Source organism: Triturus cristatus, chromosome 6, assembly GCF_964204655.1.
Source record: "Triturus cristatus chromosome 6, aTriCri1.1, whole genome shotgun sequence".
Lineage (NCBI taxonomy): Eukaryota > Metazoa > Chordata > Amphibia > Caudata > Salamandridae > Triturus > Triturus cristatus.
Window position 1 is genome coordinate 121,406,644 of NC_140589.1, and position 144,179 is coordinate 121,550,822.

General features: G+C 45.7%; 1 protein-coding gene across 1 annotated transcript; it reads left to right on the forward strand.

The window, feature by feature from the left end:
- The first annotated feature begins 11,232 nt into the window (after positions 1-11,232).
- On the forward strand, positions 11,233-93,958 carry LOC146816494 (uncharacterized). Its single transcript, XM_085610348.1, has 3 exons — positions 11,233-11,370; positions 47,467-47,575; positions 90,200-93,958. The coding sequence occupies exons 1-3, from the start codon at positions 11,347-11,349 to the stop codon at positions 91,648-91,650; spliced, it is 1,584 nt and encodes a 527-aa protein (XP_085466474.1). The 5' UTR covers positions 11,233-11,346; the 3' UTR covers positions 91,651-93,958.
- Positions 93,959-144,179: the final 50,221 nt, after the last annotated feature.

Below are 144,179 nucleotides of genomic sequence, written 5' to 3' on the forward strand. Positions count from 1 at the left end.
GATAGTTAAGCGTCCGGCACTCTGTCTCGACGTTTTGGATGGGATGAGTGTTCTCTGGCCTCCCGGACTCGTATATGCCTTCCCCCGTTCCCTTTGATCAGTAGGGTGCTTATGAAAATCCTGAGGGAGTCGAGGTGCTGATGGTGGTTTCCTTTTGGAAGCGACTGCCTTGTTTATCCATCTGGCAGTTCATCCGCCTTGGATCTTCCCTCTGGTTCCTCTCCGACTCAGTATCCCAGTCTTCTTGAGTCGCCTCTGCATTGTTTATTCCGAAGGGTATGGACATTGAAAGGCAGAGGCTGCTGTCCCTAGAGTTCTCTCTTAAAATTGCAGAATCAGTTCAGAATTCCAGGAAGGTAATACCCTTAAGGTGCACAAGAGACATTGGGGGTATTTCTCGTAATGGTGTTAAACAAAGGGTCCCCATCCAGTTTTTTGTGAAGAGGTTCTATTCAAGAAGACTTTTTATTAGGTCTTCTAGTAACCACTCTCAGTACCCAGTGGGCAGCTATTAAAGCATATAACGGTCCTTTCCTGATCCGGTTGGAACCCTTGGTCTCTCGTCTTTTACCTAGTTTCCTCCTTAAAAGTTCAGATCTCCACTCTTTAGTGCCTACCTGGACCTACTCCTGGTGTTATCTTGCCTTCAAGGTAGGCCTTTTGAACCTCTTCCCTCTTTGAATTTTTTCCACAGTTTTTTTCTGGTGGCAATTGCTTTGGGATGGAGATTAAGAGAAATTGGGCTCTGCTTTGTCACAAGCCCTATTTAACATTTTGTCGAGAAAAGGTAGTGCTGCATCCAGACCCAACTTTCATTCCAAAGGTGTATTCATCTTTTCCTGTGTCTCAGGATTTAATCCTACACGCTTTCTGTCCCTTTCCTTCTTTAGAGCAGGAGATTTCTTGCCATACTCTTGATTTGGCCGGGCTCTGACTATTTACTTAGAGAGAACGGCGCCTTTTTGGAAGACAGAATTTTTTGATGTCACCATTGGTTTGGGTAATGGGGGACAGCGCCCTTGTGTCTCCTCGTTGAGTCACTGGGTAAGACGGTTATTTCCTTGGCCTTGCAAGCAGATGCTAATGTACTTCAAGCAGGTATTCGGGATCGTTCAACACGTGGAATGTCGTCTTCTTGGGCTGCGTTTAAAGGAGCTTCAGTCAGAAATAAGTGTGCACAAGCGACATGGTCTGACCCTAATATCTTCATTTCTCTTCAAAAGTTGAGAATGGGAGACATTTTCTCTACATCGTTTGGGTCTGCTGTCCTTTCTGCAGTACAATAATATGTTGACTAGTGTTAATTTTGATCACATTGAATTGCAAATAAATTCACTGAGTTTTGTATCAAAGTATTTCCTAATTTTCATGCCTTTCTCTGGCTTGGGTATATGCTCATTGAGTAATGACTGTGACGAGGAGGACAGATGAGATAGGTAATTACTTGGATACTTACTGGTTATCAGTCTTCCTCACACATTCCCTTCCTTTCCCTCCCTTCCTGCTTGGAGGCAAGAGGAAAATTAAGTTTGTGGAGGGTTTTTCTCTTTTACTTGGATACTTTCCGTGCTCAGACCAGTTCTTCTTTTAGAAATGTGCCCTATTTTGATATAAATTCAATTAAAATTGAAGGTAACATTAGTAACTGACAAATGTTTGCAGTCACATGAACACTCCGGTTACGTGCCATGTAACCCCCCATACTTCTAGGTAGAAATACCGCCTGCCCCTGTACTCCAGTACCTTTGGGACCGCAGAGAAAGGGTGGATACTGGCAGTATTCACAAGCGGCTATTGTGAGTATCTCCCTGGACTTTAAGACGGGGCCACTGTTTTGATAATGCAAGCTTTACCAAAATGCTCAACTTTTGGTTTTTTCATTAAGAAATCTTTATTGAGTGCCTTAGCAAACCTGTGTGTCCTAAGGGGCCTAATTCCAAAGGGAATTAACCATAGGGCTAATGTTAAAGAATACGTAGGGCAAAGCGTGTCCGAGAAATACAAATATTTGCAGTTATGTCTCTGTCCCTGAAGGCGTTAGCACATTCAGGGTACTCTTGTATATCATAATTATATTTATGACTGTTCAATTTGAATTAATTTTTCTCAGTTTACGAAGCGTGGCTGCATTCTGGTAAGGTGATTTCCAAGGCCCTGGAACAGGAATACCAAATTAAAAACTATATAATAATTATTATACTCCTGGGCTAAAGCAAGGCTGGTTATTGCGTAGACCAAAGAAAATGGTGTGATACCTATGATGGACAAGACATGTTAAGGTATATACAACTAAACTTTATAAGAAGTATTTGTAATTATTTTTTGCTAAATCCACTTACCTATATGTATCCATTACAAACTCTTCCAATTCAGTCGCGGTTTTACTTCATAATTTGAGATCGTTTGCTCAGCCTAGCTGCAATGTCTTAACTTCAAACCATTCTTGGTTTGTTGCCTTATTTCTCACCCTTTGTAAGTTGGTCCTCCTTTACTGTTCCTGGGAAGAAGGAAATCAGATCGGTGTTACGGAAAGTGAAATCGGGATCTCAAAACATGTGTGCACAGTTCCTTTCCTACAGGACTGCCTTTTAGTCAGGATTCCAATAATAAGCTAAATTATTAATTTGTCTTTATCCTCCTTGCCTCTTTCACATGTTAGGAAGAAATGAGTGGTTATGTATGTAGATCGTATTTCTATAGCAGAAACATGGCGAAAAGGCAGCAGAGTGTTGGTTAAACCATTATTTTTTTAAAAAAGGCGTACTTCCGATAGCTCATAGGTGGATAGTGATGGACCCATTACCCTGTTCCTTGTCAATAAAAATGTATAAAAGTAAAATAATTGAGCGGGGGGTTAAACTACTATTTGTCCTTTTGGGTGGAAGAAACCAGCTGATTGTATCCTTGGCAACTAGACTTTTGTCCAGGGGAGTGATAGAGACCCCTTTAGCTTAGTTATTGAACTTTGAATGATTGTTGATGCTGCTGTGCTTTTTGTAATTTTTTTTTAGCTTATCTGCGGAATTTAATACTGTGGATCATGGTATTCTGATCAAACATCTTCGCGAACTTGGGCTGGGAGACACTGTTCGCACTTGATTAACTTCTTAAGTGAGCACTCTTGATCAGTAGCAATTCCTGCCTATCATTCGGCAGCCAAAATGATGAGCTCTGCCACAGGGCTCCGTGTTATCTCCCAAACTATTTAATATTTATATTTGGCATCTTATATTGCTCATTAGATCTTTGGGCTTTTGGGTGTCCCCTATGCTGCTGATACACAGTTGATTGTCTGTGTCAAATCAGACTGCTTGTCGATTCAGTTCAGGGATTGATGCCTCTCAAAATTCTCCAGTTGAATGCCAGCAAAATGAAGATTGTAGGAAAACATACTATAAAATTTTATCTGACCAAAGTTCAATTGGCTTAGACCCTTTACCTTCCTTTAATGTCAAAACTTTGGGACCCTGTTTTGACACCCAATTATCAATACTACAAACGATTAAGGCTCTCGTCAACTTAACACATGTTTTATTAGCGTTTTGATAAGCACGTCAACGAGGAATACACTTTACAAATGCCTTTTACATTAGACGTGGTAATATAACAGTAAGTTTGGTGATGTCATCTGGCTATATTGTCATGTCCTTTAGGCTAGTCCTGTCACGTATACCCCTTTTTACATACATAGTCCCATCAACACAACAATAACTTCTGAAACAGGTGACCTTTTACCTAGTAGCTTGCTCCTGTCTCCTCGACACCAAGCTCTTAGTATTCTATCATAATCCTTGTACCTGATGTACATAAACATGCCCTCAGACAAAGCATAATTAGTCTGTATAAGGGTCACCACTTTTTTCATCCTTGGCCAACAGCTAGCTGTGCATGATCGCATTTGTTTGGAAAAACATTTTGACTGTTTTGAAAACCTATCGATTCTAGAAAAAACCTTGGAGTGACCACTCTAGTATATAAGACCCTTATTTCCCCCCCGCCCACCCCCCCTGCAAATTAGAGAATAATTCCTTCCAAGCTGACACCGGGTCCTGCTTGCTGAATCTTCAACAGGCATCAGTCTGACATTCCTTGCGGGGTGTCCTGCTCTAAGCGGAGACAGGGTCCCTCATTCTCAACCATCCGGTGAGGGGGAGTGGTTCTTCCCTAGGGGATTATTGGCTAAATACATACATATATATCTACACACCTATACATGCTACACCTACCTATCTAGGATAGGTACATTTAGGCAAATTACTTAAAGCCCGCATTATAGGAGTAGGCAAATGCTACTGTTTTATCTGAACTGTATATGTTCATCTTTTTAGCATTATGATAGAAATGTATATACTCTTTACCATATTAGTACTTGCGATTTCTTTCGTATGCTTGTGTCTCCTGATTGTTGCAGCAAATGTTTTACATAAGGCTGACACTGGACCGATAAATACTTATTGAAACATCCCAATCGCCATCCTGTGTATTTTCTGAGAATAAGCAAGCACGAGTGACTGAGCGAAACGTACTGTACTGTTTTCCACGATCCCTGAGGAATCAGGGTTGTAATGTTCAGTGGTGCCAGAAACTACCTACACCACTGTAAGATACAGGGGGTAGTAGTGGCACTGTAGAGCTAGCTGGTCTAACGGCTGATATATCCTGTGGGGGTGTCCGGAAGCGGTGTGGATACCAAGACCTCAGTTTAGGTCATCCAAAATGCGCAGGTCCTGGGGATTCCTATGAACTACACGACTATATACAATTTCTGCTTTCCCTACTAGATCTCGTGGTGTAATCCTAGACATTCTCTCAGTGGGGATATGGGTGTGACTACATTGCCAGGAGGCCATTATTCAATAAGTGATAGTAATAAACCATGGAAAATAACATACAAACTGTAATTGTGTTCATATCTGCCATATCATCCCAGTGGAGTGTTTGTTCAGTGTCAGCGATGGAAAGTAGGGGGTCTTGGCTTTGGAGGGGGGGGGCCTCAAGGTAGCCCACCGGAGCCACACCTTATCCCCCAGGGTGGCTCTCTGTTCTTCAGTCTGCCCCTACAGTCCCACCAAGTTTGGGTTCCTGGTTCTCAGCTAGGTCACATCTCCACAGCTGACCCTCCACCCTCATCTGTCAGTTCATCTGCAGTTCTAGAAGACTCTCACTCGTCCACCACCTCTGTCCACAGGTGTGTTATGGGCCTGCAAAGGATTCCCTGTGCCGCCTCATGTGTGAAGGCTCTCTCCTCAGCCTAGAACCAAAGTGTAACATTATTCGCCCAGGGACCACGTGGCTACTGCCAGGCCAAGGCAATGCATTGTTTGGTCAATGTCAGTGCTAAATCTAGGAATCTGTTCCTGACCTTAGTGGTTGGTCTGGGGAAGAGACCCAGAAGGCAAACTTCAGGAGTGGTGGCAGGCCTTCTTTTCAGCCTCAGGACGACCTCATCCTAATGTCTATATAGCCCAGGGCATGCCCAAGTCATGTGTTCAAAGCTCAATGTCCCACAGCGGGGGCACCCCATGGGTTTTCAGCCATAGATAGGGCTAATCATGTGGAGGGTGTGAGGTAGGTCCTGTGCGTATAGTTGTATTGGATATATTTGAAACGTGAATTGCAGGAGATTTTTGGGGGGGGTGTGGTATGCCAATACCCTTCCCCATTGAGCATCCATCAGGTCAGTAGACCAGCGGGTCAGGGAGGTGTCTAGTGGCTTCCCGGCTTGGAGGTTGCTCATCAAGTTATTTATTTTAATTAATAGTTTGTAAAAAGGTCAGGTCTTTCTTACACAAACAATTGCACACGCAAGTGGATGCGGCCTGCATCTTGTCTAGAATCAACTACTTCAATATACTCTACTTTGAGCTTCCTGAGGCCTCTGAAAATGTGCAAAGTATCCAAAATGTTGGTGTTGAAGTAGTAAATGGCTTGAAGAAAACTCAACCTGTGCCCAAGATCAAAAAGCTTTAAATCGATTCCCAGTAAATAAGGTCATTATTTTTAAAGCTCTTTGTTACATAGACTCTTTGAAGGCATTGAGAAATCTCTGCTGACAATATGCTTTCAGCTCTATAATCTAGTTTGGTGACCTTTTTGACTCTCATTGGCTTTCTACTGTTGCCCGTATAAGTAAAACCAGGGTTGGGGATTGCACTTCTTTTTAAGCCCCAACTCGGGAACAATCTCCCTCATATTATAAAACTATTAATTCATATATTTCCTTTCGGAAGGTCTTAGTAGTCTTTTATTTTGCTGACATTTTACTGTCTTCACTAACTGCTGCCACCATTAGTCTGCTTTTTTCTTTATAGCGTCTGAATGTCCTCTGTGGTAAACTTTAAGCTTAATGAACATTTTTTATTTCATTTACCAGCAAATTAAAGTATTATTCTTAATTGACATCATTGCACCCATTGAACTGTGAAGTTGGTGTTGTTTAATGTGTTACACAGTTTATGTTCCTTTATGTTATGTATATTTGCAAAGTGTGCTATCACCTATGAGAGAATCCTGATGCTGTGCAGGTGTGTTGCTCCTAGTCCTGCCTACGGTAGGTTGGTTAATTGAAAAGCCAGGTCTTCAGCTTCTTGTTCTGATGTGGAGTGAGAGGCCGTTCAACGCTTTTGAAGCGATGTAAGAGAACATTGGTCCTCCTGATCTGGTTCTGTGTATGCGTGGGATCAGTACGAGTCCTGCGAAGCAGAGATGTCTGGGTGGTTGATGGAAGGAGATGCGACTGTTCAGATAGGTGGGGCCTAAGATGTGTAGTGCCTTGAATGGGTGTGTTAGAGGAGTGTGAAATGAGTGTGTTTATGTATCGGGAGCCAGTGGAGCTGTCTGAGGTGTGGTGTGGGGCTAGTTCAGTGTGGGAGATGGTGGAGGAGTCTGGTGGCTGATTTCTGGAAGGATAGTATTCTTCTAGCAAGTTGCTTGGTGATGCCGGCATTGAGGGATTTCCTAGAGTCCAACTTGCTGGTGACTAGGGCGCGAGTGACAGTTTTTCTAGTGTTGCTTGGGAGCCATTTGAAGCTATTCCTCAGCATGTTCAGGGTGTGGAAGCAGGATGCAGTGACCGAGTTGACCTGTGCGGTCATGTCCAGTTTTCAGTTGAGGATTATTCAGCGGTTCCTGGCATGGGTTTGAGTATGATCAGTCACCATGGTGAGGTGTTCTTGCCGAAGAGCATTACTTGTCTTGAGCTTGAGACAGTTGGCTTTCATCTAGTTAGCAACTTCGGTCATGCAGGTGGTGAACTTGTTTCTTGCGTTGGGGGTCCTATTCGAGAGGGAGAGTATGATTTGCATGTTCTCGGCATAGGAGAGGATGTTGATGCTGTGTGGACGGATGACATCGGCCATAGGGATCATGTATGAATTGAAGAAGGTGGGGCTGAGTGCTGAACCTTGATGCACTCGCAGAAGAGCTTGCGGGTGAGTTTCTAACGGATACCTGCTCCTGCAGGAAGCCTTGGCTGCTGTCCCTCGCTGTCTAGTAACAGTTAACTGCCTGAAGAGAGTAATGGCATTACCACTAACATTACGTTCCTGGGATACCTTACAGTAACCGCTGACATAGACCTATTTTTGCATTCACATATTGCTCCATGTTTGCATGTTAGGTAGCACAAGATTGCCCGACAGGTGTAAATAGTTTTACTGATGCTTAATTGAAAATTGTTTGGGTGCAATTCCATAATAGTTAACACCATGCAAAGGAAGGGGAGTTGAGGGGATCAAGCCTTTTGCTGCAAGTTAGTTGGCGTTTGGTTGGAGGTCTCACACAGGACTCTTAAGTTTCCAAGGTCCATGCTCGAGTAGCCATCCAGTCCAGGTTTTTCTTTTGCATTTTGGGGGTCGCTACCTTTTATTTTACAATGTGATCAATGGGACTTCTAAGGTTTAAAAAAATTTAGCAGGATGAGCAAAGTAAGTATTGAGCTAGAAAGTTGAGAGTTCTGCTTATGTGATAATAGCCTCACTGCCACTGCACAATACAAAGAGAATCAACTTAATGACCAGCAGTCACAGGTGTGAAGCTGTACAAAAGTAATTGAAGACCTATGAATCACATTGACTGGTGACCGATCCGCTTGTGTAGCTCAGGATTTTTGTCGAGGCTAGCCTCACATCTAAGATTTCCTCATCAGCGTAAAGCTCCTGAGGTGAGTGCCTATTAGTTCTGTTAAGTAAACGAAGAACCTAACCATTTCTTTGCTGAGGCAATGACCAGTTCATTGCAGCATAAGCCGAAAGCAGTGCTGCATAACTTTTTCATTATGATATGATATAGGCTTTAAAGCGCAAATACACCACTCCTTTCTCCTGGAGACATAGCTGCACAGCACAGATACACCGCTGCTTCCTCCTGCAAAAGCGCCCTTTTTTAGGTCTCGCTGTGTCAGCGTGCATGCGCTGCTCGGAGAGACATTTAGTAGGTGAGTTTTCAAAGTGCTGCTGGCTGGCCTAGCGCTTGCGTTCACGCGCGAACCGCCAGCCTTCAGCGCCATCTGTCTTTCCTCTCGCTTGCTCCCTGCCTCCGCCCCTCCCCCACCTTTGTGCTTACAAGCGTTCGGGATTCTCCCAGTGGGTGCATCTCAGTCAGGCAATATCACGCCCACCTTAAATTTCTCTTCCGTCGACCCCTCTCGGGGTCAGGCCAGTGATCTCCAAGTTCTTCAATAAACTGAAGACGTTCCAGGCGAAGGCAGCCAGATGCAATGTAATAAGTACTGGACCCTGCGCCATCATGCATAAAGGAAAATCGCCTCTTCTATGTTTTGCTGTTACAGGTTGCGAGAGGCATGGAAATAGAGAAAAAACAGTCTGAAGGCAAAGTCCAAGTTTTACTTCCTGTGAGCGTGGTGGCCCTCTTAGCATGGTGCTCGTTCCTCTCAATTTAAAGACAATGAATACTTTTTAAATTAATTAGCCTACTTAAAACACATAAAATAACGTCAGTGTTAGAAACAATCGCTCACGCTGGGTTCACCATTCTGGAGTGAATTGCAGGACGTCGGGGTTTCAATCTGGGTTTATTTTTTCAACTAAATGCTTTATTGCGTGCTTTTGGGATGATGCATTGCCGCTTTTTTTTGGGGGGGTATAAAAATTGGTCTCCCTTTGAGTCCCTTCCCCATAGCTGGTAAGTTTCCAGATTGTTTGTGTGAAATTTCTATGGTTTCAGTGAGATTCAACTTTCAAATGTGTGACTTCGTTACGGCTCCACAGGCAGAGAATGAATGGGGCTGGCGCCTCTGGTCCACGCTGCACGACCCCAGCCGCATTGGCAGTGCCCTACTTTGTCTGCTGCTAGAATGGGCGTCAGCACGCGTGCCACCACTGGAATGTTTTTTTTATTTCAAAATTCTGTCGGCCCCCAGAGTGAGACAGTTCTGAGCGAGGAGACGAGAGCTACCTGTGAGTCTTTTCTAGGACACAGCCTTGAACTGCTGCCTGCCACTGCAGCAGATTGCCCTGCCAGGTCAACAACAGTCTCTAAGGACTCCTCGCAGCTCAAGGCAAAGGAAACTGGCTAAAGCCTACGAAGCACTTCTTGTTCTTGGTAAATCAGAGTAAGCACTTAGCTTCTTTCTGCCTGCAGAGTGTATGATCGACAGCCAATCCTGTTAGCTCTCAGTTCAACATCCTGTGATTGTGGGCTAACCACTTAATCATCCTGTGCCTTTAAAAAAGGAATGTGTTCTTGTGTAATGTAACCTGGCGCTCACTAAAGTGCTTCAATACTTTCAGATCGAGTTGGCGCTATATAAACTTTTTTTTAAAAATGCACCATGTCCGTCCCCTATGGACACTGTCATCTCGCTCCCACTCTGCTCGCCCTCTTTGCCAGGCTCCCTCTCTCTGCCCCTCCACCATCCCGTGTCCTCAGTGCTTTTCACGCTCGGCTGAGCCCTCTGACTCCCACAGCGAGTGTTAGTTTTAGACACAGCTGTACATATTGAGTGCATCAGTGGCTGCATTTAAACACTGCAAATCCCCAGGTTTCACCACCACTTTCCTTTTCACCATTTATTTTATTTTTATTTTAAAAGTTTTATATAGCGCAAGCATGTTAATGTTAAGTGTAAGCAAACTTACTGCATCGACTCATCTGAGTACCCCACGCCGACAAGAATTGCAGACACGTGGGAGCAATGTACTCTATCTGACCCACTCCATTTTTATCTGCAAAAACCTCCTACCGTGCCGCCTGGTTCCCCCGCCTTACCCTTGTAATTAAACCCTTTGCTGCCCCTCCCTAAGCCACCGAAACGAGGGCCTCCATGCCCCACCACTCCCACGCTTTGTCTCCCTCTAACCCGCCGCCAACACTAACAATAGGTCTCGCTTTTGGGACCTTATAGGTATTTAGTTATGCAGCCCAATATCCTTGGTGCAACAACATCAACTGTTGCATGGCTAAACACTTATACGTTCCCAAAGGCGAGACCTATTGGCTATGCCAATGCTTGTCTGCTTCAGCATTGAATTCCACTGCACAGGTAGGAAACAAAAAGGAAATGTGCTGTCCGGCGTAAAGTGTTTTTATGCCGCCACAGAGGTAATACTCGCTATCTAGATGCACTTATTGTTATACTTATTGTTGCAGGAGATAGATGCACTGATAATTACAGGACATCGACAATAGATGCACAGTTCCGGTCTCTTGATGTAGACCGGAGAGGGCCTGGCCTACAACTTTGTGGCGTAACGTTCAGAGCGGACCACTTTGGAACAAGGGAAGGTTCCAGTCTAGGTGTTTGCTCAAAATCCCGGGTTCTTGGAAAATCACTTCATTTCCTCAAGCCTACTAAAAAAAATGAATGTATCCTTGTGTAACGTGGCTGGTGCTCATGTAGAGCGCTCCTATGCCTTCGGGTCGAGTTCAAATCAAAGAACATTTAATAAAATCACTCTGGCGAGGTGTCCCGGCGCTATATTAAACTGCAAAACAATATTTAAAAAATCCATGGACAATTCCCCGGGCTAGGGGGCATACAAGCACGGTTCCCTTCGTGCCTCAGTATCCGTGAGTACACAACTGCTTCTCGCGAAATAGGCTACACACCAAATGACTGCTCCAAGACCCAGCCGAACAGACAACTTCTCCTAGCCCACCAATATGCCGGTTGTGCATTTCCGCCCAGTGGACCCGACACCGGAAGCAGCTCTTTGCCCTCCACCCCAGAGGTCTGTGGTTTCCGGCCGGCCCTTTGTCTCCCCCTTTGTCTTCCGCCTGTCGTCACCGGGTGCGGGCCTTTGGTCTGTGGCGGGGGTACCTCTTATTCACCCAGATCAGGATCCCTTCACCCCGGCTCCTTCCTCGGCAAGGAAGCGAGGCCAAGAAATGTCTGAAGAGGATTTTACCCAGGTAGGAGGAGACTGTCAGAGCCGCAGCGGATTGCACAGAGGGTGGAGTTGGACAGGGAGCCAAGAGCAGGGGGTGGGGCAGGCCAGAGGAGGAAGTTAGTAGACCCAGCCCCTAGTTGGTGTTTTCGTTGGGCTCCGGAGGCACACATTTCAGACTCTCTCCCTCTCTCCAGACTTCACAGAGATCGTATGCATTATTTTTTTTACTGCCCCCGAAGGAGCTGGTAGTTTTAATTATTATATTATTATGGAGTGAAATGTTCCACGTATTTTATTTATTTTATTTTATTTTAACAGTTTTATATAGCGCTAGCTTGACCCGTAGGTATCAGAGCGCTTTACATACATACTGTAAAGGAAAACAGACGGAAATTGCATTACATAGTAGGCAGGCAGTAAGAAAGCAAAACCAGAGATAAAAAAAAAAATACAGCATGGAATATAAGGTGGTTCACACAGTCCGGTCACCAACTATCCTTGAATGTCAAGAGAGAGGAGTAAACTTGGATATTGAACTCTAGGTTAGTTGACGTTGGTCAAGAAAGTATTTGTTAAGGGGATGGATTTTCAGGTCCCTTTTGAAACAGGAGGTTGCATCTGAGGACTAAAGGGAGAGCGTTCCACATCCTGGGAGCGTTGCCAGAGAATGATCAGTATTGTGTGGTTTTCTTATTCAGTTTCGGAGAAATAAGGAGTGAGTTGGAGCTTCTTGGTGTTCTGGATTGACCTGCTCTTACCAGTTTGTTGTTCAGGTAGTTAGGGGCCGGAGAGTGAAGGGTTTTGTGTGTGATGCAGGCCAGTTTATAAATACACCTCCCTTCCATGGGAAGCCAGTTGAGGGAGTTGAGAGCTGGAGTGATGTGATCAAATCCTTTTACTCCAGATACGAGTCGAGCGGCCATGTTCAACACAGCCCTTAGAGGGGCTAGGTGAGCTTTTGGAGTCCCTGTTAGGATGGCGTTCCCGTAGTCGATTTTAGAGAGAACTAGGGATTGGACTACTGTCTTGAGGTCATCATGGGGAAGAAAAGGTTTCAATTTCTTGAGGTGTTTTAGAGAGAAAAGAGCACTTTTTGCAGAGTTTTTGATGTGGGCCTCCAAAGATAAGTTCTTGTCAAGGGTGGTGCCTAGAGACTTAACTGAGTCGGATAGGACGATGGGGCAGTTTAGGGCGACCAGATTATTGAGCCACTTTTGGATTGGACGATGGTTGTTTTTTGGAGAGAATAGGATTTAGTTCTGTATTATCTGGATTGAGTTTTTAGTGGTTAGCGTTGCAGGGGTGTGGAATTTATTAAAATATCTACTTGTCCATAGGGCAGGTTGCTTCATAAATCTACTTGTCCTGTAACAAAATCCACTTGTCCCTTTGGTGCTATGTTGTGCGGTGACAAATTATGGCAGCAATCTCATTATATAAGAGCTCTTATATAGCCTCTCTGATTATGCCAGGGCTCATAACATAGTAGTGTTTGAATACTAGAAATCCCTTTATGTTGCTACGTTTCAGCAGATCTACATACTGGGACTGAAGGTAGTGGTAAACAATAGTTCCAGGGTTGGAATGCCCTTATGAGTCTGTGCAAAACTACTAACTTGCATGTTTTAAGGGTTTTCAACAACTCTTCTCTAATCTGTTCCAATACTGAGAAATGTTGTAAATTTACTCCCGACAATGGCAGAAGTAAACCTTCTTCCAGAGTTGGGAAAAAAGTGGTTGGAGGGAAAATAAACTTGCAAACACTCAGGTTTTCGCATGAGCAAATTTATACATGCATATTTGCTCATGCTAAAATGCAGTTCACAAATATTTTGTAGGAGTTTTATCTCTTGCTTTACTGCTGTAAATTCTTGTGAATTCAAGAAAGCCATATTGCTGCCCTTAATGCAAGGACATATTCCAAGGGTGCACTTTTGAGACTTTCTTTAATAATTGGTCCCCTAATTTGGTCCGGCGTTAACCATGACCATTTGTTTTTATTAAAATTTTCTCTCTCTCTCTCTGTATCGGCTGGCTTCACGGTGAGTGACAGCATTCTGCTCTTTCACAGGAGCATTTCAGCACACAAATTAGTTTTGTTCAGTGACAGTAACTAATGTGGCAGTGTGTGCTTTTTTGAGACCAAAAACAATTTTTGCTTTTGCTAATGTTTGTTATAATGGTGAGGGTCCGGCAGCTCTCACATCAATAAGGTTTTACAAAAACCATGCCAAAACAAGTCACGCATTGCCAAAACTAAAAAGCTGACCACCATGTCAGACCTATTGGCTTTGCCAATGCTTCTTTATTTTTATGTTTCCCAAAATCTTATTGAAACTGGTTACAATGATTTTCTAATATGAATATTTTGGGGAAATACTAGCATGCTTCAACACATTTTACTAAATGATGTTGCAAAAAAAATGGTACCTCAAATTTTACAGTAATTTAGCAAAAAAAAAGTTTCCTACTTTCATTTTTTAGTAACATTTTATATTGAAAGCAAAGAATCATTAATCTCACTTTCAAGCTTCTGCAAATATTTGCATCTAATCAGAGCGCATTCTCGGAGCATTATGCATAGCCTCATATTGCTAAACTTTGAAACCGCTTGTACACATTTTTACACTGGAACCACAGTCAGTAGTGCAGTCAGAACTTACATTTACTGAGAGCACTCACCATAATAATAAAGGCTTTCAATTAATGAACCATAAATACAAGTTTGAACAGCATTAACATATGCACACAAATATTAACTTAACTGCAGGCAGTGCCCTTCCCTGAGCCTTAATGAGGTACTCCAAACTGGCAGCCAAAGGGTTTGTGCTGCAGGGGGTTGGGCCTGCTTGTCCCAAGGACAAAATGTACATTAAAACTTGTTGCCCTTGACCCCAAACAATATGTCCTGGGCGTCGGGCTATAGGAATTCCACATCCCTGCGTTGAACCAAGTTTGGATCTCGGTTAGAGTGGCATTGAGGTGTTGGATGTCGCGGGGAGACTTGATTTTGAAATAGATTTGGGGGTCATCAGCGTAAAGGTGGTAATTTACTCCAGCTTTTTTCAAGATGATTGTGAGGGGCTCCATGAAAAGATTGAAGAGGGCCGGGGAGAGGATCAAGCCTTGCGGGACCCCAAGTGTGACTTTTGTTGGTTTCGAAAGACAGGAGTTGATTTTAATTTGTTGCGAGCAGTGTTGAAGGAAGGAGGTGAACCATTTTAGTACTGTGCCATTGATGCCGGAGCGCTTCGACAAGGTCTCCGGAAGCGCTGGATGATTTACTGTGCTGAATGCCGCAGATAGGTCAATAAGGATGAGTAGGCAGGCATCACCTTCATCTAAAGCCTTGTGAATATCGTCAGACGTTGAGCATAGCTGTTTCCGTGCTACAGCCTTTCCTGAATCCTGATTGAAAGGTGTCGGGGAGGTTGAACTCATCAATGTGTTTGTTGAGTTGGTGGAGAACGCATTTCTCCAATGTTTTTGTAAGGACTGGGAGGTTGGAGATAGGTCTGGGGTTTTTGAGATCATTAGGGTCGGCCCCTGGTTTTTTGAGAATGGGTGTGATTTGTCCAAGTTGAAGGGAGTCTGGGACACAGCCTGAGGTGAGAGAGGCATTGATGATTTTTGTCCAGAAAGTCAAAATGGTGTGGTTAAGTTCTTTTATGATTGCGGATGGGATGGGGTCCATAGTGTGGGAGGAAGGTTTAAGGTTAGAAATTATAATGTAAACCTCATTTTCCGACATAAGCTAAAAGTCGGACCAATGCGCATTGTTTTTTAGCTGGAGGCAGACCTGATTGTCCTTGGTAAGAACTCTTTCTGAATGATCAGGGGTGGTTAGAGTGGGGAAGGTTAAGAGGGAAGGAGGGTTAGAGGTTTGGATGAAGGATTGATCAATTTTCGAGACTTTATTAGTGAAGAAGGTGGCAATTTCTTCACAACGCTCATTGGTGGCTTTGATTTCTTGAGAGGGAGTGCAGTTAGTTTGGCTTTTGACAATGTTAAAGAGTTCTCTCGGTCTATTTTTCGCCAGACCTAGTTGGCTGCGGAAGAAAGACGCCTTTTAATTGGAAATGTGTTTTTTGTATGCTTGCCGAGCAGATCCAAGTTGCGCTAGGTGTAAGGTTGAGGGGTTTAGTCTCCAAAACCTTTCCGTTTGTCTGAGTTGACGCCTTTCCTCATTCAGATCCACGTTAAATCAGGGTTTAGATTTGGTTCGCCTCAATTATTTGAGTTTGAGAGGAGCTACTTGGTCTAGAACCTCTGTAATTTTTGAGTTCAAGTGTGTAGTGAGGTCATCGGCTGTCGATCATGAGGGTTGGAGTTTAAGATGGACATGAATCCTGGATTCAAGTTCGGATAAAGGGACTTGTCCAGTGTTTAGGTTTGTCATCACAAATAGGTTGGTGGGAGACAAGTGCATCAATCTTGAACCGAATGAGGTGGTGGTCGGACCAGTCAATGGGAGAAATCGCTCTCAGAGAGGCCAGAGCATTGTTGGTACTGATCGCATCCAGTGTTGCACCTTTGATGTGAGTAGGTTTATTGCAGAGTTGTTTGAGGTTATATATTTCAAGTAGGTTGGATAGGTTCTGGGCAGTGGAGTCTTCTGGGTCGTTCCAGTGGATATTGAGGTCACCCAGCAACACTTCTTTAGTGTCTGTCATGGAGAACCGTGATATTAGGTCTGTTAGTTCTTCGGGGAAAAGGGTACACTCTCCAGGAGGATGGTAGATGGTGTGGAATTTGATGGGTGAGGTGCCCTTGGCAGTGAGTTTGACACCCAGGTATTCAAACGATAGGTATTCTGCAGGTTTAAGTTTGGTAATCTGTATTCCTGCCTTGTGGATGATGGCTAGTCCCTCCCCCCCGTTTGGATCGGTCTGTCTTGTCTGATGATGGTGTACCCTGGAGGGGTGAGAATGTCAGGAATGGGGGTGGAGTGGACATTGAGCCAGGATTCAGTGAGGAAAGCGATGTCAATTTCTTCAGCGAGTAGAGCTTCAGCAATGTCTGTGGCATGTTGTACTGCTGATCTGCAGTTGAGGAGCATGCAAGAGAGAGGACGGGGAGCCTTGGTGATGGGGGGAGTAAGGTGGATAGAGGAGTATTGAACAGGAGGTCTAGGCGAGTGGACATTTTTAGAGATTCTGTTAGTGCCGATAATAACAAGGACGGGGAAAGGGGCTGAGTTCTGGCTCAAAGCAAGGTAAGAGTAGTTGATCTCAACAGGTTTCGGTTTCCAAAAGGGTTGGCGATCCCGGTTGGGTCGAAGTGCCTGACTCGCTGACGGACTGGAGGGATGAGGGGTGCACTGTGGGGCCAAGGGAGCGGTATTGAGTGGGGTGGGAGGAAATCTACCCGGGGAGAGGGAGCATGTATGCTCGCATGTGGAGTTTTACATTATACACAGCTGAGATAACAACACAGAGTGAAACACAGCAACTCCCGAACCAAACCCAACACCCCCCGATAGGTACAGTTCCGCCTAATTAAAAGTCATACTTTAAGACCGCATTGCATTTACATAGTTTATTATGCAGAATTCCCCCAGTGATCTTCATCGTTCTCAGAATAGATAACAAGTGACTTCATCTTTAAAGTTCCACAAATAATGTTAAGGCTGCTGATGGGACAGTGGTTGCTCCTTATCAAGGACTTCAGGGCACAACCCTGCCTCACTGTCAGTGTGCAGGTGAATCACTGCAGCGTATGCACACTTCAGGGAGAATGGGGGGACAAGGAGCGGATGAGTAGGAAAGGGAAAAGGTCCTGTACCGATGCTCCTAAAGTTAAACCACATGCAAAATAAGGTAACAGTTCCTGAAGAGATATATAGGCCAGTATGGTCTACTCAGCGTAAGGAAGGGGAAAAGGAGAGAATGGCAAAGGGTCTCAGACCAGGTTCTTTTTAGCCTCACCACCACCCCCCTCCCCACACACCCACACGCACAACTACGGCGACTCCACCAAAAGATCTCCGATAGAGAGCCCTTTTAGGGCCCGTGAGGGACTGCAGCGCCACCCCCACGAGGAGCACAGCCCGATGATGATGCTTTGCACCCGCAAGGGTGTGTGAGGGCACTTCTAGTACCATCCAGGAGTCTCTAGTCTCCATCACACTATCACTTTCGAACCTGGTCTGAGACCCTTTGCCATTCTCTCCTTTTCCCCTTCCTTACGCTGAGTAGACCATACTGGCCTATATATCTCTTCAGGAACTGTTACCTTATTTTGCATGTGGAATCACTGCAGCCCCATCTCCAGCTCCTGATGATGGGAGGGGGGCTGAGGTGCGATCTAGCTGCAGATTGCTGTCTAAAAACATGGCATTCTGTAAGTAGATTGTGCATGTCTGAGGGCCGGAGTTAAACTATGCTCCCCACACACAGGCACAACCACTGCTAATTTGCGGATATAATGTACATGCCTCAGGCAGCACAGTACATGGGCTAAACTATGTCTGTTAGGGCGCACATCTGTGCATCCCTGAGGCCTGTGAGAACCTACAGAGTAGCGGGGCAGTACCCCCAGCACAGTCCCAGTACTTATAAGGATGTGCTTCCAGTACTGTCAATAAGCTGTGAGAGAGATTGTGGTGAATCTTCCCCATTTCAAACCTGGCATTTCTGCTCTGTCTGGCTCTTTGTTGGGAATCATGTCTTACTGGTTCCAATGTCCAGCAGCAGATTCCTGCTCTGCTGCTGCCACGGAGCCTCCAAGTTGCCAGTGGAGGAAGAAAGATATGCAAATATATATTTTTTTGTTTCTCTGTGCAGGAGTGTGTATGTGAGTGAATAAGATTGAGTGAGTGTGTTTGAGAGTGAACATTAGTGAGAATCTAAGTTTTAGAAAGTGTATAAATAAGTGAAAGTGAGTTTGAGGGATTGAGTGAAGGAATGTGACTGCGTTAGGAGTGAGTGATTGGAGATTGTGAGAGGAAGTCAGTCAGAGGTGTAACTATCCATGGTGCTGCAGGCTCAGTGCACCTGGGCCCACAGTAATTGAGTGTAGGAAATCCACCTTTCTGCATGGTCACCGTGGATACCGTGGATGTTTTTGTCTTTTAACTGAATCCTATTTTTTGCTGGCTGTGCACTTTACCCCTGCTAACTAGGAATAAAGTGCCTGTGCTCCCCTGTCAGCATGGATAATGTCACTAGTATACTGCAACACTTATTGTGCCATCTACTACAGTGGCAGTGCAAACATGGCTTAAGGCCTGGTTTTGTAGACTGACTGTAGCAATGTAAACACTGCAATTCAACCTGTCAAAAGAAGTTTTTCTGACAGGTCAAAACCTTCTTTTTAAATATTAACTCATTCCTATGTAGACCTTATACCTCACAAGACAGGGTGTGTGGGATTTAAATGTTGGATATATAGAATTTCAATGTTAACATGTCGTGTGATTAGCCCCCTGAAAATTACTTTCAGTGTAGGAAGGCTGACTGGCCCATAGAGAAAAACTTGCTAGCAATGTTAAATATTAGTTCTAATATCTCATGGTAGGAACTGGTCTAGAGATGTGATTCAACTACTCTTTTTTAATATTTATCATAAGCCAAATTTAATAGTGAAGTCCGATTTTTGATAACTAATTAGGTAAAGTAACTTTTGAAAAGTTACCTTTTTCCTGGCCAAAACTACTAAAGGCTCATTCACATGAGCCTTTCAACTGACACCCATCTTGTGAATGGCCTGATTGAGGCGTTAAAACTGCTCCCAGCGCAGAAACAAAGGCACCTGGGTGTTGGGAGATGTTTTTGTTCTCTGGCAGGATTACCATTTTGGCTGTTCCCAGGAACTTGATTTACTCCAAAGGGCCTCCCATGTTGCATGCAGATTTCAGATGACACCTGGGCAGACCCGTACCATTATTCCTTCAGTTAGGCAGGCACCAATCCCAATGGGAGGGGAGCTGACGGCTGAGCTGGTTTGGAGTGCAACCTCTGAACTGGTTTGGAGTTGCCACAGAGGAAGGGCCGCTCATTACACTTACCACACCTCTAGGTGGACACAAAGGCCCTGCTCAAGTAAGAAGGGTTTCACTATCTAGGATTTTGACAAAGTGGGGCACTATGTGATGGTTTGAAGTAGGGCAGACAGGAAGTGCTGCAAAAATTGGTAGGGTTACCCTGGGAGCTTTTACCCCATTGGTTAGGAGGGGCCAGAAGTCACCTCCACCTACAAGCTAATGGCAGGCATAAATGTGGCATCTCCGGAGACCCTCTTCACACTTGCTGGACCTTCTGAAGAGCAGTAGAAGATTGGACCTGCTGTCTGTGACCTTAGAGGAGCCCTGAAGGGCTGTACCTGGAGGACTGCACCCTGGTCAAAGAAGTGGACTCCAAGGGTGTTCAGGCTGACCTCCTCTCGGAGCTACAGAAATACAACAAGCTACAAGAGGTCTTTTTTGCAACTGACCCTGCTTTTTTTTCCCCACTGCTGGAGTAAGTCTGGACTCTCGTGCTATCCTTTGAGGTCCTGGAACCCTGTGGCTGTGTTTGGCCTGACTTCTCCTACCACTTGAGACTTAGTAACTTTTCCAACTTTAAAACCTCCGGAGAGCCAGAACAAACCTGCCAAACCAATGTGACTGAGGTGCAGTGTGCTGGGCTGAAGCTTCAGGTTCGTCCCGCTCGGAGCTATTCTGCAGCAGCAAATCCGATTTGGTGTACCTCACAGAGAAGGGGTCTTACCTCGTGAGCCCTCACGGCTACAGCTTGCATCCTTTCTCCGCTGAAGGATTCAGAGCTCCCAAAAAAGTGACTATTTGAACATGTAGAAATTTTGACTGGACGTAGGTGTTAAAATTATCTGGCCGGTGAAGGCACCTTCTCTAGGCACAGAATTCAAATTTCTACCGCTTGGAGCTTTCCTGACCAAAACCAGCAGCCTTATGGGACCTCGTGAAATCGCTAACCAACTTATTGGAGCCCTCCTCTACCACAGCCTGCTGCCTTGCCCCGCTGAAGATTTTGGACTTCATTTTTTTCAGACTAAATCCTAAGGTAAAACCTCTGACTGAATCAAACCTGGTTTGTATATCCAACCCGTGCCCCATCGCAATCAGCCTCAAACCATGCCGTGGTCCTGGTCTTTTGCAACTATTTGATCACAGTTGTCACGTAACACTTTTTTACACTATTTTATTAAAAAGTTTGAAGATTCTTATCTCCAGTTCCCCTTATTGGATTTTTTTTGCTTTGGTGTACTTTCATTTATTAAAAGTTTTCTCAAATTTTTTAATTCAGTTTGGGATTTTTAGTGTGTTGTGTTTTGACGTTATTGTTGTTTTGGTACTGCGTAAATGGTTTACACATTGCCCCAAGTTAAGCCTGCCTGCTCCTTGCCATAGCTACCACGGGGATGAACTAATTTATTTAGCGACTTAGAGGGTTCACTCTGACAATGATTGTGATTATTATTTGAGGTGGGTAGTCACGCCCCTCAACTAATAACCTAGTTTCTTATAGTGAGTGTTTGTAAGTATGTTTGTTATTGAGAGTGAGAACCAGTCAGTATGTATAGGTTTGTGAGTGAGTTACAGTGCATGGGAGTTATAGTGAGTGAGGGGGAAGAAAGTGAATACGAGAGAGTAAGAATAGTGAGTGTGACTGAGTACGATTGTGTTTATTTGCTTGTTTCATGATTGTGAGTCTCCTGCTGCCCACGCAATATGATTATTGGTGTATGATAGCACCGAAGGTAACGCAATGCCACTGGCACATTGGAGATAATTCTTGGCATAAGGAAGAGTACCCATGGGAAAATGCAGACTCTGTCATCCTAGAAGTAATTCTTGGCTTACTGGCCCCTGTGAAAAAGTGCCGACCCTTGTATGCTGGAAGTAGTTCATGGCTTGGGGCACCCATGCAACATGCTGGCGCTGGGACCTTGGAGATAATTCTTGGTGTAAGGGATGGCACCCAAGGCAGAATGCAGACCCTGAAATACCGGAAGTAATACTTGGCATAAGGCGACACACATGGCAAAATGCTTGCACTGCCATGCTGGAGTAATTCCTTGCCTCCATGGCATATTGGGGCTGCGAGGAGTGACTGTGGAGAAGTCAGCCATGTTAAAATGCTGGGTCTGAAATACTGGAGCTAATTTTTGACATGCGGGCCACCCCTGGTAAATGGGAAGTATCAATGGCAACATTCTGGTACTGGAATAACGTATGTAATTCATTGCCTTAACACATTGTTTGCATTGGCACACTTAAGGTAATTCTAACAGCATGGGAACTCTAAAGGCATATTCTGGAGGAAAAGAAGTTAGGTGAACTCCTGTCAAGTACTGAGAAGACTTTAGTATCACACGGCTTTTCATTTCCTCCTTCCCCAGTATCTTAACTATAGATGTTAACGATGTTGCCTCGGTCTCTTCTCCTGGCCTGGAGAGTGACATAGAGGTAGCTAGTAGAGGCTTGGCTGATCTCAGCACTGCAAAGCACATGTGTATCCATTGCGCAGTTGCTGAGAAATCAGTGGTGGTTCCTGGCTCCCCTCAAATATCATTGGAGCTGATGGCACTCCAGGGTGTTGAAAGAGCTGACTGAGTGGTTGTTCAGGAGATATAGCACTGTTACCCTTTCATCACCACCAGCATGGGAAACTGCTTGAATTCAGCAGTTACTAAGAAATTGGCACTTTTTCTTAATTATAAGTGGCAGGATCCTAGTGCAGGCATACTAGGACCATCTTTACTACCCCAACCAGACCCTTCAGGATTTGTCGATCTCACGATTTTCCAAAAGAAATCTTGAAATTGGGAATTAAGAAAAAATCCTGCAATTTTTACTGAAGCTCTGCAAAATCTTTAAACATGCAGAAACTTATTTGACCCTCTTTTTATTGACCATGAGCTGCCGCACTGGGTCAGTAAAAAAAAAAGGATGGGCAGGAAAGAAGTGTTTTCTCTCCTTTGCCGCTATGAGTTTCCTGGAGGGGTAGTCAGCCTACAAGAACCTCAAAATAAGCTGTGCCAAAAGAAGAAAAAGACTGCTGAAGACCAGGACACAACAGGCATGAGAGCAATCCTGCTTCTTTCAGTAGTCATTCTCCTTTTCCAAAAATAATTCTCTGTTTCTTGTTTTGTCCCCTAACCCCCCTGTCTAACAGGCATATTACCACCCCACCCACCTGCACCTTGCTGCCCTCCTTTCAACCCCCCCCCAATCTCATCACCTTTTTTTTTTCTGCTGCCCCTTCCCTCTCTGCCTTCGTAACAGTTTAGTTTTCCTGCTCCTCCCATTTCACCTTTATACCCCCAAGTGCTGCTTCTGGGGGCGATTACAGTAGCCCCTCCACCGTCCCACCTTACATTAAGGTAGGAGGATACTGCATGGGAGCACATTACCAGCTCCCTCCAGCAGCATGTATGTCACCATCGGAAGTGACATGTCAAGGTGGTGCCATACAGAGTGCACATTTTAAACTGTATTCTGCACACTCTGGTATCAGATATCCTGTTCCCCAGCTCAAGCTTGCTGAGCAAGGCTGGTTTGCTGATGTGGACCTTGTATTTTTGTGACGCACATATTTTGTGTCTGTTGAAAAATGCTGCAAATTTAGCTTTTTGTCTCCATTTTATTGTGTTGTACCTACAATGTTTGGCAAATCTAGCTGCAATATATTGGAAGTAACGGGGGTGGGGAGTATTTGGGGAAATCATTCTGCCTTCCTTGTCTCCAAACACTGTTGATCCGTCTGCCCCAATTTTGTATTGGAAGTGGCATCCCCAATGATGGGTAGGCTGGTCTGGACATTTTTAGTGGTGGGCTTTCTTTGAACGTGAGAAACGTCTGCATGGAGGTGGTAGAGCCTGTGACATTTGTCAGACTTTCAAGTATTGCAGCAGCCTCCTAATGCCAGTTCAGCATGCTCATAAGTATCCCTAAGAAGCAGTCAATTTGTGTGAACTACCACTCCAAGAGTTATGGGTGTGTGTGCACTCACACATATGAGTTATTTCCCCATCTGGGATTTGCATACACCAAAGATAAGACAACCCTGTTGGGTTATCCTTGAGAAAGCTGTAGTGCTTAGCGCCTAAAAGCTGTAAAGATATTGGGGCTCCAATCTCTTGCTAGGTAAGTTCTGCAGAGATTAGGCTTTCTGTGCTCATCTTAATTTCATGCATGAGGTTTAGATTTGTATGAAATTCAGCACCTTTCTTTTTACAGAGTAAAACAGTGTCTGATGTGTAGCCCTATTGAGTGTCAATGTTGGGTTTAGATGAGTTCTGGGTATCTAGCCCACACCACTTCTTTGAGCAAGCCTTCCCTCAGTACCTACCTTTGAGACTGAAGCGCTATAGGGGAGTACTGGGCAAATCAGTTTGGGATTCAGTTGTATGGTGGCCCAAGGACGTCAGCGGTAAATGACTCCAGTTGTTATAATCTTAAATTGGTAACCTCTGATTGCAGAGGGAGCCCCTAAACCAGGTCCCTTTGCAGCAAATATCACACAAACCATGAGAACTTTATATATTGCATGTGCGTTTTTGTTACCATGAAATGGTGTTATTTTCCGACATAATATAATTATTATAATATTTATTGAAAAGTGTAATTTCAGTACAGTTTGGCTGTGTATCGTAAAAACAACAGTAAAGTGTTGACTTGTGTTATTCTGAAGGAGGCAGGTTTATGACTATATTTGCTGTATTTTGTTGCATGTTCTGTATGTAGAAGTGAGAGCTTTTCAGCCGCTGTGCTTGCAGTGCTCTATAAACCACAGGCCCTGTCTGAAGTTGGAATATTCCTGTTGTATTTACCTTTATGAAGGGCCTTCTGATGAAACAAATGACAATGGTAATTGTATTTATTTATATAGAGCTTACTACCCCATACGAGCCATTAAACCCCTTTTGGTGAGTAGCACGTTACTTTCAGAACCCAAAAAGGGTTAGTATAGGAAAATATGTGTTACTTTCAGAGGTGGACATGCAAGTCTGCTAGTTGGATTGAATAGGATAATGGAGAGATAGAAGAGGGAAGAGCTTTAAAAGTGTTATTTGGGAGATCATAGTAGTAAGACGTCTGATGATGCATCAAAGCACTTTTAGGCAAGTAGCATGCTGCTTCGTAACCCAAAGAGGATTAGTAGTGGGTTAGAATAGGGATATGTGTGTTAATTTGATCTGTGGATATGTGAGTCTTTCAGATGGATTGAATAGGATAATGAAGGGATAGAAGAGAGGAGAGCCTAAAAAGTGTTATTTGGGGAATCATAGTAGTAAGATGAGGCTTGAGATGAACAAAAGGAGAGCTGGAGGGGCAAGTCTAGAAAGGGAATAAAGAAATCATAGTAGTAAAATTAACTTTAAGATACATGAGGGAAGAATTCAGAAAGGGTTGCTTGGGAGAGCTAGAGGGGGAAGAATCTAGAAAGGTTTATTTTGGAAATCATGTTTGAGACGAGTCAGAGAGTAGAGGTAGATGATATATTGAGAGAGGTATAGGGTGAGACAGTAGTGCATTGGAGAAAGGCAAGTGTTTTTTCTTTCCCTTTTTCTTCTACAGTAGTAGTAAAGTAATAAATATGTAGATACGTTACTATATAGAAAGGGTATACATGTATAAGGAAGATACTTTATTGAAATTTAAAGTTGACTCAGACATTCAAGTGTAGCTGTACTTGAAGCTAATTTGTTTTTTTAATTTTTAATGTATCCTTTCTTCAGTATTTCAGTAGTGAAGCACTTGTTGTTAAAATAGTTATGATAATATTTATATATTTTGATCGATGAATAAAACGGGGACGCATAAGCAGCTAATCAAATTACTTTTGTGAAAAGTATTTAGTGACTTATAAATATGTTAAGCATAGAATAATATATGTATATTTGTTATAATTATTGCATAAACTCAGACTTTCAAGTGTTGCTGTACATGAAGCTATTTAAAAAAAATCTGTTTTCCTCAGTATTTAAATAGCGAAGGAAGTGTAGATAAATTGTGAAATTATTTACATATTGTGATAGATGAATAAAACATGGACCAATAAGCATCTAATCAAATAGCTTCTATTAAAACTATGCAGTGACCTAGAAGCATGTATTAAGCTTAGAATATATATATATATTTTAACTAAGTAATATATACATTTCTTAAGCAGACCTAAAAAATCTATGTATTTTAAATCCACCGTTATTATACAAATGTGTACAAAGAAATACACATACCTTGCTACATACACATAATCAAATTATAAATGTCGACTGACACAGGTATATGCTGTACATTAAGTTTGGGTATGGTGGTTATATAGGAAAAGCCAACTCTTGAGTAGTCTTCTGAAGGTAAGATAGTTGTCTGTGGCCCTTATGCTTGGGGGTAATGAATTCCATAGTTTGGCTGCTTGAACTGAGAAAGATGTACCACCTATGTTTTTTTTCTTTTATGGTGGGTTTTGAGACGAGGTGCCAGTCTTGAGCGGAGATTCCTCTATTGCATGTATTTGGTGATTTTATTCCTGATGAAAAGTGGCCCTGTTCCGTGAATGCTTTGTGGGTGATACAAAGCAGCTTGAAGGTGGATCTTCTGGCAACCAATATAGGGCCCTCAAGTAAGGGAGATGTGGGCTTGTAGTAGTAGTAGGAGTAGTCTGGCAGCAGAGTCCTGAATCAGTTGTAGTCTTTTCATAGTTGATAAAGATGAACTATGGTAGATGGGATAACCAAGTTTAGACTGAGAGATAGTAGCCTGGACCTTGTTTGGAAATCCCAGGTGGGGGAAGATGCGTTGCAGAGTTTTCATGGTAATGAAGCTTGATCATGCTAATTTGTCCACTTGGGCATTTATTGATAACTTGGAGTCCATGGTAATTCCAAGGTTCTTACTTCTACTTTAGGGGGTGTTTCCAGATCGTAAGGCAAGGCGCAGAGTGAGTCATATTTTTTCCAACCTCCACATGTGAGTATTTCAGCTTTGGAAGCATTCAATTTGAGATGGCTCCATGTCCTCCACTGATCAACGGCTCTGAGGCAACTGAAGATTTGGGCGTGCCAGTTTAAGGAGTATTTGTGTGTCCTCTGCATAGTTATAGCATGTGAGATGAAATCCATTGATCATTGCCAGTAATGACTTCATGTAGATACTGAAAAGCATAGGTGAAATGATAGAGCCTTAAGGGGCCCCGCTTTTGTGAAGTATTGTGTGGATGACAAAGGGGGAGAATGGATGACATTTGTTCTGTTTTGAAGGTAGGATGTGATCCAGTCGAGAGCAGTACCCTCTATACCGGCTACATAGTCTTTGTATTAGTGTCATGGTCAACTGTGTTGAAAGCAGCCGGGAGGTCCAAGAGAAGTAGTGCAGCAACCCCGTTCCGGTCTCCTGTGTTTTTAAGGTCATCCCAGATGGCGATGAGTACAGATTCTGTGCCTCTTCCTGGGCCGAATCCTGTTTGGTAGTCTGAAATTATGAACTTATCTTCAATGAATTGTGAATTTGGGGGGAATGCTGCTCTTTCTATCAGTTTGCCCAGGAAAAGTCAATTTGTAATTGGTCTGTAGTTGTTGGGGCCACGCGAGTCCAGGTTTGTTTTCTTTATAACGGGCATATGTATGACTTTTGTAGGTGGTCTGGAAAGATTCCTATAGTTAAAGAATTATTGATGATTCCTCATACTGGTGTGGCAGCAGAGTTAGCAGAGTGGCAGCAGAGAAGTTAAGATTGTTCTTAAAGATTTGTGGTGGGTGAAAGTCAGGCCTGCTTGCCTTGACATGATCCATAAATTAACTTTGTGATATTTGTTGGAAGGAATGCAAAGTCTGGGTTAGCTACTCTTGGAGGGTATTTATTTTTTTTTTTAAAGAGTTTGGTACTGATGGTTTCCTTTGTTATAAATAGCGGTCCAGGTGTCTGCTTTGTTTGTGAAATGATTTGCAAGTTTGTCAGCGAATTCTTGAGTAATGGGATGAGTTCCTCCTGTGCATTTTGATTTACGAAATTCATTGAGAATTTGATTAAATTCGTTATTTGCACATTTAGAATTTAGAATTCTGTCTGAAAGATACCTTTAAAAAAAACTTTTTGGATTGTTAACATTTATATTCTGTTAAGTTTGCCTAGGTGAAGTTTGTCTTGATTGCTGCTTGTTTTGAAGCTAGGTGCGTTGCAACTTTCTAATTTGTTGTTTTACCTTTTTTTTAGTTCTGTATTTTTACAATGTGCTGGTTTCCTTTTGTCCTGTTTTGCTATTCTTAGTGGTATTAAGATATCAAAAGCTCCCTGTAGCCACTCATAAGATTTTTAACAGAATTTATTGTGTCTAGATCTGTGTTGTTTGTTAGTTGAGTTTATAAGTATTCAAAATTGAGTTTGTTCCATGGTTGATCGGTGGATGCATATAACACGTTCTGGTGTGTGTTGATTTGTGGTATTTTGTGTTTGAAAGCTACAAAATGGTGATCTGGATCCAAGGTTTGGAGTGGTGCACCACCAAGTACAAACACAGTTGTTTTTCAATGAGTCTTAAAGTCTTTTAGTAGATTATCAAACACAGTCCTTTATTACAACAAGCATTGGCATGGCCAATAGGTCTCGCTTTTGGAACCTTATAAGTGTTTAGCCATGCAACAGTTGAAGTAGCACCAAGGATATTGTGCTGCATAACTAAATACTTATAAGGTCCCAAAAGCGAGACCTATTGGCTATGCCAATGCTTGTTGAATTTTGTTTTAGCCACAATACATTGCATCCACACTGCTGTCCAGCATGGCTAATCAAAACACTGCCAAAAGCAGTAGCTTTCATAGGAGAGAGCTATTGGCTTCGCCAATGCTTGTGTCTTTTTTATTTAGGTTAGCCACAGGGAGATGTGCCTAATTCGTCTAATTGCCCAGAATCACAGGATGTTGAGAAGAGGCCGGGAACTGCACCTGGCTCTCTTGCTCCAAAGTTTGCAAATCGGGCCTTTAGGCCACATCCCCTACCCTTCTTAAGAACTGCTGCCTGTTAAGGAAAGAATGTGGCCTAAGGGGTAGGGCGGTGGGTCTTGGAGCTGGGGAACCAGGTTCGAGTTTTGGCAGGGACGCTCAACGTTATGTCGTTCTGGGCAAATCAGTTAATGTCCCCGTACCTAACAAAAATTAATGTGTCAGCCTGTAACGTAACTGGTGCGCATGTAAAGTGCTCTGATACCTTCGGGTCTAGTTCGCGCTATATAAAACTCCACAAGATAAAAATCAGTTTCTAGGAATTAAATGCCCAGATGTCGAGTTTACTGGATTTGTAGTACGTCACATCCTTGCCAGAAAAGGTTGGTAAATGTGTTTCTCTATATCACTTTAAAATATGTGTTTACTTACCAACTCTGTTTTTTACAACGATCACGTTTATTGGATAATAATGGCAAACCTACCCGACAGCAAAGGCAGAGAACAGGATCCCTCTGGAGATAGTAATCAGATACTCGCCCGCCCCATTTGAGTAAACAACAGGCCCCATTTACAATTCATTAATTGTGCGCTGCATTTTCTGAAAGCATGAAGGGATGTTGCTCAAACAACGATATTTTCTTTACAGCCCCAGAGAGGCAGATGCGTTTGTAAATTGAGCATCGTTTTGTAATTCTTGTTTTTTACAATTTCCATCCTTAAGAAATTCTTAAATTTTTTAAGACCGGAAAGACTCACGGGGGGGTATTTTTGTTTGCCTCCCTGAAGCAACCATCATCAAATACAAATGGAACTTCTTGTTTACAGACATTTACTGGAAAGGGTTTTTTTTTTTTTTAAACAATTCTTGTCCTCAAGTGCTGTTTTGTGTGTGCATGCGTGCTTCAGTGGAATGCAGCTTTGTGTGGCTATGTGTGTTTCATTTCAATCTGGAATTTAGCACCAGTGTGGAAAGGGCAACAGATTTGATTAGGAAGATGTTTGCCACATGTTGATGACTGGGGCGGGGGAGCGCATTCGAGGAGGGTGAGCGGACCCTTTGAAGTACGAGTACGATGCCAAAAGCGGATTGCATGGCAGCACGATGCATGTGATTGTGCGCGTGCTCGCCATGCAATCCGCTTTTGGGAGCACTTTTGGGAGCTTCTTACAATAGTCTCGATTTGCGATCGCTTACGCGATAGCAAGGCGAGACCTAAAAAGGTTTGATTTTCAGGTAATTTTCAGCCAACGCGTTTCGTTCATAACAATGAACTTCTTCAGGGCATAAGAATAAGTGTCGTCTCGTACGCAATATGAGCGTGTGCGGTGGGCTACCTGGGCCTCCTTGATAAGGGCTCGCGGTCTTCGTGATAAGAGATCTGCTGCTTTCTGCTCCGTCCAGTGGTGTGGCAGAGTCAGAAACGCGTTGGCTGACAATTACCTGAAAATCAAACCTTTTTGTAATAAAGGACTGTGTTTGATATTCTACTAAAAGATTTTAAGACTCATTGAAAAACAACTTTGTTTGTACTTGGTGGTGCACCACTCCAAACCTTGGATTCAGCATCTCTCTGCGTTGCAGTTAGCACCAAACAACGGCAGGTGCTGGAGTGGTCAATGCACACCCTTTCTATACAAATTGCTGATCTTCATACTAAGGGTACACAATAGGATAGTGCGGTTACTGTGTCTGCCGTTGTCTGTTACTGTATACTAAAATGGTGATCTGGCCATGTGACTAGAGTAATTGCTTGAAAATTAACTAGTTCCGGATTACCAAAAATGACATCAAGGATGTGTCCAGCGATGTGTGTGGTTTTGTGTACGATCTGATGTGGGCTCAGTGTGATTAGACCAGTCATGATAGTTTTTGGATGGGGCATATTGGGTTTGTCAAACCAAATGTTTGTCACCAGGCATGCATAGGTTGGAGGGTAGTGTTATAAGGTTGAAAACTCTGTCTAGAAATATGTCTGGGAACGTTACATTGCTAGGCGGAGGTCTGTAAAGGAGGAGGAACTTGATGTAGGGTTGTATTTAATGATGAGGGCATTGTCACATGGCACATGGGGACATTGTTGATTTCTCTACGTTAGCATGAGCACATTGCAGCTTGCCTGCTGCTCTGCGCACGTTACTACACGACTTTGTTTTTGTAACAATTTCTATGGCTGCTTTCACATGAGCACTCATCGCTGTGTTCACTTTCTGCAGGTTTCTGGGATTTAGTCTAAACATTGTGAGCACGTTGATAAACAATAAACCTTGTAATTTTGTTCCGGTCAGGCCTTAGCACCTACACAAAACATACAGATGCAGCTGTTATTTGGGAAAACGTATTTTGGTCTTATGGGAATACACGAATAGGTAGCACACACTTGGAGAGGAACATTTCCAGGGAGAAGAGCGAGACAGTACCTATGATGTAGATCTACTCTCTATAGGCTAAGGTATGGGGTCTGTTGACAAAGCCCAGAGATCTTCTAATATATAAAAATACTGCTTCTTAGCTAGAGGAGGGAGGTTAGGCTTTATGGTCTTTTCTCTATTGTCTTCTCAGGATGACATCTCCCTTCATGATATATGGACTAGCTGCTATGCTGACTGTATTTGTACTATGCATTTTTTTGCTTGTTGTGGGATGTGTACTTCATGTTAGGGCACGTTAGTTAAAATGAATATTTTAAACTGTTTATTGTCTCTGACAGATCTTATTGTGGACAAGTACCAGAGTGCGTGCGAAAGGGCGTGTCTTGTTACGGCAATTCCTGAGAGATCTGGGAGTGTTGTGTTCTGGGGTGTCTAATCACTTGTTTCTGTGTGAGTGAGTAGGAGAGCAAGTGAAGACATTCAAGCTAGTCAACCCTGGGCTAATGGGTACTAAGGTGGTCTGATGACTCAGTCCCTATACACCAAGGTCCTATAATCTTGTGCATAGTTCTGTTTTTGGGTAGAATCCCTGCAACATGGCGCTGCCAATGTTTGGTGTGGTACATATTCGCAAGACCCCTGAGTAGCGCTTGTGCTTGTCCACGATACCCTCTCACCGGTTTCTGGAGACATCTGTGGTGGGGGGGGGATTAGCCTCCTGTACTTTTAGGGATCCCTATTTCTATAGGTGTTTCAAACTTGAAGTTAAAAGGTTTTTGACCTGATTTGCACTGTCGTTTTTATAGTTGTCTGTTTTTTACTCATGGCACAACCGGTCACAATTGCGGCACACAACCGCGCTGCGGTTACAGCTTTCTTAACTCAGCATGTTGTCCCAAATGGGGGGCAAACATTATTTTCGTGGTTGAGACTGATCCAGCATTCCGCTTTTGAGGTATTTTATTCTTGGGCTACATTTCCTGCCATGGATGGGAATGATCATTTGTTTCATCAATCAATCAATCAATGAGGGGAATTGTAAGTGCGCTACTCACCCGTGAGGGTCTCAAGGCGCTGGGGGGGGAGGGGGAGAGGGGGTAAGCAGCTCCGTTCAGTTGAAGAGCCAGGTCTTGAGCGTCTTCCTGAAGATGTTCAGGGAGGGGGCGCGTCTGATGTCGATCGGGAGCACCTTCCAGGTCTTGGCCGCGATGTAGGAGAAGGTTCTTCCACCTGTTCTTGCTCTGTGGATGCGTGGGGTTTCGGCAAGGATCGAAGGTTTCTCTTGGGTACATGGAAGGAGATTCTCTTGTTGAGGTATTGGGGTCCAGTGTTGTAGAGGCATTTGTAGGCGTGGGTGAGTATCTTGAAAGTGACTCCTACCTTGATTCGGGGGGGGGGGGGAGATCCACTTGAAAGTCTTTCGGAGGGTGTTGAAGCAGCTGGAGGCGACGGCGTTGACCTGTCGGGCCATGGAGAGGCAGGAGTCAAGTACGATGCCGAGGTTTCGGCCGTGGTTCGTGGGGGTGGGGGGCTGCCTAGGGCAGTGGGCCACCAGGTGTTGTCCCATGCCGAGGGGGAGGTTCTGTCTTCTCCGAGTTGAGCTTCAGGCAATTTCTGCTCATCCAGGATGCGATGTCCTTCATTCCTTCCTTGAAGTTGGGTATGGTGGTGATTGGGTCCTTGGTGAGGGAGAGGATGAGCTGGGTGTCGTAGGCATAGGATACTATGCTGAGTACATGTTGGGCCATGTAGATGTTGAAGAGCGTGGGGCACTCCGCAGTTGATTTCTGTGGGTTCGGTGAGGAAAGGTGGCAGCCTGATTCTTTGGGTTCTGCCGGTGAGGAACGAGCCGATCCAGTTGAGGGCGGTTCCTTGTATGCCGGCGTCGTGGAGTCTGGCTGTAAGTGTGCGGTGGGAGACAGTGTCGAAAGCTGCAGAGCGGTCGAGTAGGATCAGGGCCGCGGTGTGTCCTTGGTCGAGGAGGGTGTGGATGTAGTCTGTGGTGGCGATTAGAGCGGTCCCGTGCTGTGGTTGCCGCAGAATCCGGATTGGGATGGAGTTATCTTCGATAAATTTGGTTAGCTGTGCATTGACGGTCTTCTCGGTGACTTTGGCTGAGAGGAGGAGGAGGGAGATGGGTCGGTAGTTCTTGAGGTCGGTGGGGTCTGCTGAGGGCTTCTTGAGCAGGGGTCTGACTTCTGCGCGTTTCCAGTCATTAGGAAAGATGCCGGTCTTGAAGGTGGCGTTGATGGTGTGTCGTAGTTTGGGAGCGATGGCGGCTCTGTGGAAAATGTGCAGGGGCAGGGGTCCGTGGGGGCACCTGAGTGGATGCCTTTCATGGTCGAAGTGGTGTCTTTGGTGGTGACTTCGGGGCCAGGAGGAGATGGTGGGCTGGATGGCGTTGCTGGAGTAGGAAGTGGTTTCGGAGTTGGGTGTCTGGTCGTTGAAGTTGTCGTAGAGTCCCTTGACTTTTAGATGGAAGTAGGATCCGAGTTTGTTGCAGAGGTCCTGGAAATGGGTGATGTCTGTGGTTTCGCTGCGGGGCTTGGTGAATTCCTGGATATTACTGAAGAGTTTCTTGGAGTTGCTTATGTTGGCGAGAATCTTGTTTTGAATGAAGGTCCTTTTGGTGAATCTTATGCGTTGGTGGTTTCCGTTATGGCGTTTTTGTAGGTGGTGCGTTCTTCTGACGTTTTGCTGTTTCTCCAGTTCTTCTCGAGACGTCTGCAGGTGCGTCTGGTTTCTTGGAGGCCGGCGGTGAACCAGGTGGTTTTCCTGAGGCGCTGTATGTCGGGGTTGTGTAGGGGTGCAAGCTTGTCGGCACAGTTCGAGGTCCATCTATGGAGTCCTTTGGCTGCGAGGTTTGCGTCGGTCGAGGTGAAGGGGGCATCTTGGTTGAGGGTGGAGTTGAGCTGTTCCTCAGTGACTTTACTCCAGTTCCTTCGCGGAGGGCCCGGTGCAGGTTTGGGTGGCGTGGGATTGTCGACATGGAAGTGTACGCAGTGGTGGTCTGTCCATGGGGGTTGCGTAGAGTGTATGAAGTGGATGTTGTTACCTCCTGCGAAGATGGGGTTGAGGGTGTGTCCTGCCTTGTGGGTGGGTGTGGTGAAAAGCTGTTTCAGTCTGATGTTGACACGGTTGTCCAGGAGGGCGGTGGAGTTGGGGTTGTCGAGGTGGAAGTTCGGGTCTCTGACGAGTATGTAGTCCATGGAGGCGATGGCGTGTGGTGCGATGAGGTTGGTGACAGTAGTGGCGAACGAAGCGCGGGATTCAGGGAGGTCTGTAGGCGAGGGTGCCGCAGAGTGTGCTTCTAGGGCTGGTGAAGGTGTTCGGTGGTGGAGAAGAAGTCCTTCGTGGTGGAGAGTCGGAGGGAGCTCTTGTGTACGATGGCGAGTCCTCCTACTGGACGGTTGGGGCAGTCCTTACTCTGGATGTTGTATCCGTCGGAAATGGCGGTGGCGATGTCGGGGGCGGAGGAGACATTGGTCGAGGCTTCTGTAAAGAAGGCGACATCTGGCAAGAGGGTGTTGAGGAGGTCCCAGATCTCTATGGCTTGTCTGTGCAGGGAGTGCACGTTGAGGAGGATGTACCTCAGGGCTTTGGAGGTGTTGGCGTTCGGTGCGGGGGCCGTGGTGGTGCGGTCAGAGGTGAAGGATTAGCGGCAGTGACTGCAGGAGAACTGGCCGTGGGTGGTGTTTGGTATCAACCACTGGCAGTTGTTGTTCCTTCTGGGAGTGCGAGGAGGGCAGCGGAGTTGTAGCGGTGGGAGGTCGCAGATCCAGGGTTCCTGGCGCTTGCCGCAGTCATGAATATACGCCCGTTGCTTCTCAAGCGTATCGTGCTAATGTTTTAGTTGAAGTTCCGTTGACGTCCTAGGTGTATACCTAGGCTGTCCGGAATTTGGTTAAAACCGACTCTGCCCGACAGTACCCTACCGGATGAAAATCAGCTGACCCAGTTTAAACCGAGTGTCACTGATTTTCATAGTTGTTGCACCTTTTGGCCACTTGATGGAGCCAAAGCATTACAAATTGTGGTGCCTGGCGTGGAGGTGTCAGGGGAAAACAGTGCTTCTGGGCCGGTCCGGCACATGGGGAGCCGTGGTGTGAATGGCCCAAGGGCCAGAGCAACACCAGGCCCCCTGCCTGGCTCACGTGGGGGGAGAAGAGCTGTTGTGGTCTGTCGTCTGTCTTACTACGGCCGCACCAGAGTACTTCACATGTCTTTAAAAAGACCATTTACTTAACAAGGCTTTGTTGTTCACAAAGGAGTGGGCGATGGGGGTGGGCACCGGGGAAAGAGACGGCATGCTCAAGTTTCTTGCACCACTCGCGGGCATGTCATATCTGGTCTCTCACTCGTCTCCTCTGGCTCAGCTTTTTCCTCGCCTGCAGCTTTATAACCTCTCTCCTGACGCGCGCTCTCTCTCTCGCTTTGCTATCCAGTCCCTCTTCTGCTTACATGCACACCCGACACTATTACCTCTCTCCTTTTCTGTGCTCTGTTGATGTGTCTTTATTGTCCTCTTTCGTTTCTCTTCCCCTGTTTTCCCCTCCAGTTCACTCTCTGTTTTTCTCCCTCCTCATATGCTCCGGAAGAGAGAGTCGCAGGGTCACCTTCTCGTCTGGTCTCGTATATTGCAACAATAAATTAAAATTGTGCAACTTTGTTTTTTTTTCCTGCCGTTTTCCACGCATAGGCTGCAGCCAGACGGCAGAAGTAACTTTTCATATCTAGCCAGATTACACTGTCAGTGGATGTGTGTGAGGGCCCCCTCCACCATAGGGAAGACTGCCCCCCCCCCGACAGGCACTGCGGGGGCTACAGGGCCCTGCTTTTCCCCCCTGGTGTGAGTAGAGAGTTGCCTTCTGCCTGGCAGGCTCAGCACTGTATGCGGGGACCTGAGTCAGTGGAAAATATGTTGATCCAGGCAGAGCGAGAGGAGCAATCGGGCAAGGCGGATTGGATTCACTCGTGCTCTAATATTTACTTCCTGTTTGCGTGGGCCAGCCCCGTTTTCACTGGAAACAGTGTAGGAAAGGTTTCACCAAATCACATCCGGCATGAATGAGGGATTAAGGTCTCCCGCCCACATCCGTAGTGTTGTAATTTCTTTAAGTAACCTATACTAAGGAGGGTCGATTTTAGAGGAGGTGGAAGGGGGGAGACTTGGGGGACGCAGAGAGCCCCATGAAGGAAGTTTAGGTCCATAGTTTAGTTACCCATTATGACATTTTGCTTCCTGATATTAAGGAGTGTTGACTCGGTGCCCTTGCAAGGTCTGTAGTCCGATTAAACAGTGAGACGGCTACATGGCTCTAGGTGGGAGGAAAACTGTTGATGACTAATGTTTCAAGTGTCGTTGCTGCACATTTATTTATTTTTTATTTATTTGAGCTTATAACGCGCAACAGCTACCCACAGTGGGTTTCCCGGCGCGAAGGGATAGACTCAAGAAGAAAAAGCAGACCACCTAAAAGGCAACATCAGAAAACAACTAGGGCGGCAGCAGATCAATTAAAAAGCAAAGTCTTCAACCTTTTTCTAAAGATGAAAAAATTATTTTCTGATTTCAAGGTGATAGGTAAGGCATTCCAATATTTGGGGGCAAGATGGGAAAAAGCTCGCCCTCCCATTTTTACAAGCTTAAAACGGGGAATGACGAAATCGCAGTTAGCAGAAGATCTAAGAGTGCGATTCGGCTTATACAGTTGGACTAGGTTTTGCAAATATTTAGGGGCCGAACCCTGCTTAATTTTAAAGAGATAACAAATAGCCTTGAAATTAATGCGGCTAGGGATCCGGAGCCACTGGAGGTCACGCAGAGCTTGAGTGGCTGAAAGTCTCCTAGGGATGTTACAAAGAAGACGAGCAGCTGAGTTTTGAACCACTTGAAGTTTATTTAAAGTGGCCGCATCGGCACCAAGATAAAGGACGTTTCCGTAGTCCAGGCGAGAGGTTACTAACGCCTGGACAACGGTTCTCCTAGTGGCTAGGGGCAGCATCCATAGAATTTTCTGAAGCCACCGCAGAGTGGTAAAGCAGATGGCGGCTACCTGAGTGGCCTGCTGCCTCATGGAGAGTTTATCGTCAATGAGAAAGCCGAGATTACGGGCTACAGGGGAAGGTTGAGGGAGCGTTCCCATCTCGCTAGGCCAATGTTGTGGGCCCCATAGGTCTTTCTGCTTCCCAAAAATAAGGATTTCAGTTTTGTCACCGTTTAACTTGAGAAGATGCCTCTGCATCCACTCCGCTATACGTGACAACCCAATTTTCAGAACCGAAGCATCATTACTCTCACTGCTGGAGAGGGAGAAAACAATTTGAGTATCGTCGGCATATGAAAAAATAGTCAGCCCAGCATCTTCTGCAATAGAGGCCAAAGGTCTCATATAGATGTTGAACAATAAAGGGCTGAGTATAGACCCCTGAGGGACACCATATGCCGATGGATAAGTGGAGGAAGTGGCTTTCGTGGAGAAGACTTGGAAAGTGCGTTCACTTAAAAAGGAAGCAATCCAAGTCAAAGCCGGGCCGTCCAGTCCCAGGGATCGAAGAGAGTTCAAAAGAGTGGAATGGGACACGGTGTCGAACGCCGCACTTAAGTCCAAAAGGATGAGTGCAGATGTTTCCCCGTGATCGACACCGTGTCGTAAACTCTCAGTTACCCCGAGAAGGGCGGTCTCAGTAGAATGGTGAGCACGAAAGCCAGACTGGGATGGATGCAAAAATCCAGAAGATTCCACTAAATTGTATAGTTGAGTGTTAACATGCCTCTCCAGCACTTTAGAGAGTACAGGTAGTAAAGATATTGGTCTGAAATTGGCAAGATTGGACACATCCGCTCCAGCTTTTTTCAGGAGGGGGACAACCATTGCGTGCTTCCAATCCTGTAACACCTGGGATTCAAGTAATGAGGCATTTAGAAGTCTCATTAGAACTCTCCGCGGTTCAAGATCCAGTAATTTAAGAATTTTAACTGGTACAGGGTCACGTGGCGAACCAGATTTTATACTGTTTAAGCAGATAGAAAACGAGATATCATCGAATAGTTGCCAATGTGTCATCTTCACAGGGGAAAGCAATTCGATCCCTACAGCCTGTGTAGAACCAGGTTCTTCAGTATTCAAGGAAGGGCTCATGGAGTCATATATACGTTTGACCTTTGTAATAAAAAATTCCGCAATGGAATTACACTGGGCCTCCTCTAAAGGTCGAGGTGTTGGAATGGTATCCACTCCTGTCAATTTTTTGACTACAGAAAAAAGAGTGTGAGGGCAGTTCTGTGCTTGTGTTACAGTGTTTGAAATGTAAATAGCTCTAGCAGTTTTACATTTTAGGTGGTATTCTTTTAGAGCCTCTTTGTAAATAGTTTTCTGTACAACAGAATAAGAGTGCCTCCATTTACGTTCTAAAGCCTTGCATTTAGTACGTAATGTCTTCAGATCAATGGAAAACCAAGGCACAGGGGGGCGATGAGACCTGGGATGTTTAGACGTGAGCGGGAGAAGAATGTTAACCGCATTAGTAAGCCAGTAGGAGACAGCAGTATTCATCTCCACAACCGAGCTCTCGCACTCCTCAGGACAAGTTGTTGAAAGATGTTGATTAAACTTGTTGATGTCAAGTTTACCCCAACGATAAAAAGGTGCGCCCTTATCCAAAATTCTGTGTTCAAAGTTCTTAGTATATATTAAAGAAAAATGAACAGCAAAATGATCAGACCATTCCAGAGGACAAGCACTCAGAGAGCAATCAAAAGCAAGATTGGATAAAATAGGATCCAATTGATGACCAGCAGAGTGGGTAGGGCCAGTATTAAGCAAGGAGAGGTTGAAAGCCTCCAAATCAGACAAAAAACGTTTGCTATTAACACACTGAGGATCTTCAAGATGTAGATTAATGTCGCCAATGATAGAAAAATTGGCTGCCCTAAGAAGTAATGGAGCTATGATGTCAGCTAATGAGGATGTCCAAGAAAAAGCGTTCCCAGGAGGACGATATATCAAAAGACCAGATAGCGTGAGTTGGGGATTAATAGTTAATTTAAAATGTGCGGTCTCACTACCAGACATAGGAAGAGCTACAAACTTGCATGTATATGAAGCCTTGAAAATAATGGCGATCCCTCCCCCTTTTCCGGTACTTCTATCCAATCGTACTATTGCACAGTTGTTCGGCACAGCAACGGCAATATCCGGGCCAGAACAATCCTGAAGCCACGTTTCGGTAAGAAACAAAGCGTCAGGCTGCTCATCTACAATAAAGTCATGAATATAATACTTATGTTTAGGGAGGGATCGGCAATTGATACTCCAGAACTGGAGTGAAGGGCAAATAGAATGAATATTCCGTCTCCGACGTTTACCCCGGAAGCGACCGCATTGTGTAGCTTTACACTTAGGCATATTACTAGGAACAAAGCCACAGCCAACGCATTCAAACCCATGTCTCGGGAGAGAACATACAGTGCAGTTACTATGCCGAATAATTCGTAAAGATTCCAAGGCCTCACCTGAGTATAGAACTCTGTCACCGGAGCTACTTGAAAGAGTCATGGCCCCTGGGCCCGATCTGGCACAGACGGGCTGAACTCTGGCGTAACTCCGGCGGGAGGCCGGCGATCCGCTGCGCGTGTCCGCTGCGCGTGAACGTGGCCCCCTTAAGTATATGTCTGGCGTCCTTGTGACGTCAGACCAACAAGCAAAAGTGGCGCCGTGAAGCGTCACTCACCCAAGATGGCCGCTAAAAAATACCACTGCCAGGACAAGGGCCCGCCAAATGCGGTGAAAATACAGTTTTATAGTGCAAGTGAGGGCGGTTCTAAAAGCAGGGGCAAACAACTAAGGAACAAATAAAATATCACAACAGGTAAGTTAAAAGCGCGATTAGCGCGGAGATTGCAGCATTTAAGTATCGAAGGCGCAGCACGCACTAAGCTAGTGGGCTTCAGGTGCAACCAAAAGAAGTGGTCCTTAAGTCCATAAGCCTGAGATGAGCCTGTTTGGTTGGCCGTGATGAGAGGTAGCAGTGCATTGAGTCGCAGGCTGATCACGTTTGCATTCCAAACATCCCATGAGTTGCCCTTCAGGTAAAATCGTATCAGTAAATCCAATACATAAAATAACGACAGATTTTTTTTTGAAGAACATCTAATATCACAATCGGTGACTGATGAAAACTGGGAAAGAGAGGTAGGGCAGGGAGATACTGTTGAATGAAGTCATCAAACCAAGGGGGTTTGGAAGAGATGCTTTCTCTTAGAGGACCAATTCTTGGGTGGAAGAAGGCAGGGTGGCTTTCACACAACTTGTTTTAGAGTACCCGGAGGCTTGATTTGAGATTAGGGATCACTTTCTTTACATATATAGACATGTCCTTTGGTTGAATTATTTGCCTCAATAATAGTCTTCAAAGTGTTCTTTTTCTAGGTCTTGTGCAAGCTGATTTGTAATACATAAACCGGGGTGGAGAAAAAAAAGTTATTTTGCATGTACATGTTGGAAGGATTATCTTCCGAAATATTCAGCAATGGCCAGACCAGTGAAATTAAGCCTCCCGCCCCCCCATTGCATTTATACGAAACACAAAACATTTGCAAACCAAAAGAAATGCAAACGCTTCCCTTTTAGCTCGGAGGCCTTGCATCAGTCATCGCCCTACCTGCTTTTCGCTGGATTAGCCAGCCTGTAATTGTCTGCATTTGGCAGGTTTAACACTTCCTGACAGGGGGCTATTAAGGGGAAGTATTCACGCATAACTGTCAGAGGCAGGAACAAAAGCGCGCCCCTTTCGATTTGTGGCACCGCTAACCTACCCGACCTTACCTCCCTTTCACGCACTCCCACCCCTTTAGGCTAAACTGCAGCAGTGCTGGGGGTCACGGAGCAGACCCAGAATATGTTTTTGTGAGGGCAAATTTGTCTCCGACCTGAATACCATTGTGAGTCCGAAGGAAAATGCTTATTAACAGATGTGGCTGCTTTGAGGAGACTTGAGGCTGATGTCGCGTCGAGGACTGATTTGAACTTAACAAGCACCGATTTGTGGAGCAGACTAGTTAATGAAAGGAAATTACATTTTCTACCAACTTCCCCTCTTCCTTCCCGTCTTGGTACCGTGGGGCTGAGGACTTAAAAATAAAGAGGGTTTGCTTTATGATTGAACAGAAATGGTCACATCTGGAATCAAACGAACAGTGCTCCTGCAACTCTAAGTGTGAGTGTTTAAATGTAACTAACATTTGAAGGGATTATACTTGTTATTGATAGGAATGCAAACTGCCCCACAGGCAAGAAAGAAAGCTCAGTTAAACGCCCCCACACGGTTCCAGAGGTAGCCCACAGGCCACAACAGCAACCACCATGTGGCAGATTGCACCCTTCACCCTTCTGAAGTCGATAAAATGAGCACTGTTGAGTTGGGCCGATCTGATAACATTGGCTACTTTCCGCTTGGAACAAAATGGCTAATTACACAAACAAGCACCACGTAAATTGCAATGTGTTGTTTTTTTAAAATTCAAGTCGTTTTATTTGTGTACAGTTATAAATTATTTTGTTTTTTCTTTCTGAGATTCACAAATTATTGTGTTATTGATGGATTAGTGTTGGGAGCAAATGAGGTAGGCAGCGGTATTTTATACATATGTTGTGTTACATCACATTTGACTTTGGCTCAAAAGTAACATCTCCATGTATAACACTCAGCGTAAATCAGCAGCCAGAAAACGACTAGGCAAACAACAAGAACATGTGTTTAAAAACAAGCATTGGCATAGCCAATAGGTCTCGCCTTAAGTGTTTAGCCATGCAACAGTTAATGTTGTTGCACCAAGGATATTGTGCTGCATAACTAAATACTTATAAGGTCCCAAAGGCGAGACCTATTGGCATGGTGCACCTAACAGTACCTTATTGCATTTCAGCACTTGTTACACAATCCTGTTGGAGAGCAGTCAAAAGAGCAAAAGCTACCTTCACTGTCGGACAAAGAAAATCAAGTGCAATAACAAAGCCCCAAATACTTTTTTTTTTTGATAGAGGAAGTCTTTTTCTTAACCCTGTTTTTTTGACTTGCATATGCCCCATCGGCTACACTGCAATTTCATCATAGCATTAAAAAAAATTCTCTACGTATATTTATTAACAAACACTGAGTGACCCATTCACGCTTTCATTTAAAGCCAGCAGTAGGTCTCGCATTTACGCGAGTTTGAGCTATTGACATTGCAAATAACAATGCCTTTTATTTTTGTTTTCGGTTTTAAAACCTAAATAAAAGGCTTTGTCGTTTACAATGCCAATAGCTTAAACTCGCATAAATGTGAGACCTATTGCATTGCAAATGCTTGTTAAATCTGAGCTGCAGAATGAAAGGACAATGGAAAGTATTTCATGACTGTATTAACTTCTGAAATAGAGAGCAGTATACAATTTCTGAAGAAAATGGAAAAAACAATAATAAAAGCGAAGCGTTCCATAAACACCGGTAAAACACTGTTTCAGTTGATTTTTATGGCGCGAAAATGAGCAACCACTGAAAAGCACAGTTTTTTTTTTGAGGTATGGAAATCACTGGAAAACACTGAAAAAACACCACCAGAATTTACCAAGAATAGAAACTGAAAACAGGAAAGCCTAAGTATACCATATGGTTTAATAGCGCCCTTCCTCACCCTGTTTCTTCTGTTCGAATGGGCCCCTTGTCTGTCGATGGGGCCACCTGGCCTGTGTTGGCTGGTTTTACACCGCATCTTGATTATCTTCATGTTACTCTCGCAGAGCTGTGTCAGATGCACACACTGTTGATTCATCTTCATAGACAAGTCATACAGTTTGTCTCGTGCACTTCAAGCCGCTCCGGCTGGAGCTGCTCTTCTACCATCAGGTCACGGTGGAGGACTTGTGATTTGTCCCACCATGATTAACGCAGTGATAGGCAAGCGTCCTCAAAATCATGATGACTTGCCGTTTTTGCTTGCACAAAAATGTGAGCAGCTTGAGGCTGTTTTTCCACATACAACTCCTGTTGAAAAACACAGGATCCTTACACTGAGTTTGCACAACCAGGGGGACGTTGTTTGTTACAGTGTATACACTAAGCTTTGGCACCCCCTCCATGGGCGTTCTACCGAACACCCTGAAGAAGGTACAAGATGAACACGGGGCTGGACCAGCCCTGGATTTGAGGATGAAGTTGGTGGGAATGTTCCCTGTTGTCTCCGATATGATTCTGGCCAACATTAAAGGAGAGGAAGATTGCTTACAAGTATGCCTTGCGGCGGTGGCGGAAGTGGATTGGCAGCAACAGTTGCCGATTATTATTGCGGATGTGTATACATCCTTGGGACGCAATAGCTTGGGAATGCGGCCATTTGCACAGAAGAGACCCCCTCCTGAAAAGGAGAGTCTTCCAGCCTTTCCTAAAAAGGCTTGAAACAAGAATCAGCGGCAGCAACCGCAGAAGCCAGGTTCGCCACCACCTGATGCTTCTGAACGTAGATATGATTTGCCTGACAGCTCTAAAATTAAGACACCAGAGAGGTTTCAGGTTCCTGATCCTCGTTCTCCTCGTTTCTTTCAGGAATCGTCGGAGCAACAATTAGGTGGAGGAGGGCGTCAGGATTGCAGACAAGGCGAGTCTACGCAAGCAAGATGTGACCCGCAGCGCCAGTTTGATGTAAAGGTCAAGCAGGAGGGGCCACCTCAATATCGTGCCCCCTTTCAGAAGAAAAATTTGCGGCTTTGGCAGCAAAGTATGCCGCAGACAGTGGGAACCTTGCTCCTTGACGGGAGTTGGGCAGTGACCCTCCTCGACAGCGCAGCGGAGGTTACCATATTGCAGCAGACACTCCACCAGTGTCTGGAGGCGAAAGCAACTGACACTTTTATTACTGTAGAAAATGCTGATGCTCGAGTTGCTCCTCCTGACAGGCATTATGAAGTAAGCCTCCAAATTGAAGGTGATATTAAACGGGCAGTTAAAGCTGTCTTTTGCGAAAATCTCGCATCTTCTTATGATAGTTTATTGACGGAGGTTGATTGGCCTCCCCCTTTTGTCCTTGCTTCCTCCAGAGAGGAGGATGTTATTTTACCTAGTCTTTCTCAATATGTCCATGTGATGTTAGAAATGGCTTATCTTCGGTGTGGGCATTATCCCTGGCTCTGGCATTGTATTGCAATCAGGCAGGTTGGGACAAGGATTCCCCAGTTCATGTGATTCATTTGTGTTCTACACCACAGCCCCAACCGCAGTATCCGATTAAACGTGACGCACAAGCGTCAGTAAATGACATGTTGACTCATTTTGACTATTAGGGTGTGAGTGAACCCTGTGTTTCTTCAATGAATAATCCTCTTTCTCTGATATTGAAACCGGACGGTGCATAGCATATAGTTTTGGACTACCGTCACTTGAACAGCCATGTCCTTACCTTTGCTGTTCAGAACACACATAGTTCTACGTTAGTGAATTAAATTATTTTGCTTTTTCAGCCATTATTTGGCTCCTCAAAGCTGTGATTTCACCGCATTCAGTGCCGTAGGCATTTAAAGACGACATGCAAGATTGCCTATGGGGCATAAGAATAGCCCTGGCATGTTTGCGGCTCGCATAGTTTCAGTTTTACATGAGATTGACCCTGATGCCTTTTCATACGTTGATGCAAAAAGAACAATTGATGGACAGAATGCAGAACAATGTCATACATTCACCCCAGTACTGAGATCTGGGCCTAAATCTATCGTTTTTTTGCTCACCATGCCATTCCAGTTTGGACCCAGCCAAATGCAAATCAGTCGTGACCACACACCCAATGGGAACAGTGCAGCCCGAACTGCCAAGCCAGGTCCTCCCTGGACTGGAAACAAGCATCCTAGGACCGGTTTTGGGGTTTCACCCCATATCAGCCAGGGTAGCTTGACTCCAGTGGCATGGAGAGCACAGGACCCACATCTGGGCATACCCGTCCTACTCGGGTTGACAAATGCTAAAAGAACAATTGATGGACCGAATGCAGAACAATGTCATACATTCACCCCAGTACAGAGATGTGGGCCTAAATCCATCATTTTTTTGTTCCCCATGCCAGTCCAGTTTGAACCCAGCCATATGCAAATCAGTCCTGCCCCTGCCCCCAATGGGAACAGTCCAACCCGAGCTGCCAGGGCAGGTCCTTCCTGTACTGGAAACAAGCAACCTAGGACTGGTTTCGGGGTTTCACCCCTCATCAGCCGGGATAGCTTGACTTCAGTGGCACAGTGAGCTCGGGCCCCAGGTCTGGCCATACCCAACGCACTTAGGGCGAGAAAGCAAAAGACACACAATTGATGGACGGAATGCAGAACAAATCAAAACAGTCACCCCCAGTCAAGAGATCTGGGTTAAATCCATCATTCTTTTGCTCACCATGCCTCCCCAGTTTAGACCTGGCCATGTGCAAATTAGTGGCTCATGGGAACAGTCCAGCCCGAACTGCCAAGCCAGGTCCTCCCTGGACTGGAATCAATCATCCTCGGACCCTTTTCGGGCCATCACCCTTCATCAGCCAGGCTAGCTTGAATCCAGTGGTGCAGTGAGCACGGGACCCACGTCTGGGCATACTCTTCCAACTTAGGGCGACAAAAGCAAAAGGAACAAATGATGGACGGAATGCTGAACAATGCAAACATTCACCCCAGTCACAAAGATCTGGGTTTAAACCATTGTTCTTTTGGTCACCATGCCACCCCAGTTTGGACCCAGCCATATGCAAATCAGCCTTGACCCTGTGTATACCGAGCGCACTTAGGGCGAGAAAGCAAAATACGCACAATTGATGTACGGAATGCAGAACAAATTCAAACATTTACCCCCAGTCAAGAGAACTGGGTTAAATCCATCGTTGTTTTGCTCACCACGCCACACCAGTTTGGACCCAGCCATATGCAAATCAGTCTTGACACTGGACAGTTCAGGTAAGACTGTTTCCATGAGGCACAGGGTCAAGACTGATTTGCATATGGCCAGGTCTATAATGGGGTGGCATGGTGGGCCAAAGAATCATGGATTTAAACCCAGATCGCTTGACTGGGGGTGAATGTTTGGATTTGTTCTGCATTCCGTCCATCAATTGTGCGTCTTTTGCTTTCCCGACCTAAGTGAGCTGGGTATGCACAGGGTCAAGACTGATTTGCATATGGCTGGGTCCAAACTGGGGTGGCGTGGTGAGCAAAAGTGGTGAACAAGAGAACGATGAATTAAACCCAGATCATTGTGACTGGGGTGAATGTTTGCATTGTTCAGCATTCCGTCCTTCATTTGTTCCTTTTGCTTATATCGTGTAAAAATGAAGACTATGGCTTACTTTGATTATACTATGAAGCTTACCCATTTAGGGTAACTAAAGAAATTCCACGAGGAGATGACGGAGGAAGCGCTTGAATAAGAGCTCTGTGTGGGTGGAAAAGCACGGCTTGTTAAATATTGGATGCGTCTTACCGTGGTCTCAGATGATTAACATTGATGCTGTTTTCTACTTATTTGGACACGTAGTAGTGTCCTCCATGCGACCTACCCCTTGTTTGTCTCCTCAGATGGCTTCAAAACCAGGAGACTGGAGCTATTTCAGACATGTTCGTGTCATGCGCACGTCTTGTACACGTCTGAGGAAGGTCCACTAGACCATCGTCCTCAGTTGCCATCTTGGAGTAGAAGACTTAGTGGTAAAAGCGGTTTTGATGCACATTAATGTAATACTGGGCAATTGGTTTACTGAAATGAAAACGCTCTCAAGTAAGGAGCTTTTTTTTTTATTACAAAAAACGTAACATGAGTGTGATATCTTAGGTAAACACGCTGTAGTGAAAGAGCCAGGATAAGAGACAGTGCGGGCATTGCAATCTTCTCGATGTGCCGCCCACAAGAATCAGTGTCAGACCAAACATTCTCGAGGGCATCCAACACGGGAGTGTAAGAAGCCATTGTGCAGGAGGGCTTCTAATTGCACTTAGGACATACTTGAGAATTGGGATAGTAGTCCTACCCATTTTTCTCCTATTTCATTGCATGGATGTGTATGCAGTTTTGTGATGTAAAGTACATCACAAGGGAGGAATGTGTATCCGTTCTCTTGCAAGATAATTAGTCTCTAAATTTACCCCTAGATTGCTTCAGCTGTAAGACCACATTTAGAGGCTAATGATCTTGCAAGAAACTGATACACATTCCTCCCTTGAGGTGCACTTTACATCCAAAACTTAGAGGAACACAATTCTAGCCTGGCCTAGAGTTCAGGTTGTACCAGGAATTGTTAACCTTTATATTTTAAGAATATTATAAAGGAGGTTTTATCCATGAAAATGACAATGATGTGTGTAGGGGAATCTCTTGGAATATCTGTGGAGAAAAAAGTCACTCAAAATAAATGTTCAATTTTCAAGAGAAAGTGTGTTGCTACACCCTTCCCAAATGGATTTTAGTCCCTTTGAAAGTGACTCACTGCCTGACTTCTGAGACTTGGCATTTCCAAATTGTATTAGTTAATTATGCCTGTTTACACAAACTAAAAATTGTTTTATCGCTGTCTATCTTCCAATTTTACTCTTGGAAACCAGCTACCCCACCAATCACGTGTTGACTGTACTTTTGGCTCTGACCCATATGTTACCTTTTTGATAGGTTTGTGCTAGACAAATACCATGTACATGTGTACATCCATATCTAGACATGCTTGCACACATACATAAGTGGCCTGACGGCTGCTCTTTACAACTACTCTTTGTTCAGATGCACAAGATTGTATGTAGTAATGGTAAAAGTTTATATGTCCTGCATCTTAGAGGTAACAGTGATGATAATATTTCAGATTAAGATTAAATTGGAAAAAGAGGACCCTGAGTTTTCACTGCAACACAATGAGCTACGCATTGTCGTCAAGACCGAAGAGGAGATAGAGCTCATCGCACAGAAGGAAGGTCTGTCCTATTTAAAAACAAAATTAAAATGTTGATTATCTCTTGTCATGATTGTTCTTGTTATTTAACTCCCCCTCTATTGTGTAGTTAGATTGTTAACGTGTCTCAAATTCTGCTCTTTTTAATCTACTTTATTGATTAAATGTGAGAAATTGTAACTGTGCCTTCAAGCAATGTGGGCGTAGTATCACAACCAGCAATTGGTACACCAGGGTTCCAGGGATCAGGTCATATCATGTTGGTGAGCAATGATTGCTACATACAAGTAATCTTTAAATATTAAAATTTTCAGCAAGATCTAGAATGAGTGTTAATACAGTTGGTAATATTTTTTTTTTTAAAAACATACTTTATTGATTTTCACATATTACCATTATATTCCAACATTTTGAAGTCTTTGTACATTTGTATTTTACAAGTTGGCATGGCGTACATTATAGTCATGACCTCATGCCTGTTCTATTGTACAGCAATACCGCAGGTGTCCCTCCCTAACCCCCCCCCCCTCTTCCTATCACCCCACTAGGCTCTGGCATTCTCTTTCACATCATAACATTCCATTATGTCCCGGGATTGTGTTGTGATACCATTACTTTGCACAAGTTTGTGCACCGACCCTCTTCCCATTTATTATATAAGAGCCATATACATTTCATCAGTACCAGTGTCTACTGTGTGTTCAGGGTGTTAGAGATGTCGCCTTTAAGGGCTTCTAGTATTGTGTCCCAAATCCAGGGTTTTTCCTCAGCCCGCGGACCTCCTCTCTGCACAGGGCAGCGTTTTCGGCTCCCCCTTATTTCGTTAGCTAGCTGTACCATGTGTGTATTGCAGGGAGTTTAGCTGATTTGCAGGGCATGGTGAGAGATTTCTTGGCCACTATAAGCTCCAGATCCAGGAAGCGGAGCTGTACCTTCTGTGACTTACGGAGGCCCAACAAGTACTCCTGTACCAAACTATCTATTGAAAGGTGCGTGGGCTCTTCTGTTATTCGTTTGACCCCTCCCCAGAACTCTATGGGCACGGGCATGTCCACAGCATATGTATTAAGTCCGCCCCTGTCATTTTGCATCTGGGACATTGATGTGTCGTGTTTGGGTACATCCTCTGCAATCGATGCGGTGTGAAATGAGCCCTGTGTAGGACCATATATTGTAGAAACTTAAACTTGGTAGTACGGGACACCTTTCTAGGGTATTCCAAAATATCCGTCCATTCCCTGTCCGCGAGTTCCCTTCCCACATCTACCGTCCATTGAACACGAAGGGCGTCCAGGGGTAGCGCAACGTGCACCCTGATGCACAAATATAACCATTTGATAAGGTGGCTTCCCTGCCCCATATAGTATAGCGATTTAACTGATTTGTGCGTCTTGGTTTCTTCCCGGTAAGAAGACCAGTGTTTCTTAACATATTGCAGTAATGCAGCGTATACCATATATAGAGTACTTGGTGCCCCTGTTTCTCGTACAAAATTATCATGGTCCATTAGAACCTCCCCGCTGAAGAGTGCCCCTATCATCTACACCCCTGAATCCAGCCATGGTCGGAGTTTGTGTTTCGTGAGTCTACCGCTCAGTAGTGGGATCCCCACTAACTGGATTTTACCTGCCTAGGGGCTACAGCTAGATGTGAATTTCAGAGCTTTCTTCCAGCATGTCAGTGCGGCTCGTAGTAAAGGCGGTACTATCAAGGGCATTTTACATTGCGGCAATAACAGTGTGTGCAGCAGTCCCTGTTCGATATTTCTGGTAGTGAAACCTATCTCTTGTAAATTACGTCCCGCCGTCCAGTAGGATAGCCACTGTAATTGGCTCACATAATAGTAGGCTCGGAAATCCGGTGCACCCAGGCCCCCTCCCTTTGTGTTTATTTGTAATTTCTTGAGACTACTCTATGACGGCCCGCTCCCCAAACAAGATCCGATAGTATAGTGTCTAGTAGGTTAAAAATAATTGGGGGTACTATAATCGGTAAATGAGTAAAATAATAAAGGAGCCATGGAAGCACCACCATCTTAGACACTGCCACTCGGCCCATTGCCGAGAGAGGCAATGTGGTCCAAAAAGCTACTTGTGAGCGTATTCCCCTGATGGCCTTATTGAAGTTACCCTCCAACATGTCCTGGTGGGAACGATATATGTTGATACCCAAAAACTTAAACGTGTGTCTCGCAAAAGGTAGGGAGAGCAACCCCAGATTGATTCTGTCAGGGCGTGGTTGGTCTTGGAAAAAGAAGGCGTTCGATTTTGATTCATATATGGCTGAGCCAGATATGCATTCGAAACTGGCGAAATTTCCCAGTATCTGTTCTAGCCCTCCCAGTAGATCCCTCGCATAATTGTTTTGGGTTTTTTTGTTTATTGAGGTTAGAAAAAAAAAAAGTACAAGGTGGTACATCAGACAGTGCAAGTGAGGCATCAGTACAGAATAGCATAGGACAATTTACAGTGGATGTAGTTGAGGAGCATGCACAGAGTATGAAAAAGCAAACACCCCGAGCCAACAGGAGCAGACACATTAAGACAAGGACAGGTACATATCAGTAGTCAAAAGAACAGCATGCAAAATGTTAGCCACAGACAGTAAATATGTCGTGAGCGGTGACCAAATATCACGGGGTCGGGAGGCCATTGGCAACTCCTCAGCATAACAACATAACTGATCCCGGCAATAAAAAGTCTTGCAGCCACAGCTTAGTGGTGGGGGCCACTCTACTCTTCCAGCACATGGAGACCCTCCGCTTAGCCATCAACAACGCTATAGCCACAAATCTCCTATATGAGACCTTAACAACAGCAACATGACCAAGAAGACAAAGCAGCGGGGTGCAATCCAGGGGAATCCCCGTCATGTATAGTCTGTACAACAGCCTCCCAATATGAATACACCCTGGGACAAGCCCACGCCAAATGATAAAAATCAGCATCTGGGGCACCACACCGTTTACAGACAGCGGATTCACGCAAACCATACCGATGCAGCTGGGTAGGCATATAGTATAGCTGATGTATATATTTATAGTGCACCAAGCGCAGATTCCCATTGGATGTCAGCCGCCCAGTGAGACTACAACAGCCCTCCCATTCGTCATCTGTCAACTCGCAGGACAATAGGGCATTCCATCGCAGCCGCGCCGGCTGAACCAGAGGAGGGGCCTCACCTTGGGAGACACGATACAGTTTGGTGACCAATTTCCCCTTAGAGGAGGTAAGATAGAGGAGCTGCAAGGCCTCCAGTGCAGGCGGCTCCACAGGAAATTTCGAATATAATTCCCGCATGGCTGACCGCAGCCTAGTATATATAAAAAGTTGCATGGCGGTAAGAGGGCCGTCAGCAGCCAACGAGACAGCTGTAACAAATCGGCCACGTTTTTCATTGTCGTCAAATTCATGCTGCCAAGTGTCCGTAGGGCGCCCACCTCCGTAGTAACCGAGAGGGAAGAATGGTGAAGCAGGGGCATGTCAGGAGCATAAAGCGGCAGCTTCCGCGCACGCCTACCCAACTCCCTCCACGCTCCAACCGTGGTCTGCACCGTGTCAAATTCCCCTTTCTCGAACACCGTATGAGTGTTAACAAGCATGGCTTTAAGCGGTATAGGATGCACCACCCCAGCCTCCACCGCCACATGGGGAATATATGCCGGGTCATGCTGCCAATAATACGCAAAGTGGGCCTGCGCACACAGATAATACAGCTGAAAATCAGGCGCCGCAAAACCCCCTGTGCATAGGGTAGCGTAAGCGTTTCCCATTTGAGGCGAGATTTTTTCCCTCCCCACGCTAAGGTGGTTAACAAGGAGCGAAGAGAAGCGAAGAAGGGACGTGACAGAGGTGTCGGTATATTCAAAAATAAATACAAGAAACGGGGGAGTATTACCATTTTTATTAAAGATAGCCAGTCCGCAAAAAAGAGAGGTAACTTTATTCATCGAGCCACCTGCTCCTCAAGGCGTGCGACAGCGACGCCATAGTTGGCGCGTATCACCTCCTGGGGGTCACGATGGATCCAGATCCCCAAGTATTTCACCGCATCGGAACTCCAAACCAGGGGGAAATCGAGATCAATCGGAGATGTGCTGTCTGTAAGAGGCAAAATTAAGGACTTGGACCAGTTTATACCAAGCTCAGAGAATCGTTCAAAGCGAACATATTCTCGCAGAAGTGGGGATAGGTGAAGGGTCGGTTCACGGACATATAGCATCATGTCATCTGCGTACATGGATACGGCCAGCGGGCGCTGGAGAAATCGTAGCGCCGCCCGAGAGTGTCGCTGTCTTAGGATACAAGCCAGGGGCTCAAACATAAGCGTGAACAGAAGCGGCGAGAGCGGACAGCCCTGGCGCGTACCCCGGTGAATGGAGATGGGCCGCGAAATGTGCCCATTGACCCTTACTCGGGCGGACGGACAGGTATATAGCAGCTTAATCCAGTTGGTGAATACGAAAGGCACCCCCATACGGTGCAAGATCGAGATCATATACGACCATGAGATTGAGTCAAAGGCTTGTGTGGCATCGAGGAGCACTGCCACCGCAGGTAGCGTGGGCTTAAGGGCATGCATAACAGCAAAAATGGTCCTAAGATTGTGGGAGGTGGAGCGGGAAGGCACGAAACCAGATTGGTCTGGCAGGACCATTACCGGCAGGATCAGCTGCAGTCGTGTGGCCAGGACCTTGGCCAAAATTTTTACGTCAGTGTTGATTAAGGAGAGTGGCCGATAAGAGGCACACCGATCCGCCGGTTTGCCCGGTTTAAGTAGGGCGATCATCAACGCTTCTCGCAGCGTAGGGGGCAGGCATTGGGCCTCATAGGCTTCCTCATAGACCTGAAGCAAGCAGGGAGCCAGAATATCAATATAGGTTTTATAAAACTCCGCTGGTAGCCCATCAGCACCAGCAGACTTACCAGAGGGGAGAGCGGTTATAGCATCCCAGATTTCAGCAAGAGTGAGAGGGTGCATCAGAAATTCTTGCTGCCTACGAGAGATCCAGACCAAAGCGATATCATCCAAATATTGGCGTAACTCAGCCTCATCGGCCGCCTGGCGGTGAGCGTACAGGCCCTGATAGAAACCAGCAAAGGTCTCCCGAATGCTAGGGGTATCGTAGTAAGTGCCAGTATCGTCGGCAATCGAATGGACAGTACAGGAACGACTCTGTGGGTCCCTGATCCGGGCCGCCAGGGCTCTGCCCGGTCTGCCACCCTCACCGTAATACCTGGCTGTATTCCGGCGGGATAAATGACGGATCTCCTGGTCTGCCAAAGCATTGTATTCAGCCACCTTGGTCCTTATGAGCGCAAGCACAGCGGGATCAGATTCCGTCTCATACCGCCGCTCCAAACCCGTCAACTCATGCTCCAATGCAGACATTGTACCCCTGAGCGAATGAAGCACTCCTGCCTGAAGGCCAATGCAGACCCCCCTAGATGACAGCGTGCTGCGGAACACTGTGTCCTCCAGTAATTGAGGACAAAGCTTCCACGTTGGCACCGGGGTGGGTATTCTACCCCAATTAAGGGAAATCTCCAGCGGATTATGATCTAAAAAAGTCTTTGTTAAATATGTGGTGTGGGCTACCTGATCTGCTATGGAGAGAGAACATTGGATGCGGTCTATTCTGGTATGCAACTGGTGCACCGGGGAGTAAAAGGAATATTCTTTGTTCAACTGATTCTTTTGTCTCCATATATCGCTTAGGGACCAACCATCCACCCAGCTGCAGAGCGCCTCTGCCTGTTTACTTGCTACCATTCCATGGAGGGGCAGGTGTGATCGGTCAAGCCCAATATCCATGACCACATTGCAATCTCCCCCCAAGATCCATGGGTATGCCTCCCAACCTGCCAGTATCGTGTTTAGCCCCAAAAAATATTTGTTCTGATAAAAATTTGGAGCGTATATAGTCCCCAGTACAACAGATACCCCATCCAGTGTGCCACGCATATATAGGTACCTACCCTGCGCATCAATCCTCTTATCTAACGCCCCATGGTGATCTAATACAAGCCTTTCCCGTGCCAGGTAGAAAGGCGCAGATAAAGTGCCCCACAGAATCCAGAGAGCCAGCGCACCAGGATCTTGGCAGTACCAGGGCAAGGGGACACAGAATCGTTCAGACGGAGTATAGGCCCCAATACTATGCAGGAGCGCAGGTAAGGGGGGGGTCCCGTGAAGTCCACAAGAGGAAGCGGGCCTCCACTAGTCTATTCGCCCCCAGCCGGACAAGGAGGGCATCCACAACAGGTCTCCCGATGCAGACCGCCGCCTGTGCGCCAATCAGGAGTAGAGAGAGAACTAGCAGGCCAGCATTAGCCCCCCCACCAGCAGCCCAGGCATCAGCAAGGCAACAGTAGGCCATCCAGTCCCTGCCGCAATATGCGGGCGCCGATGCAGGGGGTTCCACCCAAGGAGCTCAAGGAGCTCGTCACCCCAAGGACACCAGGGCAAGCGGTAGCAAGGCGCCAACGCCACGCAGAGCTCAGCCGCCAGTCGCGGGACTCAGGACCGGCAGGTCGCGCCACACATAGCCAAGGGCCCCACCCGGCTCTGCAGCGCTATCCAGCCGGTCTCCAGCCGCAACCAAGCAAGCGTCGCGGGTCTGCCTTACCTGCAGAGCGCAGATCCACACAATGGTTCCAGGCTGGTCTCGTCGCTAGCTGCTCGCCGCCGCCGTTCCTCGCTCCACAAAGCGACAGGCGCCGCCTTCCAGTTCCGCCAATGCTGAAAGTACAGTTCCCAGGGAGCAAGGGGCCAAGTGCCCTTCACGAGGCGGGCGAACGGAGCCCACACCACCGCGGGATCCTCCACTCTCCAGGTGCGTCTCTCACCGGGTCCGCCAGCCGCAGCGAAGATCCGGAGCTCTGGACACCGTCCTCCCGACAGTAGAAACACCGGATGACACTTGGAAATGTCTTTCAGCGAGCTTAATGGGCGCTGCCAGTCATCATGCAGGAGACGCACCCAACAATAGCAGAGATGGTGCTGGGAATGTTGCGCAGCTCGAAACAACGGCTCCAGTCAGGTCCCGCTGATCGCCGCTCTCCGCCGCCGCTCCCGGCTCCCCAAAGCAGCAGGCACCGCTCATACGCTCCGCCGATGCCGGCGGTAGAATCTCCAGGGAGCATGGAACCAACAGCCCCGCAATAGGCGGGCGAACGGAGCCTGCACCACCACCTGATCCTCCACGCGCTAGGCGCGTCTCTCTCCGGGTCCGCCAGCAGCGGGCAGCGACGGAGCGCCCCCACAACGCCTCAGAGCCCCCTGCGCAGCAGACGGAGGCGGCCAGCAACCAGAAGAGCCAACAGCAGCACAGGTATCAGCCTACAGCATGCCACGAGGCGCCGCCATGAGCCACCAGGCCGGGAGGCAGAACAGGGAAAATCAGTCTTAGCAGGCCAGCATTTTTCACCAGAAGAGATCACCGGGATGCAGGAGCGTCGAGGAGGGCAGATCCACACCAAGAGTGCATGGATGGCAGGTAGGATTCAGGATATTGGGCGGATTAAAATCTCGGCCGGCAGAGCAGCACTAACAGGCGGCCATCTTGCGCGGGCTCTCTAGGGCCCCCCATCCCTCTCATAATTAATTTTGTCAAATGCGTGGATGTGCCAATTGGTATTCCACATTGAATAGCTTCCTTTCTTAGTCGGAGAGCCAGCGGCTCTAACGCCAGTACAAACCGTAGTGGGGACAGGGGGCAGCCTTGTCTCGTGCCCCTGTGTACTTGGTGATCCCGTGAGATGTGTTTACCAGACCTAACCCTCAACATCGGGGCTTCGTATAGTAGGCGTATCCATCTAAGATAGTCGGGGGGCAACCCAAATTGCGCAATAGCTTTAAACATATAATCCCAGGAATACATGTCGAACGCCTGTCTCAGGTCCAGTGCAATACAACCAGCATGTTGGAATCGTTCTAGGTCTGTTTCCATTTATAGGATGCAACCTTCTTATATTTAATGATGTGCTGCGTGCTGGTATAAATCCACATTGGTCATTGTGTATTAACCTGTTTAAATAGGGTTGTAGTCTATTTGCAAAAATTGTAATCAGTATTTTGTACTCTGTTGCCAATAACGATAATGGGTGGTAACCCGACATATCAGTCATATCCCTCCCTGGTTTCGGCAGTGATGCTACTAACGCTTGCATAGTAGTGCAGGGGAGATGGCCTAATTCAAGCGGCTTGTTGTATAGTTCCTCCAGTTGGGGCAGTAATACCTCAGAGTAAGTGTCGAAGAATTCCACTGGTAAACCATCCAAACCAGGCACTTTATTACACGGGAGCCCGTTAATAGCTGCCTTTATTTCCGTCCTGGTGATGTGACCTGCCAAGGAATCCTCCATGTCCGCCGGGGCTTGTGGGTAGGGTAAATTTGCGAGGAATGTGTCTATTAGGGCAGCGTCCAGTGTCGGTGGTTTACTATACAGTGTTTCATAATATGAGCTGAAGGCCTCATTGATATCATGTTGCGTACATATTACGTTACCCCCAGAAGTGTTAATTTGGTTGATGACGGTAGCCGTTGGATCAGCTCTAAGAATCTTTGCTAACAGGGTCCCCAATTTGTCTGCTTCAGAGTGTTTTATTTGGCTGAAGGCCCTGTAATCCATTATTGTAAGGGTTTCTAATAGTGCCGCATGTTGGATGCGTGCCTCCTGCAATGGAGCCTGTTTAGTTGGGTCTTTCGCCCCTTCTTCCTCAAGCCCTCCCATAGTATCCTCCACTATTTTCAGGGTCTTATGTACCTCTTGCCGTGCTCCTACTGTGGCGCTGATTGCCATTCCTCTAATTACTGCCTTTAATGCGTCCCACTCAACCAGCATTGTGGATGCAGTATTTCTATTTTAAGAGAAGTAATGAGTAGGTGTAGATGACAGCGTGCTGCGGAACACTGTGTCCTCCAGTAATTGAGGACAAAGCTTCCACGTTGGCACCGGGGTGGGTATTCTACCCCAATTAAGGGAAATCTCCAGCGGATTATGATCTAAAAAAGTCTTTGTTAAATATGTGGTGTGGGCTACCTGATCTGCTATGGAGAGAGAACATTGGATGCGGTCTATTCTGGTATGCAACTGGTGCACCGGGGAGTAAAAGGAATATTCTTTGTTCAACTGATTCTTTTGTCTCCATATATCGCTTAGGGACCAACCATCCACCCAGCTGCAGAGCGCCTCTGCCTGTTTACTTGCTACCATTCCATGGAGGGGCAGGTGTGATCGGTCAAGCCCAATATCCATGACCACATTGCAATCTCCCCCCAAGATCCATGGGTATGCCTCCCAACCTGCCAGTATCGTGTTTAGCCCCAAAAAATATTTGTTCTGATAAAAATTTGGAGCGTATATAGTCCCCAGTACAACAGATACCCCATCCAGTGTGCCACGCATATATAGGTACCTACCCTGCGCATCAATCCTCTTATCTAACACTACAAACTGAACCCCTAGCGAATGCCGAGTAATTAGTAGTAAATAGCTGGCCTCTCCATTTCTTTTGCGTCTATGCGGATTCTGTTTCCATCAAGTGTTACTTCTGTATAAAGACGATTTGCACCTGCCGCCGCCGCCGCAATTGCACATGCACTTTGTGCTGCTTCTGTACTGAGCCCAGGCCCCTGACATTTCATGTAATTAAGTTATTCGCGTCTGGCCTGTGCATTGTATGTGAACTGCGGTGTGTGCATCCAGGTCGGGGTATAATGATCACAAACAGGACATATCAGCTGCTGCTTGCCAGAGCCCTTAAACTCCCATTGTAACATTAATACTAGGCCCTGCTTGGGAACCAAACCAAGCCAAACCAAAAACAGAACATATTGAACTTTGTTATAGTAAACTGTAGCATTCGCAAATAGAGGACTGGCTTTCACACCAGCCATGTAAAAGTAATCACATTCAGTAGCTCATCTGAGCCCAAGTTAATATATGTGTCATTAGCATGCCAAATTTTCATATATTAAATAGGATATACGTGTCCATGAGTGCTCGTTCCGGTGCCAACATGTTTCTGTGTCATTGGTATGCGCTGGATAGTCTATTTTACATCTACAGTCCCAGCAGATCGTCTGCAGTTTGAGGTGTCGCAGTGGGGAATAATGCCAGGCTGTTCTCCGAGTCGGATCGCACTGTGCTGCCCTCTGAGGATTCCGAGTCACGTCTGGTGGTTTTGTCTCTGAACATGGTCGCAGCCGCCAGTGCTACGTCCTTGTTTCTTTGTACCTGTTACTGAGTAGGGCCAGGGAGGGATGGATTACTGGTAGTCCTTGCATTACGACGTGATTGTCGACCTTGTGTTCATTTGGGACTGTTCGGCGGCTTCCGGGGGGGGGGGGGGGGGGGTCTGTCCAGACAATGGAGTTGGGTCCATGTCTTCGATCCGCTCTTCTGCATCTTCCGGACTTTCAAAGAAGTATGATTTTTGGTCATAAATTTTCAGGCGTGCGGGGAACAGCAGTGCACATTTTAGGTTCAAGTCTCTTAACTTCCTTTTAACCACCTGATAGGAGGATCTACGGTGTTGGACCATCAGTGTGTAGTCAGGATACAGTGATATCTGACTGTTTTCGAATTGGATCTGGGACCGCTCTCTGTAGCGTCTGGATGTGCAACGCATGTTCTTTGTGTTGAGGCAGTATTTCGTCCAGGACTAAGCTGTTATCTTTCACTGTAGTTGCTAGCTTAGCGTGATCTGCCTTGAGCAAGGTGAAGCCAGTTGTGAGGTACCAATCTATTGTTCCATGGGGGTTAGGCAGTTCAATCCTCCTTCTTCGGCTGCAGCTCGATCACCACTGTGTGCACTTCCAGGTGCGGCCTCCTCCATGTGCCACCGGAGTTGGTGGTGCTTCTTGACTTAGCTACGCCCCCAACAGCCCATCGGGGGGGGGGGGGTGAGGAGAAAGGGAGGGAGAAAGAATCAGCCCGCCGATCCCTCAGTGCCAAGAGCGGTTCGCGGGATTGATCACGGTCACTCCCGCTCGTGAAGGGGTCCGTCAGGGCTTAGGTCCTGCATCGCTTCCCTCGCCCTCTCTGCGGCGCAACCGAGGACAGCAGGGGCCTCCACAGTGGGCGAGCACCACATCCTCCCGTCTCCTCCGAGCACAGCTCTCAACTCACCGGGTGGTTACAGTGCGTCGCAGGCCCTGCACATGCAGTGCGCCCTCGGCAGTCACCACCCAGGTCGCTGCTCCGCTGCTACCGCTCACGTTGATGGGTGCGGCCTCTTCTGCACCTCACCATAATCGGCGGCGCCCGGGGCTCCCGGCGCCTCTCCAATCACGCCACTGGTGAGTCCAGGGATAACAGGGGCCTCCGCAAAAGGAAGACACAGCGTCCGGCTGACTATGCAGATCTGCAGCCAGGGCGATACTCTTACTCGGCCCGAGGACGCAGATGCCCCCCCACCTGAAATCTCTTCACTGGCTCCTGATCCTTATGAGGATCCACTTCAAGGCTCTTGTCTTGACCTTTAAGGGCCTACATGACATTGGAGCCCCTTATCTTAGGAAAAGAGTCCTGTTCTATCATCCTTGGCGCACCCTGCGCTCCTAGTCGTTGTCGCTAGCACACACTCCCATGTTCCTCCGCTCTCGAATTGGAGGCCGATCTTTTTAGGTGCAAGTTGCCAAACTCTGGAACCGTATGCCACCAACTCTAAGACAGATGCACAATCTTCTCTCTTTCAGGAAGTCCCTAAAACTGGTTGTTCCAGCAATAGCCTCTGCTCGTCTTACTTAGTCAGATCTGCCACACCCACCTAGCGCTGGGACACTCTTTCGAGTAGCTGCGCGCTCTGCAAATACCCTGTTAACATAACATAACACATAACTTTTGTTATCCGATGAGGTATTGAGACCATTCAAGGAATGTTTAAACGGCAACCAGTGTGCTTATGATTTCCATCTAGGTTCATCCTTTTTTCCTATGAGGACACTGTTAATGAATAGTGACCCACAAGCCTTGCTTTCCTGCCTGCTGTAATTGTCCTCCTCCAGCGTTACAATGCAGCATTTGTTGCCCAGTATACTATTGTATGGTATGGTGATGGCACCCAACTCACTTCATAGAATAGTTGGGAAGTTGGCTGACTTATCCTATCGTTTGTCGGCAATGTCTGGCAAAAGTGCTGGGTAAGCAGCAGTTGGCTCAGGTTGAATTTAGATAACGCCCAGGTTATGATCACTGAAGATAACAAAGACCATTGGCGCCTGCTACTGTTGGTCCCTCATCACCTTTCAGACCTTCTGGTTTTGTCTTACCTGCTGCTAGCGCCCCCGGTATCCTCTGCTTGCTTTGCCCAGTTAAAGATTTGCCAAAACATCTTACCTTGCTTTAAGCCTTCTGCCCTGGTACATTGAAGTATCATCTACAGGCAGTTGTATCTGTCGTATTTATGTACCTGGGAATCCCCAGTTTCGGTGCGTAGAGCTGGGTCTCATGTTAGCGTTATTTACATTTGAAAGATGCAGCCCTCTAACTAGTGGTACTGTATGGAATTGTAAGATAGAGCCAGTACTTCTGTTGTAAACACCCACTTAAATGTTGCTCAGTTGCCATAGTATATCTGATACTATCCTTTATTTAACTATTTATTTTTTATTTTTTTATTTTATTTATTTAAAAAGTTTAATATAGCGCTGGCTAGACCCATAGGTATCAGAGCGCTTTACATGAGGTCAACAAAGTAACAACACTAATAACAATTACAAGTTACATCAAATGTATGAAACACATTAACAGGAGAGAAGGAGAGACAAGTAGAGGGGGAGAGGGGGAGTTAGAAGGGAGAGGACGAGGGGAAAGACGGAATAAGAGACGGAGGGAAAATCATCCCAAAGACCGCATGGGTAGGTGACGGCCAGGGAGGTAATCCAAAGCCAGTCTCCCCAATAGCTCTCAAGGAGGCTCCAACGGGCATCGGTCAGGAAGTTGGATAGAAAAGAGACGAGGAAAAAGCAGTAAGGCAGAAATACGATGAGGGGAGGGGTGGGCGAGACAGGGAGAAGGGGAGAAACTGTACCCAAGGTCAGGCTGGGCAGGTGACGGTCAGGGGGTGAACCAAGGCCAATCTCCTCAGCTGAACAGAGCAGCACCACTGGGCGTCGGATATAATGCCTGGACTCCGCTGACAGGATAGAGGTCATGTGTACTCCGGGATTGTCAGAGTAGTGCGGGGCGGGGAAGAGCCATGGTCCGAAAAAATTTCAGACGCCCTCTTGAGGTCAGTCCCGGTCCTGGAAGGGTTGAGTAAGTAAAAGATCAGCAAGGGGGGAAAAGAGTCACCATTGTCACCCATGTTGGGGTCAGGCATTCTGGGACCCTAATCTACACCGTGAGTGTGCCGAGAACGACAGAACTTTACATGGAGGGATGGGCCAGACTCCCATTAATTAAAAAGGACACTAGATCCCCCAGGCGTCCCAAGGCGCTCGAGGCGTAGCGCCGACCCTGTAAGCGTACTGGAACACATCTCCCATTACGGTGGGCAGCGCGGTGGGAGCCGCCATTTTGCCTCGCGCAGGGGGAGGGGGACCCGCTCACCTCGATCATTCGGCTACAAGTGCCTCTGGGCTCCGAGCAAGCTATCCAGCCTGTCCGCTGCAGCCGAGGGTTGCTTTTCACACGAAGCAGACGGGATACACCAGCGGACATGGGCGGATGGAGGCTCGCCATATGGGAGGATCATGTTGTGAGTAGGTCCAATGTTCAGGGCTGTGCCTACTGTGTAGCTGGTCAATTTTAGCTGCTGGCGTCCACCGGGGAAGCGGGTAGTGGAGCCCCCGATTACACCGCTAATTAGGAATAGGTTCCATGGATCGGCTCCCCATGATGCAGTCTCTGCTCCGATACTACTAAACGCGGGTCTGTTCCATCACAGGCGCCATCTTGAGGCAATATCGCCGGGCGAGATTTTTGCTGATATCCCCGCGATGCAGCGTCCGGGTGGAACGGCTGCCAGTACGGCAGACGCACCCAGACTTCCGATGTCAGGAGATGGCTCAATAGACTGGTTAAGAGGAGTTTAAGCGCCGCGCGAGGTTGTTAAATGCGGGGGTTCAACGGAGCGGAAACTCCAAGCAGCCATGATGGATCTGGCTCCGCCCATCTGTCCATCAAACTATTTACCTTTTCTCTCGAATGGCCTATGGTTTACAAAGTACCACTCTGGGAAGTTTGTCACTCACCTCCAACAAAAAAGGAAAGGATTCATTTTGGTTCAAATGAGTTGCCATCTCTTACCTGTTGCAAGGGCTAATAGTAATTCAGAAGATTGAATACACATGCTCTTGTCATTTCACAGACTAAGCATCGCTTGACCTATTTAGAGTAGTATTCAACCAAAACAAAAAAATCAGTAGTAATACCCAGTGACGTTCCCATCAGATGCACAAAATAAATGGCTAATTTGTATTGTTTATCATCCTGAATCAAATCACAAAGCTTGTATTGCCTACATAATTTTACATATGTTTAAATGGCACCATCTGTCAATAGCTCTTGTAGAAATCTTTTCTTTTTTCTTTTGATCCCTAAAGGACCAACAGAGAATAATTCTGCCATACAATATTTTGGACCAAATGGAGGCACAAACATTGTAGAGCAGAACAACAATAGACTCTGAAGGTCAACCGTTAAGCAGTCATTAAAACAACCATTTGCAGTACAATCGGTCCTGCCGTTGAGGCCTTATACGTTTTTAGCCATGCAGCATGTTAGGCGCCCGCCTTTCTTATCTATTTATTTGTAGCATTTGCAGCACGTCGCGCTTTAACCGTACATGTTTAAAGCTATAGCGAGCGCATTGTGCTGCGAAGGCTACAAAAGCAAATAAATAGAAAAGTAAGGCGGACATCATAATACCAATTCTTACGTTCAGGACCTCCAGGTCTCATAATAGATCCATCACAATGTTGTTGCTAGCCACCTCTTATTGATGGAAGAGTATGAGCCCAATAAATTAAACTTGCTGCCTTTCTGGATCAAAAACTAACTTGCACTGTTTTAGGAGGTGCTTGTCACATTTTTTTAAAAATAGGAGGTGCTTGTCACATGAGGTAAATTTCACAAGTCCATTTACTTCTTTTGGGTTGTCAGCTTATATATTGATCGTACCAAAGACCACCGGCTTGATTATCAGATCTTTTTGGGGTAAAGAAAGGCAAAGCAGTGCAGAAGGTGACTGTGTCCAGATGGGGTTTCCTCTGCATTAAAATCTGCTACACAATGGCAAAGAAGCATCTTTCGGAGGGTTGAGGGCCCATTCCACCAGGACAAAGGCTGCTACCACAGTATTCGCACACAGAGTGCCTGTCCTCAAGCTCTGTCCGACTGCACCGTGAGCGTCACTGCACACGTTTTCGGAGCATTACTGCCTTGATGAGGAATCTGCAGTTAAAAGTACCATCAGAAGAACAAGTTACTTACCTTCGGTAATGCTTTTTCTGGTGGAAACTCCTAAACTGAAGTTTCCTCCCCATGCTTCCAGCTTCCTGTTCTTTGGAATAGACTCCCTTCCATCAAATAAAGGCCCCAAATGAAAGATCTAGTCACTGGTAACAATGAACACTGTTGGGATGTGCATCCGAGGACACGAATGGTGTCTAGGAAGAAATGGACTTCAGAGTGCGTGGGTGAACTCTATACACGGCGTCAATCGTCACTTTTGGGGCAGCACCGAGTTGCCAAAGAGTTGCACAACACTGCCTGTCAGCATGCACGGGCTATGCTAAAAATCTTCTAATCTAGTCTGGCACCTGAGGAAATTCTAAAGGTGAGGAATCTGTGGTTAGATAGAGTATCTATCGGAAAGCACATTACTGAGGTAAAGTAACTTGTTCTTCATTAGTGCTTCTCCATGGTGGAGAAGACGAGTGGAAATATTCGTATCATCCCAGATCCTATTTTTTTTAAATGTTGTTTATTAAGGAATCCTACCGAATAGTTAGTTTGTGTGTGTGTGACTAAGGTCGCAAGGATAGATCATGCCTTTTGATGGTCCTCAGTGAATCCAGAATTGGCTGGCCTCTTTTTCTTTCAAGTCTGTACTAATGAATTGTTCTGGGTACAGATGGAGAGAGAGCTGAACAATCCATGTGTGATTTGTCTTCACGTTCCTAACGTGTGCCTGTAGAAGGGCAGCCACCAGCACACCAACACCTGGATTTGAAAGATCTTCTTGGTGCTGAATGCTTTCTTGATAGTGCTAGCAATAAGAGTGCTGATCTTCACTGGTAACACCACAACGTTTTTTAATTAAAAAGCAGCAGGGCACTCACTCTTCACTTTTTTATTGATTGCTTGTAGGAATGTGAAGGTGACCATTGAATTAAAGACCCTGCCTCTCTGCCATACACCGAGCAGACCTGAAAAACATCTGTTTTCATCATTTCCATAGACATGTACATGCGTCACAAAACTGATCTGCTACAATAGACTCATGTCATCCCGTTTCAAGGGAAGCGGAATTTCAGAATTATTTCCCTACATTTTTGAAGGAATTGATTTACCTGCTGATTCCATCTGTGGAATCTGGAATGCCAGGTGATCCTAGAGATCCGTGATGCCATATTTGACAAAAACACCCACCACCATCGCTAAGGGGAGAGCTTCTAGCACAGCAAAAGGGGACAGTGTTGTACCTTATCCTTTGTCACTGGGCGTAGCCATTTGCTTTTCCTAATCTAAGTCAATTGTGGTATCTTTGTGTACAGGTTTTCTAGCTACGTGTAAAAAGTAAACACACTATGAAACCCCATTGAAGAAGGAATTGGTTTAGGGCTGGTCACTGAGCACCTGCAAATATGTTAACCTGTACTCTAGACCATTTCTCAGCCTTTCTTTACCATCTGGTTGGGTTGAAATCCATATGAAATTTCGAAAGCCTTGTTTGCCATTGACCATCATCTGTAGGAATACTGACGGGTAGTCCGTCTCTCTGTAAAATCATGTTTTGAAAATGTGTTCAATAGTTTGCTCCACTTGTAATCTGGGGGAGTACACTTTTCATTCCTACTGGAGCTTGAACAGCTGGGTTACCCGTGTTTCTTCATATTCTGCTTGAATACTTGAAGTGATGTGGAACTCTTCCTTCGCCTTTCCAGTGCTGAGAAACCTCTATAGTCAAAGGCCTCAGACTTTGTATGGGCAATTCAGTCTTCAAGCAGGCTTTTAGTTATTTTTGTATCCCTAACCTAGCTAAGTATGTTTCTAAGCCCTCCATTAATTAATGGACTGTATTGGTCGTTTCTTATATGCTAGTAGCGTAAGAGGCTCCCTGAATAACACTCCTTTCTAAGGCATAATCTATCACCTGTGTTGCAGCACAGTCTCCGGCTTTTGTCAAGCAGGTCAAGGTCACATTTCAGTTGTTGATTGCTGTATTTTTTTATTTGAGGTGAAACCTTTCCCATACAGTGTTACAAATGTAACAAGCATTGACATAGCCAATAGGTCTCGCCTTTGGGGCGTTATAAGTGTGTAGACATAGCTATTGGCTTTGTTAGCGTTTTTAATATGTGTTGTAGAGCATTGTGAATGTTGTGCAGCACACACAGCTGTGCATTGTGCAGAGATGTCAAAGGTAGCACGCACCACAGCTGCGCAGAGGTGTTGAAAGGAAGCGCGCACTACGGTGCTGAAAAAACACAAATGTTAAAAGGTGCGGTCAATTTTTAAGCTGTGTACTGTGAAATGGAGGGAAAGGAAGCACGCACCACAATTGTGCACTTTGCAGAGATGTGAAAGGTAGCACGCACCACAGCTGTGCAGAGGCATTATTTAGCAGCCTGTGCCAGCAAGCACACACAAAAAGCAAGTGCTAATAATTAAGTGCCCATGTGCGCTCCAGCAGACACTGGCTCAAATTAAGCCCCCAGCAAGGACCTGCATTACGCCCCTGGATCGAGCGAGTATGAAAAGCAATGGTTGAAAAGGAAGCACGCATCACAGCTGTGCACTATGCAGAGATGTCAAAGGTTGCACGCACCACAGCTGCGCAGAAGTGTAAAAGGAAGCGCGCACCACGGTGCTGAAAACGCGAATGTTAAAAGGTGCAGTCAGTTTTGAAGCTGTGTACTGTGCAATTGGGAAAGGAAGCGCGCACCACAGCTGTGCACTGTAGAGAGATGTTAAAGGTAGCACGCACCACAGCTGCGCAGAGGCATTATTTAGCAGCCGGTGCCAGCAAGCACGCACAAAAAGCAATTGCTAATAATTAAGTGCCCATGTGCGCACGGCAGACACCGGCTCAAATTAAGCCTCCTAGCAAGGGACTGCGTTATGCACCTGGATCAAGCGAGCACCAAGAGCCTGGACTACTACACACACACACAAACACACTCAAAGGAACTGTAATACAAGGGACGCCTGGTACGCAGCGGCTGATCTGTAGGCCTTCTATAGAGTGAAATGTGCAGGCTTTCTGAACTGCCCCGTGTGCAGTGTCCCATAGGTATATCTTTATTTAACAATATTCCCTAAAACAAAACCTCTTTTAATGCTCTTTATTTTGTACAGTAGACACCATGTTGGATATTTGGATGGTTTTGGCATATCAATATGATCAGTGTAGCTGAAAAATAAAATAACGGTGGCAGCGTGGGCCTGTTAAGGGTATTCACGTTCCTGCAGCTTAACAGAGCCTAAACACTTATGTCTGTTGCACCAATCTCAGGGAGGAGACAGTGGGAGGGAGAGAGGGGAAGAGTAAGTGGGTGGATGAGGAGCCAGTGAAGGGAGACAAATTGCAGCGATAAGAAACAATACACAGACTGTTTACTGTAGAGCCGTCTGTTGGAAGTGTGTGAGTGGTGGTGGGTTTCCCTCCTATTACAGTGGCAGTACTGGGGTGCTTCCTGTGTGGGCAGCACAGGGGCACAAATGTTGCTGCTGATGATTTAAAAACTAACAAATAGTGTAATAAAGGGCAATAATGTCGATGCCAAAGTTGCAAGGAATAATACAAATTAATAATATTATCAAACTATCATAGCAGCTTGTGGCGGAGGAGTTTGTCCCTCGGCCGGGGTGGAGAGGACACGCCTTGCAAGGAAAACTGCAAGGTCCAGCGCCTTGGTGCTTCTGTCAGGGTGCTTTGCAATCCAGTTTATGACGGTGGGGTCTGTCCCTCGGCCAGGGTGGGGGGGGCACGCCTTGTAAGAAAAGCGGCGAGGTCCAGTGAGTTCACAAATGCTAACATTGGAAACCTGGGCATCTGTGTGTGAAATTTGTTTACTAAACAGAAAACGAGAGAACAACGTGGGTGTGATGGAGGGGGCACGTGCAGTGGGGTGAAGGAAACACGCACCACAGCTGTGCACTGTGCAGTGGGGTGAAAGGAAGCACGCACCACAGCTGTGCAATGTGCAATAAGGTAAAAGGAAGCACGCACCAAAGCTGTACACTGGGGTGAAAGGAGGCACACACTACATATCTGCACTGTGCAGTGTTGTGAAAGGAAGCACGCGCCACTACTGTGCAGTGGGGTGAAAGGAAGCACTCGCCACAGCTGTGCATTGTGCAGAGATGTGAAAGGTAGCACGCACCACAGCTGCGCAGAGATGTGAAAGGAAGCACGCACCATGGTGATGAAAACACACGAATGTTAAAAGGTGCGGTCCATTTTAAAGATGTGTACTGTGCAATGAGGGAAAGGAAGCACGCACCACTGCTGTGTGGTGCAGAGATGTCAAAGGTAGCACGCACCACAGCTGTGCAGAGGTGTGAAGGAAACGGCACCACGGTGCTGATAAACCACAAATGTTAAAAGGTGCGGTCAATTTCTAAACTGTGTACTGTGCAATGGGGGGGAAAGGAAGCACACACCACAGCTGTGCACTGTGCAGATATGTGAAAGGTAGCACGCACCACAGCTGCACAGAGGCATTATTTAGCAGCCGGTGCCAGCAAGCACGCACAAAAAGCAAGTGCAAATAATTAAGTGCCCATTCGCACACCGGCAGACACCGACTCAAATTAAGCCCCCAGCAAGGGCCTGCGTTACACCCCTGGATCGAGTGAGCACCAAAAGCAATGTGGGGAAAGGAAACACTCACCACATGCTGTGCACTATGCAGAGATGTCAAAGGTAGCATGCACCACAGCTGCGCAGAGGTGTAAAAGGAAGCACGCACCACGGTGATGAAAAAACGCTAATGTTAAAAAATGCGGTCAATTTTTAAGATGGTACCAAAAAAGAGGCAACTAAAGAGGCCAACTACAGAGTACAGCAAATGTCTTGACAATAACATACTAATACAAAGATAACGGTGCAGGAGGAGAGTGCTGACATAGATGAAATGCGAGTGCCTGAAAAAGAAGCTCGCACCCTTGTGGCGGCGGGGTCTGTCCCTTGGCCGGGGTTGGAGGGGACGCGCCTTGTTAGTATCTTATTGTCATGAATGCGAGTGCTGGAAAAGAAGCGCTCACTCTTGTGGCGGTGGGTTCTGTCCAATGGGCGGGGTGGAGGGAACGCGCCTTGTAAGGAAAGCTGCAAGGTCTTGTAATGAAACATGAACCACAACAGATGGCACGCTGCGTGCCGCTGCTTGCTCCCAACAGCTAAACGCTGTGGCAGTAAACATTTTAAGAAAAGGTAGGACATTCACCCGCCTTTGGCCAACTGCGTGCTTTCATTTTTGAAAGCCACACGCAAAGGCCAGTAGCATGTGTGGAAAATGAAACACCACACGCACAAGTTTGCAGAAAGTCTGAAGTGATTCCAAGAGGCCTTCTCATAGAGCAGTGCATGCGTGCTCCAGTAGGCTTGACCTAAAAATGAGAAAATAGTGACATAATAGTGCTCCAAAATGGCATCATTTGTCTTGATTTCGCGGCCCACCCCTCTGCTTACCTTTGGCTCGCCGCTTGCTCACTCCGTGGTGTTATCGCCCCTCTCTGGGACAAGCAGAGCAGAAGCCGAGTACTTGGGTGGCCATAGACCGGCGTGGAGATGTCCCGTTTGAGCGCCATTTTTCCTCGCTCCTGCGGAGACATTCTCAGCCGCTATTTTAACCAGGTTAGCAGACCAGCTCTCTCGACTGGATGCTACTTAATCACCACTGCGAGGTAGACGTGCAGCGGACGCGCGCCACAGTAGCGTCTGCACCCATCCGGATCGCGGCCAGCGCCTGCCATGCTGCTTAAATAATCGGTGGTAGAATGATAAGTTGGGGGAGAAATGAGTTGCTGGTGCTTAGGCCTAATAAATACTTTGACACTTCTTGGACACTCTGAGAGGCAGGGGGGGGGGGACAAGACATATTATTGCCCGGCCTGTAATTTCACCCTCGTGTCTGAATCTACCAATCGGGACATTGTGGCTGGTCACGTCCCACGTCAGATTTCCTGCCCCAACGAAATAAAAGCCTGTTTAATTAAATGTAGATCATTACCCAAACATGCAATCGAAATCTGCCAATCCCTTAAATATAACAAATGGGACATAATGTTTCTCATGGAGACTTGGCTACGTGAAGACACAATCCCTGCGGTTGCCCTAGCAATTCCCCAGGGATATCGCATAGTCTGCGCCAATAGGGGGGGTGATAGACACGGGGTGGGGTGGCTATTGTTTATAAAGCCACCTGGGGGACTGCCATTGCCAACTTCAGTCAAATTGGCAGTATTGAAGGACTCCATTTCTGTAGAAAACTATCCCCCACCTTCTCCGTCGCAGGACTTCTCCTCTACAGGCCGTCTGCTTGCTGTCACAGTATCATGCCGACTCTGGCAGACTATATCGTTCAGGCATCCACCCGGTATGCAAACTTTACTGTAGGCTCGAAAAATCCATTTTATTTTTACTAGACCTTCAGGTCTAGTGACGTAAAAAATCTACTCGACCTAATTATAATGCTCTCGACCCATGAACTGGTTTCAAATTATGTGATCTGGGCAAGTATTTTAATTCACTGTGATGCCATTTTCTAATTTATCACATAGGAGAGCACCTTCAAATGTGCAAGTTCAGCACGTCTGCTGTACAGAAAACGCTTTTGTTTGATTGAATAGACAAAACATTTGCTCCATATAGAATGCAAATCTAGCCACATATAAGATAAACTTGACTGCAGACTTGCCTCTTAGTTCATTAAATGCGTTGTCATCAGGGCTTGCCCAGGAATGTCTCTCACATCAGGGTTAAAAACTATCACTTTTAATAAATACATAATTAAAGCGTAAAGTAGCAGCCCACGGTTATTTGCAATGAGCAGATTTTACATTGAAATGGCCACAGAATTTGTCACTGATATGTGGTTTCAGAACTATAGTGTACAATGTTTGTAAATAAAGTTTTTGCAAATATTTGTCATTTTCACATCACCAAGTAAAGTGTTCCGATTTGTTTTCCTCCAATTTAAATCTTTGTTTGCATCACACTTCTGAATTACAAAAAAGTTATTTTATAATTTCTGATCTACTTGTACTATTAATTTACAAGCTGCTCAAATGTTTTAGAGAAAAATACAGACATTTTACTGCATTTTGTTTCACAATTATTGTCAAATAGCTCACTTGACAAAAAGCAACTGTAAAAAGAGAATACTTGGCTGACGGCGGTGCTTGATAAACTTGCCCAACTGAGATCCGTTAGCTCCATTAGAGCTACACCATCTGCACCTTGGTTCTCAGAGGAAATTAAATGCAAAAAAAGTGAGTGCAAAAGATTGGAACAGGAGTGGAGAAAGTTCTACGCACAAGATGCCAAAATCATATGTAAAAAAGCCTTAAAAGATTTCCACAAATTTCTCTACGCCAAAAGAAGGGCCTTCGTGGCTGATCGTATTGCCAATGCAAAAAGCTTATTCAGGGAAGTGTTCAGGATTGTGAAATCCTTCACTAATCCCACAGTACTTGAGCACGCAGGTCGACCATCCCAGGACCTCTTCACTAGCCTCTCGAATTTCTTCAAAGAGAAAATTATGCAGATCTATGCCTCCTCCCCCCGCTTCCAGACCCCAGAGCTGCGGGCGGTACCCTCTGCCCCTCCAAGAACCAGCTGGTGGTTGCTGTCTTTTCCATGATTCCAGCAGAAGTGTCCTTGGCCAAACTGTGGAAATGCAAATCTGGGTCACCTGGGGACCCTTGCCCAGCGCTTCAGCTCAGGTTACTAGCCGAGTGGCTTAACACGGTCCTTAACCCCATATAGAATTCCTCACTCAGGTTGGGGATTTTCACTTCTGCCTGGAAACATGCCTATATATTACTGATCTTGAAGAGGTCCAATGCTGACCCGGAAATACCCAGCAACATCAGGCCTTTCTGCCTACTATCAGCTCTGGCTAAAATACTGGTCCATCTTCAACTAGCCGACTTTGTGGAAGCCAACTAGCTATTACATGATTCACAATCTGGCTCCCGTACAGGGTACAGCCGGAAACTGCATTGATCAAAGTAACAGAATCCATCCGCCTTTCTGTGAACGTAGGCTCATCTGCCATTCTAGTGCTCCTTGACCTCTCCGCAGCATTCAATACAGTGTCTCACTGGATCCTGCTAGACAGACTGAAGCAGCTAGGTGTCTGGGGGATACCTTTGGAGTGGATTTCCTCCTATCTCCACGGCAGCGAACCAACAAGTCTTTCTCCATCTGTATACCTCCACTGTAAAACTGCTCAGATGCAGAGTACCGCTACTCTTCAATATTTACTTGACGCCTCTGGCAACCCTCATTGCTAAGAGTGGGGTCAAGGTGATATCCTACGCGGATGACATACAGTTGGCAATTTCCTTTAGAGATCAATCCGCTGCTGCTTGCGACTCTTTCAGAGTCTGTCTCAAAGACATAGCGACCTGGATGAACGGAACCTTCTTAAAGCTTAACGCTGATAAAATGGAGGTTTTATTTTTTAATCGAGCCTCTCCCAGGCCTATGGTGGGCTGAAGAACTCGGCACCCCACCGGTGCCTAAGGACTCGGTTAGGAACCTAGGTGTCAGGTGGGACAAAGACCTGACCCTTTCAGCCCAAGTTCATCAAGTCTCAACTGCCGTTTTGGAAAGATGAGAACCATCAGAAAATTCCTTGACGTCCTGCCGGTTGATAGCCAAAGAACCACGGTCCATGCCCTAGGACCTCTCACCTAGACTACTCCAATGGCCTCTACCTTGGCCTGCCCAGGTGTCTGATCAGAAGGCTGCAAATAGTGCAGAATACAGTGGCGAGGCTTGTCCACAAGGTTCCGCTTCGCCACCACATCTCTCTGCATCTCAAACAACTCCATTGGCTCCTGGTTGCCAGGAGAATTGAATTCAAGGCCCTAAAAATCGTGTTTCGTGCTAATCAGGGCAGGGGCCCGAGCTACCTGAGGAAGAGGCTCCACCTATACCATCTGGAGCGGTCCTTAAGATCTGATCACCGACGCTACCACACTGTCCCCCACTTTGCCAAAGCTAGGCATGGTGGTAGGTCGTTTTCAGTGGGTGCCACCAAACTCTGGAATGACTTATCTCCCCACTTACACTTGTTAAACTTGGAGCAGGAGTTCAGAAAGACTCTGAAATCCTGTTTCTTTAAGCTATGGGATTAGCGGCCTGGTTCCTCTTCTCTGATGCCTTTCGCGTTAGCGACGGGACACCTCACTCGAGGTAGCTGTGTGCTTTACAAATGTCCTTTATTATTATTATTATTGTCTAACGCATAACTTGGTCTTCTCCTGCCACCTAATTACAGTGGCCCTTCTCATAGGATGATGACCGTATGATTTGCAAGTAGATAAGCGCTTAGTTGTGTAGAAGCCTATTCAACAAAAACAGAGTGGTTCACAGCATTGTATTTATCAAAACGGGGCCTCGCTCAATCCGAGGCTAATCCACCCAAATCAACTTTGCAGGGGTTTTATACCTTTCAACACATCTTCCCATATTAACACAGCCAATAGTGGCATATCCCCAGCATAAGGTGATGATGGGTACAAAACACTTTGTCCAACAAAATGGTTCACAAACATCAAGCTATGTTTAAACACGATATTGCAAAATGTGCAACTGTAGCAAAACCTTCAGAATGACTTGATATTTCTGTTATTTCTCAAGCCTCGCAATTTCAGAAAAACATGTTAACCATCCCATGGACGTTTTGGAAGCTCCTTTTTAGGTCTCCATAGGAGGGCCTTAAGCCGTCGCTCTGGTCATTTTCAAGCACACACTCGTGCTTGTGGCGGCACCCACCTTGCGGGAGCGCGCAGGGGCACGCCACAAGCACGAGTGCAGTGCTTGAAAATGAGCAGACTGCACGCGCGCGCCCGCACGCACCACTCCCGGGATTGTTTAGGTCGCGCCTGGGCAGGCTTGCTTTTCCTGGGTATGTACTTTAGAAGCACCGCCATGTTTTGAATTGACTTCCTCTTACTGCATCAGATTATTTCTTGAACTTTAAGCGTATTAGTCTTTAGAGTAGCCTGCCATGAAACCTTGTGGTTGCTTCAGTTTTCGGGGCTTCCGCTCCCCGAGTACATGCGAGTCCCCAACATCCCTCCAAGGTCCGACCACGTTTACAAGATTGATTTGGCTGGGCTGTCCTTCTACTCTGTCACCACCATACACTCCCATTTCACTAGACATTACACCGTGCCCATTGAATTTGTGTCCTTTTTTCATTTCATCTGAGACATCCTTTTACGTGAGACCTTCACGTCCCCGTTCTTTCATCGTACCTTGTTTTACCAGATGTTCTATTTGTTCACGTATTTCTACTTGTTCATCTTCCAGGTGGTACGAAATTATGTCTAGTCTCTACTCCCCCCCCCCCCTTAACCCACAATTCTTTCCACCCCCTTCCCACCCATTTTTCCTCAGCTCCTTCCTCATCTTCGCATCCTTCCTCCCTCTAGCTTTCCTCTAGGTAGCCCCCGCTTCACAAGCTACTAAGGGCACAAAACTGATGGTACCGGAGAGCGCAATTGAAAGATGAAAATTACCTTTCAGGGCGGGAGGCGGTGTCAAGGGAGCTGGGACACTGGGGAGGGGGCGCAGAAAGTGTCAGGAGTTCTACTCGGGTGGATGAGTCATCCAGGATAAAAAGGATTCCAAACAACGGTGAGCCTGGCAAGACATGTATTAAGAAATCACAAGTACTTCTCCCACACCCCAAGAAAGCACTTGCGCTGTGCAATTTTCAACCAATAGGTATAATAAGAAAAAAAACTACAAGTCCCAGAATGCAAAACGCTTATTAATTAACAGGTCAAATGCCTAAATAAAGGTCTCAACACAGATTATTTATTTGGGTATTCTGTTCAGCCTTACACATCTCCTTGCGCTTACTTCAAAGCACTGACCATTACCATGGTCCTTTTGTACTGCAAGCAGGGGTGTAGCTTCGGGGGAAAGGGGTGTTTGGGGTGTTACACCCCCCCCCTGATAAATGTATTATTTAATAAATAGTTGGGTGCAGGAACTTTCAGTCTGGCCTGGTAAGGTGCAATTCAGATTTCATCTGGGATGTTTAAAGACTGTTGTCAAGAACATACATGCAACACATCTTTTTAATCATTTTACAGACTCTTCCTTCCCTTGCCAATAAAATGTCTAGCTCCATGCGATTTTAGATAACAAGGATTCTAATTGCTATTATCTCATCTGGTATGTCTCTCAAAGCCAATGCCATTTTTTTAGAATGATCTTCAATCAAGGTAACCCGCCCATTTATTCTACTCTTATTTTGTGCCACTCCAAAAGGAGGAAGCATTTTCTCATAACTCTCAGGAATTTATTTAACTGTTCCTCCTTTCTCTCCCCCAAGTGGTGGGTTGATGATATACATGGAACATTCTGGGCATGATACACAATACGTAGCAACTTCCAGACCATGTTGGCAGCAGATAGAAATAGGCCTTCCATCCATAAAGAACATCCCCTTGTATTCCATCATGAATGTGGGGGGGAACTTTTCTGGGGGTGGTTGGTCAAATTCTTGAACTTGTGTCCTTTGTCTCAAAAAGAGGATAGCTCTAATAGTATTCCTTTGTGCTGGAAACCTCTAATATCTATTTGGCCCCCAACCTGAAGCTCTGTTTTTAAAAAGGCACTAACTGTTTTTTTTTTATTCTTGTGGTTTCTTTGGTAACATTTGCAATCCCTATTCTTTTATCTCTATCATAATGAGCAATTAGCTGTAGTTCCCCTGGTCTATACTTTGTAATGGAGCAAATGCTCCTATTTGACACATTCCCAGGTTTTAATTGTTCAGTGAACCTGGAATAAAATCTGTCCCATTCACCAATTCATATACGAAAATGCAACTCAGACCTTTAGTTAGAGGAACTACTCCATATGTCATTTCTTCCTGGGAACTGGTCGGTAGATTTGTGAAAACTTTACATTGTCAAATGTTTATCACTGATACATACTTTCCCAGCAATTGTACATAGTAATTGTCCTCATATAGATTTTGTAATCTAGACCAATCTTCAGCTGTATTCAAAGTGGAAGATGAGTTCTGTGAATCCAGTGATTCATTCAGAGCTGTCTGTTTTCCTTCTGCCTCGAGAGCTCTGATATGTTCCCAAAAGACAATCAGTAGCAGAGTCACAATTGTTGCTGTCAGTGCTTAATTTGAGCTGGTGGTTTTCGGTGCTCACCACTAGCATTTAATTGTCAACATCCTTTATTTATAATAGCTGCCACATGGTGGCACTATCAGTTCAGCAGATGAGCAGAACAACAGTTGTTTATTGATGCAATATACTTTAAAAACAACTAATACCGGCTGCCCAAGCCATTCTTATAGCTTTGGGGGACTCAAATAGTTTAACATGTCACACTTGTAGCAATGTGATAGTAGTTGTGTCGGTATTGTCATTTGCAGTGCTGGTTGTGCCAATGGGTGGTGTAAGCTGTGGTGACCTCCTAACGAGGGCATAGGCACTTATTATTTTACAACCTATGCACTGGTTGCAGGTACAAAAATGCATCTCACTGCCATCATCTAAGGTCACCTCCTAACATTTCTTTCCCTGGTCTCAGCCATCAAACCTGTTGAGGTCAAACCAGTACTTCACGAGCTCTTATATAGCATGCTTGTGTTAATGCAATTAGTTCTGCTTCTTGTGCGCTTCTGATATTGGCCAAATGAGCCCCTTCAACAAGTTTATAAGCAGTGCAAACAGCATATGAGGCATGTCATGTTCTCTGGCGGCCCCTCAAACAGGAACCATCAGCAAACAAGTCTTCATCAGCAATAAACAGTGGGGCATATTGCAAATCGGGGTGCACCCTCGTATGGCGTTCAGTGGCCAGCATGCAACCATGGAAAGCTTCATCATCCAGCAACTGATTTTGTTTCATTGGTTGTAGTGTGGCAGAATTTTATAGTAATGTGTGTTGCAGTCGAAATTAATTGATACTGTGTTAACCTAGTATTAGTGAGGTGCTGAGTTTTTTCTGTTGTAAGCCGCACGCCAATTCCATGAGGAACATGTAAAGTCAATTGCATTGCCAAGACAATATTCTCAGATTGTTTAACAGCCAGGGCGTGACCAACCCATTTATTCTGTTACTATTCTGTGCTACTCCAAAAGGGGGAAGCATTATTCACATAACATCCAGGAATGTATTTAACTATTATTTAACTATTATATAACCAATGAGCAGAGGCAAAGTGGTAGAGCTTTGACTACAGGTTCAAAAGTAGCAGAATAATAGGCAACCGGCCGAAAGTAAGTCCCATGTTTCAGAGTAAAGACGGCTAGTGAACAGCCTCCATTTTCATGACAGAATAAGTGAAATTCATTGGAATAGCGAGGGAGCCCTAATGCAGGGGCGGACATAACTCTGTCATTAATGTGCTAAAGGCATCATCATAATGCTCAGAACAAGGTGCCTTTTGGGGTATTTGGCAGAGGAAACCGGGTAATTCCAGATATTCTGTATGACGTTGCAAACCTCAGACAGAATGTCACCTAAGTACGTTACTGTAGTGCTACAATACTGCAATTTCTCAGGCAATACTTTTTTATTGCAGCTAGCTGACACAGTAGTGCAATGGTGTCTTATTTACAAGCTTCTACTGAGGCCAAAAGAAAATCATCTCTATACTGTATTAAGGTGTATTCATTTGATAGTGTTAGGGTATCTAAATCACTTTTCAATGCTTTAGAGAAGATGGCCTGGCTTTCGGTATAGCCTTGCACGAGCCGTGTCCAACAAAAGGTTCTGTTGCCAAATCGAAATGAGAAGAGGTGCTGACTGTTGGGGTGCAGTGGAATTGTGAAGAGGGCTGAACTTAAACCTAACAGTAAACTATTTTGCATGTTTAAGAATGTTTGACAGTACAGTTGCAGGATTTGAGCCCACCAGACAGGAAGGTTGTGCTATCTTATACATTTTTCTCAAATCCGGTACTAAATGAAAAATGGGTTTACCGTCGAGCCCGGTAGAGGATTTTTTACAGGAATAATTTGGGTATTGCAGGGGCTACCTCTCATCTCTTTCAAAATGCCTTGTTGTAAAATGTACCTAATAAAGGGTCTAATACCTAGTTTACCTCCTTTGCAGATCTTATGTTGTGGTATTCGTAGCAATCTAGCCCCTGGGCTTAGAGTTATCTGAACAGTGGGGGCCTGGAATGTTTGTAAAAATATTCCCATGCGTTTGTAATTTACATAGTAAGTCTTGTCATAACAAATTAACAGAAAAGGAACTGATGTTGCCCTGTCAAGAGACCAATCAGTATTTGAATAGGTTGTGTTAGTTTCTCCTCGGTCTGCTCTCCTGTAAGACCTGCTGCCTTTACTGTTGTTCCTGAAAGGTGGGTATAAGGTACTTCTGATGCCTTTAATGTAGAAATCGTTGCTCCTGTATCTACTAGAAATGATATGGGCTTATCCATTACCCCCCTGTTAACAAGGGTACCTTTTTCTGATGTATCTGTATTGCTGGAGCTTGTAGGCAGTCATTTCCTTTCAGGCAGCCTTTGAACTTGTTGTGATGCGGAGGGCATGGGGCTTAATAGCCACCTGTGTTGTCCAAATCAGTCACTCACCGATCTTTGTTGCGCTGGTGTTTGCTATGCGGGTATTTGAGCCGGAAAGGTAGTAGCATCTGCTTGCTGGTTTGAGGGAGCGGGGTGTAATTATCAATGGCATTTGGAGGATGTCGGGCAGCTGGCTGGGCCACTGGTGCTGCTCTCCTCTTCTGTTGGTGGACTGTAACAATGGACACATCTCTCCAGTTACCAGCAGTAACATTTATTTGCCTGTCCTTGACCACCTAGTGGACCTTCGTATCCTCCTCCTCTACCCCGACCATGCCCTCCACCTCTCAGAGCACCTCCTCCTGCCAACATTTCCTGAGCCTCGCCCCTGGTAATACTGTGTGCGTACTCCTATCAACTTCTCCTTCCCTTTGTTATTTTTCATGTCCTCCTCTTCGGAGAGCCGTTCCTGTTAGTCTGCACAGTACTTGGCTGCTACTAGTTCCTGTTTCCGGCACACAATCGTTGTCTAAAAGTGTTTTAATGTTGTGGCGTAAACCATTTAAAAAGGTGGTAACAAAAGCTTGTACAACCTCTCCCAAGGAATTTGTCATACCACTGTGTTTCTGGTAAATATGTAACAATCTTTCATAATAGACATGAACATATTTATCTTTCATTTGTGTTGTGTGCATTATTTTTGGTCAATCAACCCTTTGTTCTAGTACTTTTTTAAAATTAATTTCAATACTACTTTTAATTTCTGATCTACATCTTCACCTAGCCTATTTCCCCTCACCTCGCGGTGGCTCTTCTGTAGGCCAAACCGTATCTTTTTTTGACAATTTCCTATAAATCTTTAGGCTCAATGATGCTAAAAAGAATGTCTAAATCTTAGTCCAGAGATGATCCCCGATCGCTGCTAGCATATTTATTTCCGTGTACCAACAATGGGGCTCCTCCCGTAATTTAGGAAAATCTCTGCTAAATGAATGTGAATCAGCCCGCAACAAAGGGTTGTGTAAAAAACATAGTGGAGCAACCATTCTCTGCAGCAGGAACCTCTCATGATGGGAACAGTTGTATGTTGTTATTGTTGTGTGAATCAGTATTAGTAGGAAGTGTAAGAGGGTGTTGTTGTAGAGCCTTTAAATTCTTTGGTTATTAAGGTCTCTTATAGTAGTGTTGGTCGTTTTCAAGATTCGTAAGACCGTTGCAATATGCTGGAGCAAAGTATCTTTATCCCAGGTTTGGGCCGCCCCTTTTGTATTGTGATAGCCTTGATGTGACCATATGTATTTATCAGGGCACATTTTGATCAGCCAGTGGAGATTCTAGGTTTGCTCCAGACGATCGAAAAAATTGTATGTAGTCACCATGGAACAAAGCGAAGGCAAAGGAAACTCATTCTGGAGCTAAGTCCAACAGACGACCTAGCTTGTTTTGGGGCCAGGTAGGTAGTATCCCACCTTATACATAAAGACTTCGATACTTCTGACCTAACAGGGCATTACACTGATCAGTATCAGTGCAGGTTATTGGTTTGTCCAGGCATGCGACAGGGGGAGTTGCAACCTTCTCCGCTTTGTTTTGATTTTTTAATTTATTGTCAAGAGCCTCTTTCCATATTGCTAACAACTCATAAGTTTTAATCTGCCAATTTCCACACATTTGTGCCATTTCTAAAATTGAGTTATGCAGAGTATCATGGGAGGCGGGGTGGAGGTGGGGGGTGCCAAAGTGGGAATGATTATCAAATTTCTGCTGCCATGAGTATTCAATTGAAGCATCTAATTTTTTTCCCTACATTTTTCAATAGCGTCATTAAGAGTTATGCATCTATTTCTTATTTTGTTAGTGGCTACATCTAGGACCTGGTGTAGAAATTGGGTGTTAGTGATTTGGCAAAAATCTGAAGGACTTAATTCTTTGTTCGTTAATTTGAAGAACAAATTGGCTAGTGGTAACCGGAGATGGGGGTTGTCCAAGTGGTGGTGGTCTAGGAGTATTTCCAAGTGGAGCATGTCTTCCACCATGGGGTCCTCTTTATCCCCTTCTTCTGGTGCCGGTGCACTAGGAACTAGAAGAGAGGGCTAATTGCTGGTCCATGTTAGATATTTTTTAGGACAGCCCACAACCAGCGCGGCCACTCCACAAGGCAGGGCCTGAGAGTTCTGTTCTGACACTACCTAACTGCGCCCCAATAGGCTCTTGGCGGCCTTGGTTTTCATTCTGAAGAAAATCCAGCTTGATAACATGCTGTCCCTTTTACCTTGGCACTGCCCATGATGTAGTATGGATGGCCATCCATGGCGTCAATCCTGAATCTGGCTTACCCTTCGAAGTCAATAGTCATTATGGAAGTGGCACAAGTAAAGATCCTGACCTGCTTTTAAGACTGGCCTCTATAGCAGCCCTGCCAAGTACCACGCATCATGCGTTAGACAAATGCATTTCAGTGTGGTGGTCCGCATCAATGCACTGAAATGCATTGTCACGCATGTATAGCGCCTCCTCAGTGAAGACAGAGCGCTACTTAAGACTCAGTGTCTCTGCCTACAGGTGCCATTTAGCACCATACAAAAGTGCACAGGAGTGACTATTAAGTTTTAATAGCCTGACACTTCACTTTATTGTATTGTACTTGAATAGCTCTCACCCTTGTGGCCATATATATTAAACAAACTACCACTAATATTAAAAACTCTAACAGCACATCACTTCTGTGCCCGTCACTAAAAGGCATAGAATTATCCACATCGTTGTTTCTAAAGGGGGAACGTTTAGGCCTTTTTCTGAAGTCAACGTGCTCGATTGAAAATACTCCAGCGCATATTGGAAAACAATTTAACAATAATGGTAATTGACCTGACGGTTAAAAAAACTAAGGTCCTTCACTTACATCCATCGTCCAGGACGGTGGTGACGATTTAGGCCCGGGGCCTGTATTGAAGCAAATAAGTGCACAATGTCTGCATTTTACAGTGCTATTTATTTCCTTGTGATTTTCAATCCGGAGCACACCATATTTGCCAACCCTAATCTGTTACTGCAAACGTGTTTTTACAAAAAGTGTCCCAATTGGGTATTTGCTCCTGAGGCATGTTTTACAAAATTTATTTTAAAAGTATGCATGTTATTCTCATACTCGAGCGCAGCAGATTTACCACTAATCCTCGATTTATATTATGTTTTATGAAGAGGACTGCCCCATTTGCGCATTTCTCAGCCGAATCCCACCATTAGGATAAATATATTTGTAAAAAATAAACCCCTAAAAGCATCTTTTTTTTGTGTGTGTGTGTGGGGGGGGGGGGGCGTGGCCAAGATGGCAAGCGGCTCTGTGCCCCCCGCCTAAAAAAAGCACAGCATTTGCACCCGCCCGCTTCCAGTGCCCCCCGGAAGTAAATATAGGCACCGGAAGAAGGGAGGCCCTAGAAGACCCGGGCAGAGTCTACTGTGTGCAGCGGAGCGTGCCTGCGGCCTGCAGGAGATGGCCCATCCCTGTAGCGGACGCCAGGTGGACCCGCGGTGGAGTGGGGGGCCCCGTGGGGAGCTGTGGACCCGGAGGAGTGGGACGGCCCAGCCCCCCATGAAGCGGACAATTCTGTCTAAAAAAAGGAAATGCAGCAACTGGGACCCAGCGACTGCACCCAGGCCCAGGAGCACGTAACAGTCCTGCAGTACGCACAAGGCCACAAGTAGGACCAGTGCAGAGGCCTGCAGCACATAGCCCATCCCCAGCAGCAAGCAGAAGATACCTGGGGGGAAGTCTGTGCCTCCCGGCGCAAGCGGAGGGACCGGGGGAACTGGCCATGGCCCCCTCCCCCAGCAACGAGTGCTTCCCGAGCGGAGGGGTAGGCGATAAAGAAAGCACCCAATCCATAGACAGGGGAGCGGTCGAGCTCCGGCGCGGGCCCCGGACTCGTGGTGCACTTCTGGCCCACGTGACCTTGCCTCGCCCCTTGAGACTGGCAAAGCGAGTAGAGGCCCCCGGTAACAGCAGTCGGGGCTGCGAAAGGATGCACGTGGCCTGCGGAGACAGAGGTAGGCCTAGTTCGTCTTTCTCACATGACTGCGAAAGAGCTGAAAGCTAGATACGGGGCCCATCCCCTTACCTCCTACATGGTCCAACGGTAACTAGTCCACTATAGTTTTGGCAGAGGTGGGGGTAGGGGACCATCAAGAACAGCGGCCAGACGGCCTTGGGAGCCAAGAAAGGATTCCTGTCACGCGGGGGACAGCGTATCCTCTGGACCAGAGGCTACAGACAGCGTGCGGGTGGACCCACCATTGCTAAGGTCAGGACCCACGCTGTGGGAGTCCCTTAACAACAAAAGCAGAACATGGGGGGTTGGCGGAGCCCGGTGCGGGGTGAGTGGCCCTCGCACGACTGGAGTAGACAAGGGGCCCTGACAGACACCGCCACTGCTCCCTAAGTGGTATAGCAACCTGAAACGTGCTGGAGCACCCAGCCCCAGAGACTTACTGAGAATAGGACATGGGGAAGGGGTAGCATCCACGTCTGGGCCCCGGGACTTCACCATCCGCTCAGATTGCGAGAGCACAGCGAATAACGCGTCTGGCGATTAGTCTCTGCCTCAAACCTGAACATCATGGCGGGGAACAGGGCAAAAAACGAGCGGTCTCTTAAAGAAATGTTCGGAAAAGCAGGCAGCTCAGGGATAGATGATAAAAACGCAAGCCAAGGGCCTGAGAACCGGCTGGACTCAGACGACGGAGGGGGCCCAATCACCAAAGCATACCTAGAATCACTGTTCTCCTCCCTACGCACAGACCTGCAGGCGATAAAAACTGAAATCGCCTCCGAACTCCAGGAGGTACGACGAGATATGGACAAGGTGGGCAAGAGAGTGGCCAAGCTTGAGGACAGAGATTCGAGCCGGGTGGAGGAGGTAGCTTGGCTTCAGTAAGAGGTCACAAGGCTAAAAGATCAACAATTGGACCTTCAGGCACACAATGAGGACTTGGAGAACAGATCTAGGAGGAACTACATAAGGAAAAGAGGTGTTCCCTACCAAAGCAGAAGGCCCCAATCTACGCGAGTACATAATGGACCTCCTCCGACATGTCTCGGGCCTCCCAGAGACCTCTCCAGTACAACTAGACCTGGTGCATAGGGTAGGCCCTGAAAGACCAGGGAAAGGACCCCCGGCGGATACACTGGTGTGTGTCATTGACTTCCAGATTATAGAAGATATCCTCAGGAAAGCCAGGGACTGTCACCCAGTTCACGTCAAAGGCCACTCCCGGACCTTTTTTCAAGATCTCTCCAGGATCACTCTCCATAAATGTAGGGACTTCAGCCCTGTCAGGGAGCACCTACGGAGGGCCAAGATACCCTATGCCGAGGGTCACCCTTTCCGCATCATTTTCCGATATGGAGGAGTGCTGTACCAGATTCGATCCCTCAAAGAGGCCTGTGCTCTTCTACATTTTGCCACACAAGAAGACTTCAAGGAACAACCCATCTCTCCTAAACGCCATCAACCTGCATGTCAGAAGGTGACAAGCAACCGCCGTGGGCTTAGACCCGACTCGGACACCATCAGTAAAGAGAGACAGGCAGTGCTGCAGGTCCTATCTGCGGAATCCACCCTCTTGACGGCTTCCTGAGTTGTACATGATCCTGCCCCGGGGGTATGATGGGTGAGGCCCTTAGTGAGGCGGCGGAGGGGCAGACACACAGTCGACTTACGGATGACCCGTCCTTCGCATGATCAGTGGACCCACTCTGGGTCTCTTAGGAGCCACACTTCAGATACAGTCCTCTCTTGGCCGGATACGCCTCACCCCGACTCGTCGGATTTGACAGTCTCTGGTCTCCTGTTGTTTTTTTTTCCCAGTGTATGCTTTTTGTTGGCTATGGGTGTCTTTTCTGTCTTCTTTCTCTTCTTCTCCTCTGCACCAACCAAGGTACTGCACGTACGGCAATCATAGTGGTAACCATATAGCAAGGGCGTACCATTGCTATCTTGCAGGCGCAGCAAGGGCATAGCGAGCCAGTGACATGGGGGCATTTTAAACTACCAGGATGCATAACGTTCGCCTAGTGAGCCTCAATGTACGAGGCCTCAATAATCCGGTGAAGCGTAAAGCGATCCTATCCTATCTAGAACACTCGGGGGGGGGGGGGGGGGGGGGGGAGGGAGGGACATTTGCTTATTACAAGAAACCCATCTGCTTGCCAGGGACACCCACCGTATGCGCTCTCCCAGGTTTCCCAGACAATACTGGACCTTGGACTCATCTTAAAGGAACGGGGTAGATATACTGCTTGCCCAGAGCTTCCAGGGAAAGGTCATTGAGGTAATAGCGGAACAGAAAGGTAGAGCACTAGGTCTTAGACTACAATGTAGCCATTTACAATTCACAGTGGTGTCTATATACGCACCGAACGAACACCAGGAACACTTCCTGATTAATTACCTTATACAAGTGCTAGCCACCCCTGACCGAGAGGTGGTGGTAGAAGGGACCTGAACCTTGTAATGAACACAGACTTAGACTGTTCCGGACAACGCACTACACAAGAGAAGACTGTATCACAGACTTTACATCAATGGCTTACGAATAGCTCTCTTAACGACATATGGAGGAAGACATACCCCTCAACTAAAGGCTACACATATTTCTCCGCAGCCCACAAAACCTATGCCCGTATTGATAATTTTCTGATTACAGATGCGCTAATGGGTTGCGTAGCTGAAGCAACGATCGGGCCTCGCTCTCTCTCTGATCATGCCCTGATCACGCAATCCCTGAACTTGGGTGTCTCTCAACCACGCCCATCAAGGTGGCGTCTTCGAGATGCAATGCTTCACATGTAGCAGATAACAACGGCAATCCACTAGTCACTTACAAACTACCTCACTGATAATGACCACGAGGAGATCCGCCTGGCCTCCCTGTGGGAAGCTTTAAAATTAGTCGTACGTGGAGAACGTATAGCTACATCAGCGAGCAAGAACAGGCTCCAAAAGGGGCACAGAAATCAACTAGAAACAACAGTAGCTAGAATCCATACACAAACGCACCGGTGCTACCCGTATATGGAGGGAATTAGAAAAGAAACAACTTGTCCTCCACAGGTTGGATCTTGACAGAGCCGAATATGCCCTACTACGCCTCCACCACAAATTCTTCCTCAGTTGCAATTGCTCAGGCCGCATGCAAGCCCACAAATTGCGTCAAAGGGAGGTCTCCGGGACAGTGCTGGCAATCAAAGCTCTGACCGGGACAATAGTGCATGCAGACTCAGCAATAGCAGAGGCCTTCCGTGCCTTCTACTCCGGGCTTTATGCGGAGGGAGACTCCCCTAATGGAGATTTAGCTGATTATCTCCAGGGCGTGCAGCTGACTATGCTACCGGTTGCTCTTGCAACTCACATTTATCGCCCTATCCAAGTAGACGAAGTGGTGGTCGACTCACAAATGCTAAGTCCTCGGGCCTGGATGGCTTTACCCCCTTGTTCTACAAGAAATTCTGCCAGGTACTCGCTCCTATATTGGCACGGCTTTTTAACTCATTTATTGACACCGGAACCTACCTGATTCCCTTACGGAAGCCTCTATGTCGGTGATCCTAAAACCCTCAAAAGACCCCTTGGAATGCACATCCTATCGCCCAATCTCTTTATTCAATGTCAATGCTAAGATACTTGCCGGCATATTGGCAGATCGCATTAACCCATACATAGCAGGGCGCATAGACCCAGATCAAGCCGGGTTCATACCGACAAGACAATATGGGGACAATATCATACGCCTTATACATCTCACAGATCTTATCGACCGCTCCCGAAAGGAGCCCCTCCTGTTGTCGGTTGACGCAGAAAAGGCCTTCCACAGGGTCCACTGGCCATTCCTGTTCGAGACGCTCCGCCACTTCTGCTTTGGGGAGAGATTTCTTGGCTGGATAAGATGCATATACAACGCACCCAGTGCATCAGTCAGAGTCAATGGATACTCCTCCGCACTTTTCTCCATACGCAGGGGGACTTGACAGGGATGTTCATATATGGAGCCAATGGCCCAGAGAGTTAGAGACAATCCATACGCTGATGTGATCCTGTCCCTGACAAATCCCGCAGCCTCGCTCGAGGCCCTAGTAGACGAGAGCTCTTGCTTTAGTGAGGTGTCGGGATTTAAGGTGAACCTCCACAAGTCGTAAATACTAAACCTCTCCACTAATCCTGTCATGGTGGAGGCCCTGGCCAGACAATTTCCATTCTCCTGGGCTAGCAATCATATACCATACCTAGATCTCTTGGCTCGAACATCTACCAAAACACTAAAAGCTAACTATGGCCCACTCCTGGAACAGACTAATAAAACCCTAGCCACATGGGCACGGTCGGGTCTCTCTTGGGTGGGTCGTATTGCCGCAGTCATGATGACAATTAAGCCGCATATACTCTATATTTTTCAAACTATTCTCCTCACCCCGGCCATTCTACGGAGCCTACAACGCGCCATCAACCGATTCATATGGGGTAGGAAGCGACCGCGATTCAGCTTCTCACAGATAACAAAGCGTAAAATAGGAGGGCTGGGGGTTCCAGGTGTAGCACGGTATTTTCGAGCATCCCAACTGCGCTTCATCCTGGAGTAGAATCGTCCCCACTCGGAGAAGCACTGGTCGTTTATGGACCAAACGACAACCCTGAAAATCTGTGCTGCAACGGCGATACGTCACGGTTTCACTTTCTTTCTCTCCCCAACGACCCCGTTGGTTGACAACCCTGATTTCCCTCCGGGGTGTAAATGAAAGCCATTGCAGCAATAGCGTGAAAAGGGCTGGGATAGAGTAGGTTCCCTATTTGACCAGAAAGGAATTATTCCTTTCGATCAGCTTCAGGAAGACTACGCAATCCCCGCTTCTGACTACTATGACCTAGCTCGTCACTGGGTAACCTCTCCACAGATATGACCAGGTGCTTCCCGCCACTTAACCCAGTTTGAAAAGTGGCTCATTACTAAGGAAGATGACAAACGCCTTATAACAGAACTATACGCTTTCCTCTCAGCAGACACCTCTCCTAGGAAAACCAAAGGGCAGGTAAGGTGGGAGGAGGAAATGGGCAAATCCCTCACAAACAAAGAGTGGCAGGACATCTATTTCAGGTCCCATCATACAGCACACGACATTTCGGGTACAGAAGCAGCATACAAGGTAGCTACATACTGGTATTTAACACCGGCCCGAATAAACCAATGGAACAAAGACCACTCAGCTTACTGCTGGCGGGGATGTGGACAAACAGGCTCCCTAGTGCACTTTGGCATTGTCCCAAACTTGTGAGATATTGAGACATGATACTCCAGGACATAAATGAAGCCTTCAAAACAGATATCCCAAGTTTCCCTGCTTATATCTTGCTGGGCCTCTCCAACCCTCTGACCTTTCCCCTGCGCTCTCTCAGAGCGAGGCAGATAGCCTTAGCCCTTAATGCTGCGTGACCAGAGTCCAGGATTATGAGGCATGGCTGGTGTCAGGGTTGTACTCCTCAGGGTCCGGATGATGCAATAAGGGGTCCACCTTTCGACATCCCCAACTCCTATTAAATAATACGGAGTCTTAGGGCCATCAAAGGAGGCAAGGGTAGGGTGGGGACAGCGGGGAGAAGAACCTAAAAGAAAAGAACACAGAGGTGAATACAAGTCTATGCAACACTACTCTCAATTGGTCTCAATAGGTCATAATCTACCTTGTCCACTTTGACGTATATCATAACAGTCCTTAGCTTCAGAAACCAAACCCAATAATCAGTCAAAACTGGAGCTGTTTCTAGAAACACAAAGAAAAACAACAGATTAACATCCTACACAGACCTTGAAACAGAGCATTCAACACTTTATTAGCCCTCCATACATACCGGTTCTATTTGTGGTTTGGGAAAAAATAAGAGAAAACAAACAAAGCTTCAATTCAGCAATGTCATAATCTGGGATATCCCAAAAATATGAAGCAAAAGTCCTGTGCACTATGCAAGGTAGTAAGCAATCCAAACGATAATCCAGCAAGAAAAAAATTAATTCCACTCGGAAGAGTAATCCCTACAAATGAACTCTCCGCAAACAATCTAGCAAAAAGGAAGGACACTGTACTCCTACCTCGGAGTATGATCGCTCTGAACACAGTTAGCGGTTTCCTCACCGCTTCGCTTAAATCGATCCTTCAGGTTTGCAACGCCCATCCGAGTAAATACCTGGAATCCTTTCCACCAATCACCAGGACTGCACTCAGGGAAACACGAAGTACGGGAGGTGCTCAGCCGAGCACCAATCAAGGCGGTGAAGTCCAAGGCAACGACTCACCAACAACGGAACGCGGAGCTCCCTCGCGTCCAGATCCGCTCTCGGCCGAGAGCCAAGCCAACAATCAGAATTACGCATGTGATCTTACGTGCGGCGCGTCCTAATATGGACACAGGCTCCGCCTCTACCTTTGCAGGCCTTCTGGGACATGTAGTCCGACGTCAAGTAGGCGCTATTGACGGCGGTTCCTGACAGTTGGGGCGGCTGTGGTCGGTTCTGGGAATGGAGCGCCTATCTATGTGTACAGAAAACAAAGGTGAGGCATACGCCAAAATATGGGCTCCATTTGTCACAATCCTTAGCAAGGAATTTAGAGAAATAAATTGCCCCAAGCTCTTGCAAATTCTGCGCCTTACTGCTATCACACAACACACTGATCCCCAAAAGAACTGATTAAGAACGAATTGGTGTAACTGCATGAGTCATGATGAAAAAGTACTACAGGGTGCGTAGGAGACGGGAGGGGTTAGGTTTCCTTTCAGTTGGATTTATGGGTTTTTGCTTCTGTTATCAAGCCCAGTTAAATGATTTTTCCCTCCCCTCACGTTTCACAGGACATGGCTCAAAGGGACTGTGATCTCATTGCAAACTTTTGGAAATGTAGCCTATTGTTGCCCACTGTTTTCGCTGCCATCCTCCGGTTTGTAGGCATAGTCACTTACATAAGCCTGTTAAACCCATTGCTGGCTACTGACTATAGCACTAACATGATGTCATGTTGATGTGTAAACGTATAAAATACAAATAAAAAGAGTTATTCCATAAAAACAGTTATGTACGGTCGCTTTACACTTCCCAGACTCTGGTCTGTTTTTCTGTGTCCGATATTCGTGCTTAGGAGCAGGCACTCTAGGCGTGCATTGTCATTGTTGCTCAGTCTTTCCACAAGGGAGGTCGAATGCTTCTTTCCCACTCAGCATGCCCCTTGCCACCTCTTTGCTTCCTAAGTGTCCTTCCATTTCTGGTGCTTTGCAGCAGTTTTAAAATCGTCCTAAAGTTTCTTATTGATGAAATTGGTTTAATTAATATGTTTCACTTGTCCTAATTGCTTGATTTTTCTCATGGGAAAGTGTCACTCATAGTTGCTGAAATGTCACTCATAATGCTGCTGAAATTATGACAATGTCACACATAGCAATCTGAAACCTTGGCAGCTATGCTTTAGCATGAATACAGGAACTTTTTTCTGTTTTGACTGATGCCCTGTATCGGCAGTAAAGACTATCAAATGCATGGAGGTAGACGATTCTGAGGCTGACAACCTCCACCCATTTTACAATACATCTTACATACCTTATACATCAGATACATCTTCAGGAGACATTTGTTCCTTTACCTTTTTGGTACAAAAGGCGGCAGAGGAATGTATTGGGAAAGACAATTGAGAATCAAACAATCTCTGCTGTTCTTGCAATATAGATGCTGGCCTTTACCTACACTTCACCAGAAGGAGTGAACCGTGTACCTCAGGTTCACCTTCAGACGAAGCTTGTTCTTTTACTTTTGTGATACGAAAGATGGCTAAGGAATTGGTATTGCTTACTTAATACTTGCTGTTTTTCAGAGGATGGGGTACTTAATTGCTTTGTCAGTTTCTTCTTTCGTGTATTCACTGAACTCCTAACCAACTGGTTCAAGTTTAATACTTTCCATGAGATTACTGAACAACCCAGCAAATACAAGAAGGCATATTCAGCTGAAATGGAAGTGTAGTCCTTTGCCTTGAAAATATGGTTTAAAGTAACTTGCCAAAATTTGTGTAGACAGAAACCTATGTGTTTTTGTAAATATCTATTACTCTTCTGTGAAATTAGGCCTACATGCAAAGGCAAGAAAGTGTGTCCAATAAAGGCTGCATCAATTTGTCCTTTCTGGGCATTTAAAAGATTGTGGCTACAGGCATCCTAGATGAGTTGACACATTCCCCCCCCCATCTCGTTCCTGCCCCATGGACTGGTTTTAAAGTAAGTCTCCTTATTAGCAAAGAGACGTGCATGTTCAGCGTCCATTTCTCCCCTGTAGACCCTTCTAGCTAATAAGGTCTTGCGATCTCCTTCGGATGACGGAATACAAAAAGATTAAGCATATACTTGAGAAAGCTACTGCCTTGAGTGTGGACGCATTTATAGAGAGTAAACACTATGGTCAGTTAATGTGGAAAAGGTGGCAATGTTTATCTTTCTCTTTTGCATATCATCTGTAAGTTACTGCACCAGAACAGATTGATGACAAAATTTTTTAGGGTAGCTTGCTGAATTGATTAATGTGAGAGGCACCATTTGAGAGATGTGCGTCACTTCAAAATCCCTTATTTTCAATAATCTGACATTGTTCACTAACGTATTAACTAGTTTCTATGATCCTCTCTTTGAACAGATTATGAATATGCAAAGAAATTAAAGAAAGAGAAGCATACAGACCATAATGGACAACGTGGGACGTATCCACGACAGAAGGCTGCAAAAAATACTGCGGCTGGGATACCAAGTGATGGAGCATCCACACCTATTGAGGCAGAGAAGAGCTTACAAGACTCATCATCACTACCCCCCAAAAAGCCATTTGCATGTACTCAGTGTGAAAAGTCCTTTAGTCATCTCGGAAACTTGAGCAGGCACAAACAAATACACAAAGGCGCTAAACCATTCACATGTCCTGAGTGTGGGAAGAGTTTCAGCGATTCCTCATCCCGGCATAGGCACCTAAAAATACATACAGGAGAGAAACCATTTACATGTGCAGAGTGTGGGAAAAGTTTCAGAACATCATCAAACCTGCGGACCCACCAACAAATACATACAGATGAAAAACTATATTCATGCACTGAATGTGGGAAAAGTTTCAGAGACTTATCATATCTACACAGCCACCACAAAATACACACAGGAGAGAAACCATACACTTGTGCTGAGTGTGGAAAGAGTTTCAGGCACTCGTCCTCCCTTGTGAGCCACCAAAAAATTCACAAAGGAGAGAAATCTCATCCCTGCAATCAGTGTGAAAGAAGTTTCAGGACCTCATCAAACCTACACATCCATCAACGAATACACACGGGAGAGAAACCATATCCCTGCACTGTGTGTGGGAAGAATTTTAGATACTCATCACAACTGCACAGTCATAATAGAATACACACAGGAGAAAAACCATATCCATGCACCGAGTGTGGGAAAAATTTCAGAGACTCTTCACAACTGCAGAGACATCAAAAGACGCACACAGTCAATGGATCCAACCCATGCACTGAGTGTGGAAATAATGGGACTGATAAGTCAGTTGTATGTGAGCATCAGCAAACGTCCAAAGAAGATAAACCATATGCATGCCTTGAGTGTGGCAAGGCATTCCTCTATCTATCATCTTTAACCATTCATCAAAAGTCACACACATTAGAGAAACCATATTCATGTACTGAGTGTTGTAAGAGTTTCAGGGACTGGACACATCTGAAAATGCATCAAATAATACACACAAGAGCGGATCCATACACTTGCATAGACTGCGGAAGGACATTTAATAAAATGGTATACTTCAATAGGCACAGACGATCACACACAGGAGCTAAGTTATTTCCATGTGGGGAGTGTGGGAAGAGTTTTAGTGATGCATCATGCCTGATCAGGCATAGAAAATTACACACAGGAGAAAAACCGTACCCTTGTACTGAATGTGACAAGCGCTTCAGAGACTTTTCCAAACTGCAAAGTCATCTAAGGATCCACACAGGAGAGCGGCCATTTGAATGTAGTGATTGTGGAAAAAGGTTTGTTGATGCTTCCCAGTTGCACAGGCATGAACGAACACACCTAAGAGTAATAATTGTTTAGAAATTAAATGGAAAGAGATCAGTTTATGAATCTGTTTTGTGCAAATAGCTAATACACACAGAAGAGAAGCATACCCATGTATGGCTTGTGGGAAGAGTTGTTCGGAATTCATCCCTGACCAGTTACCACAAACACATGAGAAGCACAACATCTATGCCAGGGCCTTTTGAAATCTCAACTTACTGTGCAGATGTGAGAAAAATGCACAATAGAATACTCCTTCCAGGTAGCCCAAGTGAATACCTAAGAAGTCACTGAAGTCATTAAAAAGATGCTGCCACGCTTGTGTCCAGGCTGTGTGTCTGCACCATGGGGCTCGTTGCAATGGATTTGTTAACAAACTTCAGTGAGGTGAAACCACCTTTAAGTTTGAACATAAAAAAAAGGATGCCCACTGCTTGCTTGTCTTTCAAGAACATATGCAAGCCTTAACAATAGTGCAACTGCAGTGAAAAAGAATAAGATCCTTTTTTTGTTTTTGCTTAGTAAGCCGTTGTATCTGCTAATGATCTCTCCACAGCGGAGCAAGTATAGAAATGACTTGTATGGTAAAATCTAGAAGGCTGAACCACAAGAAAATCTGAAGTAGTTAACTGATAGGATCATTCAGCCTATTGTACGATATGTTTCGAATTAGAAAAGAGAAAGAACACTTTCAGTAGGCCAGCTTGGAGTGCATACAATAGGAAGCAGAGTTTGACAGAGATAAGGATAGGATTTAAAGTACAAGAGGAAAAAGGTAAGAGCTGTTGCAGAGAGAAAGTATTTGTTTATGTCATCAGTACAGGAGAAGTGAAAAAAATTACAATATGATAGTCTTGAAAAATGTTCTGAAGAAAACACCGATCATCAGAATGCTTTTCATGTGGGTATAGAAAACAGAATATTGAAATACTGTCATTGACAACACTAGAACAAAACACTAAGAACAAGAAACACTAATTACTCACAGTCAGTCCAATGACTATAGAAACAATTTATGCTGTACCAAAGACACATTGAATGGTGCCATGGAGCCAAAACAGCTATGCAAGCAAGGAAATCCTTGAAAAGAGCAAGAGAACAGCCAGGTATATAGCACTAGAGTAGAATTCTCATACTATGGAAGCCAACATAAAATGCAATATACATATGGAGATGGCCCATTCTGTAAGAGCAGCAGAGAAGCAGAACAGACGAGTAAGAGCTTTTAGAACCTATTTATCAGGACTAGTATGATAGATAATGAAAATAGCCACCAAAAGGCCAAATATTAAATCAAGTTTTTACACTTGTTAAACAGATGATTTATCAAAAACCAAAGTAAAAGTAACACATAACAAAGGTGAAAGGAATCCAATAGGTGATGTGCGAAGCAATCACAAACCTGGTGCTGCCAACAAAACTTTCATATCAAACTGTAATCGGAAAAAGACACACAATTGTGAAATTATAAAATTGTAAACATAAGAGCTGAATCAGTGCCTGAGAACGTTGAGCCAAGATGGCTGCACTTTTAAGTAGGTCTTACTAGCTCATGAATATTTGTAACATCTTCTCCTGTGGATGGTTGTGAATGATCACTGCTGATTGTAGTCGATTGTTTAAGACCTTCTTCATCTGTTCCGCCCCACAAAATTCCCCATTTTGCTTCTTTTAGGCGATACTCTGGCCTTTGCTCCCTCTAACGGTGCCTTTGCTGTCCTTGATCTTGATGACTAATTATCATGAAAACTACTTGGAGATGGGCAGTACAATTCCATTGCAACCTATGTGGCGAAAAATACCACAAGCCCTATTCCTTCCAGACAGGCTTCCGCACCTGAATTCAGATAAGTGTGGTGGCACTAACTAATTTACATAGTGGGTATCCTGAAAATCTGTCAGCCAATGCCTTTTCTGTTCCTTTGCTGGGCACTGCTGCTTTAAAGTATTTTTTTGATTTCTGCCACAAGCTCTACATTAATCTGCGTACATGCATCGTAGCCACCTGCCCCTGCACACAGGCATCTTGCCCAGATTCCGCCCAGAGGTGGGCCAGCAAGGGTTAACTAGAGATCTAGGGCTGAGTGCTAGTATAGACACTGACCTGGTGTAAGAAAATTAGCAACCACTTGAATTTGAAACTGTATTTACTGAGGCATTTAATTTTTACAGTTAAGTCTTGGGTATATTCAAGCAACTTAAAAAACAAATCCCTTCTGTTGTGTCACTAAAAACAATAAAAACTTGTTTATACAGAAAAAAACAAGTCCATAAAAACACAGCCCATTCTTTCGCCCCGCCAATCTTCTTCATAAAGTTAACAGATTTAAAAAAGCCTAACCCTATTTCCCATGTAATAAATTACAAATACTGTTATGCTTGTTAATGCCGTTCTTAAAATTTGGTTATTGCCTCTTCAATCGTCCTTACTTCAGTCTCTAACATCTTTGTCTGCAAGTAGGGAGAAGTGTGCAGAGAGACTAGAGCGGCTAACTCCAGAGCTCGGGGGGTCACGGTTCGATCCCCAGCTCCGGTGGCAGCTCAGCATCATGTGATTCTGGGCAACAGCTCACCTAATCTCCCCGAAGGTCTCACCTTCCCATGATAATATCACTCGGCATACTCACCTGTATACCATGCCCACTGTCATTTTAGCCATGAAAGTACCTGCAATTTTGACATTTCGAACTGCACATATTTTATAGAGTAATTTAAGTATAAGTTTCAGCATAAGTAATTCTACCTCTTTTGCTATTTATGGAACTACGCAACTCTAGAACATGTATCTGAATCATAGCCTTTTTCAACACCTGGACAATGGACTTACCAAGGTAAACGCCAGCAAGAACATATGGTCAAGATTATATGATCAATATCATAGCAGCAGCATTGATCTTACCCTTCTAAACGACTTTGAAGGGTATCTGCAACACTTAATTTCTGCCCTAACATATTTACTTCCTCTGCCGGAAGTGTTGATGTGCAATCTAGGCATTTACATGGCTATCAACAACTTTAAACGGAAAGGTCCAAATGTTGGCAAGATAATGCAGGAGATCAGGAAGATAAAAACTAAATTAAGTTGGGGCCAGAACTCACCCCAAACACTATCCTCTTTTGCTCAGTAACACCTAAGCCTATAGAGATATTTTGGGGTTTCATTATTCCTTTTACGACATCTGCCATGCTTACTTTACCTAACTTTAATCACAGCATTTTTCTCTTCCCTTCTGTTGTATTATTCTGTTATGTGAATTCTGAAGGATCATTGTTGCTGTGCTGCGGTAACAAAAAAATACATATGTATACAGCCACTCAATTAACGGCTAGGGAGGTTGTGAGAAGCTCTTGGTCTGGGGACTATAGCCCTGATCTCGCGATCACCACCTGTCCTAACAGTATTTTTGTCTCTTTCCATGGCCTCCTTTGTGGAGATTGCTGGAGAGTTTAAGGTCACGTGCCACTCCAAACAACTGTACTTAATGATACCATTTGCGTGTCTGGAAGCCAACCAGCCGTGGTCATGGTAGTGGATTCATCACACAACCTCTGGTTAGTTCCTCAAGACTTATTTATTCTTGCGTCTTCTTGAATACACCCCTCCTGTGAGGTCTCCACTGTTTTAACATCCTGTATGAGCCTCCTTCATGTTGGTCATGCTCCCTTCGTTCTCAAATTTCTATACCAACATGCCTCACTGTTGTTTTCTTGGCTTGCTACCCTTCTAGATTCTACTTTTGATTTCCCTGATAATGCTCATTCTTTACTATATCTTCTGAGGCACTGCTATTCTCTTACACTGTTGATCCCACAATTGCTCCCCAATATTGCAAATGCTGTCTTATCAACGTACGCTCTTGAAAAATACGTTTTGGACATCTCGATTTTACCCTCGACCATCATTTAAATACCTTTTTTATTGCCGAGTTATGTGCTCATTAGACATCTGCTCCTGATTTCGCTTCTGCGGCTCTTCCTATGTACTGCTTTTTCCACCGCCCCCACATGGGTAGTACTGGTGGTGGGCTGGCTGTAATCTGTAAACCATTTATAACATCTTTCATCAACAGTGACTCCTTTGCTGACATAGAAATCTGTGGACTCAAAGTCACGTACACGTTGGTTTAGCCAATTCTCATCAGGCCTGTCTTTGTCCTCTCCACAGCTCTGAATCTGCTGATGGTCCCATTGTGGATGATCGCCTGCTCATTGTGAACCTGAGCGGGATCGCTGCTGTCATCCTTTTAAACTTGTCAGCGGCATGTAACGTGGTTTGTCTTCATACTCTTTAGTCTTGTCTCTCTCAGATTGAGGTCACAGGCAATGCTTTGGCTTGGATCACCTCTTATCTTGATAATCATTCATATTCAAGTCGTCATTCCTGCCTTTGGCTCATTTTGCCCCTCAAGGTTCTTCTCTCAACCCGACCCTCTTCAACATTTATGTGACCCCTCTTGCCTCTCTTGGTCTGTCTCATAGTTTCTCCTCCAGCATAAGTTGACATATGCACACAATAGTTCATTCAGTGTGATTTGTCTCTACCTCAATCCAAAGGTAACTGGCCTCAAGTCTATTAGATATTGTGTCTGGCTAGGTGAAAGTTATCTGAAAAGTAACACCGACATAATAGATATATTAGCAATTGGCAAAGATATCTCCATCTGATCTGATGACTGGTGGCTTCCATGACTCAACCCTGCTCCCTTACCTGTTAAGTATGCCACAAATATAGGTTTTTATTTTTATCGGTCACTTTTCCCTCAGCTTCCCAAAATATCTTCCTTCTGTTTTCATCATCTGTATTTGCTTTGTAAGATCTAGATTTTTCTTCTTCTTTCTGCCTAATAAATTGTGGTTTAATCAGTTATTCTGTCTTGCTGAGATTACTGCAATTCTCTCTACCTTGGTTAGTGTTCTCTCAAAATGTTATCCTAGTTTTAGGATGCAGACGTACATGCTATCATCCAGCTCCTTCGCTGATTTATCAGTCCTTTCATGGTTACAGTTTTTTGCTATCTTCAGTCTCATTTTATGTTTCACAGTAATTCTCCTATTCTAATCTCATCACAGGGATTGTGCACATTCCTTAAGTCCAGTTTAAAAGTCCTTTTTTATTTCCTTTTATGATCGCTTAAGTTTAGAGTGTTCTCCCACTGTCCCTTCGTGTGAGAGATGGGCAGCACATTTTTTTAAGGCTTCAAAAACCTTTCCTTTCTCTAACTCTCCTGAATTTATTGTATTTGTATTCTGCTACACATCCATTGCAAGGATGCCCTTTTGGTGGGACAGTACTCTACATGTTCCTGTCACAAATTGCTCCCTGCGTTCATGTGTCCACCACCAGGGGGCTAAATTGTGGGACTCTCCAGTGTCATAATAGGCTACTGGACCCTCCCCTTCATGCATATTCTAACTTTCAGCCATTTGGTCACTATTGGGGAATTGACATCCATTCCCAATCCATGCCAGGTTTTGTGAAAGCCAGCCTGCTCATGCTTGAAGCCAGCCTGCTCATGTTTGACACTCCATTACCCAGCATTCCCTGCTTCGTCTCCACCCCTGCAGGCCAAGGATTGGTGGAGGAATTCGGCTCACCTGTGGCTGGCTGCTGCTAGCCTGCTCACACCTGATGCATGTAATTACTGTGAGCTCTTTTAAGCCCCAGCTCCCTTCAGTCCAGTGTTGGTCATTGTAGCTGTATACCGGTGAGACCGATCCTTGTTTCCAGTGTTCCCTGAGCTGTTTGATATTCCTTGATTCCTGAGCTATAGTTAATCCTTGATTCCTGAGCTATATCTATTCCTTGATTCCTGAGCTATATCTATTCCTTGTACCTGAATTAGCAATGCCTGCAGTGCTACCTTGTTTCCTGAGTTCCTGAGCTATAGTTATTCTTTGTTCCTGGGCTTCAGCTGTTTCTTGTTCCTGATTTGCACTGCTTGCAGTGCTCTCTTGACTCCTTGTTTCCTGAGCTATAGCCAGTTCTTGTTTCCTTGAACTAGGACTGACTGCAGTGCTACTTTGACTCCTGAAGCTTTAGTAATTCCCTATTCGTGAACTAGCACTGCCTGCAGTGCTACCTTGACTCCTGAAGCTTTAGTAATTCCCTGTTCCTGAACTAGCACTGTGCTATCTTGACTCCTGAAGCTTTAGTAATTCCCTGTTCCTGAACCAGCACTGTCTGCAGTGCTACCTTGACTCCTGAGCCTTAGCTCAATTCTGGTTTCTGCCCCTACACTGCCTTCTATGCTACTTTGTTTTCTTGATTCCTGAACCTGCACTGTTCTAGTATACCCTTGTAGGCTCCCCTTCTGTATATCCTTTTCCAGTACCTGCCTTTCATCCCATTTCCTTGGTTCCAGTTCCTAGTTTGCTGTCGTTCTATTCTGCTGGCTTGCTTCTGTTGCCTTGTATTTTTGTTACCTGCTTTCTGCCAAGTGTGCCCTGTGATTTCCTTTCTTTCCTGTTGAGCACTCCTCCTTGCTAGCTCCTTGTCTATTGTGCTTGTGTTTAGTTCTACACCATTGCTGTTACTGCCTTGCGTGTTCCTGTTTGATCGCCAGGATCCGTGGGCACCGCTGACTACCTAGGTGGTGTTTCTTGTTCACTGTGAGTATTGTCTTTGAGTTACATTTATAAAATCACCATAGGTATAAGCTCCACAGACCCTGCCTTTGCATGCATATCCTACGTGTGGGTATTTGCTGTCAGTATCTGTAACAGCAATTGTGGGTGAGAAACTTACTGAGCTTCAGTCTTACCGTGTGGAGCTCCTGAGTGCTTAATCCCACACTCCCCTTTATTGTTAATGTTGTTTTAGATATATGTCTTGCACATTCGTCCTGGGTGTAGTTATACTGAATATTAAATTGCCTAGTGAGTGCCCTTCCTTTCTGAGTCTTACCCATCTTGTTCACTTGTACAGGCTTTCCCTTTGGATCCCTTTTTCTCCTCTGACTCCCTGTATGATCCTGGGCAGCGCTGTACTCCCCGACAGTTCCTACTCCTTATTATCATCATCAAGCAAACCTCCTCGTATTCTGTAATTATGGACTTTAATTTCAAGTAACATATTGCGTCACACTGGTAGATGGTGCCCATCCCTTGTGGATATAATTTATGATATGGCTTAATTATTTTATCTGCAGTCCATATATAAATGTATTGATTCACCATTTTTGCAAAGACCTTTGAGGCTGCGTCTAACAGGGAGATCAGTTTGTATGAGGCTGGAACCATTCTTGTAAATTGAGCATATCGCCACCTACTTCATCATCCCCCATTCATTTCATGACTAAGCATGGATAACTGCCCCAGTTCCATTTGGGTAGGAAGGAGAAGAAGAGCTTGATCAGGTGATGCTTTAAATGAGGTCCAGGTCTGGCTGTTCATTAAGATGCTGCCTCTTCCCCATGCAGCATTTTCCCTAATTCCAACTGAGTGGGAGGTCAAAAGGGGCTTTAAATGAGCTCTGGCACAGGTTATCCTGAACATCTGCTGTGATGGTACATGTGGAACTTCGTGTCCTTTCACCTTCCAGGGAATGCACCAAATACAAGTCACTTTAGTTCTTCACTCTTACAACACAGCAATCAAAACTTACCATTAATGGCTCTCAGTTAAAATGTAGCATTGATTGGCACAGAAATCAGTCACTGATACAGACTCCGAGCTTGGGCCACCTTACGCAACTGTAAAGACAAATCTGTATTACTCTGCATTCTGCATTCTTCTCAAACATTTAGTGCCTTTCTAAGGAGTATGATTTCCATCTCAGAGTCTCAACCGTCTGCTGAATTTGTCTCCAATTGCACTGCCTATATAGCTATTTATTTTGCACACGCTTTGACCCCATAGTGTCTCTGTGATATATTGTAAAATAACCATGTCGTCCCAGAACCACAAATGAAAATATTTTGAGAATATATATGTTTGGCATGTGTTCTTCAATTTTAGGTGATCAGGTTCAGTTTTAGAGGCAGGGCAAAAATGTTCCACAGTTTTGCTTGCTGGATTCTTAACAGATTTGCCAAACCATTTATAATATCTAATATTGAAACAACAAATGGTCATTCAAAAGCTAAAAGTTGATGCAGTACTGCAGCGTGTTTAGAAAATGTCATCCTCAGAAATCCAGGTTCTTTCTTGCAAAAGACGTGATTCAAAAATTAGAGATTTATAAATGATCCTTTTGTGAAAAGGCAGCCAGTGCAGTCCCTCACTTGAAGTACTACTTGGTCACATTTTTTCAGTCCAAGTGGCTCACAATTTGCAGTATTTTAGACACAATGGAGCTCGATGATAGCCCAAATAAGTAGTATTTCCAAAGTCAGATTGGGACTCAATTCAGGCCTTTATCACTACCGCTCTTAGAGAGATTTTCATTAGAGGAAGTGCTCTTCATAGTGTAAGATGGAGGAAAGGGATTTTAAGGAACAGCAGAGACCTAAGGAAAAGATGAGTTGACCAGAGTGATTTGGTTTTTCACTATCTTAGCGGAAGCGGGTCAAAGACTCCTAGATTGGCACCATAAACAACAGTTTCAATTTGCAGAGTTATTGTGGGTGAGCTGAATCTTGGATTTTGAGAGATTAAGTGTTAACAAATTCTTATAGGCCCACCTGGTTTCAGCACCCAGAGCTTTCAGTAGACAAGAGGCACTGAAAATACAATAAACGCTTAGACAACGACACAGAGTTAAAAATACTCTAGGCACAGATCATTCTGTAACCTATTAAATCTCTTGGATATCATACACAAGAAAGAATATCTGTGACCTAGTGTATGGCTCTGTAAGAGTGTGTGAACGATATTGGATACTATAGAAATCAAAACTCAACCCCGGAAGACATTGGATTTAACGCTAAACAAAAGTGAGTCTTCGTGAAATATACAGATCAAAATATATATTCACATACTTGGTGCAGTATGTTCTGTTATACTGTTTGAGGACCAATCACATCTTACTATCCCAAATGAAATTAGAATCATTTTAAAACTTCACTGCACACCATCATGAACAGATATAAAGACCCTTCCTCTATACCCCATGTAGTTAGCAGTAGTGCTTCTGCTTAGTTGTTCTTCTACTTTAAAAGCCTTGTGTTTATGTATGGTGCACGTGCATAGACTAAAAAATGGTTTACAAGACACTAGAGAAGTTTTCAGACGACTGTCATATCCTCAATTCATTTCTGGCTGGTACAGGTCATACAGTAAATCTCTGGTGAAGGAGGCAGTGGGGATTCCAAATATTGGCCCTTGCACACATGCGCTCACTGCGAATGCACAAAACAAACAAATGCCTCACAAAGGAATGCACAAATGTGTCTGTGTGCCTTTAAGCCAGTTGAATGCTTTATAGTTCTACACCTGAACAATTCGTAATTAAATAGAAATTGGTTCACCTAAGACATTTGCCACCTGAGGAAGACACCATTTGGCACTAAAGATCACTTTGTTAGATCGAGACATCCTGAAACAAAAACCCATACTGCCTCACTTTACATCCCAGGTTTCAGCATTTTTAGATCGCTGGTCTCCAATACTCTCAAGCACACAAATATTTTTGTCTGTCCTGGGGTTGATCCTAGCACTCTCACTACTCATTGATCAATGGAGCATATCTCTTTAGTAAAGCATTCTGGCCTACACATGATCCCAGCCGTCTGAAAAGAAAATTGGAGCGCATGTAGTCTTAGTGCAATGTGACTAGGTGAAATATTTCAATGACCGTGTATTTTGCGTCAGGGAGGCGTTCCATGGGTGGTGCATGGGTGTTACTGTGCATCCACCAATTGATTTTGATGCCAATACATATCTGCAAAGACTTGTAGGCATGGATTTTGCCACAATCCTGTGCTAATCTCTGACTGGTGTGACAAGAAGAAATATCTTTATTGCTACTCGTTTTTTGAATGTGTGCTGCAGTCTGCAACACACAGAGGAAATAGCTGTAAAGCATAGTTTTTGTTAAGGACCCTTTCCTGTACAAAAACTATGCAGATCACAACTCAGCCACCTGTGCACTATGGCCAAAGGTGCCTGCATTGATGCATGGCTGCACAAAGCGTACCGGTGTATGGAGAGTCAAGAACTGTAATTTCTTTGTAGATATGGTACAGTTCTGCTTTCTCCAGTTCACACAGTGCAGCGACTTTGCTTGCTGCCCTGCGTTGCTTGAGCTCTTATTATATCTGAGCCTCAGTCCAATCCAGGCCTCTGCTAAGGAAACACATCTTCCATTGAGGACACCACCAGCAGGAGGTCACTAATTTACACCTGACGTAGCAAATCATTCGCCTTTTTAAAAGGCGCAAATATCCTGGCACCAACCCAACTGATGACTAATTGATATATGTAAAAGGAGATACCTGGATGTGCTGCCCAAAATAGAGCATTAAGTACATAAGCCTGGATTTGTTTGGTGAATGTGTGTCATTTTCACAAGGAGAAGCTGATGGAAACGGAGGAGTCGACAACTCTTAACCACCTGTCTGACCACTTAAATAGGAACAACAGTGGTGAAAACCAATAACCCTGTTGCAGACATTTTACTTCAATGGTGCATTGCTGTCACAGTGGCGATCCTGCTGGAAATAACATTTTGATGGATCCCCCAAGGTACTATGTCAGTACAAAAGTGTACAGTCTGAATTGGTGTGTCTTACAGGTTCACCATGAGCCCATCTGTTATCCGAAAGATACACAAACTCCTGTTTATACCTCAATAAGGGCTATAATCTGACACAAATTGCTTACAGTGAAAATTGCGCCAGCGCTATTTTTGCCAAGTAAAGCCTAGAAAAAATCATGTTTGCAAATATCATGCACCGAGAGTTTGTCTACCTTGGAATAGGGAATAATCTGTCCAATAAAGATATTATCCCCAGTTTCGACCTGTTTAAATCATAATGGGGTGCTATTGTGCATCCAGTAAATGATCACATCTGTGCAGTGCATATTATTATCCTAGAATTGGGGCCTTGGTCTTAATTCCATTGGTGCCTGAATAGGAGAACTTCCTCGCATAGTCCACCAATGTGAAACTAGTAGGGTCAAAAAGTCAGATAGTTTACAAGTTTATCAATTTAGACTCTTGTGGAGGGATCTGAATTTAGATGTGGCACTTCTGCTTGAAAGTAAATGTGATCTAGGTGTTATCCAGTAATTAAGATCCACACCCTAAATGCGATGCACCACACATAGACCACCTCAACAGATACCACTCCTATACAGGTTTGAACAGCTAGTTGTGAAACCCCCTTTCCCCACAGGGAAATATGTCACCCACTCTGCACCACACTTGTTCTGAGGGAACTGACAACCTTAGGAATGCCTACAGACATACATGCTACAGACCTATGGTGACGCCTATTAGTAGAAGAGCCCTGTTGTAGCAGTCTGAGGATTGGGGAGTGATTACTGAAGCTATTGTGTGATATACTGGGCCCTCTAATGACTGGATATGCTCAAGACATACAGTGCTGGAAAGAATAGAACTGCATGAAGATGTAGCATGGAGACATTTCGCCAAAACCAGCAAGAAGAGGAAAAACTGCTGCTCTACGTTGTTTATTTGCAAGTGTGGGGCCTCTGAGTTATCTCTTTGTAAGATAGCTAGTAAACTAGATCCAGCTAATAGGGTGCACTTGAATCAAGCACACACTTGAAAAGACTAGCAAATTCTTTTGAAATGTGCATTCCCTAGATACATAAAGAGCAAGTTCAGTCTTTCACCTACCCCATCTGTAACATATCTCAGAATGGTGGCAATAAGCAAAAGCAAACATTCTTGTACTTGAGCTATAATAGGTACCTAATACATATTGTGTCTGATTGTCTGTTGTTTAAATTGGGACACCTAAATAATCTTTTATGCAATAAAGGAATTAAATGATAACTTAGCTCTTTGCTTCTGTAGTGTGTCTAACATTTTACTTTGCAGAACTGATGCTTTTGTACGGTATTCTCAGAATGAAATGTTAAGTAGGTATGCTCCTATCAAATTGCATGAAGATGAATCTATATCATTTTGTATAGATAGAGATCAGTTTCTTATGTTATAAAATTATTGTTTTTAGATGTTTTATTGAGATGTAAGTGCAATGTCTTGCAAGTTTCATGAATACTCTTCTATGTAAATGCTTTAAATGCTCTGTAATAGAGAATGGTTTTGTACCAAAACCACACAATAAAGAGGTTTTACTGTACCCAGTTATGTGTAATTACTAACAAAGAGGTATTAACCATGGCACAATAAAGGAAGTATTCAGAAAGAACCAACGAATGATTTGCTGCGGTGGGTAGAGGAGAATGCAAAAAAAGGTCTTATCAAAGCCACTGTTTTAGACTGTTGGTTGCTGCTGGATGTCTTTATGTCACATATGGTGTTTATGGATGCTGGGTTCACTAACTCATGAAATCTCACTTATGAGCAGTGAGTCTGCCCTTACTGAGTCACTCAGATTGTCAGTGTTCTCTTGAGGGTTCTTATACGTTGAACTGCTGGCCCTCCAGGTCATTTTTGGGAGGATCACGAAAGAGCATTTCTAGGTTTTTTAAGTATCGCCTACCAGACAGCTTTTTGGCTTGTGCAAAGACCGTTGATCTTATTAAGGTCAAGCACCTGCTAGGTAGGTGCTGGAGAACTAACATCAATTAGCCCCCAAATCTGACTCCACCAATGAATTTGACTTTTAATAAATATGAAAAATATTAAAATTGAGTGACTATTTTTGCCATTTCCTGTCAAAAGTTACATATTAAAGTTTATAATCTGTACTTTGCCATTCTTTAACATCCAGCTACCGTCCTGTTAGTGAAAATAGCTTTTGGGAGCTGGTCATTGGAGGAACATGCCAACTTTAATTTAGCTTATGTTCTACTCTAAATATCAGATGCCCTACAATGTGGTGAACAAGGTGGACCTGGGGTAATATTAATATTCTGAAGCACAGTTTCCCACTTGTCACAAAAAAGAGTTACTTTGACATTTTTGATAGCAGGTTTTTTGGTTGCTGGAGACTTATTAGTCATGGTAGGCATGAATCATTGCTTTACTGGATCACTCTGAATGGAACAATATGTGCTGCAGTGCACAGGTGGCATTTACTACACCATATACTAGGGCAGAGTTCTTCAATCTGTGGGGCATGCCCCCCCCCCAGGGGGCGCGACATCATCTCAGGAGGGGCGCGCACTCCACACTAAGGGATCTTACCTTTGTTAATCTTTAACTGTCCTGCGTTGCAAGTCTTCACTCATTTCAAATGGGATTTTCTTATTGGAGAACTCCAGTAACAGAGGGCTGGAGGGGGGAGGGAGGGGAAATAGGTAAGGCAAGACGTGTCCATGCTTTTGTTATGTAAAGAGCTAAGTTAACTGTCACAGGAGGGGGTTAATTCTTAGAGCTGAAATGCTTCAGCTGCAGTGGGAGGCAGGGAGGCTCCTGCTAAAACGAAAGCAAACGACAGTCCTGTTCCTTCGCGTTCGATTTCATAGCGGAGGAGACTCCTTGCCTCCCACTGCAGCTGAAATGACTGGCTGTTCCTTGCTTTAAGTTTTAGCAGAGACATCCTGCCTCCCACTGCAGCTGAAGCATTTCAGCTCTGAGTTTAACCCCATCCTGGGAGGGTTAGCGTTTAGCAGAAAGGAGACAAAGTATCTTTTAAATTTACACAGGCAGGCACTCAACGCCCACTGGGCTTCAAGTTGCCAAAAGAAAAATGCCAGCCAGCCATGTGTTGTTTAACCCCTTCCATGCCCATGACGGAACGGTTCCGTCATGAGCATCGGTTGCGCTGTGCTCATGACGGAACCGTTCCGTCATGGCCCCGCCCGCGCTCGAACCCTTCAGCACCGCGGGGGAATTCCCGCCGCGCTGAAGGGGTTAAACAGCCTGGAAATTGCTTGTCTTGACACTAAATATGCTTATAAATAAAGAAGTATGTATACATTTGTAATGTGACTTTTCTGTCTTTGTTACATTTTATTATCAGTCATGGATCATTCAGGGAGCCCTAGAACACAATTAAAAGTGCTTCTATTTATATTTGCTGTTCAAAGTATGCACAGACAAGTGCTGACCATACAGCTTTAGGTGACTGTTTATTTTTTATTTTTGTACTGCCTGGGACATCCAAATAATGAGCTGGCAACCCTAATCACAAGACTGTAAGTTTGTTGCAAGATCAGCACATGTATTTCCTCCACCCTGATCCCTGGTTAATGCCATAACAGCAATAGTTTAACTTATATCTGAAACCCTAAGCTGCCGTTAATAACCTGCTGAGTTACTTCAACTGTCTGGGAATGCACCTTGCATTCAGACAACTCGCTCCTCATTCTCGCCCTTCAGTTTTACACTCATCCTGCACTCACAGTGATCACAATGCCCTCACACTGATCCTGATGCACTCACACCATTCACCCACTTACCCTATACTCACAGTGATCACTATGCACTCACAATGCACTTGCGCTTTTCACCCTGTACCTCACCCTGCAGTCACACAAGCGCACTACTCTCCCTGCACTCATGTGACACTTCACTCACCTGTCCCCCTTACTGCTCAATCTGCAATCTCACTAAAATAAGACCATCGCTAACCATACATTCATTCGTCCCACTCTGCACTTACATCTGCATCTAAATTCATATGGTCACCTCACTCACCCTGCAGTCACTCCTCTTACCCTACTCTCACACTGTTGCATGGCTCACCCTGCACTCACATGGGTACTCATGCCACCCACACAGCACAGATGTTTAATGTGCCTGCTACAAAGAACGTGTACAATGCAGATCAAAGAACTGAGTGTGAGTAACCAAAGAGCAGCGCTATAAAAAAAATGAAATGTTTGCCCGAAAGGTGCTATTGAGAGATGAGGTGCATTGTTGGGGAGGGGTAGTGAGGAAATTCATGGAGAAGGAGGAAATGGGGTAGGGGACACCAAACAGACAGTTGCACTGTGTGCGACCAGTGCTAGGGCCAGCCCTGGCTGGGAGTGTGTCACGAAACGCCCCTTCAGGAGCTGATGCAGGGAGACGATGATGAACAATTACCCCCTTACCTCTCTCCTGTCTTTTGTTTACAGTCACCGAGGGAACCACATTACTCGGAAACCAGCGACCCCTTTAATTTCAGTAGTCTCTCCGATGACGGACACTACCACGTGACCCCGTCACATGATCCCATCGGAGTGACGTATGAGGAAGAACCAGTATTTGAGGCAGGCATCAGAATTCAAGAGCGCGCTGCTGCGTCGGACATACGGACTGGAGAAGACGCCGGAGGAGAACTCGAGGGCTCTCCGGGGAATCCAATCACCACGCCTCGCGGACCGCCCGAGACCGAAGCGCCAGACCACAAGAGACCTCCAAGGAATTGGAGATACCGCTGCGAGAAAGAACCGGACGCAGACCATGGGAGCCGGAAGCATCCATGAGAGAGGGAACCGGACCCTTTCCGGTACCGCGGCAACGCCAGCCACGCCCCAGGAGGTGCGTGGCTCCCTGAGGTACGTGCCCGAGTTCGTGGGTGGTTTTCCAAAAGGGTCATCGGTACCTCGCTAGACGATCCTCCAGGGGTAGAGGGAGGGCTCCGGTAGTCCCTGGGTTCCTTACCCTATTGATCTCACGGGTGAAGGTCCGGGTGCTTCTTCCTCACTCCCTTTTCCCCCAAAACACTGTTATTCGTGATCCCATTCTGAATCAATTTTTTATCTTTCTTTTTTTTGTTTTGAGAGAGACGGCCCTGATGGAAGAGAAGAAAGGATCATATGGTCAACCTCTGCTGGGCCCCTGCCTTTAAGGAGCAAAGACCTATTTACTTGTTACGGATTTTGTTCTGAGAACAATAAAAACATTGTGAACTTGCCTCACCTTCTCTGGCTTCCTCATGTTTAATCCACACGTGGTGTCAGAAGTTGGATTTCGGGGTCCATTAGACTGTATATAATGGAGAACCTTATCCAACAACACATTGCAGGACAGGAAAAACTCGAGTGGGCTTTGGAGAGGCATATGTCTTCGGCCCAGGCCGATAGAGAACTATTTAGCACTTCTATAAACCAGCAGTTAGAGAGCCTCTATAAGATGTCGGACAGACAGGACGCCTTTGCTAAAGGACTAACCATGAATCAGGGGGCTCCCGCCGCTTTCCCTACGGTTCCCCTGCAAAAATATCATGAGGGTGAGGATCCTGACTCATTTCTCCTCAATTTCGAGCGGGCAGCTCGCGCCTCCGGTTGGCCAGAAGGCAAATGGCTGTTTTTTTTTTTAGCAAAGTTGAGGCCTATCAGGCAGCCGATCCTATGGGCACTTCCTCATACGCTGAAATAAAGGGGATTATATTGGACCATCTGGGCCTAGACGCCGAGGCATATAGAACGCGGTTCAGAAAAGAAAAAGGGAAACCCGGGGATACTCCAAAAACCTTATTCCATAAATTAAAATCCGCGGCAGATACGTGGTTAAGACCCCAGGACCACACCAAAGACGAAATTATGGCCATGATCTATCTTGGAGGCCTTACCTTATTCCACGCAAAGGTGGCTAAAACAGCATACTGATCTTACCCTTGAGCAAACAATAGAAATGGCAACCACGTATTCCCGAGCACAGCCACGGAGCACAGCCTGGAAGGGGTAAAAAAAACACATCCAGGTGTAGGGAAACAGGAGAAAAAGATACCCAGAATAACGCTGGAGGCCAGTAAAGCCCGACTCCCTAAACCCAAGGTAGTGTCTGGGAAGGGACCCCAGTGTTTTGAATGCAGTGCATGAGGACATATAGCCCGCTTCTGTTCATCGAAAAAGACATAAACTATCTACCTCGGCATGTCCTATATACGGAGGAGTTCGGCACAGGGTACTATGTAAGTTTGGTCCTGGATGGGGTCTGTGTGAAAGCACTCCTTGACTCCGTCACCGAAAGATTCCCATCAAATGCGTTCATGGAGACGTAAAGGCATATCCAGCTGCCCGGGTGAAAGTAGGGCTACCCGACGGAAGGGATCTACACATAGTCGTAGGGGTTTTACCTAGTCTCCCCTAAAAACTCATCTTAGGCACCGATCATCCTGAATTCATGGAATTACTCCATGATGAAATTAAAAAGACCTCTAACAGATCAGCTGTTCTCATTAGTCAAGCCCCCTGGCAGGACGACAGGAGCTTTCGATATGCGCCGAAAAATGACCCCATTCTCCATCTGGCATGGCAACAGGCCTCACAGACTGTTACCTCCTATCCTACCTTTTTCCATTGAGAAGGATCTTCTCTATAGGGTAAGTTCCCAGAATGCCACCAAACAACTACTTGTACCCATGGGTTTCAGGGAACAGGTTATGTTTTTTGCGCATAGTCATCCACTTGCCGGTCATGTCGGAGCCCAAAAGACTAGCCACACAATCCTTGAACACTTCTATTGGCCAGGTATGCACGCACACATTACCAAGTACTGTCAGGAGTGCGAAGTGTGTCAGAAAATAAATCCATATGGCCCACCCGCCATTCCCTTACAGCCTTTACCTATCATAGGGAAACCATTCGACCATGTTGGAATGGACCTCATCGGCTTCTTACCTAAATCACGAAAGGGTAATCAGTACGCACTTGTCGTTATCGACTATGCTACTCGTTACCCCAAAGCTTTTCCCCTGAGAACTCCCAACACAACATCTATCTGTGAGAAGTTGGTAGAGTTATTCTCCCGTGTCGGCTTCCCCCACTAGATCCTCACGGATCAAGGCACCCCGTTCGTTTCAAAACTGATGGCCCAAGTGTGTAAAAATTTAGACATCACACAAATTAGGACATCAGTATATCACCCACAAACGGACGGGTTGTGCAAACGCTATAATGGTAACATCAAACTTACACAAAAAAAAATTATGGCGCTGAAGGTCCGGACTAGGATGCCCTATTACCCTTAGCGTTGTTTGTTATCCGTTGTCAGAAACAAAGCAGTCTTGGTTGCTCTCCGTTCGAACTCCTTTATGGCAGACAACCGTATACTCTCCTGGAGATGACCAAGGAAGCCTGGGAAAAAGAAACACCTGAGGAGAACCAGGCCCTCCTTGAATATTCAAAGGGATTGAGGTCATGGTTGTCCAAGTTGAGAGAGTTCGCCCATACCAACCTTGAAAAGGCACAACAACGACAGCAGATGTTTTATGACAAGGGAAAGAAATGGCGACATCTTCAGATGCATGACTGGGTACTAGTCCTCCTACCATCCTCACTGCCTAAACACCGAGCAGAATGGAAAGGACCGTACAAAATCGTAGACAAAATCGGGTTAACTACCTATCGTCTACGCCTTTCCAAAAACAAGACGCAGATTTTTCATATAAACCTGCTAAAAAATGGTTCGGTACTCCCCCCTAAAAATAATGTACTGTTGACCACAAAACCTACAACACCCCTGACTACTATCCAATCACTTGACATAAACAATAGTCTCCAGGAAAAACAAATCGAGACACTACAGGCTCTGTTATCTACCTTCTCTTCCATCCTCTCAGATGTGCCCGGTCGGACCCATCTGGTTGAACATACCATACCCTCTGTACCCGGGAAGACTATACAACAACGCCCATACCGTATCCCAGCTGCACGTAGGGCTACTGAAACCGAAATACAGAACATGCTTACTGCAGGCATCATAAGACCCTCCAAGAGCGATTGGTCCTCCCCAGTAGTTCTTGTACCCTAGCCCGATGGGTCCGTGCGATTTTGCATAGACTTTAGAGCAGTCAATTCCATCACCCAATTCGACTCTTAACCCCTGCATAGAGTAGACAAATTGATTGAGCAGTTAGGAGAGGCCAAGTATATAACAACTTTGGACTTAACCAAGGGGTATTGGCAGGTACCACTCTCTCCTCAAGACCAGCACAAAACTGCATTCTCCAATCCTTCTGGCCTATATGAGTTTACGGTCCTCCCTTTTGGGCTACATGGGGCTCCTGCTACCTTTCAGCGGTTAATGGACATAGTATTGAGACAACACCAGAGTTATTTGTCTGCTTATCTGGACAATATCATCATCTATAGCCCAGACTGGGAACAACATCTTCTACACTGCTAGGCAGTATTCGGTGCCCTACAGGACGCGGGACTGCATATTAATTCCAAAAAGTCTAGAGTAGCCTATCATAAAGTCCGCTACCTCAGTTACCTTCTAGGAAACGGGGTGATTGAGCCCCAACAAGAAAAAATCAAAGCAATCAGTAATACACCAATCCCCACGACAAAAAAAGGGGTCGGGGCATTCCTAGGCTTATTCGGATATTACCGACGGTTTATTCCCCATTACTCCCAGATTGCAACCCCCCTAACAGACCTCTTCCAGAAAGGAGTGAAAGAGAAAGAACTCCTCACACCGTCCCCGACGGCTCTCCGGGCTTTTCAGGATCTGAAGGTAGCCATAACATCTAGTTCTGTGTTGATCTCCCCAGACTTCTCATGTCCTTTCATTCTCCAGACAGATGCATCTGACACAGGGTTGGGGGCTGTCTTGTCCCAGGTGACGGGTAACGGTTGTGAGCGGCCTATTGCCTTTATTAGTCGTAAGCTCTTCCAGCGCGAAAAGAACTACGCAATCATTGAGAAGGAATGCCTAGCAGTTAAGTGGGCGGTGGAGAAGATGCACTACTATCTAGAGGGTGCCCCATTCCTGCTCTATAACGATCATGCTCCTGGTTGGCTCGCAACAAGGGTAATAACCCCAGAGTCCTTCGGTGGTTCCTTTCCCTTCAGCTCTTCTCTTTTGTGGTCAAACACCGAAAGGGTAGTTGTAATGCTAATGCTGACTTCTTGTCCCGAGTCTCACAGTTCCTCGAGCGTGAACTGTCTAGTGTGTTAGCCCCCACCCGAAGTTCGGGTCTAGTTGCGCCCCTGTACGCAAGTATGGGCATGTCGTGCCCCATCAAGGTTTTCGCCCTAAATTACAAAAGGACAAATTTACATGCACTGCAATCCAGCCTTTCAGGGGGCCCCTTGATAGAGGCAGCTCTGTTTTTGTCCTGATGGCCTGGAATAATTCCTAAACAGATTCTTGAAAATACAGTTTTGTTTCATTTCTTTTTAATGTGATTGATGTGAGAGAGCCTATTATTATTTGCTGAGAAATGTTTTTGTTTCATGCAACAACCATAAAGTTTATTTTAGATCAAAACGGGTCCTCACATATGAGAAATTGGAGGATATGACAGATATTTTTCACTGTATAATTAGTGGGCTGTTGCTTTGTTACAACAGTGAAAACACACATCACTATCTCTGAATATTAGATGTAAACACTTTTAGAATTTTGACCATAGTGCCTGTGCACTGTTTGTAGCCTGGCTAAACAGGGTATGGCAGAGCTGAAAGTGAATCATTTAATCTCAAAGCTGAACAGGGGCCCCCAAAATAGTATTGGCCCAGGGCACCTAAAATACTTAACATTTCCCTGCCACCACAAAGTCTGTCAGACAACATTGCTCTGAAGTAAAATAGGCAACATCATTAATTTATTATCAATTCTATTTTTTTTTTTAAACATAAGCCTGACGTGTCCTAAACCCCCACTGCTTCAGGCAAACAACTTATCATACCACTAAGGAATTCTCAATTAGGTGTTCGCTCAGCGCCCTCTCTGTGGACTTTTACCTTTGTCTTTGGATTCATAACTGATTGGTGGGCAATTATCCCATTATAATGCTGCCTAAAACATTTGTTAATGGTTTCTAGAGAAGAATTGTTTCTCGTGTACCAACTCTGAGCTAGGGAGTGCTCGGAAAATCTGATAACATTGTCTCCCTTACAGTCACTGTTTTGGCTGAAAATGTCTGCAGAATATTCAGCTTTGAGAAAAACTGCTATCAAAACTCTCTTGCCTTTCAGCTCGTCCTATTTATGTGAGATTGGATTCTCAGCACTTGCGGTATTAAAGACTAAGTACCGTTCAAGACTGGATGTGGAGCACAACCTGATGATGGCAGTAGCAAAAATCCATCCACAGATTGACAGTCTATGTGGCTAAAAATCGGCACACCCGTCACATTTATGTTGGTTGTGTAATTATTAATCTATGTCGTGTAAAACAAAGCATCCTAGTAAAAACTATTTGCGCACCTTTTATCTTGGAAAATTGTTTTTTGAGCTGTGTAATAAGCCTCTCGTCATTTCACCACACCCACTCACAAACCTGCGGTTTACTTAACACTCTTATTGTGTTGAACATTATTTGGGGGATATGACCCGTGACATGCGCGTGGCGGTCGATTATGTAGTGTACCAGATTCTAGAAATTTATGTCAGGTGGGGGGGGCCAACATCTAAAAAAATTCAGCTGGGGGGCTCAACCTACATAAGTTTGAAGACCTCTGTACTAGGGGCACATAGGCAACTTAGGTATGTCAATCCGAGGTAAGCCAATTTAACCATTTTAACTCTAAAAACCACTGAAAATTCATGTAAAAAACAAAAGTTAAATTGACGTTATAATTAGGTGAAATGTGAAACATACAATTTCAATCTAAAAACACCACTGAAATACACCAGTTATAGTTAACTGAGCTAACTATAACTGGTGCCCCGCTATGCACTGCTTATGATCTCACATATTACATAATCATGACCTGTTCAATGACTTTATTGATGACATCATCCACTATAATGCTATTAAATTTATTTACTCTACAAAATGGTACAGTCTTTGAAATATGTAAATAAGTAAAAATGGCATCCCAGGAAACATAGGGTTACCTAAAATAAATAGTTTCTGTAGACACTATTGTAATGCATTGTTGGTGCCTAGATTGGGGCACCTCAAAACACCCATGAAATGTGCAACCTAGCCCACGGAAAGCATTATGGGGTGTTCCTTGCCGGGAGCAGTGAATAATAAATCAGCAGCTCTAGTTGCTCATTTATTATTACTTTTGTGGCTGGCACTGCATTCTTGAATTTTTTTTGGTGCCCTGGTCCCAAACAGGATACCCACAGCTTCTTCTTTTGCTTGGGGCAGCAGGGGGAGCCCCAAGGCACCGCCAACACTTTGCATGCATCCCCAATTTTCTGGGGCGGTGCAGGAGCTCGCCACACTTTTTTTTCCTTTTTTTATTGAGTGCCCCAGTCCCACCTGAGGCACCCACAAGTTTGTAAAATGTTGTTTGCCACAATGCAAAGCCCATTGTTCTGTGGCCCTCCCAGCCAGCACCTCTCCTGGTAGCTATTTTTTTGTATTGGGTTCCTCAATTCTCCGGGGCATCCACAACTTTCTAAATTGTTGGTGGCCACGGATGGAACCCAATGGCCTAGCCAATTCTTGAGCCAGCACCCATCCAAGTGTTTGCTCCTGCCCTGCATGGAGCAGCTTTTCTTTCTGTTCCTAGAGAACCCGGTGGTTACCTTTGGGTCGGTCCTGCCAGTGCATCTAGTAATTTGTTGCCCTCATCGGGGGTTACAAAGACATACATTCTTTCCTTGTGTTGCACCCTGAGCTTGGCAGGAAATATAAATCTCTCTCTCTCTCTCTCTCTCTCTCTATATATATATATATGTATATATATATATTACCTACTGGCGGTCGCCAGTAGGTAGTTATAGTTAGGACCACGTTTCCATAGGAAATCCGCAACATTCTATTTTGAATAACTTTGGCGCCGGTCGACGAATCCTCGCGAATTTTTCAAAATAGGTGGGGCGCTACGCTCCACTCCTACCCTGAAAGTCTCGGGGGGATTCGTCAAGCTGGGGCTGAGATAAAAGGGGGGTCCCAAAACGCGTTTTTCCCATGCATTTTTCCATAGGACCTTTAGACACAGCTGCAGCCCGAACGGCTGAACAGAATTACTTGAAATTTGGCAGAGAGGTAGCCATAAGGTCAAGGAAGTGCCTTTTGCAGGTCTGGTGTAAATCTGTTCAGTATTTCCGGAGAAAATAGCATTTAAAAGCATATATATATCTATATGCGCGCAGGGTGCGCGCACCGTGCGAGCACCGTGCGAGCACCCTAACGTGCGCGAGCGTAATTCTGATTGGTGGTTACATGTTAGTCAACGTTCGAATCGGTCGAAATCAGGAAGTGTCGGCCGCCATTTTGTTTGTTTTCAGTGCGAGAGTGAAAAAGGAAGGTGGCGAACGTGAAAAGGGGGCAGGGTAGAGAGTTCCTGACCCCCTAGCCTTTGTCAGGGGGTCCCTGAAGGACCCCGAAGGCAAAAAATTTTTTTTTTTTTTTTTAAATCGCGGGGGTGCGCGCACAGTGCGCGCACCCTGAAAAACTAAAAAAAAAATTTACAATAAAAATTCGCAGGATGAAAACCAAAAAAAAAAAAAAATAATAATTTTTAATACGTAGTTTATTGTAAAATAAATATATAAAAAAAATAATACATAAATAAATTAGCATTTAAAAAACCGTACAAATTCACTGAAAAAACCATAGGTTTCACACACGTTATAGTTAGGAATTAGCATTTAAAAAACCGTGCAAATTCACTTAAAAAACCATAGGTTTCACACATGTTATAGTTAGCTGGACATTTCACTCATAAAAAACCAATGAAATTCCCCCGTTATAGTTACTGCAGGCAACTATAACTCACGCGACCGCAATCCTCTGCTGATGACGTCAGATATTACATCACTGATGACATATGTGTCTTTCTGAAAAATAAATATTTGTAATATATGTATAGCTAAAGATTAATGGAAGAAGACATGGGTAAATAAGTGTCTAAATACAGTATTAGCATCAGCAGAGGATTACGGTCGCGTGAGTTATAGTTGCCTGCAGTAACTATAACGGGGGAATTTCATTGGTTTTTTATGAGTGAAATGTCCAGCTAACTATAACATGTGTGAAACCTATGGTTTTTTAAGTGATATATATATATATATTACCATTACCTACTGGCGGTTGCCAGTAGGTAGTTATAGTTAGGAGCTTGTTTCTATTCAAAAAGCGTTTTATCATTTCCCAATAACTTTTGCGCCGGTTGACGAATCTTAGCAAAATTTTCAAAACGTTGGTCTCGCTCCGGTCAGCTCCTATCCTGAAAGTTTCGGCGTTTTCTCCATGTTATTTCCCATAGGAAACTTTAGACACGACTACAGCCCGAACTGCTGATATGAATTACACCACATTTGGCAAAACGGTAGCCCTTGGTTCAGAAAGAGACCTTTTTTTTAAATGGTGTGAATCCGTTCAGTGGTTGCTGAGAGATTCAAAAAATAAGAGTGAAAAAATAAATTTCCCATAGGAAACTTTATGCAAGGATACAGCCGAAACTACTGAACGGATTTCCCGCAAATTTGGCAAAAAGGTACTGCTTGGCTCAGAAAGCGAACCTTTCAAAATCCGTTCAGTAGTTGCTGAGAAAATCAAAAATAAAAGTTTCGATATTTAGAGGCACAGAGGATCCGCGCACCCTCCCGATCACGAGCTGCATTCTAATTGGCTGTCAACACTTCAAACCAGGAAGTGTTGGCAGCCATCTTGTGCCTCGGTAGAACCGAGGCACAAGAAATCAGTAAAACTAAGGCACAAAACAAGAAAAGGGGGCAGGGTAGAAACACCCTGCCCCCTAGGCCTGCTTAGGGGGACCCACAATTTTATTTTTTTTAAATAGCGGGATGTGGGGATGATCTGCGGATCCAGGCGCGAAAATGTAAAAATATGAAGCGCGGGCTCCCGCGCTTTGTTATTAATTAGCCTCCGGGTGGGCCAAGTCCCGGGGGCATGTTCAAAATATATTGGCGGGGGCCCAGGGGGCCCCCCGCAGCCCCTGGGACCGCCACCCCCTGGGGCTTTCTAAAAATATTTGCGGGGGCTCACGGCCCCCCCGCAGCCCCGGGGACCGCCATCCCCCGGGGCTTGTTTTTTTAAATAAAAACTACCTGTGTAGGGTGGCTTGAGCCACCCACGCGCCCCGGGGACCACCCCCTACCCGGGGCCCTAAACATGCAAATTTGGGGGTCTGTTACGGACCCCCGAGCCCCGGGGACCACCACCTCCCCGGGGCTATGTTAAATGATGGCTGGAGCCAGTGATGGCCCTGGGAACCGCCACCCCCCAGGGCCGGCTCCTGCAGTGTTCCAGGGTGCCCACCCCGGGGCACTGCTGTTTGCGATGACAGGGTGGGAGCCTCGCGGCAAACTCTGGTTTGGGCTTTGAAAGCAAGAGCAGGAAAACTGCTCTCGCTTTCAAAATCCAAACCACATTGCTTTTCCACACGGAGAGCTGCATCTTAGCAGCGCCCTGTGTGGAAAAGCAATGCCAGCTCCCGCAGGAGGCGGGGAGCCGGCGGGACCGTGGGGGAATTGGGGACCCCCCGACGGTCCCCAACGAGAGGCCGGGCCCCCGGGGGATGGGGCCCGGCCACGCGGCCCCCCTCCTCATTATAAAATTAAGAAAAAAAGAAACACGAAAGGCCGGCTCGGGGGATGGGGTCCCTGGGGCCTGAGGAGGGGGGCCACGCAGCCCCCCTCCAATAATTTAATAATAAAAAAAAAGCTGCCCATGCCCCGGGGGATGGGGTCCCCGGGGCCGAATATGGCCTCTGGAGGGGGCCACGCGGCCCCCTTCCAATTTTAAAAAATAAAATAAAAGAATTGGGGGCAGGCCCTTGGGGATGGGGTCCCCAGGGCCAATAAAATAGGAAAGGAAGGGGGGCCACATAGCCCCCTTCTTAAAAAAATAAATTAAAAACAAATGACCGACATCGCGCTGGAGGCCCCGCTCCTCCCTGCAGCACTCTGCAAACGCGCCTCCTGGCGCGTTGTAAGATGGGGAACTATTCCCATTGAATACTGCGGGTCCCTGGGGGCCAACTAGCCCACCAGGAACCTCCAGTATGCGCCAGGGAGCTGCGTTGCAGAGAGGTGTTCAGAGGCCACGCCCCTTTTTAGACCTCTCTGCAAAGCAGCTCTGTGGCGCTTACTGGAGGTACCTGGTGGGCTAGTTGGACCCCAGGGACCCTCAGGATTCAAGGGGACTTAATCCCCCAACTTAAAACGCGCTACGGGGCGCGTTTGTACAGTGGTGAAGGGAGGGGGCGGGGTCTGAGGTGACATGTGTGCAAACACACCCTGTGGTGCGTTTTAAGTTGGGGAATTAGGTCCCCTTGAATCCTGAGGGTCCCTGGGACACCTCTCTGCAACAGCTTCCTGGCGCATACAGGAGGTACCTGGTGGGCTAGTTGGCCCACAGGGACCCTCAGGATTGAAGAGGAATTAATTCCCCAACTTAAAATGCTACACAGGGCGTGTTTGCACACGTCACCTCAGGCCCCGCCCCCCCCTTCCTTTACCACTGTGCAAACGCGTCCCCTGGCGAGTTGTAAGTTGGGGAATTAATTCCCCTTGAATACTGAGGGTCCCTGGGGGCCAACTAGCCCACCAGGTACCTCCAGTATGTGCCAGGGAGCTGCGTTGCAGAGAGGTGTTCAGAGGCCACGCCCCTTTTGACTATTCTCTGCAGTGCAGCTCTGTGGAGCTTACTGGAGGTACCTTGTGGGATAGTTGGACCCCAGGGACCCTCAGAATTCAAGGGGACTTTATCCCCCAACTCAAAACGCGCCACGGGGTGCGTTTGCACAGTGGTGAAGGGAAGGGGCGGGCCTGAGGTGACATGTGTGCAAACACACCCTGTGGCACGTTTTAAGTTGGGGAATTAATTCCTATTCAATCCTGAGGGTCCCTGGGGGTCAACTACCCCACCACTTACCTCCAGGTGGCCCAGGCCAGGCCCCTTTTTACACCACTCTGCAACGCAGCTCTGTGGCACTTACTGGAGGTAAGTGGTGGGCTAGTTGGCCCCTGGGGACCCTCAGGACTCAAGGCGACCTAATCCCTCAACTTAAAACGGCCACAGGGCGTGTTTACACAGTGGTGAAGGGAGGGGACGTGGCCTGAGGTGACGTGTGCAAACAAGCCAATCCTGGGGGCCAACTAGGCCACCAGGTACCTCCAGTAAGCGCCACAGGCCTGCGTTGTAGAGAGGTGGTCCAGGCAACGCCCCTTTTTACACCTCTGTGCAACGCAGCTATGTGGCACTTACTGGAGGTACCTAGTGGGCTAGTTGGACCCCAGGGACCCTCGAGATTCAAGGGGACGTAATCTCCCAACTTAAAACGGCCACAGGGCGTGTTTACACTGTGGTGAAGGGAGGGGACGGGGCCTGAGGTGACGTGTGCAAACACGCCCTGTGGCGCGTTTTGAGTTGGGGAATTAATTCCCCTTCAATTCTGAGGGCCCCTGTGGGCCAACTAGCCCACCAGGTGCTTCCAGTAAGCGCCAGTGCGCTGCGTTGCAGAGAGGTGGTCCAGGCCATGCCCCTCTTTACACCTCTCTGCAATGGAGCTCTGGGGTGCTTACTGGAGGTACCTGGTGGGCTAGTTGGACCCCAGGGACCCTCAGGATTCAAGGGGACTTTATCTCCCAAGTTAAAACGGCCACAGGGTGTGTTTGCACACATGTAACCTCAGGCCGGCCCCCCCTTCACCAGTGTGCAAACGCGCCCGTGGCACGTTTTAAGAGGTCGTTTTAATCCCCCTGCCCTATTATGTACTAGGGTCTTACAGAGGAGGTCATGCTAATCACAGGGGTACCCCAGCGCATAGTGTTCCCTAGTGTATGTAGGTGTTTTCACTGTATTCAAAGTGTCTTTTAGAATAGCACTGGCTCTAGGCCTGGTTAGTCAGAGTCAGTTACCACCAGTACCCGTCTGAAAAAGTTGTGGGCACAGGAGGACTTTCTGCTCCTCTGTTGGTTCTTTCTGCGCATCTCTTCTTCCCATCAGTGATGTCATTTGAGATGTCATCAGTGATGTCACTGACCATGTCAAGAGTGATGTAATATGTGACGTCATCAGCAGTGCATTTCGGGGGTGCGAGTTATAGTTAGCGGAACTAACTATAACGGGGGAATTTCTCTGGTTTTGTACGAGTGAAATGTCCAACTAACAATAACTTTCCCTAAAACCTATGTTTTTTTCAGTGAATTTCTAAGGTTTTTTAAATGCCAATTTCTAACTTTAACGTATTATATATATTACCTACTGGCGGTCGGCAGCAGATAGTTGTAGGTAAGATGTAGTTTCCATAGGAAGAGTGTTTTTTACAATTGCTAAAATATTGGGGGTTGTTTGACGAATGTTAGCAAAAATGTCAAAACTAGTTTGACGCTCACTTCAGCTGCTGTCGGGGTGATCCGTCAAGCGGTAGCCAAGAAAAAGGAGGGGTGTCCCAAAACACTTTTTCTCCATGTTAATTTCCATAGGCAACTTTAGACACAGCTACAGCCCAAACTGCTGAAGGGAATTATACCGACTTTGGCATAAAGGTAGCTCTTGGTTCAGAATGCACTCTTTTTGTTAAATGGTGTAAATCCGTTCAGTACTTGCTGAGAAATGTAAAGAAATTCCCAGTTTTATATAGGGACGCAGTGGATCCATGACCCCTCCGGACTGCGTGCTGAGATCTGATTGGATGGCAACACTTCAAGCCAGGAAGTGCTGGCAGCCATCTTGTGACTCGGTTGAGTCACAATAAGGAAAAGAAAAGAAAAGGGTGTAGGGTAGAAACACCCTGAACCCCTAGTGCATCTAGAACTGGTCCCGCAGGGATGCCCCAGAGCCAAAAAAGCATTTTATTTAAAAAATATTCGACAGGAATCGCGTTGGATCTGCAACTCTCGCCGAAAATGTTAAAAAGCAAAGCATGGGCTCCTGTGCTTTGTTTACGATAGGCCCCCGGGTGGGCCAGGTCCCGGGGGCATGTTTAAATATGTAGGAGGGGGGCGCATGGGACTCTCTCCTAGAATACCTAAAGCCCCGGGGAACTCCTCCTCTCCGGGGCATTTTTTTTAATATTTATGCGTAAGTGCCCTAGTGGCAAAACCTGCACACTGGGGACCGCCAACTCCCGAGGCTACACAGAACAGTAATGCGGGGGGACATACACAACCCCCATGGCAGCCCCTGGAACCACCACCTCCCCGGGGCTAAAATAAATAATGAAGAGGGTTTGTTGCAGACCCCCGGCCCCGGGGACCACCACCTCCCTGGGGCAAATTTGAATATGGGAGGGGGGGACGCACTGCCCACCTCCTGGAGCCCTAGATGGCCCTGAGGACCGCCACCCCCTCAGGGCCTGCTTCAGCAATTCCCCGGGCTGCCCACCCCGGGACATTGCAGTTTGCTATGGCATGGAGGGAGCAGAAAGTGCTCTGCTTTGAGGAAGTGAGAGCATTTTGCTGTTGCTTGCTCAAAGTGGAGCACTTTGCTTTTACACACAGGGAGCTGCATGTTAGCGCTTGCATTGCATGGTCCCGCAATGCACTGCTCACATATTACATCAGTTATGACATGGTCAGTGACATTACTCATGACATCTCAAATGTCATCACTGATGACATCACTAATTACATAATTGATGACATCCATTGATTGTTAGTGTTTTCTAAAAGTTACTGAGTGTTAAACATATTAACTAAGGTAAGTGGTTGTGGGAGTCCCTATAGGGGTGAGTGAGTGGGTGTCTAAGTAGTGTATAAAAGAGTGAGTGGGTATGTGAGACACTGTATATGAGTGGGGGCTGTGTGAGTATCTGCATTGGTGAGTGAGTTGGTATGTAAGTGGCTGTAATGGTGAATGAGTGGCTGTATGGGTGAGAGTGCGGGTATCTTAGTGGCTGTAAATGGTGAATGAGAGAGTGCATGAGTAGCTGAATGGGTGACTGAGCAGGTATATAGATGTCTGTGTGGGTGAGTGACAGGGTATATAAGTGACTGTAGGGGTCTATAAGTGGGTGTATGGGTGAGTAAGTGGATGTGTGAGTAGTTGTATGGGTGAGTGAATGGGTTTGTGAGTGGCTGTGGTGAGTGAGTGTGAGAGAGGTTGTATGGGAAAGTATGTACTTGTCTCAGTGAGTGTATTTATGAGTGAGTAGATGTGTTAGTATATCTATGAGTAAGTGAGTGGATGTGTGAGTACCTACGGTTGAGTGAGTGACTGTATGGGTGAGTGAGTAGGTATGTGAGTATTTGTATAGGTGACTGATTATGAGATTGGCTGTATGGGGTATGAGTGGGTGTGTAAGTATCTGTATATATGTATGACTGAATGTGTCAGTGACTATTGGTCAGTGAGTAGGTGCATGAGTGGCTGTATATGTGAGTTAGTGGTTCTGTTAGGGGCTGCATGGGCAAGTTGATATGAGTGGCTCTATGAATCAGTAAATAGGTGTTTGTGTGTGGATGATGTCATCAGTGATGTCATTTGAGATGTCATCAGTGATGTTGTTAGTGACGGCACTGACCATGTCATGAGTGATGTAATATGTGAGGTCATAAGCAGTGCATTGCAGGGGCGTAAGTTGTAGTTAGCTCAGCTAACTATAATGGCCAAATTTCTCTGGTTCTGTACAAGTCAAATGTCAGCCTAACTATAACTTCCCTGTAACCTTTGGTTTTTAGGTCGAGCATTCGAGACCTCTTGTATATACTTTAGTATATACTTATTATATACGAATCCCATTTGTCACACTTACCAGCGGTAACGGGAGGGCTTCTTCGCCCCTAAGGACCCTCAGCTTCCGAGAGGACTTCATCCTCCAACCTGTAGTGCACCAGGAGGTACTTTTGCAGACTGGTAGAGAAATGGGGCGTGGCCACCAACGACCTCTCAGCAATTCCACAGTTTGGGACTTACTGGAGGTAACAGGAGGGCTTGCTGGCCCCTAAGGATCCTCAGCATTCAATGCAACTTCATCCCCAACCAGTAGTGCACCAGGAGGCGCATTTTCAGATTGGGAAGAAAGGGGATGTGGCATCCAAAGACCTTTCCGCAATCCCACTGTGAAGAATTTACTGGAGGCAACAGGAGGGCTTGTTGGCCCCCACGGACCCTCCGCAGCCAAGGAGACTTCATCCCCCAACCAGTAGTGTGCAAGGAGGTGCGTTTGGAGACCATGAGCCCTTTCTCCATTGGTCTGCAAAGACCTCTTGGCAATCCTGCAGATGGGACTTACTGGGGGTAACAGGAGGGCTTGTTGGCCCCCAAGGACCCTCCACATTCAAGGTGACTTCAACCCCCAACTAGTATTGCACCGGAAGGCTTGGCCTCCAAACACCTCTCAGAATCACACTGTGTAGGACTTACTGGTGGTAACAGCAGGGGGTTTTGGCCCCCAAGGGCTCTCAGGAGGCAAGGGAAATTCATCCCCCAACAAGCAGTGCGCCAGGAGGTACGTTTGCAGAGTGGTGGAGAGAGGGGGCATGGCCTCTGAAGACCTCTCAAAAATCCGGCTGTGTGGAACTCATTGGAGGTAATAGTAGATCTTGTTGGCCCCCAAGGACCCTCTGGAGCCAAGGGAACTTCATTCCCCAACCAGCAGTGCGCCAGAAGGCGCGTTTGCCGAGTGGTGGAGAAAGGGGTCGTGTCCTCTGAAGTCCTCTCAGCTGTCAGGCTATTTGGGACTTACTTGAGGTAGCAGGAGCGCTTGTTGGGCCCCAAGAACCCAGCATCCAATGGGACTCCATCCTCCAACCAAAAGTGCACCAGGAGGCACGTTTGCAGGGTGGTGAAGAAAGGGGGCAGGGCTTCTGGCGACTTGCCAGACTTAAAATATTTTTTACGTTATTCGGAGGGGGGCTGTGTGGCCCTCCCTTCCATGTGCTGATTTCGGCCCCGGGGACCCTATCTGCGATGCCAAGCCTATTTTGAATAGGGGAAGGAGACTGCGTGGCACCCCTACGCGGGTCGATTTTGGCCCCAGGGACCGCATCTGCCGGGGCCTAGCCTTTTAAAAAAATATATATATATTTCAGTAACTCAAAGGCAGCCGAGTGGCCCTTTTCCAGGGCCAATCTGATTTGGGCCCCAAGGACGCTATCCCACAGGGCCCGGCCTCACTTGTGGGTGCCCTGGTCCCACCCAGGGCACCCACTCTGTTGGGGACCGCGGGGGAGCCTCAAGGCCCCCACATTTCCTGTCAGCACTCCACCTCTTGCGAGAGCTGGCATTGCTTTGACAGAGAGGGAGCTGCTGAACATGCTCAAAGCACAGCTCCGTTAACTATGGCTTAGCAGGAGCGGTAAAGCTCCCGCTAAGCCATAGCAAACAGCTATGTACCGAAGGGTGGGCACCCGAGACATAGCTGGGGGTGTTGGTCCACAGGGCCATGTATGACTCTGGGAGGGGGGGCCGCGGCCCCCTTCCTTTCTCCTTTTAGGTAGGGCCTGCCCCAGGGGGGTGGCGGTCCTGGGGCCTGAAGGGGTCTGTGAGGCCCTCCCCATGTGAGAGTTAAACATTCCTGGGGAGGTGGTCGTTCCCGGGGCTGCAGGGGAGGGTGTACGGTCCCCGGAACTGCGCATGGGTGGTGTGGGCCTGCATCATTTAATATTGTTTGCTCTGGGGAGGTGGTGGTACCCCTATAATAAAAATACACTGCCCCCAGGATTTGGCCCACCCATGAGCTTCATATAAAAGACACACGCGAGGCTGCACGTCCACCCCCCCCCCTTACTCCCCCCCCCTTACTCCCCCCCCATTTTTCAGTGGGCCCACCTGTGGATTCATAATTCATGGCAAAATTTAATTAAAAAATGCTTTTAACCTCCGGCGGAGTCCCTGTGGGACCACGCACCATATCTGGGGGCCAGGGTATTCCTACCTTGCCCCCTTTTCTTAATTTTTTACATTTTTGTGAGACTCAGCTTGAAGCAAAGTCCCAAGATGGCTGCCAACACTTCCTCGTTGAAGTGTTGGCAGCCAATCAAATTTCAGCATGGGGACTGTGGATCCACGAGCCCACTGCAAGGATCCACATCCCCAGATATCTATATTTTTTTAAACTTAATATCTCTAAATCTACGGAACGGATTTACACCAAATCACAAAAAGCACACTTTCTGGACCAATGTTTAGCTTTTTGCCAAATTTGGTGTATTTCCATTGGGAAAATGCATAAGGAAAGCGTGTTTTGGGACCCACCTTTTTTATCGGGCTCCCGCTTGACAGATCATCCCGAAACGTTGAACACAGCATCTTAACCAACTGTAGCAAACGTTATGAAAATTTTGTGATGATTCGTCAACCAGTGCCAAAGTTATTGACAAAACAAAAAATGCTTTTCCTATGGAAACATGGTCCTAACTATAAACTATAACTACCTACTGGTAACCACCAGTAGGAGAGAGATATATATTTCCCGGAATCTCTACGCTGACCCTCCTCGATCTGGAGCACCGCGCACCCAGACCTGCATTGGATATATCTGAAAAGATAACGCGGAGCCCCCCGCAGTAAAAGATTTCCATTCACTTGTCGTCGACCCACATAAGGGAATACTGCCGATCTTCTAGATGGCCGGAGGGCGATCGGAAAATAAGGTAAGCCCCCGAGTGTTGGTGTTAAGGCAACGTAAGTAAAGAATCTATACACTTCCTTGATCTAGAAGTCTTTGTAAAAAATGATGTAATACACTCCAGTATACAGGAAGCCAACCTAGGGTAACTCCACCCTACATGCGAGTAGCTTCCATCCAACCAAACTCAAGGAAAGTATTCCCTATGCTGAGTGCCTTCGGATGAAGCGTAACTGCAGCACAGCAGAGAGTCTAGAAGTAGATCTATTTTCGAGGCTTGAGCCTCGAGGATAGAGTCCCAAAACACCAAGAACAGCACAGGACAAAGTATCATGTATTAAGAGAAGAGACTTACTATTTAGTCAATCCAATAGTAAGAGGAGGAAAACTACAGTACAAGAGGGTACCACTAGACTTATCACGGGCTACAACACATATCATACCAATCTCTGTAACCTCCTTTAAAAAAATTGGCATTTTGTCAGAAGCAATCCAGTCATTGGTTCTAACATTGCCCGAGTCCCCCCTATATCATTTAGGAGAGCCAAATCTTTGCGAAATGAATTGGTATGCAACTCACCTAGGATCACGAAGGGCAACAACTGGCTAAAGTCACACACAGGCTTCCAAACGTGTCCCAAATGCAAGGCTTGTAGACTCTGGATTAACACCAAGACTGTATCAGCACCTTTCAGAAAGACCCCTTTCAAAATCCGAGGGAGCTACACTTGCAAAAGTGACTTTGCAGTTTATATCTTGCAGTGCACCTGCAACAAAAAATATGTGGGCAGCACCATACACACTGTACACGTAAGAATTTTACAACACCTCAGGGCAATCACCAATGACAATCCAAACTACCCGGTGGCTAGACACATTAATCAGTGCCATGGAGGTAATGCAAAAGACCTCTCCTACTTTGTAATTGACACTGTCCCAAAGAATACGAGGGGAGGGAACAGACAGCTAGCACTTAGGAGGTTGGAGTCTAGCTACATTCTCCTAATGAACTCCAAAATTCCGTTTGGGATGAATGCTGATGAAGCACTCTTAGCTCACTTATAATTTTTCCTGCTGCACTTTCTCCGCTCTATTGACCTGGTCACTCCCGGGCAAAATGAAATAGGTATTTATGTTTTTTTCACTTAATTATACCCAGCGTTGCGTCACTGTACGAATTCCTCAGATATTCCTATTCTTTCTTAGCAGACTACCTACATTCACACATTAACTTTGAGAGAGTGAATCTATGCCCACTTGGGCTGTATGCCAGTCTCCCTCATGGACGCTGTTAAGAACCAACCTTGGTTAGCTATAATAGCACAATAGCGCAAACTAGAGGGTCTTTTAGCACTACAGGTCTATCTATAGCCTTCATTATACATCACTAGTATAATCGTCATTGAGTAGGTAATCTGCAGGGTGATGATAATGTACCAACAGGTGCAATATGATGTGTCATAACTTGTAAATACGCTTCTTTAAGAGGCTCTGAGATACTTATTGAATGGAAGTATTTTTACTAATCTACTCATAATGAGCCATGCAATAATTTTATTTTCATTTATTGTATTTGTCACATTATCTGTGTATATATAGATCTATTCTATAACAGTAATAAGTTTTACAATTTATTATTTTTCCAACCTGCATGTGTCTTGCTTCTATGTCCGTTGAGATGCATGGTTGCTGTGACAACCTGAAACAGTGACTCTGCTATATCTTGTATGCCTTTCATAGCGCCCGATGTCTTGAGAAAGGCAGTTCGTTGTCGAAACGCGTCAGGCCTATCGTTTTTTGATTAAATATTACAGTGTTAAATTTCCATCGAAGTTGGTGCCTGGTATTTCGTAAACAACAGGATTGGTGGCATATATGTATATGTGTGTATATATATATGTATGTATATCCCACAGAGTTCGCATACACCTCTGCCCTTTCGTGGCGGCAGGCTTCCGGCGAGGTAACGAGCCTCTCAATATACACACCAATTCTTGTGAAAATACACAGATTGTGTGTGAGAAAGTGGCTCTGTATATACTGTTCCCAAATAGGTACAGGGTGTACAGAGTCCACAGTCCCCAGAGGTTTGGCAGAGGCTAAAGTTAGATATAACCTTACTCTCTAAATTGGTAGCTTGTTCGAGCAGTAAGGCAGTATCAGAGGACAGTGTAAAGCATTTGTTGCACACACTCAGCCAGCAAATGGTCTCACACACTCAATAACTGAACTCTAGGCCAATGGTTTATATATAAAAAATATATGCTTGTTTTATTTTAGAACCAACAATAGGTATTAAAATATACTTTCTCAGAATGAGATGCTTTATATAAATACTTTTGCAATATGCAATTGAATTTTGTAGAAAGTTACAAGTGGTTGCTATAGGCAACACAATTCTAAACACAATAATGCATTGAGTTCAATGGAAGTTTCAAGTTATTTGCCACAGATTACTTTTAGGATTACTTTTGGAATTCCAGGACTGGATCCTAGATTCAGTCCTGGGTCAATACTTGGAATCAAGTGATAAAAGTCGACTTAATTACTGGGATGATTTTTAGACAATATTTTGCTATTTTAACCCCTTCGCTGCCAGGCCTTTTCCTCCTCCTGTGCCAAACCTTTTTTTGGCTATTTGGGGTAGTGCGCAATGAGGCCCCTGTAACTTTTTGACCACATAAGGTATCCACGCCAAATTTGCGTCCTTTTCTTCCAACATCATGGGGATTCTAAAGGTACTCCGGGTTTGTGGATTCCCCTGGAGGGGTCACAGAAATGAGCCAAAATACAGCAACATTTTGTTTTTTTTCGGAAAAATGGGAAAAACGGGCTGCAAATGAAAGCATCTGGGTTTTACCCTGCAAATGTTATCAAAAAAGGGTTTGTGGGGTTGAAATCACTATTTTTCCAGCTTTTAGGGGATACCAGACTTTTGTCAGAAAGCTAACATTTTTTACACAGTTTTGGCATTTTTCTGGGACATAGCCTATTTTTGCTATTTTTTGTGCTTTCGACCTCCTTCCAGTTAATGGTAGAAATGGGTACATAAGCAATAATGGATCCTGGAAAGCTATACATTATAGAGAAGTAGACAAAATTCTGAATTCAGCAAGGGGTAATTTGTGTAGATCCATCAAGGTTTCTTTATAGAAACTAAATATAGGATAAATGTCAACGTTTTCACCTGTAACTTCTTCTAATTATGACAGCTCTTTGAAAGCAATATACCGTTACACCCGCTGGACATTACTGGTTGTGGGTATATATAGAACTTGTAGGTTCACCAAGAACCCGACGAACCCAGAGCCAAAAACTGAGCAGCAACTTGCAATGGTTTTTTATTATGTACCGGGTATATAGTAATTATTCTGTAAAAATGTGTACATGGAAAAATTGGTATGAAAGACACCTATGTATTTCTGAAATGGGAACAAAATATAGAGTTTAGAAACAGTAGATATTTGCACAATTCCGAAATTGGGAATACTCATACTAGCATGAGAATTATCAGTCATTTTTTAGAATGACTTCTTTTTTACACAATGTCTTTCATTTGGAAGGCAGAAATGCATCGAAAGTCAATAGGTAATAACAGTTCCTTTACAAATCTTAATTACCCTAAGTCTCCCGATAAAAATGGTACCTCACTTGTGTGGGTAGGCATAGTGCCCATGACAGGAAATGACTCAAAACCCAACGTGAACACACCACATTTTCACAATGAAAATGTACTCTTTTTTGCGTAGTGTCTCGCTGTAGTTTTTGAACACTAGCTCTGCCGGCACCTCGTGAAATGTTGCAAACCTATACATTTTTGAAAACTAGACACCCAGGGGAATCCAGGATGGGGTGACTTGACTGCCTCCCACCAGGGTCTGTTACCCAGAATCCCTTGCAAACCTAATTTATTTTTTTTAAACACATTTTCCCCACATTTCTGTGGTGGAAAGTTCCGGAATCTGCGTGGATCCACGAATTTCCACTCACCCCGCGTTCCCCAAAGTCTTACGAGAAAAATGGTACCTCACTTGTGTGGGTCGGCCTAGTGCCCACGAAAGGAAACGGCGTAAAACGCAACGTGGTCACACCTCAATTTCGCAGTGAAAAATGACCCTTTTTCGGCAAAATGTCTAGCTGTAGTTTTTGAACCCTAGCTCTGCGGGCACCTTGGGAAACCTAGCAAACCTATACATTTTTGTAAACTAGACACCCAGGGGAATCCAGGATGGGGTGACTTGACTGCCTCCCACCAGGGTCTGTTACCCAGAATCCCTTGCAAACCTAAAAAATTGTCAAAAAACCCCACATTTTTCCCACATTTCTGTGGTGGAAAGTTCCGGAATCCGCGTGGATCCACAAATTTCCACCCACCCCGCGTTCCCCAAAGTCTTACGAGAAAAACAGTACCTCATGTGTGTCGGTCGGCATAGTGCCCGCGACAGGAAACGGCGCAAAACGCAACGTGGTCACACCTCAATTTCTCAGTGAAAAATGGCCCTTTTTTGGCAAAATGTCTAGCTGTAGTTTTTGAAACCTAGCTCTGCGGGCACCTTAGGAAACCTAGCAAACCTATACATTTTTGAAAACTAGACACCCAGGGGAATCCAGGATGGGGTGACTTGACTGCCTCCCACCAGGGTCTGTACCCAGAATCCCTTGCAAACCTAAACAATTGTCAAAAAAACCATATTTTCTCCACATTTCTGTGGTGGAAAGTTCCGGAATATGTGTGGATCCACAAATTTCCACCCACCCCGCGTTCCCCAAAGTCATACGAGAAAAACGGTACCTCACTTGTGTGGGTCGGCCTAGTGCCCTCGGCAGGAAACGGCGCAAAACGCAACGTGGTCACACCTCAATTTCGCAGTGAAAAATGACCCTTTTTCGGCAAAATGTCTAGCTGTAGTTTTTGAACCCTAGCTCTGCGGGCACCTTGGGAAACCTAGAAAACCTATACATTTTTGAAAACTAGACACCCAGGGGAATCCAGGATGGGGTGACTTGACTGCCTCCCACCAGGGTCTGTACCCAGAATCCCTTGCAAACCTAAACAATTGTCAAAAAAACCATATTTTCTCCACATTTCTGTGGTGGAAAGTTCCAGAATCTGTGTGGATCCACAAATTTCCACCCACCCCGCGTTCCCCAAAATCTTACGAGAAAAACGGTACCTCACTTGTGTGGGTCGGCCTAGTGCCCTCGGCAGGAAACGGCGCAAAACGCAACGTGGTCACACCTCAATTTCGCAGTGAAAAATGACCCTTTTTTGGCAAAATGTCTAGCTGTAGTTTTTGAACCCTAGCTCTGCGGGCACCTTGGGAAACCTAGCAAACCTATACATTTTTGAAAACTAGACACCCAGGGGAATCCAGGATGGGGTGACTTGACTGCTTCCCACCAGGGTCTGTTACCCAGAATCCCTTGCAAACCTTTTTTTTTATTTTAAACACATTTTCCCCACATTTCTGTGGTGGAAAGTACCGGAATCTGCGTGGATCCACAAATTTCCACCCACCCCGCGTCCCCCAAAGTCTTACGAGAAAAATGGTACCTCACTTGTGTGGGTCGGGCTAGTGCCCACGACAGGAAACGGCGCAAAACGCAACGTGGTCACACCTCAATTTCGCAGTGAAAAATGACCCTTTTTCGGCAAAGTGCCTAGCTCTAGTTTTTTAACCCTAGCTCTGCGTGCACCTTGGGAAACCTAGCAAAGCTATACATTTCTGAAAACTAGACACCCGTGTGCTTCCAGGGAGGTATGGCTTGCGTGGATCCCCCAACGTTTCCTTACCAAGAATCCCCTGTAAACCTCAATTGTAGCTGAAAAAGTCAAATTTTTCACTCATTTTTGTGTGGGAAAGTTGTGGCATCACCGGGCTCACTCAAATTTCCCACCAACCAGCGTTCCCCCAGGTCTCGCGGTAAAAATGGTGCCTCACTTGTGTGGGAGGCCCAAGTACCCGTGCCAGACAAGGGCCCAAAACGTAGTGAGGCAACATCAAAATTGCCTATCTCAAAACCACCTGGTTGGGTTTTTGGCCCGGTGCTCAGCAGCCATCTAGGGAAATCTACCAAACCCATACATTTTTGAAAACTAGACACCCGGGGGCTTCCAGGGAGGTATAGCTTGTGTGGATCCCCCAACGTTTCCTTACCCAGAATCCCCTGCAAACCTCAATTTTAGCTGAAAAAAATCTAATTTTTCACACATTTTTGTGTGGGAAAGTTGTGGCATCACCAGGCTCACTCAAAATTCCCACCACCCAGCGTTCCCCCGGGTCTCCCGGTAAAAATGGTGCCTCACTTGTGTGGGAGGCCCAAGTACACGCGTCAGGCAAGGGCCCAAAACGTAGTGATGCGACATCAACATTGCCTATGAAAAAATTTTTTGGGGCCCTTGCCTGTCACGGGTATGCACAGCCCAGGGTTAGAAGGACACCCGGGACAGAAATAACGAGACTCCTTCCGCTTATCTCTTCGCCAACTGACTCTACATCTCCTAGTGGGAAAATCTTTTGAAGGTGTGGGAGGGATGTAATCAGGAAAGTGGCGATCTTCCCACTCCAAATCTTGGAACACTTGCCTGTTCCACAACAACAAGGCTGACGCAGGAGAACACTCCTTGAAAACAATAAAAGCATTGAAATTTGCTAATTCGAAGAAATGGATGGCCAACTTCTTATACCAAACATAAGCCTTCCGAATAGCAGAGTAAGGTTCCAACCTCTGATCTACTCTGTCAACACCACCCATGTGCTTATTGTAGTCTAGAATGCACACAGGTGTGCGCACTTCAGCAACCTGGCCCCAAACAGCCACAGGTGAAGTACTCTCATCATGGATAGTAGTCAGCATGTACACATCCCTCCTGTCCACAAATTTTACAGCTAGTAGTTCATCACTACGCAAGGAACTGCACTGCCCCCTCTGAAGTTTTTTGCAAACAAGCTCTTTCGGATAACCTTTACGGTTAGAGCGGATTGTGCCACATGCAAAAGTGTCCACTTTATACAATTCCTTAAATAATTGCACAGCAGTATAGAAGTTATCAAGGTACAAATGGTGGCCTCTGTTAAACAGTCTTCTAGCAAGATCCCACACAATTTTCTCTGAAACTCCAAAAGTGGACGGACAACCTGGGGGGTCAATAGTAAAATCTCTACTAGTGTACACACGAAAATTAAAAACATATCCTGTCCTACTCTCAGACAACATATACAGCTTAATTCCATAGCGTGCCCTCTTGCTAGGGATGTACTGCCTAAAAAACAAACGGCCCTTGAACAAGACCAAAGACTCATCAATGGATATTTCTTTCCCTGGAGTATAGATCTCAGAAAATCGATCTACAAAGTGATCAAGAACAGGCCGAATCTTAAAAAGACGTTCACGGTCAGGGTGAATACGTGGCAATGCCAAAGAATTATCAACAAAATGCAGCAAACGTAGCAAAAGTAAATACCGATTACGAGTCATAACTGCAGGAAATATGGCAGTTGCCAACAAGGGGATAGTAGACCAATATGAAGCCAATGTTGGCTTTCTTACCACACCCATCAATAAAGTCAAACCCAAAAGCTTCTTAATCTCTTCCAGATATGTGGGAGTCCACCGGGTAGCTCTAGACTGGGGCTTAAGTTTGTCACAGTTGTCCCTCAAAAATTGTTCAGCATACAAATTCGTCTGCTCAACAATCTCACCCAAAAATACATCATCCATAAACAACTGAAAAAACTGTATAGGCAAAAAGTGTTCACAATCCACTCTACACCCTGCATCACCGCTAAAGGCAGGCAACACCGGCTGCACCATGTTTGGATCAACCCAAAGTCCAGCACTTCCAGTAGGAAGCCTAGCAGCCTCAGACTGCAATCCAGATACCTCTTGCACCATCGGCACAGCAGTTTCCTCCTCTAAGACAGGCACTTCATCCGCACTGAGAGTTGCTTCATCCACACCAAGAGATGATTCCATGTGGAGAGAAAACTCACTGCCAGAATCTTCCCCTCCCTCCTCTCCCTCAGACGCACTGTCAGTCTCATAATCATGCTCAGAGGAAGATTCAAGAAGCATACCAACCACCTGTTGAGCAGTCATTCTACGGCTAGCCATAATGCTTATTAACCCCTTGTGTGCCGGCCGTTGCATTAGCGGGCGGGGTTCATGACGAGCTGGACTCGTCATGGGCACAGCGCAACCGCGGCCCATGACGAGTCCAGCTCGTCATGGGCACACAAGGGGTTAATAAAGGTAACTTGTCAAACAAGTCAACAACAACAAACACTTTGTAAAATAAGTAATAAACAAAAAGCACCTTTATCAAAAACACATATATACTCCAAAACAATACCACTCACTTGCAAGAGGCAGCTAAACTACTCTCCACCACCTACTCTGCACAGACACAGTATGGATCAACAATATCCCACTAAAAAAGAAAGAGAAAAGAAATTACACATAAGACTATGCAAAACACATCGCAAATAATTTCATGCTCAAACCACTAACTAAATATGCTGCCATTATGACATCACTTACAAAAAAATGCATTAAAACATTACAATATTACTCATTTGGAGTAAATACAACAAAAAAAGTTCTTACCAAAAAAATGCAACTACACAAAACAGCAGAACAAACACTGTCGAAACCGGAAACAGGAATCAAAAGCTTTAGACTAGAATAAAAAGGAGAAAAAAACATTAATGTCACATATGCATATAATGCTCTAGACCATCACGCACTGCGCAAAATTTATTGCTTGAACCTCCCACTTTCAAGAAGGAAAGATCGATGGCCCAATCCTTTACAGGCAACGCGGCGAGAATCTACAACTCAGCCTCCGCTCCGGACCACCCAGTCCTTCAAAACTGACCTCAAAGTTCTCCTCCTGCAAAGACACTTCCAAACTTAATTCACGCCCTCTCTATTGTCTGAAGGAAGTCTTTACATTATAGGAAATTCTGTTCTCCATGCCTATAGAAGTGCCTTCCCAGTGTGTTCCTGTGTTTTGAGTGTCTGCCATTTATTGCACTTTTATACCTCTACTTGTACATTGTACTCTTTTGTAACTTGCACACATGTCACTTTTCCTCTTGTAACGTATTGTTTGTTACCTCTTGTATTTTGTTTGCTTTTGATACATGCACAATTACCACCATTGCCTCATGTAACGTAACGTTTGCTCTTGTTTTCTGAGTGTCTGCCATTTATTGCAGTATTTTACCTCTACTTGTATTTTGTACTCTTTTGTAACATGCACACATCACTTTTTCCTCTTGTAACGTATCGTCTGCTACCTCTTTGATTTTGTTTGCACTTTAAAATATTAAAAAAATAATGTGGCCATAAGGGGAGCGACCCTTGCCTAAGGGGCCGCTCCCACAAACAACCCCAAACCTAAAAAAAGAAAAAAAAACCCTGGCGCTAGTGGCCATTCCTGCTGCACGATCGTGCAGCAGGAATGCATAAAAGAGACATCGGGGGCAGAGGCGTAGCTAGAGCTTGTGGCGCCCGGGGCTATCTCTCAGATTGCCGCCCCTGGGAAGGTGGGGGTTGCTGGGGAAAAAGGACGGCGACCACTTGAAAGAGGTCCGAGAGACACGTAGTATCACCGCTAATAGTTACCTCGATCATGCAAGTTACATGCACATACATGAAACGGTCCAAGGCTACACAGTTGAATACACCGGTGACTGGCAGTACAAAAGAGAACACACAGACTGCATGATCTATCTGGGGACTCAGAAAAACCGCATGTGACATCCATCAGAGAGCTGCGTGAATAATTACCTGGTAATCCCCTCCGCACAATGCAAACATGCACATACATGACACTGTTCAGGGATCCATCATCTACAGCTGACATTAAATGACCATTCATCATGGTCCCCCCATTAAAGCAGTGCACTTTGTGATCTGCATGGTAAATGTTCTTTGCAGCAGGCACATTAACCCTCTGTGCTACCTTTCCAGGAGTCAACCCTTCCACTAGACAAAACTCCATCAATCTCTAGGAAGAACATTAATCACCAAAGTTATCATGACATTTTTATTGTTTCTGAAAATTGCTGGAGGCCAGGAAGGAGGCAGCAAGTTTTTTTCACACCATAATATACTTACAAACACTACGCACCCACCCAAAATAGGTACCCAGTGAGGTCACACCGTTCGCATCGCCCTAACCTGCTCAAGGTTCATGTGACCTCAGTGACAGAGTCACAGCGACTGGATCACTGTTGCTCTAGGTTGTGCTGCTTCGTGGGCCTGCCCGCAAGACTGGAGATGAATTTCAGTATGGATTGTGGTGGACAGGCCTTCAAGGTTAACCCCAAATTGACACCACTAGGGTACACCTGCTTGTGCTAAGACATCAAGCCTTCTAAGGTCTAGTGGGGCCTTCTAAGGTCTAGCATGGGAATGGAATGTGCTCCCTCAGTACAGTGGTCTGGTGGACTGGTCATGAAGGCTGAACCCAGTTCCCCAGTTCCAAATTCGACAGCTCTGGCCATAGTGCCACATCCTCTCCCCCAATGAACACCATACTTCCCCACTGAGAGAAACTCACACTGCCTTCAGCTATAAACTAATTGTGCCTGCTATAAACACTTGGATGTGGCTCAATTCAAATTATGCACTTGATAAGAGTAATATGCTGCCTAAAAAAAAAAAAAAAAAGCAACCACTCATAGGGAATGCAAGATTAAGTAAAGCATGTGAAATGTAAGCAGAAACAACATGGGAACCGTTTCAAAGTCCATTGCTTATATCCTTACAAAAATGTAAGCAGTATGGTATAAAAAGACCACATCCATAAACACAGAGCCATGGTACACATTGTGTTTTCCAATCCACCCATCAACCACCTGGGAACAACAATGCTGTTCAAAGAAAGACCAGAAACGAAAGTAGCGCTTCACTGGCAAACTCTGTAACGTGATGCTGATGTATTTGGATGTAAATAAAAAACAATCTGGACACTTTTCAACCCCTCTGTCTTGCTTTATTTAGTTATGTATTTATTTTTCTTATTCAAAACCTTCTATTTCTCTCCATTTTGCTGCACTTTGGCATTTATATAAGGTGCACAGTCAAAGAGTGCACACGAATAAATACACAGCTATTGAATTCCGAGTCCCGGGCCAATCAATAACAATTTCGGGCCGTTAACTCTTCTAAGACATGGAAAATGATCTAATAAACCCTTCCCATAAAATAAACCCACATAGCTTCACGTGCCATTTGTGCTCTCCTACAACGCCGAGTATCTTATGCTCGGATCAGGGCTATTCCCACTAGGGAAATTGTATCTTCCATGGAAATATCTGGACCTAGGGTTTGGCAGTGGGTTTTGGAACTATAAATGATAGTCAAAGGCACATGTTACCTGCGTTTGCCTGCCTTTTCCCACTGATTCGTAAATGGTTTCAGAAACACTCACTCATTCTTAAGACTCCATATATGCAACTGTTGTGGCCTGCTTTAAAACTCAAATCCCCCCTCCCCAGCCCCAAAACTCACCTCTTTCTTCTCCGTGGCGCAGGAAGCAAATGGCTTCCTGCGCCACGGAGAACAAAGGGGAAACCTCCAATGACGTCAGAGCGGCTCGCGCGCTGACGTCATTGATGACGCGGGGGGAGGCAGGGGAAGGTCTTCCCCTGCCTTCTCAGAAAAAAAAAAAAAAGATCGACCATTCATGGGGGGAGCGCCAGCGCTTCCCCCGTGGGTGGGTGTCATGACGAGCTGGACTCGTCATGGGCACAGAACGGGTTAAAAGTTGACACTTAGAAAATATTTCATAGAAACCAGTCGACAGGCCGGTAGGGCTGGGGCCAAAGCAGTTGGTGTCTTCCTCTTCTTAGCAGCTGCAGGGCAGGTCTTCTTTCTTCTAGCTCTTCTTCGGATTTCGCAATCTGGAATCTGGGGAAGGAAGGTTCAGGGTGCCCCTAAATACAAGATTTAGGGGTGTTACAGGTAGGTGAAGGGCAGGGACCAATGGGTCCCTGTCCTGGGGTGGGTACACCCCCTATCCTGCCTCTCTTCTGTGGGAGGGGGGCAGTAGCCTAGTCCTGATTGGGCAGGGCTTCCCATCTTCATGATGGCGAGAGCCTGGAGATGTGCTTCACTTCGCCTCCCCCACCTGAGGGGTGGGGTTGGCAGGCTGGCACATCCCCTGTCCTTATTTGGGGTTTCCGGGCAAGCTTCCTGCCAGAGTGGGGGGTTGCAGTGGCCTGGGGAAGCTCACAGAGGCAGCATGCCTTTGAAGCTTCCCCCTGCCCATCCTGGGGGAGGAGATTTAGCACCTCACCCAGGATGTGCATTGTTGCAGACCCAGGAGAGCAGGGGCTATCCTACCCAGGGGTCCAGCAACATGTCTGCTGTGTGGCATCCTAGGCAGCCTCAGAACAGACGTGGATTGTAGGTTAGGTTTCTGGGGGCATCTCTAAGATGCCCTCTGGGGTGCTTGGTACATTAAATCCCACACTGGCATCAATGTGTGTAGGAGAGTAGGATCTGCACTTATGTTGCCCCCACTTTTTTTTCTGATTTATACACTGGTTTCTGGCTATAGTCTGGCTGGGTCCCTGCTAATCAGGGCCCCAGTCTCACTGATCTCTCTAAACAACTTGGTGTGCATATTAGATGCACTAGTGATTGGATACTGTGGTACCTTATAAGCCCCTAGTATATGGTACCTTAGATACCTAGGGCATTGGTACTTCACAGGCCTACCAGGGGCTGCAGCATGTATTATGCCACCCCTGGGAACCATTCTCAATCTGACACCACAGGCCTGCTACTGCAGTCTGTGTGAGGTAGTGTTAGCACTCCTCACTGAGGTATAGGTTCTTATATCTCACCATACACACACATATAAACCTATCAGCCACCCCTCTTGCAGGCCCTAACAATCCTGAGGGCAGGGTGCTTGGTTTACTATGTGAAGGGGTGCTTCTGCATGAGCAGGACCCCTTTGCAGCTGGCACAGTCTATTCTCTGCTACTGTTTGTGGATGCGGTTAAACCATATACTCTTAAGTGCATTATAACCTCGCAGTAAATGCTAACTTTGGAATGACTGCATCAAAACATGTCGTGTTTGGTGTCAAACAACTTGGAATCATACCCCCACACCAGTAACTGGTGTGGGAGTATGATCCCACCCTTCTAGAGGGGATGACATGTACCCACTGTACTAAACGGTAGAAATTTCCTAGAGCCCTGGCATCACAAAATGGATGCCACCAGCACAGACACTGGGCTGCCCTCCTGCTGCTGACCGAAACTCGCAGTGGAGGAAGCCCAACAAAAGGCATCCTGTCACAGGGAGGTGTCACCACCTCCCAGACAGGATTTAGTGTATTGGAGCTGGGTGGGTGCACTCTTAGAGTGCTTTGAAGTACTGCACTGGGGGAGCAGTAGGCTCCTCTGTGCATATGCCAGCTCAAACCGGTTCAGGGGCTACCTGCCCCTGCTCTGGTGCGGAACTGGAAAAAGGGAAGTGGGTGTAACCACCCACTACCCTGACCCTCCTAGAGGAGTGGTCATAGAGCTAGTCCCTCCCCTATCTTCACTATAAGATAGCAAGCATTGCCAATGCAATTCAGATTACCCTGGACGACGCTCTACAAAGAAGAATCCTGACCCTTCGACGTTCCCCTATCTCTGGAAGACTGAAGAATCTCCCTTGGAGTCAAGGAGTGACTCCCCTGCTTGGCAGGCACCAATAACTTTAATCGACGGTTGCAAACTTCACCGCTCCCGCCGGAGTCCGAAGTCCCTGCGGCCCCAGAAGCGGATTTCCTGACCTCTCGACGGCCATTTTGAGTCCCCAGCGAAGCTGTGGCATCTGGACCCCACGAGTGACGAGGAACAGCAATACCTGGGAACCGTGCACTGATTTCGAGTGCAAACCCTAAACAACGTTCTACGAATTTATGCTTTAGACCATTTGTGGCCCAAGTCCCTAGCAGGTCTTGTTCCAAAAATCAGCGGCCCACCCCGTCCCGAGTGACCGTGGGCTCCTGTGAAACTTTTCCTGTGAAGGCGTCTTCGCAGTTACTTGCCCGTTGGCTAGTGACACCCCCGAAGACTTTCTAACCAACTTCAAGGGCTCTCCTGGTTGCTCCGAGCCTGCCCTCACTTACCCTTGCTGGGTAAGTCCATCAGACCTTGCTGGTCTGCATCACCGACTATCTTCAGTCCACACGAGACTTGCAGTTGCCAAGGCTTGTTGGCTCCAATCCGGATGCCGACACCGTCATCAGCTGCAGACGTCGTGGGACACTCCGAATCCAGCTGCTGGTCATTGTCGATCCATTCTGGGCCTCGTGAGCGAAGAGACAAAACACCATCGACGACCTGAAGCGACGCGACATCTGTGGTCATCCATCTTGCTGGCCACCGGTCACTGGCAAGTGACTTTGAACACTGTCCCCTCAATTTTCAGGTCCTCTTCATCTTCAATCCACCGTCGGATTCCAGCGGACACCTCTTCAGTCGTCTCAAGCAGCAAGTCTTCATTGGTCTCCATTGAAAACAGCATCGCGACCCGACACTAAAAGACACCTATGCACCCGGCTTCCCTGGGTGAGGTAACTCGTGCACTCCGGTGCCCAAGTGTGTGTTGGCCCTCGAAATACTTACTCTGTAAGTGGCTTGCTTGTTGACTTCTTCGAAGTGCCCTAAAACTTTAAAATACAAACCGCAACTTGCTCCATTGTAACCTATAGGAAAACCGCGGCTGTGTTTAGACACTGCACGCGTCTCCCGTGGGCTTGTTACTTACCTGCTAACACTGCAGTAGTGAAGCCCCAGCGATTCCCAAGGCCCTAGGCTTTGTCATTTTGCAAGTCTACTTTGTTAAACCATTTTCTTAGTATATGGTCTGGTACGCCCCTAGGGCTCCAGCCATATTTGTGCTTAATTTATTGAGAACTGTTGACATGTGTATCTGGGTTCTAATCTAATAAAGAGATTAGTAGAGTGTATCTAGAAATAAATACATATATATTTGATATATATACCTGTGTGGTGTCCTTTTCATTTGGTTATTCAAGAGATTATAAGGTAAAACAAGCTGCTTTACATTCCTCAGAGACTTAGCCTGAAGGCTGCTCTCCACAGCTACCACTAGGATAGCTTTCTTTAAAAGGTTGTTATGTTATGTTATGTTATATGACATTTATATAGCGCACGGCTACTCCGACAGAGTGTCCCGGCGCTTTTCACTTGCAGCACATCGAGAAAAACATAACAACATACAAGCAGAACAGAAGAGAAACTAAGAAAGAAAAAGAAACAAAACCTACAAATTAAAAAGCCAGGTCTTCAAGCCCTTCCTGAACAAAAGCAGACTAGACATGCTGCGGAGACCCAAAGGCAACAAGTTCCAAAGCAGGGGGGCTTTCAAGCTAAAAGAGCGCCCCCCCGTACGAGCTTTCCTTACCCGAGGTCCCGAGGCCAAGTAGAGAGCTTCTGATCGTAAGGAACGAGCTGGGCGATAAAAAGTCAGCCTCCGCTGCAAATACTTTGCCCCTGTGCCAAACAAAGCTTTATGCATCAGGGTCAGAGTCTTAAACATAATCCGTTTCCGGACGGGCAGCCAGTGCAATGCCTGCAGCATGTCTTAAACCTATCTACCATAAGAGTCGAATTGGACTGGTGCAAGGTGACCACTATAACTAGTGACCAGCATATGTCAGGCCAACTTCTCACAGTGTGGGTTTAATGTGCTGAGAAGTTTGATACCAAACTTCTCAGTCTTCAGTGTTGCCATTATGGTGCTGTGGTGTTCGTGTTTGACGAGCTCCCAGCACCATATACTCTTAAATGGCAGCACTGCACTTACAGTGCTCACGAATGGACCTGGGTACTGTAGGGGGCACAGGGCTCCTGTGCCCACACCATTGGCATAGGGCACCCAGCTAGAGGGGTGGCTGATGTATGCCATGGCAGTGTAGATGATGGGCATGGCACACATGGAAGTGTGCCATTGCGACTCTTTGTTTTGCCTTGTACCCAGACACTCAGCCTGCAATGGCAGTGTGTAAGGGTACAGGACCTCTAAGGGTGGCACAATGAGTGCTGCAGCCCTTAGAGGCCTTCCCTGGTCACAAGGCCTTGGGTACCTATGGTACCATTTACCAGGGGCTGACATGTGGCCAGGGTTTGCCAATTTGGGTTTTGTGTTTTAGGGAAGGAACATAGGCCCTGGGCACCTGATTGGCAGGAGTCCAGGGCACACTCAGTCAAAGTACATTCAGCAATTCAGCAAAAAGTGGGAGCATACCATGCAAGAAAGATGGCACTTTCTCACATTGTGCCAAGCCCAAATTCATTTTCTAACGTGGTTTATTGTTATACCATCTGGTAAATAACGCCCGTTGCATTTTGGAGCAGCCGCTCCTTTCTCACGGGTCAGTAAGCGTTTATTTTTACCATAAACGTATAGTGCATTCAAAGTGTAAACAATAAGGAAAAGACTACTTTGTCACCTCAAATGTTGTGCAAAAACGGCATCCATTTTGAAGGGGTGATTTCATACAATCTGTCAATATGTTTAGCCTGGAATACACAGCTATTGAATTGTAACATTCCTGAGAACTACCAGAACGTGATAGTATCAACAGTAACGTGGGGGGTTATGCCCACTTGGGCTGAATTTTTAAATACCAGCACGAATGTTGCAACATGCAATTGATAGAATATTAATTGCAATTGAGTTGATTTATTTGCTTCCATTATAAGCTGGTTCTTGCCCCCACCCCAATGAGCATGAGCATGTGTGTGGTGTCCCAATGAGTACATTTCTGTTCACCTTTGTCCACCATAATTCAAACGTCTACCCAATATGTGTCCACAGTTCCTCGTCACTATTCAACCCCCTCGGGGTCCTGGTCAGCAGGTCAATTATATATCTTAACTCAAGTTGTCTTAACTCAAGGATCCTGTCCCCTCAACTTTCATCATTGTGGCTGTGGTCTAAATAGAAAAACTGTAGGAGATTTCTATTACTGTCATGATCTGTTTGAAAGTACCTAGCAACTGGATATGATGCATCTACATTTGTTTTGGCACGCATGTGTTCTGGAACTATTTTTTTGGGCTGTATGCACCGTACTTACCACGTATTTCCTGTCGCACAGGCACACTAGACAATAAACCTTATAACCGGAATTGCAGTTCAACAGCTTCGTAATTGTTTTTCTGATCTCTTTCTCTGGAACCTCATAGTCCTTAACTTTAGTGCTCTGATTACAAGATATACAGCGAGTGTAGAGAAAAAAAGCCTATGATATTGGGTTTTTCTATTTTCTTTTTGGTGAAATGACTTTGTACAAGCAAATTCTTAAGGGAGGTCCTCCTGTGGGTCACTTGTGGTAGCAGCGGTAAGGTCGGACCTATAATCCGGTCTGTCTGTAAAATCTTCCAGTTCCTTGTTAGAATGTCTTAAAACTGTGTTGAGTCTGCCGAAAAACCTGTAATCGGCCTCACCACATCTCCTTACTGTCCCTTCCTGCTGGAGTTCTTCATCAAACATTCTTACCTGCCGATAGGTTGAACTTTTCTAGCTGCCTGGCTAAGTGTCTTTTAGGAGTACCCCTTTACTTGAATCTAGTTAGGGCATCTTTCTCCGCCTGCACGTATTCGATGGGTGAGGAACAATTACATTTGATGTGCAGCAATCTGCCATACAGTATACTATTTATCAAACTGAGTGGGTGCTGACTTCTGGCGGGTAAAATCGAATTGCCAGCTGTCTGCTTTCTATAGAGTGTTGCTTGCAGTCGATCATTCTGTACATAGACTGTTAAATCTAAAAATGATACTGCTGTGTTGCTAATCTGACTAGCAAAATGAAGAATCCGGGTGTTATCATTGAATTTGCCAATGTACCTCTTGGCTGCCTCCAGGGGGCCCCTCCATTCTAAAAACAGATCATCAATATAGCATGCCCAAAGGGCCACGGTGTACACCCACTCATCATTTTCCTCTGCCCACAAATAAATTTGCATAGCTGGGGGTGAAGCACGTGCCCATCCCGGCCCCTTGCCTCTGTTGGTACAGCTGTCCTGCAAAAGAAATATGTTGTTATTTAGCAGAACGAGATCACTTCTCAAGTCATTGCATTGTGTTCTTGGTACTTGAGTTGTCGGCTCTTTAGAAAAAAGTCTACTGCCCTAAGACCCTGATCATGCAAGATACAGGTATAAAGTCTTGTTATATCTAGAGTTAGCAACCACAAACTGCCTTCCCATTGAATACCCTTGATGGTTCTCATAAAGTCCATTGTATCCTTCACATATTAACTTAAGTCTTTTTTTATATCCAAGTTTATTGGAAGTTTGTAAAAACAAGGTAACGGTAGTAACATTTGTATCACTGTGACATGTATACCATTTCATTGCATATCTAAATATCCTCTCCCCATAAATTGGCTTTAACTTTAAAAAAAATAACTAGAAAAGGGCCCACCCTTAGTGCAAAGAATAATTAGTCCAAAGGTCCTGTCCATTTGCCCCATATTCGGTCGTATTTGTTCGGGCTACCTCTTGCCTTATAAACCGCTTTTTCTTGGACAGCACAGCAAACAACTTCCCTCTGCCATTTCGTGATAGAAGGAGACTTTGAGTCCTTCCAGGCCATTGCAATGTCTCTTTTAGCAATCAACATGGCTGTTCCTAGAAACAACTTGTCCGCTCAGGAGCCGTCCAGTCCCTCCATCACCCCCCAGAAGAAGAGCAAGCAGACTAAGGGGAACCTCCCACCCCAATATGCCACTTAATTCAGCTAAGATTGGCGCCCAATATTTAGATATGACTGTGCAGGACCAGACCATATGAAAGAAGTTGACTGGTTCATCTTCACAGCGTGGACATTGCGGAGCTGAGACAAGTTCAACTTTGTGCCGTCGTGCTGGTGTAAGATATGCGCAGTGCAGATAATATATCTGTATGAGGGGAAGTCTTACCTTCCCTCATTAAGCGATCAGGGGTTTCCCCGGTCCACCACAAGCAGTTCTGCTCGATTGCTGCGGAGGGAGGCTCGGGAGACACTTCCGGTTTCAGGGGAGGAAGTGGAAGTCAGCGCTTAGCATTCTCGCTAGACTCTCGCTCAAAAGGCCCATGTGTGTGCGGGCAAGCCCGTCTGAGACTGTCCGCGTCAGGACCGCGCCCGGAAGGCTGGCCACTGCAGCAGG

What these genes read in the sequence shown, in the direction of transcription:
- LOC146816494 (XM_085610348.1), top strand. Translation starts at nt 11,347, where the DNA reads ATGTCTGAAGAGGATTTTACCCAG. An exon ending in CTGAAGAGGATTTTACCCAG is followed by an intron (nt 11,371 to 47,466) that starts GTAGGAGGAGAC and finishes ATAATATTTCAG; the next exon opens with ATTAAGATTAAATTGGAAAA. An exon ending in GCTCATCGCACAGAAGGAAG is followed by an intron (nt 47,576 to 90,199) that starts GTCTGTCCTATT and finishes CTCTTTGAACAG; the next exon opens with ATTATGAATATGCAAAGAAA.